At 41.3% G+C, this 142,924-nt stretch overlaps 10 protein-coding genes, 2 long non-coding RNA genes and 5 pseudogenes across 14 annotated transcripts in view; 6 read left to right on the top strand and 11 right to left on the bottom strand.

Annotated features, from left to right (window-relative positions):
• Positions 1-390, bottom strand: part of LOC149113344 (uncharacterized) — an 801-nt gene extending 411 nt beyond the window's left edge. The window contains exon 1 of the mRNA XM_089288235.1: positions 1-390. This exon is cut by the window's left edge and continues 411 nt beyond it. Coding sequence (XP_089144361.1) covers positions 1-390 — 390 coding nt within the window.
• The window catches only part of LOC149113336 (uncharacterized), a 95,125-nt gene extending 39,618 nt beyond the window's left edge, over positions 1-55,507 (bottom strand). Inside the window, exons 1-4 of the mRNA XM_089288250.1 lie at positions 55,448-55,507; positions 54,536-54,611; positions 54,406-54,436; positions 53,722-53,862 (exon numbers count right to left, since the gene is read on the bottom strand). Coding sequence (XP_089144376.1) covers positions 53,722-53,862; positions 54,406-54,436; positions 54,536-54,607 — 244 coding nt within the window. The 5' untranslated portion in view covers positions 54,608-54,611; positions 55,448-55,507. The remainder of the gene's footprint in view (positions 1-53,721; positions 53,863-54,405; positions 54,437-54,535; positions 54,612-55,447) is intronic.
• On the bottom strand, positions 1,413-4,130 carry LOC149113343 (uncharacterized). The gene has a single exon (XM_089288460.1). It carries the CDS (start codon positions 3,615-3,617, stop codon positions 1,413-1,415), a length of 2,205 nt encoding a protein of 734 aa, XP_089144586.1. The 5' UTR covers positions 3,618-4,130.
• LOC149113342 (uncharacterized) lies at positions 9,828-12,105 on the bottom strand. Its single transcript, XM_089288459.1, has 3 exons — positions 11,925-12,105; positions 10,983-11,660; positions 9,828-10,723 (listed from the first exon to the last, which is right to left on the bottom strand). The coding sequence occupies exons 1-3, from the start codon at positions 12,103-12,105 to the stop codon at positions 9,921-9,923; spliced, it is 1,662 nt and encodes a 553-aa protein (XP_089144585.1). The 3' UTR covers positions 9,828-9,920.
• Positions 11,659-13,622, bottom strand: LOC110057982 (uncharacterized protein F54H12.2-like). The gene has a single exon (XM_020764581.2). It carries the CDS (start codon positions 13,614-13,616, stop codon positions 12,234-12,236), a length of 1,383 nt encoding a protein of 460 aa, XP_020620240.2. The 5' UTR covers positions 13,617-13,622; the 3' UTR covers positions 11,659-12,233.
• LOC149113341 (uncharacterized) lies at positions 26,872-30,112 on the bottom strand. Its single transcript, XM_089288259.1, has one exon. The coding sequence runs from the start codon at positions 29,826-29,828 to the stop codon at positions 29,532-29,534; it is 297 nt and encodes a 98-aa protein (XP_089144385.1). The 5' UTR covers positions 29,829-30,112; the 3' UTR covers positions 26,872-29,531.
• LOC149113340 (uncharacterized) lies at positions 30,758-31,825 on the bottom strand. Its single transcript, XM_089288253.1, has one exon. The coding sequence runs from the start codon at positions 31,261-31,263 to the stop codon at positions 30,778-30,780; it is 486 nt and encodes a 161-aa protein (XP_089144379.1). The 5' UTR covers positions 31,264-31,825; the 3' UTR covers positions 30,758-30,777.
• Positions 33,790-35,405, top strand: LOC149113339 (uncharacterized; annotated as a pseudogene).
• Positions 35,189-36,823, bottom strand: LOC149113338 (uncharacterized; annotated as a pseudogene).
• On the top strand, positions 41,500-45,647 carry LOC149113337 (uncharacterized; annotated as a pseudogene).
• A 6,331-nt stretch (positions 55,508-61,838) lies between the features above and the next one.
• On the bottom strand, positions 61,839-63,208 carry LOC149113335 (uncharacterized). Its single transcript, XR_016206774.1, has 2 exons — positions 62,747-63,208; positions 61,839-62,666 (listed from the first exon to the last, which is right to left on the bottom strand). It is a non-coding gene; the product is annotated as an uncharacterized LOC149113335 (long non-coding RNA).
• A 13,362-nt stretch (positions 63,209-76,570) lies between these two features.
• LOC149113334 (uncharacterized) lies at positions 76,571-84,291 on the bottom strand. The gene is made up of 6 exons (XM_089288244.1): positions 84,188-84,291; positions 82,907-82,982; positions 82,753-82,783; positions 79,084-79,224; positions 77,215-77,379; positions 76,571-76,992 (listed from the first exon to the last, which is right to left on the bottom strand). The coding sequence occupies exons 2-6, from the start codon at positions 82,976-82,978 to the stop codon at positions 76,706-76,708; spliced, it is 696 nt and encodes a 231-aa protein (XP_089144370.1). The 5' UTR covers positions 82,979-82,982; positions 84,188-84,291; the 3' UTR covers positions 76,571-76,705.
• Positions 84,292-88,765: 4,474 nt separating this feature from the next.
• LOC149113333 (uncharacterized) lies at positions 88,766-92,537 on the top strand. 2 transcript variants are annotated; one of them, XR_016206779.1, is made up of 4 exons: positions 88,766-88,918; positions 90,022-90,046; positions 90,864-91,001; positions 92,242-92,537. It is a non-coding gene; the product is annotated as an uncharacterized LOC149113333 (long non-coding RNA). The 2 variants fall into 2 exon arrangements; XR_016206778.1 differs by having other exon boundaries at positions 88,776-88,918; positions 90,022-90,052.
• An 11,849-nt stretch (positions 92,538-104,386) lies between these two features.
• On the bottom strand, positions 104,387-105,565 carry LOC149113332 (uncharacterized; annotated as a pseudogene).
• A 6,489-nt stretch (positions 105,566-112,054) lies between these two features.
• On the top strand, positions 112,055-123,562 carry LOC149113331 (uncharacterized). 2 transcript variants are annotated; one of them, XM_089288248.1, is made up of 7 exons: positions 112,055-112,159; positions 116,575-116,650; positions 116,780-116,804; positions 117,629-117,766; positions 119,741-119,881; positions 121,901-122,038; positions 123,267-123,562. In XM_089288248.1, the coding sequence occupies exons 2-7, from the start codon at positions 116,579-116,581 to the stop codon at positions 123,425-123,427; spliced, it is 675 nt and encodes a 224-aa protein (XP_089144374.1). In that variant the 5' UTR covers positions 112,055-112,159; positions 116,575-116,578; the 3' UTR covers positions 123,428-123,562. The 2 variants fall into 2 exon arrangements, with proteins under 2 accessions (XP_089144374.1, XP_089144373.1); XM_089288247.1 differs by having other exon boundaries at positions 116,780-116,810.
• A 4,055-nt stretch (positions 123,563-127,617) lies between these two features.
• LOC110069305 (uncharacterized) lies at positions 127,618-128,359 on the top strand. Its single transcript, XM_020776810.2, has one exon. It carries the CDS (start codon positions 127,644-127,646, stop codon positions 128,253-128,255), a length of 612 nt encoding a protein of 203 aa, XP_020632469.2. The 5' UTR covers positions 127,618-127,643; the 3' UTR covers positions 128,256-128,359.
• A 9,167-nt stretch (positions 128,360-137,526) lies between these two features.
• LOC110044326 (uncharacterized) lies at positions 137,527-139,241 on the top strand (annotated as a pseudogene).
• The last annotated feature ends 3,683 nt before the right edge of the window (positions 139,242-142,924 follow it).

The following is a 142,924-nucleotide window of genomic DNA, read 5'->3' as shown; positions in this document are numbered from 1 at the left end:
TGGTTTCAATTCGCTGGTGAATTGACCGAGATGATCGCCTAAGGGTGGCATGGGCTGACCTTCTCGATGCGAGAAGATGATGGAGTCCGTGTCGAAGTACAGGACTTGTTGGGGTTGGAGTTGACTTAGTCCTTCTCGGTAGAGTTTGAGTCTGGCCCAGCAGGTGGTGAAGCAGGCCACGAAAATGTTGATGTTGACTTGAACGGCTTCTTCGTCTTGAACGTGTTTGTAGACCAATTCGATCATCTCGTCGTTCATGACACGAAGGGTTTGAATTTCTCGACTGTCATCGGTCAGTAGGGTATGAAGCCTGGCTGGCGACGAAATGGCTTCGACTTGACTCTTGTTCCCTTGTTGCCCGTACTTGCCCCAGAAGCTGTTGAGCATCATTTTGGTCAGAGACCGCCGACCGGGATTTTTTTGAATTTTGTCGGCCTCGAGTTGAATGCCTTCTTTGGTCAGGTAGTCGTCGAGGTACTGCTGACGTTTGACCGCATCGTCACCCACCCAATCGGGCCAGCCGCTGGCTTCTTACTTGATCTTGAGAAAGGTGTTCACGTAGGAAGAGAACAAGTCGTTGGAATTGCGCGGGAAGTGCCAAATTTCGTAGACGTATTGGATGACATACCCTTGATGAAGGGCTTCTTGCAATTCGGGGGTGGGCCACGTACCCACTAGACATCGCTCCTGCTCGTTGTGGACGCAGCGATGACTACGTTCGGTCAGCGGTTTGGGTTGCTCGGTTTCCACGCAAGTTCTGCACAGTGGAAAGGTGAGTTTACCCCCACTGCGGTGGGGTAAGACGGGATGATACAACCCAAAGGGTGGTAGGATCTTGCATTTGACCAGACCGAAGTAACTGGAGATGTCGGTGCCTCCAGGTTGACTGATGATGGCAGGATGACCCACGGGGTAGGGACAGTTTTTGTTGGTCCAGGGGTAGAGGGAGGTGAAATCCAGGTACTGCACCGTTTCTCCGTGTTCCACTTGATGGTAAAGTTTGATGGCATTGGTGCGTCCGCCGTAGAACGCGTCTCTGGGTTTGAGTCTGGGGACCAGGTCAAAGGATTGGACCAGACTCCGCAGGTATTCATCGTCTTGCTTGAGTTGTTCCCATTCGCATTGCCACATGACCACGACATGGTAGCCCGCGGCCAAGAGACTCTCTTCTTTGAGTTTAGTGGCTTCGTAAACATCGCGCATGGTCTGATCGCACATTTTGTGACGCGTGCGGTCGCGGTCTGGGTAACACTTGGGACACCCGTGCCAGAAGCAACCGTGAAATTCATACACAGTACGGGTGACGTCGTCGTACCCGTCCACGAAAAAGGTTTTGTCTCCGCGTAGTATCACGTGTTCCCCTCCGTTAAGGGCGTGTCGAATGTGGTGATCGGGTTTTCGGTTCATGTAGGTCAACCATTCCAGGGAGGCGAGGGAATGCAGTTTGCCTTGTCTCTGCCATCCACTGACGGGTTCTGAAGCGATGGTGCGTTCTGGCATGTGTTTGGTGCGGTAGAAGAGATTGCAGGCGGAGGCGATGGTGAGACAGCGTTGGAGAGGATTGAAGCCGCTAATGGCTTCGAATTCTTGGCAGAACACTTCGCAGGCCCCTTTAGGAGCAGTACGTCGGATTCGCAGTAGGCCACGAGTTCTGCTTGGAAATCGAAGATCAAGTCGGGCTCGGCGAGTTGTTGGGCATACCAGCGTTCGAACTCTTGCGCGCGTTCGGTGGACATGCCTTGGGGGTCGTAATGTTCTTTGTCGGGTAGAGGTCCCACGTAATCCTGATGGTCGGGGGTGTTGAAGAAATGGGGGAAGAACCCTTTCTTTTGTTCAACCAGTCCGAAGGCTTTGGGAAAATTAGCCAGTGGCATTTGAAAGAAGCAGAGAGAATCTTTGAAAACAATGTCTCCTCCGTTGATGGACAAAGACATAATCTTGGCGCCGTTGACCACTTGCTCGGGCACGACGTATTGTTGGTAGAGTTCATTCAGTATCAAGTAAGAATCAAACCCTTGGGAATTGTGGGCTAGGACGGTGAGGGTACAATCCTGTGCTAAAGCTCTCAGCCAATTCAAGAAATCTCGAATGCAGGTGGTGCCTTCAAAATGAAAGAGTTCCTCGCAGTTGGAAGTGGCGGCGCATACCAGGTTGGGGACGTGGACACCCGTGTCTTGCATGGTTTCGCTGTCCCAGTAGACGAAGAGATGGTCTTTGGTGTGTACGCTCTGCGAACCGTCCGCTTTGCGTTTTCTGGATTTCAGTAATTTGCGCTTTTCTTCTAACTTGGTGGGATTCTGTATGAAGCATTGGTGTCGGTAGAGATTGTGATACTCCTTGCAGGAGGGACATTCGGCGGTACCGCACACGTGACGCGTTTCGATCTCGCGAGGTCTAAGTAATCTATTGCACCGAGGACACTTGCGTAGGCAACTGCAGACATTTTTGATTTTTTTGGAGGCGTTGGCTTTGATGCCATCCGTGTTGGAGTAAGTGTAATGATTGGCCAAACACTGTTCTCCGAAGAAGGTACGGTGACAACGAGGGCAGGTGTGTGTGGTGTCACTGGTGCGACGACGATCTTCACACTGGGTTTGACAACAAGCGGGACATTTCTTGCCGCGGCAGGGATGATGATGGATGTCATCGGTCTGGTAGCTTTTCTCACACTCGATGCAAAAGTTACTTTGTCCTAGGAAGGCGGAGAGTGAATTGCAACCGTGATAATGTTCACCCACTTTGATGAGGATGAGTTGTTTCTCGCGTAACGGGCCTTTGAAAATGATTTGATAATTATGATCCAGGGAAAGCACCACGATCTGATAATCGGTGAGATGACGTTGGAAGGTGTGGAGTTCGGCGAGACCGTAAGGTCCTTCGGGGACACCCGCAGCTTGATGGAGTGCCTTGGCCTTTCTGCCTTGAGCGGGTTTGCCGCGTCGTAGGTTGACGTACTCAGGATGTCGACTGCCTACGTCGCAGTAGGCTTGCATGGTAACCAGAGCCCGTGCACAACAGAGTTCGTCCTCGTTGTTGATTTGGATGACGCACTTTTTGAGATCGAGTAGCTTGTCGAGGGCTAAGCTGGCTTTGCGAAGTCGCTGTTTACCACTACCTCGTCCGGGATCTCGGATATGTGAAATGTGTAACGAGAAGGTGTCATCCAATCGGAACTGTTCGTTGGAGTTTAACATCTTGGAAATTTGTTGCATGATTTCTTGGGCTCTGAGATCATTATCCATCCATTCTCGGACACGCATGCGAGCCGAGTGATAGGAGTGTCTCAATCGGTTGGAATTGATGTTGATGAGAAAGTGATCGTTGCGATCGACTTCCGGATCTTGGATGATTTGGTCTCGTATGGCGCGTTGGAGGGCTCGTTCTATTTGACGCGATAAGATTTGTCTTTGGTTGGTGGAGAGAGGTGCAGCACCGCCGCGTTGCATTAACCGTCCCACGTAATTTCGGTGTCTAACGCCTAAATGGCGAACGCGTCGATCCAAGTGAGGCGTTAAGAGAAAATCAAAGCCTTGTTCAATGTCATCCAAATGTTGGGCTAAAAGGGCGTTGTCTTCTTCATCATCCAGGTCGAAATCGTCTCTCGGGAAGCGAAACATGGTGAGACTGATGGGAGGATCAAAGTCTCATTGGTTTTAATGGTGTGAGTCAACCAATGGGAAAAAAGTACTTTTTGAACACGTGGAAATTTTTTTGCCCCGACCAGGAATCGAACCTGAGTCTTCGCGGCCACAACGCGACGTCTTAACCACTAGACCATCGAAGCATGAGTGGGAGGGATCTACGTTTTATAGGGTGGTGGTTCCCACCTTTTTTTAATGCCGTAGGAGTGGGGGATACCCCCCATCCCCCCTCTGGTGACGTCACGTCACGTGTCTTGATTCGACCTGTATAAAAATGGTGCGCCTTGACGGTGGTGACTCGACTGATGAAGCTTGAAGTGAGTTTACCGTTGACGAAGATTACTTTGGAGGTGGACCTATTTGCGCTGACTGTGATTGGTATTGTTGTGATTGAAGTTTGCCACCATTTAAAGAAATAGGTGAGTTAACAATGGATACGTTGAATCGATGCAATCGAAAGATGACTACTTTGACCCAGTGGGTGAATGAGTGGAAGGAGCGTGAGAAAGAAAATGGTGCGAGTTTATTATACAATGACTTGCGGAATCTGTCTCGTTTTATTGATGCGGTGCTTCGGGACATTGACTGTTTGTTCGCGGAAGAGCAGTTGGGCTTTTTGAGGGAGATGCATTTGAAAGAGTTGCGAATGAATGTGAACCGTGCTCTTAAAGGCTATAAACGTTTGTTTTTTAGCTATGATCAGTCATTGGGATTATCTACCACCTGAAATTCAAGCGTACATTCTCGATTTGAGGCTGCGACAGGAACGATTGGATGTCTTGACGGCAGCACGAAAGGGATTATGCGAAGAAATGAGATTATACCATGTTTTGAAAGAGAAATGGAGTATAGGACATTTGAGGTGTGAGCCTCACTATTGTCGTTTATGTATGGCTTTTCATGCGAGAGTGTATGGTCATTATCGCGATCATAAGGTGATGTTAGGTTACTCTTTGAAACAAGCGGCAAGTAACGTGACGGTAGCCAAGCGCAACATGTTGAATGAGAGAGATTATTTTGTTTTTGTTCTAGAATGACAAGTCATTGGGATTGTCTACCACCCGAAATTCAATTACACATTCTCGATTTGAGGTTGCGACAGGAACGATTGGACATGGTGACGGACCGACAAAAAGAGTTGTGTGAAATGATTCGAGCCTACCATCGCGTCAAACGTGAATGGAACCTAGGTCACGTGCGATGTCAACCTTTTCGGTGTCGTATTTGTAACGGAGTGAATTGGAAGGATGGGTGTGTCACCTCTGACTTCATCTATCATGAAAAAGTGTTTGTCTATTATAACGGTCGATCGGTGTTGGTGGGTAATTGTTTGCAACAAGTGTACTTGCATGAAATTAAACAAAATTTGACCCTCTTTTTTCCTTAGAAATGGATCTGAAGACTAAAGTGAAATTGAGTCAAGACATTGAGAGTTACTGGGATTTATTGCGGTGGCACATTGCCTCGAAAATTATGAATTTGAAGATTAATCAGGAACATTTGGATGAGGTGGAGAAAGAAAAAAGAAAGAATTTGTGTGAGGAGATTAAGAAGTTTCACGCCTTGAAAATTAAGTGGGAGATAGGATCTGTCGTAGCTGTGCCTATGTTGATTGTTTGCGAACCTGGTGTGAATGAACATTATGATCATAAATGGTATGGGAAGTATGTGGATATAAGGGGTCAACGGAAAAGGGCCTTTTTGGCGTTTAATTTGGATCAGGCCTTACAACGTTGTAATCACGTGAAATCGTTTATTTATTATAGAATTGATACGCCTAATGGCACTCAGTTTTTTGTATGAAGGCAGGGCGTCTTCCCACGAGGGGAATGGACACATGTCCCGCTTGTAAAAGGTGATAATGTAAAATAAAATGTTTTTTGCAGAAAAAATGGCCGCCTTTAATCCTGTCGATCATTCGATCAAATGTGTGGTGTGTTCCAGTTCCGAGATGAAAGACGGTGAAAAGCTGTTCCTGTTGGAATGTTGCAAAGAGGGGGTGCACAACTCCTGTCTAGTGAGACCACCCAATGGAAGTCACTTGGTGTGCCCTAAATGTCGCATTGAGACCTGCGCCCATAATCACATAGTTCAGAAGGATCACTTCACTGAGAAGGACATGGATCTCATCGATTTGTGTTTCCTGAAACATCAGGTGGTCTCGCGCATTCCTATGACCCAGAAGGAGATCCATTGGCTACGCGTGGCTGCCAACGTACCTGGGTTGAACGCCCTACGCCACGTCAGTCATCGCGTCTTTTTGACGGGTCTGGTCTTTTGGGTGCCTCTGGAGAAAAGCGTGTTCTGCGAATGGGAGGATGTGGCTGCTCGCTTGTCCCTGGGTCTGACCTACAAGAACCTCTCCGAGATGCGTTCCCGCTACAATCTGCGCGTGGAGAGGGATCAGAAAGGGGGTGCCTTCCACCACTTTTTAGATCACTTGCTGGAGTGTGCCGTCAAGGATGAGGAGGTGGTCAGACGGTCTTGTCTGGTCAAGACCTGCCGCTGCCCCCACTGCCCGGAGTGTCAAGGCTTTGCCTCCATGTTTGGGAAGGAGCGTGTGTCCAACATAGTGGCCCTTGCCAACCGCAGTTATTTTTACGAGCGCGTGGAGAAAGGGATCTACAGTAATTTCAGGATGGTTTATAATCGTGCCGAAAAGAAGAAGAAACCATAAGTCAAAACACATGTATCTTTTAATTCAACATGATTCAATAAAGTTACAGTTTCAAACGTTTCTTGGCTTGCATGATTCGTTTCACCACCCTTTCCGTCATGGTCTTCCTACCGGGTAACCTGTCAATGGCCTTGATCATCTTGGTGTCGGCCTTCCACTTGTCTTGCAGATTCTTGGCCCGACTGTAATCGATGTCGTGTTGTTTGGCGAGTCGGTCCAAACGATTGATCCCAGGATCTCCTCGGGCCAGTCGTTTTTTCAGTTTGGTGCCCGGTCCCATGTACTGATAGCCCGGCCAATGAAATTCGATGCCCGTCTTGCCCAACAGTTTCTGAATGTCGAAGCCATAACCGCGTTGCTTTTTGCGAGTCCTGGTCTTGTTGGCTCTAGTTCTTGTCATAGCCGAGACGTCGTCGACTGGGGTTTTTCCACTCTTCCCAAGGCTTCAGGCGTTCGGCCGCTGTGGGTTTACGCTTCTTGTATTTCTTGGTGACTTTCTTGGGACTGTAACCACCCTCTTCGTCGTCGAGGTCGTCGTCAATTGATTGGGGATCCAGACCAATGCCCTTTAAAAAGCCTTTCTTGGCTCCGCTCAACACGCTTTGTTTCAAACCACCCGATTTAGGCTTTTTACCGCTGGATATGGGTCGCGGTATGCGACTCGGCTTAGCACTGGAGGCAGGCTTTTTCACGGTCTTGGGTGTTTCGGGTAAGAGTCGACGGGGTTTGATCCCAGACGGACCCGCGGGTGTCGACACCTCTTGCTTGATCCTGGCGGGAGTTTGACCTTGGATGACTTGTTTCAACAAGTTTTCCAAGGGACTGTCCAGGGCTTCTTCATCCGGTGCAGGGGCACCCACGCCAGCCCGTGGGGCACCTCCTGTCCGAATCTGTTTGGTCAATCGAGTCTGTTCACGCGCCAAGGGTTTGACCATCTTGACGGCCATCCAATCAGGAATGGTGGGATTCCTCAAGATCAATTGTTTTTCGGCCGCCAATCGCCCTGCTTTGTTCAACAGGGCGCTTTGGGAAATCTGTCCTTTGTAGTAATCTTGCAAACGTTCGAATTCACTGACCGGTACCATCATGACCTCTTCCGTCATACTGCAATGCGGTTTCAAAACAGTCTTGCCAGTAACTTGCTTCTTGACGGGCTTTTTCCAATTTCAATTGCAGACTCTGGATGGTCTCGTTGGGTTTGGCACAGGTCTGGCAGGGAATGACCACGTCTTCCACGTCGTCTTGGACTCGTATGCAATCGTCACACCCGTGACCGTATTTTAAAGCCAAATATTCCTGTTCGAGAGCTCTGTATTTTCGATGTTGACGCTCTTGAACTAACTTGAGTTGTTCTTCTCTGTGATTGGCTTCTTGTAACAATCCAATGAGCTTGGTCATGTTGTCTTTGATCTCGGTTAGTTTTCGGTTCTCGCTCACGCGTTCAGGCACCATGTCGATGCCCTACAAGGGGTAACCGTCAGCGTCTCGACCCGACATGTTCGTAACACTCATTCAAACCTCGCCAGAATCCACTCCCTGTCTGAGCCAACAGATGTTGACGCCTCCTCTTCAGTGAATTTCTGCGCTTCCCCACTTCGCGCAACACGTTCTTATGGCGTTGAAGTTTTCGAAGCGTCTGAGGCCCCACGGGAATTCTCTTTTTCAACAGATTCAAGACCATTTCACTGACCGCGTTGATCTGGTCGGCGTTGGCGTGTTCCAACATCTCTTGACGTTTGAAACGATTGGCTTCTTGGAGAATGCTGGTCAAGAACGGGCGTTGTCGCCGTAATCGATTCATTGTCTCTTTCTGAGTCGGTAGGAAGGGGTAAAGTCTTTTATGCCCTGAATCGACTCCACCACTTTGACACCCGCTGGAACACGGAACGGGGTCTTGCGTTTTTTCTTGACGGGTTTGAGGGCAGATTGATAGGGTATTTTCCGAATGGCGCGTTCCAACTTGGGTCGGTGCTTTTGAACCTGCTTGTCTATGAACTTGGCGATACCACCTATAGGGCCAGCTGCTCTGAAGATGTCGCCACCTCGTTGCAGTATCTTGCGCCGGGAGAGCATGGAGAGCTTACGTCGACGTCTTGCCATCGTTTTGAATGGGGTGGAGTCAAGACCCAGCTTTTTTATCCCATCATCTTGGCCAAGGGTGTCTTGACGGCTGGGATGCGTTTCAATAAACTCAAGAGGGTGGTTCTACGATTGAAACAGACAAGTGGTTTGGTTCGACTCTTGGCTTTCTTTCGAGGTTTCTTGGCGAATTTTCTCAAATCTCCGAACTTGTCTTCGTACCAATGCCTCTTTTTCATTCTTCTTTTCCTATCTTCTTTCGCTGAAAGGGTTGCCATGGCGGGAGCTCTCTTGCGTTTCCTGCGCGTTGTGACCGTGGCTGGTAACTCACCGGTGTCAATGACAGCCGTTGGAGCCGGTTGAAGAGCGATCCGTCTTCTTATAGCTGGTGGTAGGTTTTTCTTGAAATGAGCTGCACTCGGTTGAGGCGTCTTTTTACCCGATTTTCCGTAGCGTTTTTTTAACCTGGCTATGACGTCGTCCAAATGTCTATGCCCTCGAAACTGAAGATCCATGACGTGTAGGTGGAGTGCTTCCAATTAGGCATTCATGGTATCGAATGACTTTAGGTTTTCACTCATCGCTTTTTATAGAGCCAAGGTTGTTTGCGATGGCGATAGGTGCTTTGAGCCGCGCCGGTCAAACCCATGCGTTGGTAATCTTTGCGTTTTCCCAAGGTGTAGCCCATTTTGGCCGCACTGGCAAAGATGTTTCCTCCACCTTGTCGTTTCTTTCTCTTCTTCTTGGTGACGGCTTGCAAGGCTCGTTTGGCGCCGTAACTGGCTGCTCCGGAAGCAGCCCCCAAGCCCACGGCTTTACCCAGGGCGATGCCAGCCGGCACGAGCGCAGCCAAAGGTAGGACACCACCCTTCTGTTTCTTCTTTCGACGTCGTCTTCTCATGGCGAGCGCGAGCCCTGCGGTGGTGAGCAGTGACGCGGGTAGGTTACCTCCCTTCTGTTTCATGGTGAACAATGAACCCTCATGGACTTTGGTCGTCTAATTTATGCTCTTTTTGGTAAGGAATGTAACGAAATTTCAGGTCGTACCGTTTGACGTAGGCGTCCTTGATGGGTTGGGTCAGATCCGTGATGGTATCGTCCATGGTTTGCAATTTGATGAGGAAGCTTTCGAACTCGTCCAAGGGAAAGCCGCGCACGTAGGTTCTCAATTCGATCAAGGTCTTTTCATGCGCGGTGAACGCAAAACGACTCATGTCCATCTTCACGGAAAAATTCTTGAAATCATTCCAACCCTTGACCAAGGTGCCTAAAGCGGTCAAGATGGCCACGACGACATGTTGTTGTTCCCAAAGCACGCCGATGATCATGCTCAAGGCCATCATGAGTAAAGCCAGTCCATTGAGAAAACAGAACCACGTTTTGAAATGGTAAAACATTTGTTTCCGATACCACCATTGTCGATGATAATATTTGTACAATCCATCCAATCGCGACAAGGATTCCTCTTCCACACTGTTTCTGTAAGCCCCGTTGAGTAAACTCACATCGATGGTCATGACTATTCAGTTCGAAACACTGCTCGAATTGCGAGTCACTTGGGGTCTTCCTCCGTCTTTGTAGGTGGTCGTGATGGTGTTGGTGGTGGTGATACCGACGATACGTCGTCCTCGAGCGGTTTGTCGTTGATCGTTCAACAACATTTGCAATTGACGTTGTAAACTGTCTTGATCCATGCGTGATCTGGGGGTGGAAACGGCACTGCTTTCATCATCATCATCGTCATCGTCATCATCGTCTCCACCACCACCGCCTCCGGCACCGGCTCTACCACCTCTGCCACCTCTGCCACCTCTACCACCTCTACCCCGTCTGGGTTGCTTCCCACCTCGACCCCGTCTGGGTTGCTTGCCACCTCGACCTCGTCCGGCTGGTGTCTTGTATCCCACGGTGGCTCTACCTGTGGTTGTGCTAGCCAGGTACCCTCGTCCAGGCGGTGTAGGAGCTCGACAGGGTACGTCTCGACGCGTGTCCAGACCCGAAGGACCCGCTCGGGCTGGGGGAGGACTCGCCCCGACGCCTGCTACACTCCCTGTGGGGCGGGGACTGCGTCGTGGCGTACTGGTAGCCACGGGTCCTTCGGTGCCTGCGCCAGCGGGGGGTGTATTCCGTATGGGTGGTCTGGTGGACGTACCCACGCCCGGACTCAAACTTTGAATGTACTGACTCAAAAAGTCGTCGTTGTAACCGTAGGCCAAGTCAATGTCCTCCATCGGTGAAAGAGGGGAAGGTAAGGCTTGAGCGATGAGACTGGGCGAGGTGCCCACGCCAGCTGGAGAGGTGCTCATTGTAGAAGGTCGGTGTATTTCTTTTCTCGAGCCACCAGTCTTTGGGCCAACAGCAGTTTATATTGAATGTGATCGGTGAAATTCTCTTGGTTATATGCGTTTAAAACGGCTTGCACGTCGCGTTTACCGCTGCACTGTAAGATTTGTCTCATGGGTTCGCACTCGACATTGCGCTCATGCATGTATTTCAATTGCGATTCGCAAATCGCTAGGAATCGCGGGAACCACTCGACTTCACTGCGCAGCATCTTCACTTCAACTGATGCATTCGCATGCAGCCCTCTTCTTTTAGCAGATGACTGAGAATCCGCTCATCGTCGCGGCTTTTGGGATGTAAATCCAACAAGAGATACCCAAACGGACGGTCGGTGACCTTTCGAAAGGTCTCTTGCACATCCTGCCATCGCGACGGAAAGGCTTGTAACAACAAATTTCGCATCCCCAGTTGATCTCGAGGGTTCTTGAATCCCACGATGTAATGGGCATTTCTAGAGATGCTCTTGGAAAATTTACCGGGTGGAAACATGTCTTGCGATAAATAGATCACCGTGATGTTGCGATGGTGGGAATCTTTGGTGAAGAGATCCAAGACCCGTTTGTCGTTCCCTCCTTCTTCCATCAGATCGTCCAACACCAGTAAGCCACCCTTAGGAAACCAGATGGGTAAGAGATCCGAGTCGGGAATACCATGATGGAATTTCACTCCATACTCTTTCATGGGTTTGAATCCGTCTTGCCAGGAACCGTAACAGTAATAAATGCGTTTGGGCGGGGTCTCGAACAGATCGAGATTGTCCATCAATAATTGGGTGGTGAACACCGTTTTACCCGATCCCGACGGACCCACCACCATCATGCTGGAAGGCGTGTTGAATCGAAAGGCTTGACGTCGTTCCATGGTCAAGTCCCATATGAACGAGACAAAAGAGGAGTTCGTTTCATATACATTTTTTAAAACTTTTAATTACAATAAATGTCTTACACCGCAACGAGAGGTACAAGTGTCTTGCTCGTAATCACATCGACAGACTTGCTCCCAATTCAACTCTTTGTGTATCAATTTTTTTAACATTTGTCCCACTTTATGATCATTTTGTACATAATCGTGTGGACTGAAACGACGTAGAAACGTGTTCATGTCATGTCCTTTGGATCGATCGATCAAAAACATCAACGCGTAATCGCCGCAACTCTGACTGTACAGCGATTGTAGACTCTTGCCGTTGTGGACGTTGAACCTCCAATGTTGTTCCAACCACCTCTGTAAAGGTTCCGTGGTCAGGTAGGTGTCCAAGGGCAGTGCGTAACTGTCCATGATCTCGCAAACGTCCTGGCACGTCCATAGCGCAATCCAATGCCGACCCGGTTGGCCTTGAGGGTCCGTGTTGACAATGTAACCCATGGGTCCCTTCTTGTGGGGTTTCTCGGGTAAACGATCGCAAGGCACCGTACCGTAAAAATAGGGTTTCAAACTGGGTTGACTCCTGGCCAACACGTCCAACTGCACATTGTTCAAACTGACTTTTTCCATTACACTTGGTACACGTCGTATTGCACGGTCTTGTTGCTATTGATCTCCAAGAGATTTTCAAATTCGGCGTAGAGGATGGCCGTGATGTTGGCATCCTGATCGGCTCCAAAGTCGAACACCAACCGCAACTCACCGCTCAGCTTGGGGTTCAACACTGGACTGTTGAGGCAATCGTTGGCGGCGTTCTCAAATACAAACAACGTGCATCCTTTACCTCGTCCCCAATCTTTGGCTCTCACCATGTTTCCTTTGCTCTTGCACAAACTTCCAGTGGCTTGTAGAAATTGTCTATAGCCTCTCATGTCTCTACTTCCATTGGTATGGAGCAATTCCAAGACTTCATAGGGATAGGCTTCTCCTCTCACCAATTGTTTGATGTTGGTCAGATTAAATTGCTGGAATGTGAAGGGATACTCGTCGGCGGCGCCGTTGAAGGCTGTAGAAGCCACCAATCCCACCACTAGCATGTTGGGTAACCGGTTCTGGAACGGGTTGGTGATTTCATAGTGTAACTCGTTTTGCGTGATGTTGTAGGTCCTGATCTCGCTTCTGACCGTGGGATAGCTCACCACGTTTCTTCCACTACCCATATCATTCATCAATTCTCGGTAGACGGACGGGTTGAGTCTGACTTGGCAAAGATACAATTTCACTTTGATGTCTCGTGAATCAATATGGAAGGTCACAGCACCATCCATTTGCCAACTCCACACATCCGGTGAATTGAAGTACAATTGGATCCCAATCTGCACATTGGGTATCAAGAGTTTGCTGAGGTGAAACACTTCGATGTAGGGTACGAAGCTGTAAACGCGCGTCTGATTATCAGTGCCAACGGCTTGGGCTCTGAGTTCACGCACCAGGGCTTGTCTTTCAGGGGACATCGCTTTGAAATCATTGTGTGCCAGATTCAGTTGAGTGGCTGTCAAAGTATCGGGTACATCGACAAAATTGAACCAGCCTTGAGGTCTCAAGATGGTGTCTCCATCGTCTCTGTCAAAATTCAGTAAGGTTTCGATGTACGCTTTGTAATGGTACGTGTCCGTCTGAGGACTGATAAGCGTCCCATTGAGTCTAACGCTGATCTGTTTGAAGAGGGAGTGAGCAATGTTGTTGACCAAAAAAGTGTTTTCGGCGGCCACGGCATCGCCTCCCGCTGCTTTCTGCAATTTCCATTCCAGTTCGAAGTAACTGCGAGACAAATCAATGTAATCTTCTTGAGGATCGATCTGAAAATCGATGGGGTTGATACCTGTGGTGAAAGGATGAACGGGTACCATCCGATAGCTCGAGATACTCAGATCCGTGGGTGGTGCCCGAAACAAATTCAACATGGGGTTCTTGACCCCTGCCGAACCAGGGAGAGGGACAATGTCCGTCATCGTCGTTTAGGTCCTCGTCGATGTCTTCTCTTGAGAGCGCTCCGTACCCAAGTGGGGTCTAGACCTCGTCTGCGGTGGGGTAAGAAGGCGCCTCCCTTTTGTAGTCTTCTGCCTCGCGTCAACTCACTGACGATGGGAGGAATGCGTCGAACGCGTCTCGAATAAATCGGATTCATATTCATTTTCTAAAAATGTCGTCCAACTTGCGTTTGGCGGCTCGGTTGATTTCGCTCAAGGCTTTGCGTTTAATGGCTCGTCTCCCACCAGCCTTCACACCTCGAATACCACCTGCAATGTTAGGCAATCCAAGGGGTCCACCCTTTTTTAAACCTTGCCATCCTTCTCGTAAACTGGATCCCGAAAAGTCTCGCAAGAAACCTCGTCCCATTTGACCGTCGGGTTTGAAACGCGTCAAAGCACCGCCTCTCATTCTTGTTTGAAGTGTAGCGTGACGATGGTATTGCCTGCTCCGAATTTCGTCAATTCCCCAGTGGTCTCCGCGACTTGTGTCTCGATAATGTCGATGTAATCTTTGCGTACCGGAATATATTGAACATGGAGGGGTTCAAAATACTGGAAGCCTTTGCCTTCTCGCAGGTAATTGACTTCTCGCAACAGATCCGTGACTTGATTCCCCACCACACCATTGGTCCCCACATCCGAATAAACCATCAACGAACGCGAGGTGGAGCCCGTCACGTTCTTGAACGAGGTGTTGAGGTTGATGAACCGCCAGGTAAGGGTGGTGGTCAAGTGAACTCTCTTTCCGTCCGGCGTCAATTTCCAATAGGGTTCACCTGTGGTGGGGCTGATGTCGATGGCTGCTGGCACTTTCAGTTCTTTGGTGTTCAGTTCCATGGACAAATTCGGACCAATCTCCACCTTGTTACCATTCATCTTGAACCATCCCATGTCAATACCCAGTTCCAGGTTGACATATAATTGGGGATAATAACGACCATTGAAGAGCCTCCTGTTGATATCCGTGTTATCGAAGATAAAATCGTCGTCTTCGAATCGGAAATTCAAAAGATTGCTTTTCTGGGTCGATGGATCCGAGAAGAGGTAACCCGCTCGAAGTCTCTTTTCTATCACGGTGGTGTCAAAAAAAGTTTTGACGGTCTTCATGAATTCCACTCCCGTCAGATTCGACAAATCGTCCGCGCGAAGGTGTTCGGGCTTGAAATCCCCCCCGTCAGCTTGGTGTCGGTTGTTCAATTGCACCGTGTCTCTCACATACCAATAGCCTTCAAACATCACCTCATCCCCTTGCAACAAGGGAGGCACTTGACTCTTGGGGTCTGGTAACGAGATACTGCTGAGTCCCACTTTCCAATTACCGCCTTCCATTTTCAAAGGATGAGGGAGACGAATCTTGAAATGATTGGATTTGTTCTCGGGATACTCGGTCTTGCTACTGTGGCTCGGTAGACTCACGTAAAAATCCGTCATGTTTAAAATGCAAGGTGACCGTCGTCACTCCCGCGGGAAATTTCACCAACGCTCCGTCGTTCTCGGCCACTTGCGTCTCGATAATGTCAAACACGTCGCTACGCACCGGTAGATATTGGATGTGGGCGGGTTCAAAGGTCATCGTGTTCTGATCGTGCGGCACTTCTCTCAAGAGATCGGTGACTTGATTCCCCATGACGGTACTTTGCGCCACGTTGCAATAGACATACAGGGGCGTACGAAGCGTCTCACTGACGGTCACATTGCCACCATAGTGCTGATCGTAGAGCTCGTCCAGATAGTCAAAGCGCCAATTGCAGTAGGGACTGAGCTGTAAGGACCCATTGTTCGTGATGTTCCAAAAATTCGTGGAATGCGCGTTGTGTTGATCCTGCCAATCGAGTTTGAAAGCGGGTACCACATCGTCTTTGAAGAATTTAATCACGTGATGACTCAATTTGTAATCAGCAATTCCAGTCTTTTCCACCCACTTGAGTTTCTTGACCAATTCAGGACCAAACCATATTTTGGGACGCAATCTCGTTGTGCTACCAGCCGTTTCATTGAGGAATGTATCGGTGTTGTCGATAATCAAAGAATCCCCTTCCCAACGAAACACAGCGTAGTACTTTTTACCGTCATGAGTTCGTAGACTTTCTTCGTAGACGTTCCATGAAGTGCGTCAAACGATCTTGGTAACGACCTATCAAGTGTTTCATGAGCGATTTCCCACTCGTGACTTTGACTCGGTCCTCATGCAGATCAGACCCCCTGATGGTAAAAGTGTTACGGTAGGGTCGCGGAATCCATCGACCATCTGACAAAAGTACGAAACTTTCCATACTCCATTTAAATTCCAACAGGATGTCATCATCTTCGAAGAGGTGGGGTCGGTGTGTCAACTGTTCATAACGCCGTAAAGGTGGGGGTGGGTAAGAAATACCACTCAAACCCACTTTCCATCCTTCCTCTTTCAATTGGATCTGGTAAGGCAAACGGTTCTTGAAACTGTTGGCTTGATTGGAGGGGAATTCCGTGGTACTGGAACTGCTGATCAATTGGACATAAAACTCTTTCATCTCGCCTTGACCAAGGCCCCCTTCTCAATCCACGTGTCGTATTTGTTTGGCCACCCTTTCCACCGAACCAAGACTTTATTCCCTTTGCGTTTGACGATCTTTTCCACGCGAAACAGATCGTCGCTCTTCACTGTCACCTTCTGCAAATCCTGGGCGTAAAACGAACCACTCAATGGCGTTCCGTCCCACTCCTTGATCTTATAGGTAGGAATCACACCCGGCACCACACGAGCCACCACAAACACTTCTTCGGTCCAACCCGGTAAATACCCTTTCTTGAACAGGCGATATTTCTTATTCAATCGCACCCGATCCCCCACTTTCAACTCGGGCGGTACGCGTTTGGCTTGCAGTCGATCCGCGTACAGCGTCTTCCACACCTGCTCTTCGTTCCCCAGGTCGACTTTCTCGGGCGCCATCTTCATACTGCGGTGGTAGGAACGGTTGTATCCCAACACCAAATCCTTCAAGACGGGTAAATAACTGAACGTGTTCTTGATCGTAAAATATCGGTACATGCGTTTCTTCAACGTGCGATTGAATCGTTCGATCACACTGGCTTTGGTATCGCCGCTGGTGGAAAAATGACGAATGTCTTTTCGCTTCATCAAGGCTTGAAAGGTCCTGTTGTAAAATTCTTTCCCGTCGTCGGTTTGCAACTTGCGAGGGATCCTACCACCACTGCGTTTCAAAATTTTCTCGAAGGCCGCCGTCACGTCCTTGCCAGTCTTGGACTTGACCGGTTCCACCCAAGCGTACTTGGATAACACGTCCAACACCGTCAACAGGTACTTGTACCCTCGATTCGATTTGGCAATGTTCCCCACTTCGATGAGATCTGCCACCCATTGTTCGTCCATACCGTAGACCATGACCGGTACCGTACGAAAACGACGACGGGTGGGTTTGTGAAGCGTGTAGCCCAAACTGGCTTCCAACCGCTGGCGTACCGGTCCAATGGGTAAGCCTCGGGCTTTGGCGAAACGCGTCACGCCACCCAGACTTCCCGGGACGCTGGGATCCTCGTAGGTCCGCACCAAATTGGCATACCGATCCACCTTCTTCTTTTTCTTACTCATAATGTCGACAATCGGCACAGCGCTTGTCTAATCAGCTCGGGGTGTTCTCGTCTTATGATGGAGTACCAGACGATTGACATGGGTTGTCGTTTCAACCACAATATGAAGACCACGAAACGCCAGACGTTCTCTTCGACATGCGTCTCCAAAAACACCTGTTCGGGGTCAAACGCCATCAACGAGGGAATGGGATCGTTCCTTTCATACTGGGCATATAAAAGCTCGCAGCGCTCGCACAGGCTATACCACGCACTAGCCATACTGACAAAAAATGATTTTTTTATTTTCACATCCCTGTGTTTTATACAAAAAAGGACTAAACCAGGATTCGAACCTGGGACCTTTGGGTTATGAGCCCAACGCGCTGACCACTACACCTTTAGTCATCCTCGTTCATCAAACAGTGATTCAAACTATTTACAAGGTCTCTCTCCGTCATCAGTTCCACCAGCAAGTCCTCCATCTTTTCAGTCAGTTCTCTGAAATACGCGGGAGTCCCCAATGAAATCGGGCGGTTCAGTTTGTCGCTCAGTCTCACAGAGATATCTCGGGCATAAGTCAGGGGCTCCACCATCTTCTTGATCTTCTGTCTCATCATGAAAGTTAAACAAGACGTAGCCATCAGACAGAATCGGTTCTTCATTCGTACCGGTGGAACGATAGCTGGCACAAAACGGATGACATCCAATTCCTTGATGTAGACCATGGAGTACCAATCGATGGTGAATAGAAAGGTTCGACGCCCTTGAGATTTCAGTAAAGGGAGAATCTGCCATCCCCATTCAGGACGTCGACGGAGGAGTTCAGGAATGGTCCACTCGTGCTCGGGTTTGCCGTAAAACAAAATGTCAAACACCAACATATCATGGACCTCTTCGTCTTCATCGAAGCAACCCAAAGGCGACACCTGAAAGCCGCACACCGACTCGATCAATTCAACGATCTCGTTGCTGTCACTGTACAACACGGTCAACATCTCGAATCAAATGAGAAAAGAACTGGAACGCAATGTTTTATAGTAAAAAAAACGCCATACGCTCATTGGTCGATAGCGCAACACACCACTCAAAGTAAAAGTACTGAATCACGAGGTAAACCAATGTTCATTGTCCATGACTCTCATGAAGGTGTCAAGGGTCGCTTTCTCGTCGCCAGTCGTTTTCCACTCTTTCCACCCTGTTCACAAACCATCCACCAGCTTAGGCAACTTGACGCGACTTCCCGCGGCATCCATCTTATCTGCCACTTTCAAAATACCACCAGACAAAACGCCTCGGTACTTATCCATCTTGGTCCCTATTTCAACGGCTTCCTCCAACATGATGGTATCAATGGTCTTTTTGATCAACAAAAGTAAAGCATCAGGTTCTTCTTTCTTCTCTTCTGTCTTCTCTTCCACCTCCATATTCACAACAGGGATTTGCTGCTTGGTAGGTGGCTTCGTTTTCCTCCTTCTCTTCAAGGTGGTCTTGTCTTCAACCAGGGGAGTCTCTTCGCTGCAATCCATCGTGTCAAGTGAACTCCCAACAGCCAAGCGCGTTTTTTATACATCCAGACCTGTCAATCAAGTAAAATTACTTTCGTGATGGAAACGTACTGCGCACGTGATGGGGAAAGACCACGTCATGGGAAAGTACTGGCTCTTGATTGGTCGAGGTAGAACCCTATAAATACGAGGACAGCCTTTGATCTCCAATCAGTCGCGATTAGTCATCGGAAAGCAAATGGAGCCACCGCCAACCAGTCAAGAGGAATCCCCCACGCGCTATAGGTTACCAGACCAGGAGGAGGGTAAAGGTTTGGTAGATTATAGTCTCAATCCTCATTCACCCGCCAACTATCCCCTTAGTACCAAGAAGAGAAAGAAAACGGACAAAAAGAAGAACAAGAAACTCAAACAGGAACCAGGTAAACGAGTTCATTTCCATGCTAAAGTCACGGTCAAACTCATTCAGGATAAAACTCACTACTCCATGCAAGAACTAGCATTAACCTGTGAAGACGATTATCCCTTAAGAAACAGTGACTTCGCTTTAAAACGACAACAACAAAAACTCATCCTCAAACTTCAACACCAACGACGCATCCCCTCCCTTACAAAGAGTTGAGCGACAAAGAGAAACGAACCGTACACTTTGTGATAAAGAAGATCCACGGATTGAGCTATCAACCCCTCAAGGCTGAATACTACCACAAACCCGAAGAACTCAAAGACCTGATCCTGACCCTCTACTCCAGGTACAAACAAGGGCAGAGAACCGTGGTGGGGTACAAGGGAGGACACGTGGAAAAACAATTGTTAAAGACACTGAACATTCCTTCGATCGATCTGGAAACATTGGGTTGTCCCAAATACGACAAACTCAGACACATCATTTCAAACGAACGTTTATTACCTAACTGTGGTTTTCATCAAGACGAGAGCATCCATCATTGTCCAGTCACAGAATGTCACGCTTTCTGGTTTTGGTTGACAAACATTGTTCAATAAAAAGTTTTTTTTTACATGTCCGACAGTCGCACTTCCATTTTTTCTTTGGCTCTCTGTCTCTCCACACTATTCCCATACTCTTCATCAATCTTGATCAATTCCCCTCGACACTTCTGCAATCTCAGGATCACCCTCAATATCAACCTTGACTTTCTCTTCAACAACTCCTGCGCGTCCTGACTCCTAGCGCGTCGCCTCTTGGATTGCACGCGTTCCCACTCATCACTCAGCTGTTCCAACGTCATGTCTACCTCCGCCACAATCGTCAGGAAACCTCGCGTAATCGGCATTTTGAAACAAAACCAAGCATCGCGCGCCCTCCTCTTTTAATCCACACCTCCACCAATCAACTCCCCTCTTTCTCATGACGTCACCAGAGGGGGGATACCCCCATCCCCCTCTACCGGGCACATAAAAAAATCACATGACCCGCTCCTATTTAAAAAGAAGCGAGCCAGAGCACATGCTGTAATTATCATGGCTTCCCGACAAAGTCTACGATTACAAGGTATGGGACCCGAACTCTCTCCGTTCAAAGATGCCTGCTTCATCTGTTTATTGGAATTAGATATCCAATCCGTCACACGTTGTCGCGTCATGCCCTGTTGCGGAAAATTTCTACACAAACGCTGCTTCAAAAAGGCCAACGAACGAAGCTTCCAATGCGGTCATTGTCGACGTCCCTGCCCCGAGGATAGTAACGACACCGTCAGCGTAGATGATGACGATGATCTCCGAGCCAACGAACAGTTGAATGTCAGTCCCGAAAATCACCCGATTTGGGTGCCACCTCACGAACTCGTAGGTCTCACGCCCTTGGAACGCGCCCGAAACGCCATCGCTGATACACGAGCCAGCGCCACGGCTCACACCCTTCATCAAGAAGGGACCAGCTCCTGGGACACTCTACCTTTTCCCATTGATCCTCTTGTGTGGTACATCTTCTGGGTCCAACTGGATTGGTTCATCTCCACTTCGCCCGATGGTAGAAACCCCATGTTCATTCACGCCTCCGTCAACACCCCCAACGAACCCACCCCAGAAGTCAGAAAAACATTTTACCAATTGGTCAACAAACTCATTCCCGGCGCCGTGTATCCCTGCCTGCAAGAAGTCGTGCACCGAGAACATTTCACTCACATTGCCGACTACGAACGGGAAGGACGAAGGTATGCTTTTGACAGAAACGAAGTAACCGTCACGAACATTCGTATGACACGATTTTGGTCACCCGAATACTACCCAGACGCACCCTACACCAGCGGATTAACCTGGACACAATCTGGATTGTAAAAATAAAATTTGAAAACTGATCACGTGGTCTGTCGTCACTTCCGGTCCCCAGACCCTCACGGCCTCGCGTCCAACCCCGCGCGGCCACCTTTTACCGAGCTCGCCCTAGTCTTTCCTAATGCGAACTAATGCAACCGCTGACCTGAGCCGAAAATCCTGCACGCTGATTGGTCTAGACGCGTCACGTGTCTAAAATAACGCGCTCTGATTGGCTAGGTCTCAAACCGCCCCCCTATACTACTCAGTTCAGGTTTGAACTCGTCGCAGGTAGCACTAGTATAATTCACCGCGTCATATCCAGCAATGCCTGAATCATCTAGCTCTTTAATTAGCTTGAAACCATTTTGCAGACCATCGAGCATAAAATCTTTGTCGAAATGAAAAGAAAGTTCTCTTTGCCAAGCGTGGAAATTCAAGGGACATTCCTCAGGCGGGTTGAAAATTGAAGTATCGAAGGAGGCCGCATGCAGGGAACAATCAGAGCGAAACGTTCATTACTTGTTGTTATTGGGATTAGCCCCAGTGGGAGCCCCAGTGCAGGCTTTGCCTTTGTGAGAGGACTGTGAACAATGAATGCAAACATGCTTATACCTGCACGACTTAGGGTTGGGGCAACCACCAGGACTAAAGTTCCAGCGAAAGCAAAATTCGTCGGTACCAGATGAACACCGTTCTGCAGCGCGAGTCGTACTAGCGGGAGGCTTAAGTGCGTCAGCAGCGTCGAAGTTTTGCGCACTCAAATATTCCACATTTGAGCCCCAGGAAAACTTCTCGCGCAGTTTTGTAGCACGATAATCTTAGTCAAAAGCAAGAATAGCCCGAGTCTGAAAACGGGTGACTTTCACGGCAAGAAATATCAGATACCCCAGATATTGCTGAGACTCACTCCCGGGGGGGGGGGTGGGCACTGCCATATATGGGCAATATAGGTATGTGCTGCTGTGAAGGGTATGGTTTTCAAGCAGTTTACTCTAGGATAACGTATATAAATCAGAGCGTTTGGGTCTAGAATAGGGTATCATTTTTCACAAAAACTGACTGGTTGGTTGAAGGTTTTATCTAGGGTAAGGAAACCAGAAATTGCCACTCAAAAATATAAAAAAATTAAATCGGCAAGTTTAAATTGACGCAAATCAGCCTTAACAGTGTCAATAGATGGGGGGATTCGGGGAGTTTACTCTAGTATAGGTCAGCAAAATTCAGCTGAACTAGCTCTGGTATAGGCTAAGGGTTCCAGGGTCACAGCGGCACCTCCCCACCCAGAAATTCCCAAAGCACCTCCCCCGGGGCCTAACTGGGACTTGACGAAAGCAACGTTTCTAAGATCTTAATGTTAGCCAACATAAACTGGGGGAATGTGAGTTGTAAAGGCTTCAATTGCTTCCCGTCCGAGCCATATAAAAGTTCACAAGGAAGCAACTGCTCCTCCGGCTGCAGCTTCCTCGGAGGCAGACGAAGCGACCTTAGTGACTTCGGCCTCGTGCGCAACTTTATCGGCACCCGCGCCAAAAACGGCCTCAATAGTCGCGAGTTGCTGTGCCATGTTAAGAGCAAATGCACAGAAAAATGGAGCAAAATGCAAAAATTGCGGCCACGGTCAAAAATGAAACCAGTCTTAATTTTCAATTTGTAATAAGGTATTAACGAGTGTTCAAAGGTTTCGGGGTTTCTTTCTCAAAATACGGGCGGATTTTCGAATTATTTGAGAAAATCGATTTTCGCACTCTCGCTGGCGAATAATGGCAGAATAATTAGCATAAATTGGCATTCGCGTAAATGTCTTTGCGTAAGTAGTAAAGACTATATCTTGGGGAAGAAAGAAACTAATTTGACAGGAGAAGTATCTGAAACTTTGTTTATGCCTACGTTTTGGTTCTAGATGATATTTCGTGGCGTCCCACAGGGATCAGTCCTTGGCCCTTTTTTATACCTACTATATACCTCTCCTCTTGCTGACATTGTTAAGCGTTACAACTTAGAGTATCATTTCTATGCTGACGACACCCAGCTCTATGTGGCATTTAAAACTGACTGTCTTGATAAAATGGTAGAGTGTAAAACTACTATCGAGCAATGTGTCCGTGATATAGACAACTGGATGGTCATCAACAAGCTCAAACTAAATCAAGACAAGACTGAAGTTGTTCTTATCAGCTCAAGATATCGTCCCAGTCCTTCTTTAGCGTCTCTTCAAATTGGCAACGTGACAGTTGTACCATCATCCTCAGCTCGTAATCTTGGAGTTATTTTTGATAAGTGTTTTAACTTTGAGGAACACATAAAATCAATTTGCAAGTCTTCTCATTATCACATAAGAAATATCGCCAAAATCAGAAAGTACATTGACGAGGAGAGTGCTAAAATTGTTGTTCATGCCTTTGTTACTGCGAAATTAGATAGCTGCAATTCACTGCTATATGGTCTTCCAAAACATCTAATCTCAAGATTACAATCTATTCAAAATACAGCAGCTCGAGTTGTTACACGTACTAGGAAATTTGATCATATCACCCCTGTCCTAAAACAGCTCCACTGGTTACCTGTTTGCTACCGTATAATTTTTAAAATTCTCCTACTGGTCTACAAAGCTCTCAATGGAACAGCGCTTTACTACATCAGTGAATTACTTAGGTACAACACCTCTCAACGGAAATTAACATCGTCCTCTCAACACCTTCTGGCGACCCCGAAAGCTAGACTGAAAACATATGGAGAGAGAGCATTTGCTGTGGCGGCACCGAGACTATGGAACTCGATCCCACTTGAACTAAGATCCAGTAGTTCGATTGACATTTTTAAACGGCATTTAAAAACATATCTTTTTAAACAAGCTTTTTAACTATTTTAATTTTTAGATGATCTTTTTTTATTTTTTTCCCCTCCCCTTTTTTAGCTTTTTAAATATTTTTTTTGTGTAATGTAAAACGCCATGGACAAATAGTGGATTGGCGCTATATAAATATTTTATTATTATTATTATTATTATTGTTCTTGCTACGAGAAAACATATTCTTTGATAAGGTTTCACCACAGTCCTAGCAAATCGAGTTTCACTTCATAATTACAAACCAACTATTCGAGTAGTATATAGGGTATTAGTCAAATACCGTTTTGAAGCCTATTCAATTTTTTTCCTGTTTTAAGCCTCCCAGCGTTAACAACCATCGCAAGCTCGGTTGTTAACGCTGGGAGGCTTAAAACAGGAAAAAAATTGAATATGCTTCAAAACAGTATTTGACTAATACCCTATATACTACTACGGGGAAGGGGGGAAGGGGAGGGATTCCTATTAGATAGAAACGACCCCGCTGTTATACCGCTCGAACAGCGGCAATGGTTCGAGGAACAAACAAGCGTGCGTGGTTGATGCGGAGCCGGAAAGAAAACTGCGGAAAGAGCTGTGTCGGCGTTTACTGCAGGCAGCACAACTACCAACTCAAGAAAGGAATGAAAATTCCCGCGCGTGTGGCAGCTGTGGAGTTGGGGTTTTGTGTGATTACCGTCTTTGCATTTCTTGCGGGGAGAGCGCACTAAAACACCGGCTAATCCGCAGACACAAAAAAGCAAAGAAAACTTTTGAACTTGTTTTGCTTGAGCTCAAGTCAATGAAATGAGCACTTTAAGTTATATCGTTGACGTCATGTCTGATGTTGCCCAAAAACTTGAAGAAATTCTGAAAGAAGAGTTTGCAAAATTTGATCCAGCAACGTTGCAGTATTTACAGCAATTACTTTCAGAAAACGAGCCAGCTGTTAGAAAGATTGTTCAGAACGTGCTGGATGAACCTATTTCCCAAGAAACGGAGATGCGTTTGCAAAAACCTTTACTTCCAAAACCTTACCAACCAAGACCCCCTCCCCGGAAAAGAAAGGTGAGAAAAAAGCAAGAGCTTCTGAGGGAGTACGACCCTTATCCTGCACAGAACATCCGAACAGTGACAGACTACCAGAATGAGATTCTGGGCCTGTTCGATGATGCAAGACATGAGGGGGAAGAGAGTAAAGGATGGCGTTATATTCGATGGCGCTTCATCAGAGGTCTGGAAAAAGACCTAACAACAAACTTAATGGAAAAAATTCGAGAAAATGTTGACACATCGTTTTACCTGAGGCATGTTTTCTTGCATCAGTTGCGCAACATTGAAGATGGAACGGTGATTCTGTGCTACACAAACCACGGCTCACGTTGGATAAACAGACTGGCAGAGGCAGAAGAATGGCTGAGTGAAGAAGAGACGAAACGCCTGGACCATGACAAAATCGTGAGACCATCAACAAAGTGGGAGTTTGTAAGCTTTTTTAATGTTGACCTGAAGGTTGTGATTGACCGTCACCCGTTGTTGGGCGCAAGCTCTTTGCCGGACTGGCTGCGCAACCTTGCCCATGGCGGGTCGATGGTGGCTTTGGACACGTATAAAGACAACTTGTGTCTTTGGCGTTGTATCGCTGTGCACCGAGGAGCGCGTGTCGATCGAAGCACAAAAGCAGCCCGCGGTCTAGCCAAGAGTTTCTTCAAACTCAAGACCATGCCGACCGACTGCCCAAAAACGTCTCTGGATGAATTAGACAAGGTTGAAAGGTATCTGAATCAAGATACAGCTTTTTCGGACTGGCTCGGCATCCGGGTGTATGAGCCCGAGAGGGGGGAAGAAGTGGTATGGCACCTTAGACGAAACCCATCAGCTAGTTTGAAGAACATTCTGACAATCGGTATCTACGAAGGGCACGCGTTCGTCATCAAAGATATTGCGAGGTTGGCCAAAAATTATGCATGCACGCATTGCAGAGCGAGATTCACACAAGTTTGCAGTCTCCAACCTCATTTCCAAACCTGCAGTGAAGGAAAAACGGTAATCGATTGCCCGGGGGAAAGGGTCGAAGCCCCGCAGACAGCTTTCGAGAAAGCTTTCTATCCAAAACACAACGCTTCCAAAGAATCGCTTTGGTGGCTTGATCGAGAAGCCAAGCGGCGGAAAATCCACATTCACCACGCAATGTGCGGGCATGGCGGCGAGCGTTGGGTTGAGCGCACGCCTGTCGACGGGTACAACCACGCAACGAAGACTGTATTTCAATACCACGGCTGCCACTGGCACGCGTGTCGAAAATGTTACCCGCAAGATCGCGACAAAATCATTGACCGCAGCAACCAAACGCGCGAAGATAGGTACCAAGCCACAATGAAACGCACAAGATTCCTGCAAGAGGCTGGCTACCAAGTTATCGAGGCATGGGCGTGCGAAGTTGGGAAAATCGTCGCTGATCCACCGCGGGCCGAAACAAAAAGCTACCCGCGCGCGATCTTGTATGATTTCGAGGCGTATGGCGATAATAATCATTGGAAGGAGCCGACGCCCGCGCTCACAATAGAAAACGCGCACGTGCCAATTTCGGCGAGCGTTGGCGACACCCTTGAAAGAGAGCCCACCCACATCTGTGAAAGAGACCCCGCGGAGTTGGTCCGCAAGTTTATGGAAGAGCTGGGGAGACGCGGAAAAAACATCCGGGCCCAGGTGCGAGCGGAGTTTGTGCCAGAAGACGTGTACCTGCTTCCAAAAGCGCAGCGACAAAAAATCGAGGAATAGTCCAACCAGGTTCCTGTCGTCGGGTTCAACTCAGGCAGTTACGATCTGAATCTGATCAAAAACCACTTCGCTGGCCGCCTTGCTGAAAAATCGCCCAAAGTCAGAGTGGCAAAAAACGGGAACAAAACCATGTTCTTGCTCACTTGGGGATTCCGTTTCCTTCAACGGCGAATACGTTCTCACGTGGGATGAATGGGAGGGGTGTCAGCGATTGTTCAAAGAAAAGGGCATGCGCACCTTCTCAGACTGGCTGCGTTACTACAACAATCTCCATGTGGCTCCCGACCTTGAGGCTCTGGAAAAGATGAGAAACTTCTACACCGAGAAGGGAATCGACATTCTGAAAGACGCTGTCAGCATCCCAGGCGTGAGTTTGCATTACTTGCTCCGGGGAGGGGTTGATCGTGGCGCAGAGCTTTACAGCCCGGGCAAAGACGCGTATGAGATGCTGAAAGAAGCTGTTGTCGGGGACCCGAGCCTTGTTTTCACAAGGTACAGCGAAGTTGATGTCACAGAGATAAGGTCTCATCGAATATCAGAACCACGTCTTTGCAAAAATATCCTTGGTTATGACGCCTACGCCCTCTATCTTTCGACCATGCTCAATGAAAAGTCTTACGGGAAGGAAAGGGTCGTGCACTACAGCGGCGAGTTCCAAGCGGAGGCGGCTCCTGTACTGACGCACAGGATCAAAGAAAGTAGCTGGTTTGGATTTGCCGAAGTCGATATAGAGATTCCGGAGCGCTTGCGTCCAAAGTTTGAGGAGATGTGTCCTTTCTTTTACAACAAAAAGGTACCTATCGAGGCTGTACCGAAACAAAGGCGCGATTACTTAACCAGAACCGGCAGAAAGCACGGAGACGGAAAAAAAGTTGTGGGGGCGCTGTCTGCAGAAGGGTTGTTGGTGTAGGCCTCTCTGCTGCTGTGGTACGTGAACCACGGGGTGGTAGTCACAAAGGTTTACAGAACAATCGACTACCAACCGGCCAAGATCTTCCCCTGGTTCGTGCAGCAGGTGACGGAGGCGCGCCGGACAGGAGACGTGGATAAAGGCAAGGCGCTGCTCGCTGAAGTGTTCAAACTGCTGGGGAACAGCGCGTACGGGAAGCTCATTGAAGCTTTGGAGCGGCAAACAAACGTGATTTACACCAAAGACGAGAAGGTAGTCGACAGAGCCTTGCGAAGCGCGTATTACTCTGATCTTAACGAGATCGGGCAGGCGTATGAGTTGGAAAGTCGGAAGTCTCGGATCACAATCAGACGGCCGTTTCGAGTTGGAATCGCTGTCTATCAGCTGGCAAAACTGCGGATGCTGGAGTTCTATTACGAATTTCTTGACAGGTATTTCGACAAAAGAGATTTTGAGCTGATCCAGATGGACACGGACAGTAACTACATGGCTATCTCTGCAAAGCGTCTCGAGGACATTGTTCGGCCGGATCTGAAGCCAGAATTTGAGGCGCAAAAAAAACTGTTGGCTGGCTTGGGATAAGTGGAGCGGCCGCACCCCAGGTCTCTTCAAGCTTGAGTGCGAGGGCAGCCGGATGATCGCGCTCTGCTGGAAGTGTTATTACGTCGACGAAGCAGAGGGTGAAAAAAAAAGAAGTTTAGCACGAAGGCGGTGACGAAGAAGCAAAACGAGATCACGTGGCAGCGTTTTAAGGCGGCGCTGGAAGGACGCAAAGACATGGCAACCAACAGAGGTTTCAGGATGCGGGACGGGCAAATGGTTACATACGAGCAGAAGAAGCTGGGGCTGAGCGGTTATTACGACAAGCGGTGGGTGCTGCCCGATGGGATACACACCGAACCGATCGAATTTCACATTTAGTTCACGTCAGCCGGAGGAAGAGTAGTGTTTGGAGGGACAACCAGCAGTTCTTCACGGACGAAGCCGCGCATGGGACCGTCGTGCAAATAGTAGAGAACGGGTTGATTCGGTTTGGTAAAAGATCTTTCAATGCTGAAAACTTTCAAAGACCAGATTGGATCCGTGGCTCTTTTTACACCGCCTTCAAGCTCTCGGGGCTGAGAAAACGAACTTGGACAAGGGAGGAGAGTATTTTTTCCCTTTTTCCAACAGGCCTTGAATAAGATGTCGATGGCCTTGCATAAACAGCTTTTTCTTTGATGGCAACGGCAGGTTTCTTGCCGATAAGGCTTGTTACCTCGTTGTTCAAAGCCGAAACAACTTCTGGAAGTCTTTTGACCCAGGCAGTGGACCGGTGGCCCTCAGGAAGTCGCATTTCTACGGCGTACTGATGCCCGAACAAGCGCTCAGCCAGGGTGCGGTTGAAACGTTCAACAATGGCCTGGTCGCGGTGAATGTCAACGCGCCCGCGCCGGATATATGTTTGTTCTTTTCCATCTTTTTTGTGACGGCGCCCATGAATTCGCGCTCGGGGTCAACCTGCAGCATTTCAGGCCATTTCAGAGGCGCGCGCTTGTAAATCTTCTGAAAGGCCTGGGCGACCTCATCAGAATTTTTCGAAGTCAAGGGTTCGGCCTCTTTGTAGCGGCTGGCCACGTCGACAACGGTCAGCGCGTATTTGAAAACTTTGCGCCCGAGGGGCAGTTTGTCGTGTGGCAGAAAAAGAAGGTCCGCCTGGTGGACCGCGTTGGGTGTGGGAACGTCGAATTTCGGCCGAGGAATTCGCCTCAGCGCGGGAAGGAATATCTGCCAGAGCGCCTTGGCGGCCTCGGCTAATTTTTTGATCGCGGCGATACCTTTCCAGTGGCCCCCCCGGGCCGTAGTATATCTTTGCGAGTTTGTCGTCCATCGCTTTACTATAAGAAGGAGTTTAAAGTTTAAAGGAACCGGAAGGCTGCGTAGCCCAGAGCGAGCGCCCCGGCGCCCACGAACATGAGTTCACCATTTTTCTGCTGCTCGCTTGGCTGATAGAAATCTGAGAACTTGGGCTCTTTGGGGGGTATCATTCATTCGTCAGGATGCGCCTGGTTGTAGAGTGTGAAGGCATAGTCAGTGTTGGTGAAGTTCTGCTTGGCCTCCGCCTTTATTTGCGCGTTGGTCGCAATCCAGTCGAGAAGATGGGTGCGGTCGCGCGTGTATTTGGCGTAAGCCGTTTGATAGGCCTCGAGAGCTTTGTCATGGCGCTTTTTTTCTTCAAGTGCAGCTTTGTCGCCCCCGCCAAGCGCCCTCGTCAGATAATTGCCTGCGATAAAAGCCGTGGCATTCAACACAGCCCCACCAACCATAATCGCGATGCTTGCCATGGTGTTATATAGCAAAGTCTTTTTTTTAAATAATTAATTTTAAACTCTGGTGGGGATGATTTTTTTGTCCTCGAGGTACTCTTTGAGCGCAATGCTGCCCGCCTTCACGGCGGTGAACTTTACGTAATTCTTAGCACTGTCGCTGGGATCAGAAGTAAATTTCTCTTTTGTAACCTTTTTTGCGGCCCAGCCTATGCCAGCTACCAAGCCAGTGAGAGTAGCGGCGTCAATGACGGTCTTAACAAGCTTGTTGTCGTCTGACATAGTAACCTTTGATATTAAGAAAAAAATTAACAAAAGTTTAAACAAAATTAATTTATGTCGAACTGTTTTTAATAAATTCTCTTAAGACTTGGGCAAGGTTTTTTATGTTGGCTTGCCCAACTCTTTCTACATCTTCTGGATCTTCCGCGTCTTCTGCGTTTTATGCGTCTAATTCTCGAGAAAGAATGTGAAAAAGGTCTCCTACAATTTTTGCGGCTTTTACGTTTTCTACGGTTTGGGGGATATTGTAGTTTTCCTGAAAACTGCGAAAATTCCTATACATAATTTCAAAAGTTTCTTCATTCATGTTTGGGAAAGTTTCACCAAAGACAACTTGAAAACCTTTTTTGGCATTTTCTATATACTTATCGGAACGCACTTTTCCAAGAGAGAAAAAAGCAACATCCAAGGCATTGACAGGAACTTCGTGGGCCATGGTTGGTTATAACAAGGAAAGAACAAAAGTTTAAAAGGAAATTAATTTATATCTTCTTCTTCTTCTTCTTCCACGTTTTCTGCGGCCTTGTCGTCATGCAATGTTGCACTCAAAACATCGCGGACTGTATAAAAAACCTTTACGTTGAAGTCGCACCATACCAGCGCGATGCCAAAAATGGCGGAGAAAGAGATAAGAATTTGGGGAACGTCAACTTTCTTCATGTCAATATATTACACGCGGAAATGTTTAATCCATTTGTCTTAAAACTTTTCGACGTGTCGCGCGAGCAGGTTCTGGCTCAATACGCGCGGGCTCAGGCGTTTTTTTGCCGAATACGGCCTGAAGCTCTTCACGTTTGTAATAAATCCCGACCAGTGAAACGACTAAGCTGCCAACAGCAAGCCATTGGTTCGTGCTGAGGCTGCTTTTTTTTTCTCCCCTGCACTTTGGGCTTTCGCCTTCTGTAGTCGTGGCTGGCTCGGGGGCCGCTCTGGTGGCTTTCGCCTTGTTTTTCGCGATATAAGCCTCAGCGGCTTTTTTCTGTTGTTCCTGGGCCAGCCGCGTTCTTTCAGCAACCAATTTGCCAGCATCCACACGCTTGGGATTTTTTACGCGCGTAGTTGCAGTTGGAGTTGTCGCTTGCTGTGTGATATCGACGGCAGGTGCAGTCTGGGTCTCGCCCTGAGAATGCGCCGTGACGGCAGGTGCGCTCTCGGATTGCTCTGTAGACATTCTGAAGCAAATATAATAATGCTTAGAAAAAATCACTCAGTATTTGTCTGCAATCCCTCAGCAGTTGTTGAGGATTGCTGCGGAATTTCGTCCAATTTTGCTTCGTCCTTTCTCTCCAAATGCGAGTTAAAATCAATATGTTTTGTGGTGATCAGCGCCGCGTTGGCCGCAGCAAGAAACCGGCCGCACTTCAAAGCAAGGTTGCCGGCCAGATTGGAGAGCTCTTTGTTTAAGATGTAGTCGTTTCTGAGTTCTTTTTGATAAGCGTCGATGTCTTTGATTTTGACGGACATTCCGACCGCTTTGGTTGCAAAAAAATGAACCTGTCGATCAAACTTTCTGTTTTCTTTGAGCCTACGTACGTCTCGTAGCGTTTGGTGTATTTCTCGACATCTTTATCACTCAGGCGCTTCACCCGCTCGTGGGTTAACTGCACTCCGATGGCCTCTTTGGCTTTTCCTGTAGATACCACCACGGCCAGCTGCTCACGAAGAGCAGGAATGTCAGGTCTAGGGGCGGTTGACACTATACCACCAGCTGGCCCCCTCGACAGCTCGGCTTCCAGCTCGGCTTCCACTAGTTTTAAAACATCTTCTGTCACGACGTTCTCTTCTCCAGCACTTGTGCAACAATATATACAGCTTTCATTTTTTTATTCAAAATAACTTTACCCCGTAGGGGTGGCGAAGCGAGAACACAAGATAAGAGAACTTTCGCTCTTTCAGCTTTGAAATCAGACCTTTGTACTCATCCTGAGAGAGTTCGCCAGCGTAATCATCAAAAATGGCTTTCGTGGTCTTGGCCGAGGGGGTGTAAAAGAGAACGATCGCCGCCACGTTCTCCCGGAAGGAAGCCGTTATGCCGATCATCTTCTGAGTCAGCACCCAAACGCTGATGCCCATATGTCGAGCAGAAAAGGCGAGATTCACCAGCTCGCCTGTACCCCCTTTCACATCTTTGGAGGCTGCGCAGTCATCGAGTATTATGAGCGTGTTGGCGCCCTCGAAAAGCCATCTCACTAGCTTCAACCATTTTTCCACGTCGTGCTGCTCGCATACTATCACATTCATTCTTGGATCGTTTTCACCAATTCTGTGGTAGGTCTTGTTGTGCGCGAATGTTGGGCAGATTAGAACGATGTAGTCGAACTTGAAGCGGAAAGTGCCGTAGATCTGGTCCACCACAAACCTTGATTTGCCTGAATTAGTCGGCCCCGCAATGAGAGCGTTGAAGGGTATCTTGCTTGGGTCCATGTTCATATTCAATTCTGCAAAGAATCAAACTGTCTGTCCATAATGTTGAACTGGGAGTCGGAGATTACGAATATGTGGTATTTCACGTCGCCTGAGCCTTCGGCTTTCCGCTCAATTTCCAGCTGGACACCGTCTGTACTGTTCACAATGCGCGTGCCGCTTCCGTGCATCGACTGATCCGCCATGGAGCCCGTATTAATCAAAAGCCCGAACTTATCATCGGTGTAAAACTTTGTCGCATTCATGTGCTAGAGTTTATTTTTCTCTTTCACAAAGAAGGGGTGGGCCTTTTCCCACATGACATTGCCTTCGATGCCGTCGTTGAAAATCATGTTGGGCGAGCCGTTGATCGTGACGCTGACTTTCGTCAGATCCGGGAAGATGTATTTTTCTGAACAGTAGGGGGATGGCTTTTAGTGACCTTCTTTGGGCGTCGACTTTGATGTTAAGCCTCGTGTCAGTTTCTTTTTTGAAAGACACCATTTTAAGGCGCTGCACGTGGTCATAGGCAAACTCTTTGCCGCTGGCGTAAGCGCTGCGTGCCTCGTCTGCTAGAGTCTTGCTGCGGATAATTTCGTACGCGAGCCGGATGTTGGTCAGCTTGTATTTCAGCTCGGTTTTTTCAGAGCCTTTGACCACGTGTGAAGCTGGTGCAAGGGTTACAACGAACGTGAGGTTGCTGTAAAGGGCCTAGGGGTAGAAAACGCCGTGGTCAGTTACGATCTGATGGTCGAGACGGATGCGGTATTTTTTTTCCCGTATACCTCGTTCAGCTTGTTTTCAGCGTTGACGCCCGAGGTTTTCTTGTCTCCCGCACCTGAGCGGATCTTGCATAGATCCTCGCTCTGAACCCCTTCGAGAAACATGCAGTCTCGCTTTTCCTGCGAAAGGAAAAGGTCTTCAAAGACTTTGTAGATGTCGTAGCCAACCGTGTCTTGCAGGATAGTGCCTCCAAACTTCACGACCAGCTTGTCAACGAGCGCCAGCGTGACGTTCTGGACAAGGAAGTTGTCGGCGTGTCCTCCAGAAAGGTCGATGTCAAAGACAAGCGCTAGCGAGCCGGGTACCAGAACCTCGTTCTCGTTCAGCTTGGGCACTGAAACATACAGCTTATCGCTAGGGTTGGCTTCAGTGCATCCAAAGGTGATTCGATTGACCTCGCGCTTGGCCTTCATGGCGTTTAATGTCTTTTTGTTGTACGTTGGGCGAAGGTTCTCTGGCACTGACATTGTATAATACACCGGCGATTTTTTTCTAATTTAAAATAACAGGAATGAAATATATTGCTATGGCGGAAGGCGGCGGCGAATTTGATTACGAAGACCCGGACCTTGACAATCAGTTTGACCACGATGATGACGGACAAGAGGCTGAAAGAACCCAACCTTTTCAACCAGGTGCGGCATCCACTCCCTACCAACCTGGCGCCCCCTACCACGGGGGTGAACAAACGGGAATGCATACTATGCAGCACGAGCAGTCCGGCCTGCCTGACACTTCTTTTCTGGAAGATATCCCTTTGCTCGGTGATTTCATACATCCCGATGACAAACCGGCCACGATTGAAAGTGCAAAAGAAAAAATCAGAAGATGGTTCCCGAAGGTAGACTTCAAAAAATTGGGCCCAATTGGTTTCAGCAAAAAAGGTAATGAATCTGAGATCGTTTCATTTGACCCCAGGGGGGGTGAGTCCAAAATTTTTAAGATTGGCGACGAAGGGTTACAAAGGCTTTCACAGACGCAAAAAAAGCAGCTTTGGGGCCAAGAGCTGACGACATCATAGATGAAGACCGTGATACTATCAGAGAAACCCGCCAAAGTTTAAGAGAGGCAGAGATCCAACTACAACAGGCGGAAAAACTCTATTCGCAAAGAGAAGAAGAAAAGAAAGAAGTGGAAGTTCTGAGACGTAAAATCGAGCAAACTAATGCTCAGATTGATGACATTCAGGATAAACAAGGTTCGAATCTTGAAAGTGAAGCAGAGCTGCGTAGGCTGAAACAGCTGAAAAAGAACTATCAAACCGATCTTGAAAACAAGAAAAAAGAATTGGACTCGCTTACAAAACAAGCAAGAAACAGAGAAAAAGAACAAGCCAAGGTTGACAGACTCAGGGCCAGCCTCGCAGCAAAAGAAAGTGAAACAAACGCCATGGAAGAAAGGCTCAACCAAACAAAACCATTGGACGACCTGAAAGAGCGCGAAAGCGATCTGCAGCGCCAAAACGAGGAAGACCAGGCAATCATCCAAGATGAGAACGCCTCGCCCTCCGCCATAGAAGCCGCAAGAGAGAGAGTGGCAGAAAGAAACGAAGAGCTCGCGCGTTTGCAAACTCAGATTGCGGAAAGAGAAAGGACGCGGCCTCTCTTGGAAAGAATCAAAGAGATCTTCAAAAAATATGGCGTGACATTGACCGCTATTCTTCTCGCCGCGGGGGCCACAACAGGGGTTGTCGTCGGTTCAATCACTAATGCTTTGAAAGACACAGGAAAAGCTTTGGGAAAAGGCCTAAAAGATATTGGCGCGAAACTTGGTTCTCTGCTGCCCGGGCTAATTTGATCGATTGTGAATTTTCTATTCAAAGCTGCGGGCCAAGTCGTCGGGTTTCTGGCCGAGCACACCTTGCTGCTTATTCTTGCCGCGGTAGCCTTTTTGTTCGAAAAATATTTTAAGAAGCAGCGGTAGCTTACCGCCAAGCTATGAACAGCAAAGCCGATAATCCTACTACACCGACAATTACCGATGTTTTGTTTATTTCGTGTTGCGGTGTTTTATCTGGAGCCTTGGGCTCTATTTTTTGCGCCGTTGGTTGTGCTTGTTGAGTTTCGGTCGAAGCTGATTTCCTTGATTCGGCTGTTGCGGCTTTGTGTATCGGGTTGGAAGGATGGCTGTTGGGAGGTTTAATTTTTGATGGGCCGCCTGCCATTAGTTTGAGCGCAGCTTTTTTTGTCTCCGGGTTTACCTCGTTGTTTACCCCCAGTTTCATCCCAGAGACCGCCTGTTTCGGCTTGTTGTTGTAACCGATTGTGCTTTCGGTGTTGATTATCATTTGCGCGGGCATAAGCCAGGTCATGGGGGCTACAGTAAGATTGAGCCTAACCTTCGCTTGATCCACCGCGAGCTGGTACCTTTGCACGCTCTCGGCCAGGTCGGGCTGTCTGATCGCGTCTTCCACCAGAACAAGAAAATCGCTCTGGGCTTCTTTCGCTGTCCCTCCTTCGCCAAGAATACTACTGCGCACGTTCACCTGCGCGCCCAGGATGCAATAAACGAAAGCATCGATTGACTGATTAACTCTCGATAACCCGGCCTGCGTCAAACCAGATGCTGTGTTTGGCGCGAACCAGTCCGCTTGAGCATTCCCAAAAGCACCCGGCTCGATGTAATAGATGAGGTTTCCTTGAATCGCTTTCCCGCCTTCATCACTGAATTTGTTCCATCCCGGGTATAGGTAGTCAGTTTTCGACGCGCCGCCCGCATAGACGTAAACACTTCCAAGCCCGTGGTTTGCCCCGTGTGTGAAGCGAAAATCGCTCGAGGGGTCTATGCCGAACTCGCTGCATAGCCTTTTGTATGAAGCAACGTCATAATGATTATTGAATTGGCTGAAAGGCGGATCTCCGGGCAAAGCGCTCATGCTCTGAATTCCTCCTAGCTGGTACAAAATGCGCCTGACAGTGAAATACACGTGGAAGATATAAAAAGCTCTTATCTGCGGTGGTAGATTTATTCCGTTGTCAAAGATGTCGCGAGAAATTCCACAACCTTGTGTCGCGCAAAAAAACGGCGAAGTTGAGCTGTTGCGGCCAATATTTCATGTCAGGCCCTCCTAACCAGTGTTTTGATTCGGCTCCAGAAGTATGCCTGAGTTTGGTTTTTTGAAATATTTCTCGGAATTTTGTCGTGAAATATTGCCCAGGCGTGACGTAGATTTTGATTTCGGCGTTGAATATTTTCTTCAAGCTTGGCGCTTTTCCGTCGAAAGGTTCCGCGGGCATGGGCAAGGAAACTTTTGAACCAAGTGGCGACAATTCATAAGGAAAACCGCCGCTGTCTACCAAACCTAGCGCTTGTTTCATTTCCGCACTCCAATACCGCCTGTCTGAGCCGAAGACGCTTTGTAACGAGCCTTCGCTTTCTTTGATAAACACCTCTGCGGTTGCGTTATTTTTCTCGTCGATGCTTTCTTGTGAAACGAACCGGCCTTTTTCCGCTTTTGGAAAGTGGTTTAAAAAATTTGTCCACGCCTTTTCCTTTGCGATTGCTGCTTTTTTCACAAACTCAGGACCTTCCCGCAAATTCGCCATTGTATTTGAACACAAATTTGTTTGTTAAATATAAAATGGTTCTTCTCTCTATTTTCACACAAGAGAATGGACAGACTATCTATTTTGAAGACCCGATTCCGAAAGTACATTTCATGAAACTCATTTCTTGTAGTTTATTCAACAGCTGGGACACTTTGAAAAAAGAAGGTTCAGCCTCCTTGGGAGATAAAGACAGAGATAGAGCTTTATCAATTAGTAAATTATCCCCAGGACATTATAATTTAGAAAGCTTGGCAAAAGAAATGGACGGTCTGTTCGCAAAATATAAATATGCCCTTGAAACAGAAATAAATCAACCTGTTGGCCAGCTTGTAATCAAAAATTTTGGGTTAAAACCGATTGAACTTGATCGCGATTTAGCCGATTTGCTTGGTATTGGGCGAAAGTTGCTGCCTATAACATTCGTAAAACGGCTTACATCTCCAACGACATATTTTATTCATTGTGATTTGATCGACGAAGAAAAGAATCTGTTCAATAGCAAAAATTCAGATGTCTTAGCCCTGTTTGATATAAAAGGGAAGCCTTTTGAAAAGGTAAGCTACCATGGTTCTCCGCAACAGGTTTTGCGTGACTGCTCTATAGACAAGTTTTTAAATAGCATCACTATTAGCGTCAAAGATGAGAATGGCGAACTGTACGGGTCCGCAAATGATCCCAGGACCGCAAATGATCCCGGACCGCAAATGATCCCCAAATTAAACCGCAAATGATCCCAGACCGGAAATGATCCCCATATTGGATCGCAAATGATCCCGACTAAAAAATAAGGAATGGCATGGATTTATATCAGAGGAAGGTGAGAACATGTACAAAAATTATGAACTAAAAAACATGTTTTATCATTTTACAAACAAATATTCCACAGTTGCTGTTTTGTTCTTCGAACGGTACAGATCGTTTTCACTGTCACGCAATAAACAAAATAATAAATCGAAAACCAACCAATGGAAAAAGCTAAGAAATTGTGATGTACGCTATAGAAGATAACTAAATAAGACACTTCTCCAAGTTTTAGGCCTGTGCGTTTCCCCAAACCTCAGAAATTCGTCGTAAATGTTTCCCAGAAATTTACAGAGCCCAGTAAGAAAACGCCATGTTGGTATACATCCGTGATACACCAATATGGCTGCTGGAATATAGTGTAAACATCTGGAACTTACTTTGGCTTTCTAGGCCACTGATTATCAGTACTAAACAAACAAGCATTTAAATAAGCACTTTTCCTAATGCTCTAACTTCTAAAAAGGCTCAAAATCATGAGATAAGTATATATTTTTCAACAAACTCGATCGTAGCGTTGTGTCACGCAACCTCAATAACCCTGAAATTCAAAATGCTCTGGTTTCCAAACGAAGCACGCTAATTGTAAACAGATATAAATATACCGCCTCTTATGCCTGATGAGGATAAAAATACGTCACGTGAAGACGATCTATTGAATTAGAAGTCTTAGGAAAACACATACTTGTAAACATTCTCGAAATCCCAGTAGCGATCCTGGCGATAGTATCAAACATCTATCGTACAGCAAACTTGTCAAAACGAAGTGCAAGCCTTGGCCTTGCTTGGTCATGAGGCTGAACTTCATAACTATAACTTGGAATTTTGGCTTCTTAGAATACTCAAGTAGTCACTTCCGAGGAATCAAAGCCAAAATACGACCGAGGAAAAATTACAAAATAAATTTGTTCAAATTTCCAGTGCTACACAATAGGTGTTTTACAGCGTGATGAAGCGTTGTAGGCTTGTGGGTCTACTCAGGTGACAGCGTCTTCCTTAATAGTTGCTTCATGGTTAGATTTTAGTTTAAAACTTTAGAAGAGTGGCGTTAATAGCTGATAAAATGTGATTTGACTATAACACCGAACTATCAATGTTTAACAAAGGAGGATATGTAGCGTATGTTACACTGATCATGATTTTACTGAGCAAAGAAATGCAAGCCAAGTCGTGTTTTGATGATTGAGTGGTGATATTAATAACATCGTAGTTAGCAACAAAATTTAGTCGAAAATACGAAAAAAAAGCAAGTTGTAAGCCACTATAATTATAAGATGGCTTTAAAAGAAAACATCGGTATTCACGTACGCCAATTCCCTATCCACACCATCCCACCATCCATGCCATTCCTCATTTTTCAGTCGGGATCATTTGCGGTCCCTATCGGGGATCATTTCCGGTCCGGGATCATTTGCGGTCCAATTTGGGGATCATTTGCGGTCCGGGATCATTTGCGGTCCTGGGATCATTTGCGGACCCGTACAGAACTCTTTGATTTCAAGGGCTTCCTGCTTCTTTTTGAATTAGGGTTAAATTAGATTTTCTTTTATATACACAATGTCTTCAGCAAATGTGTTGACAAGCGCGCCGCCTGCCGTGCCTCTCTATCCTGTACTGGCGGCGTCTTCTGAAAATTTCCGCTTGCAAAAGATCAACGAGATTGCCAACACTTTGGACCATGAGGTCGGCCACTATCGCCTCGTTGCTAAAAAATACAAACGGGCAAGGAAATTCGTTAATTGGAGTGCTGCCGGCTCCAGTGTTCTCTCGACAGCGTTTTCCAGCGCTAGTTTTGGCTCCGCTCTGTCTGTGGTTGGCCTGCCGGCAACAGTTCCTTTAGGCGGCGCTGGGGGGTGTTTCACTCTCGTTTCTTCGGGGCTGATAATCGCCAGCAAAAAACTTGATTCGAAAATAAAAAAAACATCAAGAGATTACCACGCTCGCCGTTGCCAAGCGGGATACAATCAACAGATTGCTCTCCAAAGCTTTGAATAACAACGAAGTGTCTTCCCACGAGTTTGACACCATCCTTTCCGAGTTTCAACAGTATAACTCACTGAAGGAACAAGTCCGAGCAAAGATGCTTCGCCAACCATCAAAGAGAAAGCTTGCTGATGTTGATGTTCAGAAACTGGAGAAAGACATCCGCGGCAGACTTGAAGCTGAACTGATAAAAAAAATAACAGAGCCCTCCGCTTCGAACTGACTTTTAGAAACAGACGGTTTTATTTGCATATTATAAAAACACGCTCGTCAGTTTCCACTTGATTGCGTTTCTCGCCCACGAATATTTCACTCCTGAGTGGCAAAAAAATGTTCGCGATATTGCGCGCGATATCGTTGCTGCTATGCTTGAGGCGAATTCCTTTTTTCTCACACTTGTGATGCTTGCTTTTCGCTAACGCTCCCTGACAAAAAGGAGCCACTCGTGCCAATCATAACCATCCCAGGAGCATACTTTTAAAAAATTCTTGTACTCACTGCTGTTTTCTATGAGAGGTATTAACTCCATCGGCGGGCTTAGCGATACTTTATGAAGAGTTCCTTCCCTTTCGGAACAGGGGAAACAACAACCCTCGAAATAGCAGTCCGGATATTCAAAGCAAATTATCATTGGTACAATCTGCTGCATGAATTGACAGAAAGGCAGTTTTGAAATATGCTCGTGTACCTTGTCCCAGCCCAAATCCGCTCGCTGGCAAAGCTCTGTGGCGATATACGCCTTCAGGATTTTCTCACGAAGCTCTGGAGGGAGGTTTTGAATGGCCTCGGGAAGTTGACAGTTGCTTGATTGTTCGGCACACTTGTTTGTTCCTCGAACCATTGCCGCTGTTCGAGCGGTATAACAGCGGGGTCGTTTCTATCTAATAGGAATCCCTCCCCTTCCCCCCTTCCCCGTAGTAGTATATAGGGCATTAGTCAAACACTGTTTTGGAGCATATTCAATTTTTTTCCTGTTTTAAGCCTCCCAGCGTTAACAACCGAGCTTGCGATGGTTGTTAACGCTGGGAGGCTTAAAACAGGAAAAAAAAAATTGAATATGCTTCAAAACGGTATTTGACTAATACTCTATATACTACTATTCGATATGTGGCCATTGTTCAATCGGGCTCGTTTTTTTGGCTATAACGTGTCTAAGTGTTCTCCTTATACATCATGCAAAAACTAGTCTGGGTTTTTAAGCGAGCGCTTTATAAAACGTCTTCGAAAATTGAGTAATTTCACTGAAATTTGAACTAATTAGCATATTCCCAACACTTGACACTTCAGTGCAAAAATGTATTCGAAGCCGAAAACGCAGGTTTTAAATGAAATTATCGCGCTGAACTCTGCTTCACAGCTTAAAAAGGATGACTTACTTTTACAAGTCGTACAGCTATTCTCCATTTTATGCTGCGGTCCAGATTTTGTTGAGGAAAGTAACTTACCGGTAGTTCATTCGGTCAAAGGTCACGACTTAAAGTCACGGTAACGTCAGTCCGTGACGCTCCTTCACAAACGGCTGTAACGCACACCGATGGAAATGAAATTATCCAGATCAGGAAATGTATTCTAATACCACAACAAATTTATTTCATCTATCCTTACAATTTGTGGCCACTCGGGAAACTCGGATTAAACAGTTGGATTGATGTGTTTTTGTTCTCTACTTATTCAATGGCGGCTATTTCAATGGCAGCTATTAATGTGTGAACATAAGTTAATACAGGATCATAATTTCTTGGCAGGATTATAATCTCTTGGTTAATGTCGTTAAGTTGGTAGGGAAGGGCTTAAATATAACCCGAACCCAGGAGATTTTTTAAGGGTGAAATATGTCGATTACAGCTAAGCAAAGGAATAATTTCCACAGACTCCGGCAGTGATATACCATGGTCCCAGAGGTTTTTCTTGATTTTTCTCCGTATGAGAGAGCTTCAAGAAAGCCGCGAAGCGGTGTTCGCCGCTTCGCGAAAAGAAGAAAAATCAAGAAAAACCTCTGGGACCAGGGTAGCAGTGATATCTTTCGTATCGGAACAGCAATAGCCGCCAACTATGGTGAGAAACGCCATCACCTTGTGACCTTTGTAGAGTCTCAGCACTATGGTCTCAGTGATTAACTTAAATCTTGCTTTCAAGTGATGTAACACAATCGTAATCCAGTTTGTATCGAGAATTTTTTGGAAGGATGTCCCTTCCCCCCCCCCCCCCCCACCCATAACAGGGGCAAATTACATCATGGGCGCATACGCACAGTCTTGTATTCGCCGTATAGATTCGAATTGTGTACGATTTCTGCAAAGCTGCATTTATTTTGACCCGCCAGCCTTCGACAACAAGTAACCAAAGCCTGTGTCATCAGGAAAGAATGTTTTGTGGCTCGGCGACGACAAATGGCCATGAGTTGTGGTAAGAAAACAAATCATCCATGTAGCCCGCAAATGGCCATGATGACCCTCAGGGTCCGGTTGTTCAAAACCGCGATTAAACTAACCTCCGATTAAGCCTAGTCGTTGATTAAATTTCCTAATCGTGGGTTAGCTAATCGGGGTTTAGAAAACGGTTGCTCAAAAGGAGATTAATCCGCCGATTAACTAATCCGTGATTAAGCGTAAAGTGGATTATTTTAACTGATTATAATGTATTCCCACGCTGTTTTACGTCACAGAATTGCGCGAAACTTTTGTTTTGAAATGGCTTCCTTGGCCAAAAAAACTGCCCGTGAAATTGTGGCCTTGTTTACTCCAACTGTATCGCTGATATCTTGAAGAAAGTTGTCACTAGCATAAAATCTTAGTGCTAGCAGCACTTTGTCTATTGGTTCAAGAGCATCGCTACGCCTCGGTTTTCTCCGCAAATCCGCCTCTATGAGGTTTGTAATGTATTCAATGGACGCTCTCCCGAATCTCTAATGAGCCCGAAGGTCTTACTCGCTATAAGCGAGTATGTTATGATTACATCGATAACATTTGTCCAACGCGAGGGAGATGAAACAACAAGCTGGACATTTTTCTTCAAGTTTAATCGGCAGATTAGGGAGTTAATCCTCCTCCGGAGGTGTACTAAATTTAACCCGCCGATCAGAGTTGCATTATCACTAATCGGGCTTTGAACAAAGCAATCTAATCGCAGATTAAATTTTAATCGTCGGTTAAGCAATTTAATCCCCGATTACCGCTCATCGCGGTTTTGAACAGTCCGGCCCAGATCTGTGTTCAGAAAATAAATTTTCCTATGTGTAGCTCGGGAAATCCGTTGTGCCCATAATTGGTTGAAAGAAAATAAACTTTCCGTCCTGTGTAACTCGGCAAAAGGCACTGTTTTGTGGTCAGAATGGTTAATTTACGTTTTTCATTTGTGAAAGCAAGATGTAAGTTCGAGCAATGTAAACAAATGCAAACACTGAAAAAATTTAAAAACATTTGGCAACACACTGCCTTGCAGGGTCGCTGGTCAAAACTTTATTTTCTCAAGGAATGTTTACTACAAGTGTTGGCGATCTGAAATTGAATTCTAAGTGTCGCCAACAGTTCAGATCCCTTTCCAGGAAAATGTTTTGTCCAGTACAAGTTAGTACTTAACTAATTAAAAACACTTTTACCGCAGGCTTCAACTTCACTTGCAGATCGTTATCTGTCATTCGATCAAACTTAGTTTTCTATCACGCCATAGTAGACCAACTGACAAGCAAAGTACTCACGTGAACGCACTGCTCTAATCTTTGATCACTACTAGTTTTGTATAATATACTCCTTTATCACCACATCCATCGTAGCATCAGAATAACAGAATTAAAAACCTTAAATCAATTGCTATTGGAAGCGGATTGTTTGAAGCAACAGTTAAAAAAAGAAACAGAACAAAACAAAAAAAAAACAGTTAAACGCTCACGTGTCAGTGTTTCTTTACCGTGACAATATGCAAATTAGTTGGAATTTCAAAGAAAATTCTCAGATTTTGGTGGCGTTTTTCAAAACGCCCGCTGAAAAACCCAAGCAAATGTTTATATCTCGAGCAAGAAGAATATTTCGACACTTTATAGCCATAAAATGAGCTCGATTCGAGCTCGGCCACATAACGAAAAGTCTTTTTGCAATTATAGACGAAAACTTGCTTTACAACGGCTTCATCAAAGGATGTGTTTTTCACAGTGACAGTTATCATCTGCAACCGAAAAACAGACAAATACAGCGTGCCAAACCCTTCTTCTTTTAATATTAATATCTAATTCCCGAAGACATAATTTTAACTATTAATGCGAGGACGTTTTTGCAACGCTATTTTTTGCCAATTTATTCGGCCATTTTTGGGCCAGAAAGAGCGTGAAATCCATTTTCCCAAATATTCCTGAAAGTAGGCCGTATTTAGAAAAATGAACCCTAAAACCTTTGAAAACTCATAAATACCTCTCTATAAACTCGAAAAAAAGGTAAGTTAAATTTTGACCGTGGCCACGCTTTGCTCGATTTTTCTGTGCATTTGCTCTTAAAAGGCACGGTTGTCGGGACGGGTTTGTCCTGCTCCAACGTAGTGTTCCCAGACACGGCATCAGGTTCGTCGGAGGTTAGAACCGCGATCACACGACGAAGCAGCACTCTGTGGCCTACGGAGAGCTCCAGGTCGGCGATATCACGCTCAGATAGACCAACGACAATCTCCTCACAAGTTATGTCGTGTTCTTTCAAAACCTCGAGCAAGCTATCGAGGAGATCATTCTCCGATCCGAATGAAGAGAGCCAGGGGCTTGATCCACTTGCCTTCTTGGTGGATTTCTTACTTTTAGCGGGCATAGTGAAAGGTGAAAAAGACTAAAGAAAAACTGAACAATAAATAACTAAGCTAGAAAGCTGTCTGAATTCAGCTTTTCGGGGTTAAATTTCACGTGTAGTTTCACGTGACTTATGATGTAAACAAACCGGGAAAGTTCGGACACTCTAGTCAAGAACGCATTACTAGTGTACGAAGTTTTCAACTTCGTCAACTTCCCGTCACTACTAATATATATTTCTCTCTGCTTCAAGAATAGTTTCAGCTTCAAAATGGCAGAAAAAAAACAACAAAAGCGACTTCAACGCCATGAATGTGGCAGAACTTAAAAGATATTTGCAGGAACGTGGAGTTTCAGTAAGCGAATAATTGAAAAGTTCGCTCGAGGAAATCGCTTCCGCAGTCGAAAGAATGGTTGTGCCAGTGGATCCAAACTTCGAAAAAGATCAAACCACTGATGCTGACAAATTACTAATTCATGGTATGCTAATTCCCAAGCCATTTTCCCTGAAGACCGTGAACAACTTCAACTCGTCGCTCAGTCGTTTGGGTTGTACGACATTTTTAATTATTTGATTTACCACTCAACCGATTACGATAAGCAAGGACTCGCCGCTTACAAGTCATTTGAAGATTATCGCTTATTCGCGGATGGTTACGTGGAATCTTTACTAATTAAATGCTCGGTTGAATCAAGAGGGTGTTCATGTATATGTAGCCAAAGTGCGACCTTTCATGAACATCAAAACGGACGAAGGAAAGGAGCACTACGATCTCTAGTTTATTCTCGAGGGTAGAGCTACAAACCGAGGCAGCGTTCTTCAGGCACGATGCAAGCGTGAAGGTGGTAGAGATGGGGGATACAAGCACATAGCGGCCGCCATGTACTTTTTCATCAGTCTTTCTGTTGATTTGAGACTCGATCGGTTCAGCAAACTCGTCGGTTCGCTTTTCCGGTTCGAATTTCTCAGCGGCACCCAACGACCGTTTTCTCTCAAATGCATTTCAACGCTGTCTTAGGCTATCTGGAGTACTTTTAAAGCTCTGTAGGTTAATTTTAGGTTGCGCCAAAAAAAATTTTATCTGTTTGGTTATTCTTTGTTTTTTCTCTTTTTAAATTTATTTGCAATAACACAAGGGAAACCAATGCTTATTTACAACACTAACTCCATTTACATTATATTGCTCTAATTATTTACACTATTTAAATTACAATAACTAAACGACTTACATTACTAACAAATACAGTTACACGACTTACACAATTAAGAAATACAGTGATGACAAGGGGCAAAGAAAAAAAAAACTGAGAAGAAAAATAGCTAGTTATCATTACAGCTTGAGGTTGTAGTACAGAAACATAAAAAAACAGACCAAAGGCATGTGGTACATTAAAAGTAAAATGAGTTATGCATCTGACAGGAGATTAGAAATAGATTAATGGGTAGGAGATAACCCTACAGAAAATATAATCTAAAATATTAATTAAATCCTCATATATCCTGTAAGAGGTTTCCATTTCTTCGTGTCTCCACTTTTTGTTTCTATCTCATATTGTAATTTTAGTGTGCATATGAAAAGCGTAAGATTTGGATGATCATTTTTTGTTTTAGCGAGCCATATGTGATATCGTGCTAAGAGAAAGCAGTAATTTATAAGAAGCGCAAATTGAGAAATATCTGGCCTCAGACCCAAAGCAGTAATATTTGTCAAAGCATAATCTCTAAGACGTAAATTTAAGTTTTTCAGCCATTCAGTAAGTTTATTCCAAAAGTGAGATGTTTGGCGGCATGACCAAAAAAGATGAATTATTGACTCAGAGGAGGTGTGACAAAAACTGCACTTTTCATCGCCCTGTAGACCTATTCTAAATAAAAAGTTATTGGTTGGTACACGTCTATGTAAGAATTTAAACTGAAACTCTATCAGCTTAGTGCTCTTTGTGCATTTTTTAGCTAAAAGATAGGCAGCATTCCAATTTATGTTGTCATTTATTGGTAGGCCACAATCCTCTAGCCACTTCTTTTGACTTGACTCTGGGGTTAAACTCTTGTTACTAATCAGTTTTTTTATATATTATTGTAGTTGCTTTTTTGACCTGCAAAATTCTTGTTGTTGTTCGATTATTCTAGGGGAACTTGAGTATTCTCGAATTTTTTAGGGCTTTTTTGTCCATTCCCCGAAAAACTTAGGTCTTATCACCTTTCCGAAAACGATAGCTGACCTTTTTTCAGTGCCCAAAACGACATTTTTAACAATCCGAAAACAACAGACATTTCTCATATCACGAACGTTCGAGGCGACAATTTTCTTCAGAAAATCAGACGGGAATAAAGACCTTCCGAATAGATAATTTACCGAAACGATCCGTTGGGTGCCCCTGATTTCTGCATGCTTTCCTCATCAGGCTCTCCTGAACTCGCCGCTGGCTCTGAGCTCAGATCTAAAAGAGTCATGGCGGCGGCACGTTCTTCTTTAGATTTGCCAGTATGGCAATTAAGTGTCAGTAGGGTTTTAGCCACTGATCGTTCAAGACAAATTTCTTGCTTATCGCTTTGTCTGCCTCCCGTTCACAAGATGCCTTTCGTTTGCGATTCAGTCACGACACCTAGGCACGGTATAAAATATTAATTCAAACGACAAAAAATGTTATGAAAGCACATATTGATAAACGCACCCTTTCTTTACTGACAACGGCAGATATAGGATCAGGATCCTCTTTTGTTGGACCATTTCCACCGACAAAATGTAGACTACAAATGTAACCGTCTTTCGTGCACACGAACGAGTCACCGCGGTGACATGCTTTTAGCCACTTTTTGCCTTCTCTCGTTTTGTCTAACTGCGCTAGGAAAATGGAAGAACTTCACTGGATCGCCGTTTGGGTGTCTTTTCCACGATTCAGGGTATCGGGAATCGTTTTTACCTGTAACAAAAGCAAATATTCTAGTCCTGACCATTCTGTTAGAAGACTACTTATCGAACTCGTGTCGTGGACTAGACTGTCCGAACTTTGCCGGTTTGTTTACATCATACGTCACGTGACACTACACGTGAAATCTAACGCCGAAAAGGTGAATAGAACTGATGGGCTATCATATGATCAAGCGAGTTAATGATTTACCTACTTCATAAATTATACCCCTATTAGACAAATCCAATGCCATACATAACGCTTCTTTCAGTAAACGGTTTACTGTTTTGTTTTCTTTTGTCCACCAATCTGAGAATGAAAAAGATTGTTTATTACCATATTTAAGAGATGGCCCGTAAATACACTTGACAGTTTCTTTCCAAGCTTTCAGCGTCTTCACTTTCCTTGAGATCCGGGCTCAGAACTTTTCTTTCCGAAAGAAGGCATTCCTGCTCACCCATCCTTTTTGTAATATATGGCACCGCAATTCGTAATTCGCATACTTCTTACGGTAAATCACTATCACCGATATCCGGTGTGGTCATCCTGGCCAAAACAAACCAAGCGCTCTGGAAAAGATCGAAAGACTAGAAAAACTAGAAAGGATCAGGGGGCCAAGACTAATGACGCAAGCGTCGAAAATGTTGGAAATGGACAGATGTCATTGATATCAGAAGTCAAAACAAATCGCAATCAATAGAAAAAGGACTCAAAGACGCAATACGGTCTCATGGTACTAACGTAGTCAAGGGATAATGGATACGTTTGACAAAACCTGACAGGGTACAGAACCGTTGCTATTCATTTCTTGAAACCCGACACAGCTTTACGAACGTCTCTGCCAGCTTGTGGTTTTTGCGCTGATCAATAACAATTTATGAGGTCATGTAAGAATTGAAATCCCGTATCCCGCTATGTTCCCCTTACAAATCCCGCATCACAACCCTATAAAAACACGAAATCCCGCACCTGCTTGTAATTGTATTTCCCGCTTCCCGCTCAAATCCCAAATATCACGGTGAAAAAAACAAAAAACAAATCCTGTATCCCGCCAAACCTATTGGGGACCCTCATGATATTGTGTGGTTTTGCTCCGGGCAAAAGCTCTGAATTTAGAAGTTCCTCCTATGATTGTTCATACAGACCCATGTTGTGGTCGTCATTGCTTTTATTTGCGATGATGTCAGGTTTTCTTGAGACTGTTAATAGTCCCTCTTTTGTTAGGAGGTTCGTAATCTTGTCGTTCAGGCAATACCGCGATTTCGATCCCTCTAGATGTTAGTAATTTGTTTATATAATAGTAGTTTTCACCTAAGTAATTTTATGGCTAATGTTAGTACAGGAAAATGACGATCAACAAGCACAGTTGCTAGAGAAATACTACAAAAAAAGGCTATGAACTAGGCTGTACTGCGCAAGATTGTTATCCTGCTACTAAGGAAATTATTGTTCCGCTTCGGGAATGTCCTGGAAATGTCCTTAGAGGCAGCCTGGCCGAGTGGCCATCGCGTCGGACTCGCAATCCAGCGGTCCCGGGTTCGCGTCCCGGTCTGACCACTACCTGAATTTGTTTCATTATCACGGTAGCCAACTGGTTATGTTCAATTTGAATTATTTGTTTCATTTATTTGCCTGGCCCCACTAGTCTTTGTGCTATTAACACTGCCGAGGGTAAATAAAGGTTACATCCACATGTCTTTCGTGATTCAAATTGAACTCCAAGACGACGAAACGTGACCATTCAAACAGCTCACGAACTCGGATGCTGCCAAATTAATTCTAGTTACATTTAATGCTAATACGATAATTGCTGCACAAATATTGGCATCGAAATTTTGCCTAATTATCGTTCACGCACATGTACATGTAGCAGTGCGGTATCACTTTTGGTTACCAGATGAAACAATTCTTTCCTATTAACAGATGGCTTGCCTCTTTGAAATAAATCAACAACAATAAATCAAATCGTTGAACACAAAATTGAGTTACAAATTCCAAGACTTCCTTGCATTGAACTTTGAAATTGCGCATTCTTAGCCACACTTTTCTAGGCTTCTTAATCTTTAAATGATGACAGCTATTTATTGAGGGAACAAACTTGTGAGGGCTAGCGAAAAAAAGTGTCAAGACCGCTTGAAAAACCGTTACATTCGATTTCCCAATTTTAAGTTTAATGCCAGTGGTGAAAATTGCGGTAAAAAAGAACTCCGATCCAGTTTATACAAAAGGCGACTAAGTAGGGTCAATAGCGGTTTTATCCTAACTTTGTCATTGACCACTCACTGAAAAAAAATGTGGAGAAATAAAAAAAAAAAAAAAGAGGAAAATAAATTAATTAGAAGAGCAGAAAAGTACCTTTTTTTCTGGCTCACCCCATTCGACTTGATCTACGGGTGGCATCAGAAATAATATAAACTACATTTCTTGCATACAAAACAATATGGCCATGCCACAAAAAGTTATTTAAATTTTAAAAGTACGTATCAAGAGAATTGTTAGGGAGTTTTTGTTTAATTTAGACTGATTTTTGTTTTTGGGGCAGACAACTGACTTTCGTTAACAGCTCAAATGGTACTGAGACGATTTGACAGCATCACAGTTTTCATGGAGATTGGAATTCCATTTAGTCCTGAATATTTTTCAAGCTTTGTTTCTGCAACTGATATAGTACTGGGTCATGGTAGCATGCATAAATAGATTGCATGCGATTGCAAAAACTATAGAAATTCGAATCGCACCCAAGTCAAAGTATGAACTTGTTTTTAATAGCTGGATACTTTAAGTACTTTTACAGAAAAGGATCGACAAGTTTTGATTCTCATTATCACGCGAACGCAAAATATGTTCAGATTTCTTAATTTTCAGTCTTTGCGATCGGCCATTTTGGAAACCATCAGGGGGGGGGGGGGCGGGGGGGAAACGTTTTATGTCGGTTTTCTCGAATTGAAAGCTCGTTGAGCTCAAAAAAACTATATCGGATTTCATATCCGTGTAAGGCCTTCTTCTGCCGCCAAATTTTAATTTCGCTCTATTTTTGCCTTTATTTGCTCTTTATTTTATTCATATAAAAAGTCAATTTCGAGAGAAAATCCGATACTTCTCGTTGAGAAATTTCCGTCTCTTACAAGACGTAACAAATATACTGATTTTTCTTGGAAAGTTTTAGTATTTTGTCATACTGTCGCTTGCAGTATGACAGGGTTGTCGCAATCAGAGGATCGACTCTATTTATTGAATTAAAAACATAAGACTCCTGTATTACCGTTGTCCGATTTTCAAATCGTACGGGTGATTATACAGACCCCATTTGATTCCAGTCAGTCTCCTTACCATTACTTATATCAGTACTGATAGTTAGAAAGGTGCAAATAATTAAAGGCTTATGCAAAAAGCTGGCTAGGTTATTAGAAAATACGCCCGTGTCTTCAGGAGAAAAAAAAAATCCGAACATTTTACGTTTGACAATGTGATAGGGATTAAAAGTAATGAAGAGGGTGAGGAGGATGTTAAGAGCCACTGCCCGTAAATATGGAGAATCCGACGACAGGTCGGAAAATTATTGCGTCGAAAAGACCCTTTTGGTGAAGTATTTTCAGAAATATGCTTTCAAAGTTCCAGGAAATTCACATTTTTGTGGAATCTAGGAAAGTTCGAAATACCGCTCAATCAACCAAGATGGCCGATGGAATTTATGCAAAATTGCACATTTACAACAGGCCAGTACAGAAAGAAGGGAACTTGCCTGGATTTCATGTTCACACAGGTTGTAATTTACACTTTGATCCTTCCTCTAAGCTAAAAGTCATCTTGAAGTAAATATGTTTTGTCTACTTCTTGGTCGCTTGAAAAATACAACTATCGCAATTTAATTTACCTGTAAAATTTGAACTGATTTTAGAGGGTCATAACTCTTCTAGTTTACGAACCTCTCAACAAATAAAAGATTCTAAAGGAAGAGCTATGCTATAGGTATATCATATCTAAATGGCTACTTTGGCCCGTGAAAATTAAGCGCGCTAGACGAAAAACCAATTGCGCCTTTTTTTGGACGAGCGAGCAAGAACTTCGATTTCGCAGTCATCTTTATGAACATAATTCGACATGTTTCATAACACAAATTAATCGTAGACATCGTGTATTGTAGACTTAAGCAATACTTCAAATAATACCTCAATATAAGCCTTGGTTCTAGATGACACAGTCCTGTAGAAATCCGCCGCCCAAGCAGACGATTTTGGCAAAATGTCAGCCCTCAAGGTGGAACCTGCGTTCAAAACTTGAGCACCTTTGGCGAATAAATGGGGAAAAGGCATCTCTTTTTTTTTTTTAAGAAAAAGGGGAACCAATCCCGACTGCAACGATTAATAGAACGTTTGCTCGGAACGAAACGCAAGTGTTTATGTGACGTTTGAGTACACAACATGAATATGCAAATTGTTCTCCCTGTCACGGTCTCGCGCCATGCAATTCACCACGACAACATATCTAACAACACTGGCTGACCAGTCACAGTCTTAAACCGCTGCATTTGAACTTTTCCCTCTACATTGTTTTAGACAAAGATACATAGGGAAAATAGCCAAAAGGAAGTAGCGAACGTTTCTCGGCTTTATCTGTCGAATTTATGGCGATTTTGGATTGTGAAACTCCCGTTCATGGGATAAAACATGTCGAATTATGTTCATAAACATGACTGCGAAATCGAAGTTCTCGCTCGCTCATCGAAAAAAGGCGCAATTGGACAAAATACCCTTTAGAGTTTTTCGTCTAGCGCGCTTAATTTTCACAAGCCAAAGTAGCCATTTAAATATGATATACCTATAGCATAGCTCTTCCTTTAGAACCTTTTATTTGTTGAGAGATCCGTGTACCAGAAGAGTTATGACCCTCTAAAATCAGTTGAAATTTTACATGTAAATTAAATTGCGATAGTTGTATTTTTTAAACGGCCAAGAAGTAGACAAAACATATTTACTTCAAGATGACTTTTAGCTTGGAGGAATGATCAAAGTGTAAATTACAAACTGTGTGAATATGAAATCCAGGCAAGTTCCCTTCTTTCTGTATTGGCCTGTTGAAAATGTGCAATTTTGCATAAATTCCATCGACCATCTTGGTTGATTCACCCTGCATGCAGAGCCTTTTCTTGCGCTACATATGCTTTGTACCGTTTTCCGTCTCCTGTCTGCTCAAAAAAGTGATAAAAGAGGCTCTGCTCGCAGTGTGGGTTGATTGAGCGGTATTTCAAACTTTGCTAGATTTCACAAAAATGTGAAGTCGCTGGAACTTTGAAAGTATATTTCTGAAATTACTTCACCAAAAGGGTCTTTTTGACACAATAAAAGACAATTAGAATTTTCCGACCTGTCGTCGATTCTCCATATTTTCAGTCAGTGGCTCTTAAATATTGGCAGCCGAGATTTTTGCATATGGTTTAAATTTAGATTTGGCTCCTCTCCGTACTCAGTATGGAGCTCGTTATGGGAGTTTGAAGGCACATTAGCACGGGTAAGGCACATTAACACTGGTATAAGTTCAGTTTTCAATTAGACTAGCTGCATCTTATGACAATTTTGGATCCAGTTTTCTGTAACATTCTCGGCATCTTTTTCTTGCCCTAACCTTCCAACAATGCAATTCCAATGCAAGACCAATCAAAGCAAAGCTCATCAAACAAACAGTCAAACTGCTTTTTAAACCCCTTTTATTGCCGTACTACTTCTACAATTAGTTCTTCTTGCATGTGTTCAGTTAACATTAACCCAAGTATCTACTAAACTACAACTGAAGCCGTTTTCCATGTCCAGGAAAGGAATCTGCATTCATTTTCGACCGTTCAATAGACCTCCAACACCAACGTTACCACCAGTGTTGCCAAACGACATACCGCCACCGTAGTACTGTGGATCGTTCAGTCGCGTTTCTGAAAGAAAAAAAAAAAAACATAGTACAATTAAACAAGAGAAGATCAAGGTAAATCCCCCATGTAAGCCTTATACCCAAGGTTATCTCTAAATGTGATACCCAGTTCTTCTGCGTATGTTACTCTCCCGAACAGTGCTGGACTCAGGCAAACTTTCTCGAAAACAACATTGCTACCGGTATGGCCAAACGACATATCATGTGAGTCGTTTAGTCGTGTTTCTAAAAAAAGAAAACGCATAGTAGAACTAAGCAAAACCCGTAGTTGTCGTTATTATCGGTGGGTATTTACTCTATTTTTGATGTCCGACGGCGACATTTCCAGCATTGGTTCACTGCATGTTGACCATAAGTGCTCGAGTCTATGACTGAAAACTGTAAACACGCGGAGAAACCTTTTCATCCTGTATTGAGAACCTACTAAAGGAAATTAACTTATATATTCTGTAAGTTAAACCTAGATTTATTCTTAATTTCTCGTACATTTGCATGTACAAGAAGCAGAACCCACCTCGTCGGCCATAATATCCGGCGTTCAATTGATGCCCGACAGCAACATTCCCTGAGTTGGTTCCTTGTTGGCCAACGTTACCAGCAGTGTTGCCAAACGACATACCGCCACCGTAGTACTGTGGATCGTTCAGTCGCGTTTCTGAAAGAAAAAAAAAACATAGTACAATTAAACAAGAGAAGATCAAGGTAAATCCCCCATGTAAGCCTTATACCCAAGGTTATCTCTAAATGTGATACCCAGTTCTTCTGCGTATGTTACTCTCGCGAACAGTGCTGGACTCAGGCAAACTTTCTCAAAAACAACATTGCTACCGGTATGGCCAAACGACATATCATGTGGGTCGTTTAGTCGTGTTTCTAAAAAAAGAAGAGGCATAGTAGTACTAAGTAAAACCCGTAGTTGTCGTTATTATCGGTGGGTATTTACTCTATTTTTGATGTCCGACGGCGACATTTCCAGCATTAGTTCACTGCATGTTGACCATAAGTGCTCGAGTCTATGACTGAAAACTGTAAACACGCTGAAAAAGGGTTTGGCAACATTTTCAAGATCCACGTGTGATGGTGTCATCTATTTGTTTGTGGTCTTGTTGACGATGAGGGGTAGAATGAGCAGCTGGCGAGAAATTAAATAGTAATATTGAATCTGAAAATGCTAAAAGAAACCTAGTCGTACACTAACCAGGATCTTTGTCCTTGTCTTGATTTTCATCCTGATAAAGAAAAACGTAATAATCATATATGGGAAACAAGAACAATTACTTAAAAAAAAGATGTACAGAGGTAGAGAGGTATGAAGATATCGTGTTTACCTGAGCTTGTTTATCGAGAGGGAATGACGCCACCAAGGACCAAGTTATTAGGAAGAAAATGAAGCACTTCATATTCCTTGACAAATAAAGAAATAAAATATGTAGGTTATATAAACTAGCTTCAAGTTTAGACATGTTAGAGCTGCACATAGTTGATTTCAAGCATCAGTGTGACACTTATGGTTCCCGCGCACGGCTCCTTAACTCATGTACAATAATTAAGTCACCATATAAAAATAAGTAACGACGACTTGTGGAACTTCATGTGGATTCAAGTCATGGTATCCAACCAGATGCCTTCTTGGGTCCACTTGCTTGCATTTCTTGTCCTTTCGAGTACGTCCCAAAAAAACCATCAAATTAAATGACATGCAACTAATCAAATTCAGTAAACAATGTTAAAAGTTTCCGTTCAGTAGTTTTATGGCTGCCTTCGCATCTATCATCATGTCTAATGTTAAAAGCCCTTAAAAATACCGTGTCTTAACTTCATGCCCACCCCCGGTCCCCATTTCCCTGCTCTGAATATCTCGGTCAATAGTCTGCGAGGTCTCTATGACAGGCAAAGATTCCTTATAAAACCATACGTTGTAATATCGGGGCTGACGAACTGACTTGCTCTTGGACAGACGACTCAAGAAATGAATCGAAAAGAATAATCATAGCTACAAGTAAATTCGCGCATCTACTGTGGTACAAGAGAGATGATAGTAATATCTGTCCAGGTGGGTTTGTTATAATAAGACAAAAAAAATTATTTTCCGTTCAGATAGCCCTGAACTTTCCCTACGTGCATAAACTCTTTAGAACCTCACTCAAGGCTTATTTCAGTCTGGCGTAGCTTCAGTCAAAGGTCTCTGTGCATAACTTAAAATACTGCAGTAAGAGGATCAATCAATATTCTAGCTTTACCTTTTCCTTGGAGTTTGCAACAAGTTAAAACGCAATGTCAAATACCACCTTCCTCAAGAACTGACAACGAATGGTTGAAGACGTTATTTTTATACCTTAATAGGCCCTCTATAATTCATGCTTTTGCGTGATGTGAATTTAATGAATTACATCCAAGTCAAAGAAAAACAGGAAACGAAATAATCAACTTCAGGAAACGGAAATCTAATTTTAGAAAACCTTGGAAAATATTTGTTGCGGCCTCTGTTTTCCACACTGTGGTAGGCGTGGAAGCCTAATTGTTGGTGCACTGGACTTCATATGCTTTGCATAACGCTCTTTGATACCCGTATTTCGAAATTTTTTAAGGCTTTCCGACAAGGCAAAACAGTTTATCTCTGTTGAGTCCTCTGTGGACATTCGAGGGTTGCGACCGAGTCAAGAGAACTGAACCCGAGAGCTCAAGTACCATTGTTTTTTTGTCTCGAACTACCTTTGTCTCTATTTCTTTTGTGAAACACCACCAGTCAACTAAGATTTTCGTGCAAGAACCGATCAAAAAATGCTATAATTTATCGTTAGTCGCTCTAACATGCTTGAGATAATTTAAGCATAATGTACAGTAGGGCACATGAGCTTAATCGGGTGCCACAACCACGGGAAGGAGACATGAACAACTAACGGAAACGAACTCAACGGTTTCGGAAACGGAAATAAACAATCAACTTCAGGAAACGGAAAACAATTAAGATTCAGTGACGCTTTTTTTCTATTGGTATGAACTGCGTAAGTGAATTGATTGGGTTTATTTTGGGTTTACATCGGAAGCCAAATATAACGAAGGGTCAAAAGATTAAATTCAACGTTTGTTATAACGGGAGCTCGTTATATATGAAACTCCGTTGTATCGAATTCGTGTTAAAACGACCAAAATCGTTGTGTCTGGGTTTGAGTTAATTAGTAATGCTCAGCGATGCATTCTTTCGCTGTCCTTGTACCCCCTACCGCTTCCCCCCATCCCCGCCTCGTCGCTGCTTTAGCGGAGGTATCCGTACATAATCGAATCTTGGCAAAACCGTAAGTTGCAAAAATTCTATAGATCACATCCACATGGTCAAAATTAGGAACCAAAAGCGAGGAAATTTAATAGAAAATTCGCCATCAGCCTTGGCGATTAATTAGATTATTGCCGGAAGGCAGCTTGGTTGAGTGGTTAGGGCGCTGAACTTGAAATCCGGAGGTTGCATGTTCAATTCTCTCCCTGACAGCTGGAGTTGTTTCACGACCCGAGTTAGCTCCTTGGCTACGTTTGTACATAGTCAACGGGTTGCCTACTTCGAGTTAGGGGTTTTTACCATATTACGTTTAATTTCTTGATCAAGAATCATTTCTTAAAACATAAGCAGGCGAATATTAACGTTAAAAGCCAACGTTTCGGCGTTATCGTGACACCATTCTCAAGGCAAAGTGAATAATTAATGCGAGGATTTGATTTCTATACAGTCTCTACAAATTAGCATTGTTAACCAACAATGCCTAGTTTATAAATTTCAATTTAACCTGTGTGATGCAGGATATGTTGGTTACACTCGCGGCCACCTCCACGAACGCGTTAATAGACACAAACATAAATCGTTGTCAATTTGTAAAAATTATCTGTATTTGAGCGAACATAACTCGAACGTACCTCCTTGTCTTTCAGAATAATTTCACGTGCTTACTAAATGTTCTACCAAATTGGATTGCCTAATTAAGAAGATCCTTTTTATAAGAAAACTTAAACCATTCCTAAACGTGCAAACAGACTCAATTCACGCAAAGGTATTCACTTGAAAAACTTGTGATCATTTGCTATTAATGCTGGAAGATTTGTAAAATTTTAGTTATTAATTATTGTTGTGATGCGCTTTTGAATATTTTATAGAAAAGGCGCAATACAAATAATAAATGTTATTGTTAATGCTAATTTGTGGAGACTGTATAGAAATCAAATCTTCGCATTATTTATTCACTTTGCCTTGAGAATGGTGTCACGATGACGCCGAAACGTCGGCTTTTAACGTTAATATTCTCCTGCTTACGTTTAATTTTGAACTATTTATTCCTGAAATTGAGTTGCTCGGTCTTACTAACCTTTGGCTATAAACAATGAACGAGGTTAAATGAAGGCTATCTATTTACTTATCGCTTGGTGAAGCACATCGACCCACAAGTCGACGAGTGGCGCGCGACAATCTCGCGGAACCGTTTACAGAAATTGTTTTCTGGGGTGCTCGCCGCCCGATATAAAACACGACATGATTCCATGCCTAACTTAAAATCCTGATCAAGTTTTGATTCTTGTTAAAACGACTGTATAATCTGAAACCGAAAACTGGCGCAAGAGTACTGTGCTAAAACATGTACATGATGATGAAATTGAACTCGGTGGGAAGGACCTGTTGTTCTTAGATTACCGGTATGTTATTTTTAAGGGGACCGTACATGACTAAGAACATTAAATAACTGAATTTTCAAAAGCGATTTCTTTGTTGCCTAAATCATGAAAATCTAAGGCAACGAATTCAGACAAAATCTCTGAAGACGCCTCAAAGTTCGTGAGTGCATCGATTTCTTTTGTTGCATCTTTTTTAGATCTATATTATCTCAAGAAGTTTTCCTCTAGAATGGAAATGCTCCTGCAATATGCCCATTAGACTTGCCACAAGTCGACCTTTTCTTAATCCTTGACTTATTTATCTCCCTCAAGCGAAGTGAGAGGGTAATCTTTAGGCGACGAAGTTGCGAGGGCAAGTGCGAGCAACGTGAGTCGCGAGAGGTCGACTAGTTTCACTTGCGTCAATGTCAATCAGAGCGTAAATTTTTGGCGTAAAAAAACATGATTGACATTTCGCACTTTTCATGCGCTCCGCGCGCGATCGTCGATCATCAAAACGTTTACGAGTACTGCTCCCTAACTCAAATGAAACAGTTTATCTCTGCTGAGTCCTCTGTGGACATTTGGGGGTTGCGACCGAGTCAAGAGCACTGAGCCCGAAAGCTCGTCTCTTTTCAATTTTATCTCGAACTACCTTTGTCTCTATTTATTTCTTTTCTGAAACACGACCAGTCAACTAAGATTTTCGTGCAAGAACCGATCAAAAAATGCTATAATTTATCATTAGTCGCTCTAACGTGCTTGAGATAATTCGAGCATAATGTACAGTAGGGCACATGAGCTTAATCAGGCGCAAAAAAAACAAGAAGGAGACACGAATAACTAACGGAAACGAACTGAAAGGTTTCGGAAACGGAAATAAACAACTTCAGGAAACGGAAAACAATTAAGATTCAATGACGCTTTTCCTATTGGTATGAACTGCGTAAGTGAATTGATTGGGTTTATTTCTTGGTCTGTTGGGACAAACCTATTTTGGGTTTACATTAGAAGCCAGATATAACGAAGGGCCAAAAGATTAACTCTAATGTTTGTTTTAACGGGAGCTCGTTATAGATGAAACTCCGTTGTATCGAATTTGTGTTAAAACGACCAAAATCGTTGTGTCTGGGTTTGAGTTAATTAGTAATGCTCAGCGATGCATTCTTTCGCTGTCCTTGTACTCCCTACTGCTTGACCCATCCGCCTCGTCGGTGCTTTTAGCGGAGGTATCCGTTCATAAACGAATCTTGGCAAAACCGTAAGTTGCAAAAATTCTGTAGATCATATCGACATGGTCAAAATTAGGAACTAAAAGCTAGGAAATTTTATGCAAAATTCGCCATCAGCCTTGGCGATTAATTAGATTATTGCCGGGAGGCAACTTGGTTGAGTAGTTAGGGCGCTGAACTTGAAATCCGGAGGTTGCATGTTCAATTCTCTCCCTGACAGCTGGAGTTGTTTCACGACCCGAGTTAATTCCTTGGCTACGTTTGTACATAGTCAACGGGTTTGCCTACTTCGAGTTAGGGGTTTTTACCATATTACGTTTAATTTCCTCATCAATAATGATTTCTTAAAACATAAGCAGGCGAATATTAACGTTGAAAGCCAACGTTTCGGCGTTATCGGGACACCATTCTCAAGGCAAAGTGAATAGATAATGCGAAGATTTGATTTCTATACAGTCTCTACAAATTAGCATTGTTAACCAACAATGTCTAGTTTATAAATTTCAATGTAACCTGTGTGATGCAGGATATGTTGGTTACACTCGCGGCCACCTCCACGAACGCGTTGACAGACACAAACATAAATCGTCGTAAATTTGTAAACATTACGTGTATTTGAGCGAACATAACCCGAACGTACCTCCTTGTCTTTCAGAACAATTTCACGTGCTATCTAAATGTTCTAACAAATATGATTGCCTAATAGACCAATTTTGATATATTAAAATTCAGCCTTAAACAATTGATCTCAGCACGAGGCTCTGGGGAATAACTACAGTGTTTGTGGGGTTGATTTCCCAGAGATTCGTGCTGACGTCTATTGTGTTAGACTGAATTTTAATATATCGAAATTGGTCTATTAAGAAGATCATTTTGATAAGAAAACTTAAACCATTCCCAAACGTGCAAACGGACTCGTTTCGCGCAAAGGTATTCACTTGAAGAACTTGTGATGCTTTGTTATTATGCCAATTTGTAGAGATCGTATAGAAATCAAATCTTCGCATTATTTTTTCACTTTGCCTTGAGAATGGTGTCACGATGACGCCGAAACGTCGGCTTTTAACGTTAATATTCGCCTGCTTATGTTTAATTTGAACTATTTATTCCTGAAATTGAGTTGCTCGGTCTCACTAACCTTTGGCTATAACGAACTATGACCGAGGGTAATGAAGGCTATCTATTTACCTATGGTTGGTGAAGCACATTGACATAAGCCGACAAGTGGCGCGCGACAGTCTCGCGGAACCGTTTACAAAAAGTGTTGAAACGACTGTATTATCTGAGACCTAAAACTGGCGCAAGAGTACTGTGCTAAAACATGTACATGATGGTGAAATTGAACTCGGTGGGAAGGACCTGTTGTTCTTAGATTACCGGTATGTTATTTTTAAGGGGACCGTACATGACTAAGAACATTAAATAACTGAATTTTCAAAAGCTAAGCGAGTTCTTTGTTGCCTAAATCATGAAAATCTAAGGCGACGAATTCAGACAAAATCTCTGAACACGTCTTAAAGTTCGTGAGGGCATCGATTCCTTTTGTTGCATCTTTTTTAGATCTATATTGTCTCAAGAAGTTTTCCTCTAGAATGGAAACGCTCCTGCAATATGCCCATTAGACTTGCCACAAGTCGACCTTTTCTCAATCCTTGACCTATGCATGTCCCTCGAGTGAAGTGAGAGGGTAATATTCGAGCAACGACGTCGCGAGGGCAAGTGCGAGCGACATAAGTCGCGATTGGTCAACTAATTTCACCTGCATGAAAGTGAATCAGAGCGTAATTTTTTGGCGCGAAAAACATGATTGACATTTCGCACTTTTCATGTGCTCCGCGCGCGATCGTCGCGGGAGCAGAAAATGATTTCCATCAAAACGTTTACGAGTTCTCTTCCCTAACTCAAATGAATTTATTTGTGTACAGTGCAGTATGTAGTCAGCAATATTGACAAAAGGTAAAAGCTGTGGCATTGAGTAACGCCTCCTGATAAGACAAAATCGTGTTCAAACCCGATCGGGAATTATTTGTTTTAGTCTAGATTATCCAGCGATCGACCAGAGAGCTGCCTGACAAATGTTTTAAACTTATGTTGATCAAGCTTGTATCGACAAGAATCCGAACAAACTAAAAAAGACGGAATTAGTCAGGGAGAAATTAAATTCTGTAAAGCTCTCTTGATTGAATAACGCTGAGATTCGAAGTGTCAACGAACGGCAGAGAATAAAAGCCGGTTATTCCCAAAAGTCCTTCATCGATCGACGACTGCTTTCAACACGGTTAAGTCGGTAAAACGGCCGATTCAAATTTGGCGCGATGTCCTTTCTTTGTAGAAAAGAAACTTGGTCATTCATTAAATCAACTAAAAGAGCACCAATTACACAAACTGCAGGAACGGCTCTGGCTCCACTAGGCAAGTTTGTCATCTTATCTCAGGGAAATTTAATACCCTGATAGTTTGGAAATGTTTTCTGTGGAAGTCGAGCTCCAAATTAAACGGACAAAACATGACCATTACTAAGCAATTAAAACACTGCGAAAACTGATATTTTTACATTATAGTGACATCTCAAGCAAACATGTTATCAATACGTACAAATTGGTATCCAAATAATGCTTAAATATTGTTCGTTCAAACGTCTATAAGCTGAAACGTCGTTCAAATACATACGTGCTGACTAAAGATAAAAGCTGATATTTTCACACTATAGTGACATCTCAACCAAACATGTTATTAAACGCACAAACTGGTATCCAAACACAGGCAGCCCAAGCTCTCTCTATGAACCACACAAGCAACACAACATGGCATCGAATTATAAGGGTTTATATGGGATTTTCTACAAGATATCCTTGGAGGTAGTTAAAAGTGAAAATTCTCAATAAAAATCGCTTACCTTGTTCCATACATGTGTTGTTTGCTCCTGGTGTGGTTATTTTACCGATTGAACTTGATTTAAGCGACTTTTTTGAATTCCGATTTTCCCTTTATAAAGAGAGGACAAGGCGAAACACCTCAGTCGGAACAGCCTGCCGAACGAAGTCAAAAATCCCAGGCTAAAATGTGCCCATGGTCATAAATCCACCGTAGAATTCAAGGGCAAAGGTTGATCTTTCATTTTAATCCTCTAGCCACACAATTGCAGCCCTGCGAGCGACGCCAGGCGGCTGTTCGTGTCCCCAGTGAAACGATAAAACTATGGAAGAGCTCCGTGTCGTTTGATCCGCGACTCAACGACCGTTGAAATCGGCTTGATAACCTCGTCATGTTGGCAAACCAAGACTCGCGGGGGTACTAGAGCGCAATTTGTCAAATTTGTCAAACGTAAGATCAACGGCGAAAGCTCCGTAGAAACTGAGGAGATCATTTTTGAAGTGGAAGTCATGGTAAGTTTTCACGTTTACGCACCTTTGAGTTACTTGGTCCTCGCCTTACCAATTTAACTTCATCTCCCCATAATTCGTTAAGAATTCTCCCGAGCAAAACAGAGTTCAATTTGCTTACGGCAATTTCTTTCTCTTCGTATGTTCTAGACAAAATTTTGCTGGCTTCCATTACAGTTTCCTCACAATATTCGTAATTCCACAATACCCTAAGAGAAGCAAATTTAGTTTATCAGCTCGGGAATATTTCATACAAACAAATCAAAAGTGCATAAACGAGAAAACTTACCACGACTTCCACTTCAAAAATGATTGTATCTCCTCAGTTTCTACGGAGCTTTCGCCGTTGATCTTAAGTTTCTTTGGTTTTGAAGCCATTTTGCAAAAGCGTCTGTACGATTTTTATTTTGTATTGTAAATTCGACCTGAGGGGATTACAAGACGTTTAGTTGACAAATTGCGGTCTAGTACCCCCGCGAGTCTTGGTTTGCCAACATGACGAGGTTACCAAGCCGATTTCAACGGTCGTTGGGTCGCGGATCAAACGACACGGAGCTCTTCCATAGTTCTATCGTTTCACTGGAGACACGAAGAGCTGCCTGGCGTCGCTCGCAGGGCTGCAATTGTGTGGCTAGAGGATTGAAATGAAAGATCAACCTTTGCCCTTAAATTCTGCAGTAGATTTATGGCCGTGGGTACATTTTAGCCTGGGATTTTTGACTTCGTTCGGCAGGCTGTTCCGACTGAGGTGTTTCGCTTTGTCCTCTCTTTATAGAGGAAAAATCGGAGTTCAAAAAAGTCGCTTAAATCAAGTTCAATCGGTAAAATAACCACACCAGGAGCAAACAACACACGTCTGGAATAAGGTAAGCGATTTTTATTGAGAATTTTCACTTTTAACTACCTTCATGGATATCTTGTAGAAAATCCCATATAAACCCTTATAATTCGATGCCATGTTGTGTTGCTTGTGTGGTTCATAGAGAGAGCTTGGGCTGCCTGTGATCCAAATAGTGCTTTATTACCGTTCATTCAAGCGTCTATGAGCTTGAGGCTCGGTCAAATTCATGCGTGCTAACTTAAGATGAAAACGTATATAGAAAAGTAGAAAAAAAAAAAAAAACTATTTATAAAATGAAATAGGCCACTACCGAGATTGATTAATAACTTTATTTGTACGCGGAAAAATTTCCTCAGCACAATTTCAAGTATAAAATATCTAAAGCTGCCTAGTCAAAAACTAACTAATAATTAATATAAGAATAAAAACCGTACATGTATCACGTAGGAAAAACTTCTCTTTAAATAACTGGTGCGGGGCTTTAATGGAAAAGCCAGTTTATGCTAAGAATCCCCCAGTCGATATGAAGAATATCATTTCGAGATAAGAATCGACTTAAAAACAAAAAGACTTCTTGCGAAACCATTCTTATGAAAAGGTGTTCCCGCTAGATGTTTATTTTCATGCAAATCAAACTCAATTTTATTCTAAAAGTTTTGCATGGAGGCTCTTTTTGAAACAGAACCACAAGGTAACTCGGAAATGGCCTATTAATCTAATTCGGTGAGACTGACATTAGGAATGCAAGAATGGTTGTTAATCTTAACTTGATATTCTCCGAGCTGAACTTACATGTTTCTTCGAATTTCTATTATGAGCACAACTTTGCAGTTATTCTCTCTCGATGATTTTTTTTGCTCATTAAAGAAGACTGCACTAAACACATGTGGAAGCTGCGCATGCGCTGTTTTCAAGTTCAATACGTACAGCCGGGTACGTCTTGGGAACTGAAAACTGGGCTTCAATAATACTTCTTTTTGAATGATACACTGTTCAATAATTACAAAATTAGGGCGGCTTTTAGAGCACACAAAGCATCATATCATTATTTCAGGTAACCCAATGACCAGTAATGAAAATATACGTAATAGAAGCTCAAGTTACAACTGCCAATACCTGTCGGCACTTGGAGAGACTGAAGAACAGCGCATGCTCACATTGGTTTGTTTGGGATACGCTTCGTAATATTTACTTAACGAAAAATTTTCATCGAGCAGGAAAAACTTAAAATTCGTCTTTACGCTAGAAACTTAAGATCATCCAAAAGTAACGTCAAGACTAAAGCTGGGTAGTCTTCCTTTCCTTATGTCAATTTTAAGGCTAACGTTATTTGGAAGAATTACGATCAAAGATTACAGTTGTAAACAAAAGATGGCAAAAATGAGTGAGAGTAGGCTCGACTAGACAAGTTAACCATCTTCTCTCGAGAGAATTTAATACCTTCTTAGTTTAGAACTGTTTTCAGTGAGAATCGAGCTTCAATTTAGGTGGAGAAAACATAAGGATTAAGGACGTTCGCGGGAAAATTTTCCAGTCGATAGACTTTTTCTTTAAAATTTTTTGCTGCAGTCAGATAATGAGTTACTTGTGTCAGAAATGAAAAAAAAAAAAAAAATTGGGGGGTCACCGACTTCGTTTCAGAGATTAAGCGCGTGAAAAACTACCCTGATTTTGAAAAATTGACGCACGTAATTCAGCATGGTCTACAAGGGTTTATAGTTAGAAAGGTGAGTCGACCGAGGCAAACGATCTTAGTCATATTTTGTAGAAGTGGGTCTGTTGAGTAAATAATTCTAAATGTTACCAACGTTTTAACAAAACTTAACCCTTCAGGAGGCATTTGAAACCGTCGCACAGGTAAACGAAGAGCTAACTGAAAAGAACGGAATTCGATGATGCAGTTTTGCAAAAAAATCAAACTTCTAGTAGATAGATTTTCTCCATTTTTTCGCTAAACGTAGAAAATCGGTAGAGAAAACGATCCATCAAAATAAAAATAGGGGTCACCGAACGTCCAAGATTGTTAATTGCAGGAAAAGCTATAGCAGAAACCATTTGCCCTATCATTGTTCGTTTCATTCCTTAGCGCGCGCGCTCATGCATGACGTGGAGTGTGAATTTGCGTGATATTTTTACATTATAGTGACATCTCAAGCAAAGATGTTATTAACACGCACAAATTGGTATCCAAATAACGCTTAATTATCGTTCTTTCAAAAACGGTCTGTGATCTAAAGGCTCGTTTAAACGCATACGTTCTAGCTAAAGATGAAAAAGAATGTAATCAGAAAAACCTATTTATAAAATGAAATAAACCACTTTCGAGTTGCCTTTTCTCTCTGCAACAAATCGACTGTTCAAGCGAAACCATTCATATGAAAATACGTTCCATCTAGATGTTTATTTTCATGCAAAAAAATAAATGAATAAATAAATAAATAAATAAATAAATAAATAAAAAGATAAATTTCAAAGGTTTTACATAAAGACTTGTTTTGAGAAAGAGGTACAAGGTAACTCGGAAATGACTTAATAATAAAATTCTGTGAGACGGACATTAAGAACGTAAGAATGGCTGTCAGTCTTAGTTTGACATTCTCCTAGCTGGCTTTATACCTTTCTTAAATTCTTTATCATCAGGTCCTTCCAGTTATTCTGTCTCGACGATTTCTTTTCTCATGAAAGAAGGTAAAGTCTGCATGCGAGCCAAGTGGCCCATCAGGCCTGAGCTTATTCCGGTTTCTGTTGCATGAAGCGACTAGGAGTATTTCTACTCCCCACTGGATGGGATGCTAGTCCATTGCAGGGTTACCCCCAGCACTAGGTTCGCCGGTACCCATTTATACACCTGGGCGGAGAGAGGCACTGTGAGAGTAAAGTGTCTTGCCCAAGAACACAACACAATGTCCCCGGCCAGGGTTCGAACCCAGACCACTCGATCCGAAGACGAGCGCACTAACCATGAGGCCACCGCGCCTCCCACTTTCTCATGAAAGAAGCCTCCCCTAAACAAATGTAGAAGCTACGCTTGCGCCGTTTTCAAGTGCAATACGCGCAGGTACGTCTTGGGAACTGTAAAGTGAGCTTCGATAATACTTGTTTCAGTGAGCCGATGTTCAATAATTAGAAAATGAGGGCGGCTTTGGAGCACATATATCTATGTAAATATTCAACTTAGTGATAACAATGGGGTGACAGGCCTTCACAACTCCTAACCACGTGTAATAGCCGCTTTGAAAGTTTTGCTCGAACTAGTATATCTTTAAGGATCTGCCCTTTTGTATGGTACGATAGGGGGATCTTTGAATGCTTTGCTAAGCAATAATCCTGTGTTTTTAGGAGGACATTTCACCAGAGTAGAGCCGTTAGAGGCTTAGGTCTGTGTGGTTTCCGCTGTTATCCGCGTGTAACTCGTAGAGTTTGATACCTCTGTTTTTTGCCACGTGCTGGTTTTTTTCCTTGGCTTATTTGTACAGCAAGATATGCTTTAAGCTCTCTCAATATTAGCTCTGAGGGGACAGAGTTTAAAATGTTCCCTGAACATGTTGTTTACTTGCATTTTGTATTATTACGCCGGGCCTGGCTGTTTGATAAACTGTTGTAAGTTATGCCGCTTCCTATCACGGGTGTCATATTTATCTTTGTCCGGCTTCGCCAGAGATAGCTGTAGCTTTCCTTCTTAGGCCCAGGTCAGACGCCGAACTTTTCATGAACCGAACCTAATACGTTGAATTAAGTACATGAAAAGTTCGGCGTCTGAATCAGTTAAGAACGGCTATTCGAATTTGGAACGGCTCAGCCGTTCTTCCCGCCTAGCTCAGCCGGGAATTTCGGCTTTGGAACGGCTTTGATTCAGACGTCGACCTTTTCATGTGCCGAACCTAATGCATACACCTTGCCTGAAAACCGCTAATGCTTCGATGAGTTTTGGTTCAAACTAAATTAAGTTCGGTGAATTAAGTTTGACGTCTGAATCAACAGGCGTACTTTTAATAATTTGGGTCGGTCCAAATTCGAATTTAGTTCGGCTCATGAAAAGTTCGGCGTCTGAACTGGGCCTTAGAGCCGTTCTTATGTTTCTTGCATCGATTTCATCGAGCTTTTTGTTCTTCCAGTTTGTTCGTTCTGGCACTGTAAATGTGGATGATCACGCGCAAGTCTGTGGACTGTTTTGCGTGTTGTTTATGATATTGTGTGGTTTTGTGCAGGCAAAAGCTCTGAATTTAGAAGTTCTTCCGATCCTATGATTTTTCATCCAGACCGATCTTGTGGTCGTCATTGCTTTTATCTGCGATGATGTCATGTTTTCTTGGGACTGTTAATAGTCCCTCTTTTGTTAGGAGGCTCGTAGACTTGTCGTTCAAGCAATACCGCGATTTCGATCCCTCTAGATCTTAGTAATTTTTTTTTTTAATAATAGTAGTTTTCACTTAAGTAATTTTATGGCTAATGTTGGTACAAGAAAATTACGATCAACGAGCACAGTTGTTAGAGAAATACTACAAAAAAAAGGCAATGAAGTAGGCAGTACTGCGCAAGTTTGTTATCCTGCTACTAAGGAAATTATTGTTCCGCCTCGGGAATATCCTAGAAATGTCCTTGGAGGCAGCCTGGCCGAGAAGCCATCGTGTCGGACTCGCAATCCAGCGGTTTTGGGTTAGTGTCCCGCTCTGACCACTACCTGGATTTGTTTCATGATCACGGTAGCCCCGAGTTCAAATCCTCGGCCACGCTTGTAAATAGCCAACTGGTTATGTTCAATTTGAATTTTTTGTTTCATTTATTTGCTTGGCCCCACTAGTCTTTGTGCTATAAACACTGCCGAGGGTAAATAAATGTTACATCCACATGTCTTTCGTGATTCAAATTGAACTCCAAGACGACGAAACGTGACTATTCAAACAGCTCGCGAACTCGGATACTGTCAAATTCTAGTTACATTTGATGCTAATACGAAAACTGCTGCATAGATATTGGTATCGAAATTTTGCGCAATTATCGTTCACGCACATGTACATGTAGCAGTGAGGTATCACTCTTGGTTACCAGCTGAAACAATTCTTTCCTATTAACAGATGGCTTGCCCCTTTAAAATAGATCAACAACAACAAATCAAATCGTTGAACACAAAATTGAGTTACAATTTCCAAGACTTCCTTGCATTGAACTTTGAAATTGCGCATTCGTAGCCATATTTTTCTAGGCTTCTTAATCTTTAAATGATGACAACTATTTACTGGGGGAACACACTCGTGAAGGCTAGCGAAAAAAGTGTCAAGACCGCTTGAAAAACCATTACATCCGATTTCCCAATTTTAAGTGCCAGTGGTGAAAATTGCGGTCAAAAAGATCTCCCATCCAGTTTAGACAAAATGCGACTGGGTAGGGTCAATGGCGGTTTTATCCTAATTTTGTCATTGACCATTCACTGAAAAAAAATGTGGAGAAAGAAAAAAAAAAAAAAAAAAAATAAGTTAATTAGAAGGGCAGAAAAATACTTCTTTTTCTGGCTCACCCCATACGACTTGAACTACGGGTGGCATCAGAAATAATATAAACTACATTTCTTGCATCAAAACAATATGGCCATGCCACAAAAAGTTATTTAAATCTTAACAGTACGTATCAAGAGAATTTTTAGGGTGACTTTGTTTAGACTGATTTTTGTTTTGGGGACAGACAAGTGACTTTCGTTAACAGCTCAAATGGTACTAGAGACGATTTGACAGCATCACAGTTTTCATGGAAATTGGAATTCAAGTTAGTCCTGATTATTTTTTAAGCTTTGTTTCTGCAACTGAAATAGTACTGGGTCATAGTAGCATGCATAAATAGATTGCGATTGCAAAAACTATAGAAATTCGAATCGCACCTAAGTCAAAGTATAACTTGTTTTTAATAGTTGGATACTTTAGGGACTTTTACAAAAAAGGATCGACAAGTTTTGATTCTCATTATCACGCGAACACAAATTATGTTCAGATTTCTTAATTTTCAGTCTTTGCGATCGGCAATTTTGGAAACCATTAGGGAGGTGGGGGGTGGGGGGGGGGGGAACGTTTTCTGTCGGTTTTCTCGAATTGAAGGCTCGTTGAGCTCAAAAAAACTATATCACATTTCATATCCGTGTAAGGCCTACTTCTGCCGCCAAATTTTAATTTTGCTCTATTTTTGCCTTCATTTGCTGTTTATTTTATCCATATAAAAAGTCAATTTCGAGAGAAAATCTGGTACTTCTCGTTGAGAAATTTCCGTCTCTTACAAGAGGTAACAAATATACTGATTTTTCTTGGAAAGTTTTAGTATTTTGTCATACTGTCGCTTGCAGTATGACAGGGTTGTCGCAACCAGAGGTTCGACTGTATTTATTGAATTAAAAATGTGAGACTCCTGAATTACCGTTGTCCGATTTGCAAATCGTACGGGTGATTATACAGACCGCATTTGATTCCAGTCAGTCTCCTTACCATTACTTATATCAGTACTGATACTTAGAAAGATGCAAATAATTAAAGGCCTATACAAAAAGCTGGCTAGGCTATTAGAAAATACACGTGTCCTTAAGAGAAAATTAAACCGAAAATTTTACGAGGGATAATGGGATAGGGATTAAGAGTAGTAAGGAAGTGAGAAGGATGTTACGAGCCACTGCCTGTAAATATGGAGAATCCGACGACAGGTCGGAAAATTCGGATTGTCTTTTATTGCGTCAAAAAGACCCTTTTGGTGGAGTATTTACAGAAACAGTATACTTTCAAAGTTCCAGCGACTTCACATTTTTGTGAAATCTAGGAAAGTTTGAAATACCGCTCAATCAACCAAGATGGCCGACGGAATTTATGCAAAATTGCAAATTTTCAACAGGCCAGTACAGAAAGAAGGGTCCTTGCCTAAATTTCATATTTGCACAATTTCTAATTTACGCTTTGATCATTCCTGTAATGTTTTTTGTCTACTTCTTGGCCGTTTGAAAAATACAACTATCGCAATTTTATTTACATGTAAAATTTCAACTGATTTTAGAAGGTCATAAATCTTCTAGTATACGAATCTCTCAATAAATTATAAAGAATAATTTGTGTAATGAAACATGTCGAATTACGTGCATAAAGATGACTCCGAAATCGAAGGTCTTGCTCGCTCGTCCAAAAAAGGCGCAATTAGTCAAAATGCCCTTTAACGCCTTCCAAACTAAAATGTGGCATTCCAATTTGGAAAAATTCCGAAGGGTACTGGTATTTGATGCCGAAAAAGTTTGTGTTTCCGAAAGGTTTTGGCTTATTGGAAGGAGAAAAAGAAGTGTTCAGTTGAGTCCGCCAGGGACAATACATCCAATTTCACCAAAATGTACAATTTAATGTAAAAAAGATCGTGCACCCATCGCGCTTTCGTTTTTTGAGAGATTCAGATTTTCTGATCTCCCGGCCCACAACTTATCAGAATAAAACGGTCATCTATCTATGATTCTAAAAGGATTCAGAATTTCTGATCACCCAAGGATTTAATAGATTCAAAAACTGATCCCCAGTCCACAACCCGTCAGAGCAAAACAGTCATCTACTTATAATTCTAAATACATTCAGAATTTCTGATCCCCATCACCTCACGGGAGAAAAACGGCTATCTGTTCATGGTTCTAAAAGTATTGCGAATTTCTGATCCCCCTCCCCCACCAAATCTGCTAACATGATAGAAAGAGCTGTTGATTTATAATTCTACAACAATTCAGAATTTCTGATCCCACATGACTTAAAGGGATTTAAAAATTCTGATCCCCCAGTGCATAACTTATCAGAACAAAACGGTCATATACCTATAATTCTTAAAAGGATTCAGAATTTCTGATCCCCCTTATCAGGTGACAGGACAGAAATAGCCGTCTATTTATAATTCACAAGAATGTCTGATAGCTAAAAAGTAACGATTGGATAGTAACTTTAAGCACATTACAGACAAAATGGATCACAGAGCAAAGGGCATCAGAAAAGTACACAAATGAAATATTCACAGATAGGTCATTATTAATAACGATTTGAAACCACGCCAAAGGATAGAGACAAAAATTGCAGTTTCATGCCGGACAGTGAAAGGTTTTATTTCAATTCAAAAAGATGTAAGTTTAGGCTCCAGAATTACAAGCTGTTATTTAAAGTTCACATCAAAGATAACAAGAATTTTAATCAGTACTCAGCTGCCGTCTGCGCCACCTCCGTTTTCTGCTTTAATGTGTTCGTTTCGGATTGACGGCCGCTATTCTTGCCTTTTTTTATCCCCTCTGCTCTGCAATGAAACAATAGAAGCTAAATATTTTTATAAATAGCGATGGAATTAACACTGTTTTTCATTAATCAATTGATCGGGAGTGTATTCTTTTGTAAAGAATAATGAACAGTATGTAAGCAATGTGGGAGTGAAGTGTATCGAGCGTGATCTGTAGCTTCAAATCAATTCAGTGTAAACTTTAAGTTACCTCTTCAAAAAGCACACTAACAAGCTATTATGCAAGCATTTCATACATAGGAAATGCGTGCGAATACTTTCTTCGTTACGCGTGCTAATAAAATCAGGAGAACAAACGTTTTCCTTATGTTTCAGTGATCGCAAAATAAATATAACAACGAAATTTCTTCAGCCACAACATTGATTTCGATTCAAAGATTGAGCAGCTAGCTGTAATGTTGAGCAACAATTATGATACACTTGCTTTTCTGCGACTTGCCTTTCTTTCATCGAAGCAATCAAGATACTCATTTGAACTTGGACAAATCATTCCATGCTTCTTGCTGCTATTGACAATGTTGGATTCGAAATTGCGCGCAAATAACCGACTCCTTTGGAAAGGGAATCTGCTGGTCAAAAGTATTCATTTATCAGATTCACCGAAGGATTATGGGATCGGACGGAAACACTAGAATGGCGGGTAAAGGTCGTGGTCAATGCATATGTTGTTAGGATTCGATAACAAAGCTCTCTGTTATTTTATAGCCTTGTTCTACGTTGGAAAGCAGTCACAAATTGTTTACAGACGTCCGTTGTTATTCCAGTTGAGTCAGATCCCAGTAAAGGTGGAAAAGTATGAACGTTCGTTGGCAAAACAACGTGGCAATCAAACTATTTGCCAGAAGCTGGCGGTTTCTCTTACACTCGTCAGGTTTACAAAAAGCTTATGGTTCCTGCAGCTTTCCAAGGTAAACTGATTTTCTTGCATAATTTGTGAAGGTTCTTGAAATACTGGAAACGTTCTGGCCGGGTTAATTGATCGTGGAAGATTACAGAAGATGCAGATGCTTTAACACACTGTTAAGTCTTGTTGATTTCGTGAATGCAAATGTTCATTTCCTAAAGGAGTTATGAAAGTAACTGCATTCAACATAACAATATACGAACAATTTCGTGTTGGGAAAATCATTCATTGTAAAAGTACAATAAGTGCAATAAATGTGAGCTCTCTCATGTGGTTTCCATATACTTCATATAGCTAGTGTATATCTTGTCTAGGATCAAGTGGGCATACATGTATGTATTATACAACACATAAAACACAAGATATCAAAAAGCAACATCCTTCGCCTTTTTGATTTTCAGGTTGATGGTGGTGCTCTTGAGGTTATGTTAGATATGCATATTACATTATCAAGACCTTTTGTTTGCCACTTATTACTTGAGTTGCAAAAGACTGATGTTATTTTCATTAGGGTGGTTGAAGTTCTCTTTAATTGGGCAGTGTTTCAAAGGTTCTTTAGAATTTGGCATTTTGTTATGCAAAGAGAGGTTATTTAGAACAGCAGATATAATACACAGCTAGGTTACGGAAAATTACTTTTAACCACTTCCAGAACTTTGTACATAAGTCTTACCATAATTTGAAAAACCCATGATTCATGGATGAAATTAATTGAAAAAAATACTTTCATGAAGAAATTAATGTAATTGAAATTTGAAATTCATGTCAAGAATATTTTGTGCTTTTCCAGTCATGAAATCTGTTTACATTTCATGAAAATTTACTGAAGAATGTAAACATTTACTAGACTCCAATTTAAGTAGCTGAGAAGTGTTTCAAACAGGATTTTAGAAAGATATATGTTAAATTTAAGTATGTTTTGTAATAAATCGCAACATAATGGAAACTCATTTCCAGCCAGATTTTGTCCTCCTTTTGCATGTGGATGTGCCTGGTTTTTGGTATTTAATTTTAATGTACAAATGTAGCAGGTTTCGATAAAGCTATGAGTTATTTATACATTTTCCTATGTAAATACAGAGATTTCACTTAGGTTTAGGATTTGAAGAGCAGTTATTAAAGTTCCGTATAAAATGAGAAATGAAGAGTTTTCAATAGTTAGGTATATTTTCACCACCTGTGACTAAGAAAGCTTTTGGTTAGGTTAATATTAAAGTGCTACATGTACATGAGTGATGGATAATTTTTAGATCTCTGGCTCAGTTAGCTTTTGGGTAGGTTATCACAGTGCGATATGAGTGATGGGTAGTTTTCAGATAGGCTATCTTTTTACCAACTACAGCAGAGGTAGGTTTCAGATAGGATAGTGTTTTATTGTTCAATATATGGACTAGTCTTCAGATAGCCTAGGTTTTGGCTTACTACATTAGTGGTGGTTTTTGGATAGACAAATTAGTGGATAGGTAGGCCATCTAAGTATCTGTTGACTGTCTACACAGGAAGCTAGTTTTTAGCTAGTCTATCTATTGCCTAACTATCTGATGGATTGATATTAGTTAGCTTTAAGCCATGCCAAAGATAGCTATCCTCTATCTACAAAACCTCTTGGATAGAAAAAAGATAGAGATTTTCATCCGTCAACCAGGAATGAGATAGTTACAAGTAGCATCAAGTTAGTAATAAACTAGTTATTAGATATAATCGTTTTTGGGAGGGCTTCTTTAACTGAGGACAGCAAACTATTGCCAGCTACCGGGAAACATCTCCAAGATGAGTATGCCAAATTAAAAAAGAAAGAATACAATTGTTTGTAGCACTAGCTACAATACTTGCATCCATATCTGTCAGGTCTTTATAAAAACAATTTTGCCCACACTCTTCTCCTTTGAGCATGGTTAAACTGGTTGTTTAATTGAAGTGTGAATGAACTGGTAGCCCACTCAAAAAGTTAAATTGAAGATGTAAAAACGTGTTGGGCAAAGCTTAAGTCCATGGCCTCTGCTACATGACAACAAGTTTTTGGAGGACACTGTATACATGTATGTAGAATACAATGACCCACTTAAATGTATCAACTGCAAATTTAAATGTACATGTAAATTGCAGTCTTTAATTGTCATCCCTGTAATGTGCTGTAGTGTTCCTGAACGCTCTGTTTGTTATATAACAGTCAGGTGCCTTGTTTCCATGTTAAACAGAAATTCTTAGAAATTTTTCCTTCATATAAGCTGGGCTAATTCTGACTGAGAAAGTGGAGTCTGCATTTATGCCTACAGTTGTGCAGTTTGAGTAATCTTACTGTTTTGGTCAATTCTGAACTTTCCTATCCTCTTAGGTACTGTTTGCTATTGCTTTTTTAAACTTACAGCTACTGTAATTTTAAGTGCATAGATCATTGTATTACAATGTGTGATGTTCACTGTTACTAATATTAATAGACTGCTGTGAAGAAACTTGTTCTTCATCACTCTCTCAGTATAATCTGAGTGTATGGAATCTGTTAAGAATTATGCTATTTGTATAAAATTTCTAATTGAATATTGTTATCAAGAAAAAATATTTTGATTAGACATTGTTCAGGCAGGCAGCAAGATCTAAACCCTGTCTTCAATGTTATGATTTAATGTGGCTACATTGGATGTAACACTGGCTTTGCAGGGGATCAGAAATTCTGAATTCTCTCCTGTGTTCTTTGGGGGATCAGAAATTCTGAACCCTTTCTGGTGTTCTTTGGGGGATCTGAGAAATTCTGAACCTTTTCTAATTTTCTTTGGGAGATCAGAAATTCTGAACCCTTTCTAGTGTTGTTTGGGGGATCAGAAATTTTGAATCGTTTTCTATGGAGGTACCTCTCGAGACAAGAAATGCAAAAAATCATTCGGTTTCTTATGCGTGACTTAAACATTACATTTCAGTTCAAATAAAGAATAGGATATTGCTTGAAAGAATTTTTTCATTCCTTCCAAATTGGGAAACTTTTCCTCTGAGTTTTAAAACCAGTTTAAGATTCTTAGTGTATTGCAAAAATCGTCTTTGGAATTAAATGGCAATAATGGATTTCCGTATAAGCTCTACGTGTCACTTTAGGTCAATTTTGCACTCATTTCCAATGGAACTTCCAAGACTGCAACGTATAAATCACTTTTCTCCGAGACAGGTTTCTATTTTACACCGAAAAAGTAGCCGTTTTTGAAATGGTTCTTAGTATTTACTCTGAATTTTATCAAATTGGAACATCACATTTTAGTTTGGAAGGCGTTCTTTAGAGTTTTTCGTCTAGCGCGCTTAATTTTCACAGGCCAAACTAGCCATTTAGATATGGTATACCTATAGCACAGTTCTTCCTTTAGAATCTTTTATTTGTTGAGATGTTCGTATACTAGAAGAGTTATGACCTTTTAAAATCAGTTGAAATTTTACATGTAAATTAAATTGCGATAGTTGTATTTTTTAAACGGCCAAGAAGTAGACAAAACACATTTACTTCAAGATGACTTTTAGCTTAGAGGAATGATCAAGGCGTAAATTACAAACTGTGCAAATATGAAATTTAGGCAAGGACCCTTCTTTCTGTACTGGCCTGTTGAATATGTACAATTTTGCATAAATTCCATCGGCCATCTTGGTTGATTGAGCGGTATTTCAAACTTTCCTAGATTTCATAAAAATGTGAAGTCGCTGGAACTTTGAAAGTATACTGTTTCTGTAAATACTTCACCAAAAGGGTCTTTTTGACGCAATAAAAGACAATCCGAATTTTCCGACCTGTCGTCGGATTCTCCATATTTACAGGCAGTGGCTCGTAAATATTAGCGGCCGAGATTTTTGCATTTGGTTTAATTTTAGAGTTGGTTGATACTTAGTATGGAGAGGAGCTCGTTATGGGAGTTTTAAGGCTCATTAACACGAGTTAGGCACATTAACATTGGTATAAATTTAGTTTTCAATTAGACTAGCTGCATCTTGTGACACTTTTGGATTCAGTTTTCTGTAGCATTCTCGGCATCTTTTTCTTGTCATAACCTTCCCACAATGCAATACCAATGCAAAACCAATCAAAGCAAAGCTCATCAGACAAACAGTCAAACTGCTTTTTAAACCCCTTTTATTGCCGTACTACTTTTACAATTAGTTCTTCCTGCATGTGTTCAGCTAACATTAACCCAAATATCTACTAAACTACAACTGAAGCCGTTTTGCATGTCCAGGAAAGGAATGCGCATTCATTTTCGGCCGTTCAATTGATGTCCAACAGCTACATTCCCTGCGTTGGTTCCTTGTTGGCCAACATTACCAGCGGTGTTGCCAAAGTACATCTGACGTTTGCCGTTCCATTGGTGTCCAACAGCAACATTCCCTGAGTTGGTTCCCTGTTGGCCAACATTGCCAGCGGTGGCCCCAAACGTCATCTGACGTTTGTAATACGGGATATATGGCTCTGGGATGGCTGGGATGTATGGCTGCGGGATTTCCGGGATGTATGGTTCCGGAAGGTAAAGTGAGCGTGCCTCTGTTAAATAAAAAGGCATTCATTACAATTGAACAATAGCCCGTAGTTTTCTATAAACATAAGCGGGTTTTATATATTTCGCGCACTAAGCAGACAAAACAAGAAGATTGATCATGAACATGACAACAGATCACAGACACTTCCTGTGCACAGAAATAGTGGCCAAATAGCTTGAAGAAAACTTATTGATTACACTGATATTTACCAGTTGCAGTGCCCCACCTAGTTCTCGTCGGCCGTTCCATTGATGTCCGACAGCAACATTCCCTGAGTTGGTTCCCTGTTGGCCAACATTGCCACCGGTGGCCCCAAACGACATCTGACGTTTGCCAATATACGGGATATAAGGGATGTATGGAAGGTACTGTGGGTCGTTCAGTCGTGTTTCTATGAAAAAGGCATAATATAATTTACTAAAACCCGTAGTTCTCGTTATTATCGGTGGTTTTATATACTACGCTTGTCAGATCGGCAAAAATGACTTTTCATGGACTTAACCCATAGGCCTTATACTAAAGGTGATCCTTCATAAGTTATTTTTAGACATGGTACCCAGTTCTTCCGAGGATGTTACTCGCGCGATGGGTGGACAACGGAAGCGACTTTCTCGAAACTACCTGAGACAAAAGAGCGGGAATTAATGTTATTGTATATGCGCTCTCAGCCCTTTCTTTTTGTTCGGCTCGGCTTTCGTTTGTTTTGTACGCGTGCTTTGTACTGTTCATTGTTTGGCCGTTGACTCGGTTTTAGGGAGTTTAATTAAGCAAACTCTAACGGCAACGGAAACGAGTACAATGGCTGAGTAGGCCTGCATTATAATTCTTTGCTCAATTCTTTGCCGTTGTTTACAAAAGGTCACAAAACAACAAAGTGAGATTGCCACATTCTGCATATTTGAGAGAACGTGAACTATACGACGATCAATTTTTAAAATTTCTTTTTCGAATTTTGAAGCTGTCTCACATATTCTGTCTGGGATATTTCTCACATATAGACAAACTAAATGAATCTTTATTCTCGCGAGATTCGTGGGTTGAAAATAAAGTCGTTTTTTGATCGACGTTGCCTTTGGCGTCGTTGCCATTGCTGTTTAAACCTCTTGCTACTTGGGCGGCGAGCGTCTGCCTGCACTTTCGACCATCTGTTTGTTCGGTTGCCTAGCTAAGAAGTAGAACCCACCTCGCCGGCCATAAAATCCGGCGTTCCATTGATGCCTGACAGCAACATTCCCCGAGTTGCTTCCTTGTTGGCCAACGTTAGAGAAGAGTTAGAGAAGATCAAGGTAAGAAAGTAAATCCCCCATATAGGCCTTATACACAAGGTAATATCTCGACGTGATACCCAGTTCTTCCGCGGATTTTGCTTGCACGATTCGTGGACAGCCCAAGCAAACTTTCTCGAAACCAACATTGCTACCGCTATGGCAAAACGACATATAATGTGGGTCGTTTAGTCGTGTTTTCATATGAAAAATGGACATAATAGAACTAAGTAAAACCCGTAGTTCTCGTTATTATCGGTGGGTATTTACACTATTCTAGATGTCCGACAGCGACATTTCCAGCATTGGTTCACTGTTGACCAACATTGTCAGTTGTGTTGCCAAACAACATATAACTTCGGCGGCCTACCGAAATTTGATGGAACAAATGCTATCATATTTATGTCTATCAAGACTTCTTTTGTTAGCTGCTTAGAATTGATCATTGTTTTAAGTTTCTGATCCGAGGTAAACAAACCCCTTTTACCTTTACGGTTAATATTACGGTCAGGAGCTCCGCTATTAGGCTTGGCGAAATCTTTATACTATAAAACAAATAGATTCCATGTTGCCATGCGTCTGTTCAGTAATAGATTACAGAGGATATCAAAATGCATGTGGTAAGAACAACAGTGACACACTCAGCTATCGCCTCGTGTGCCACGGTTTTGTTCAAAAGCTGGATATAAATCCCAAGACCGGAGCATAAAAACCTTTTCATGCTCTATTCATCGCTTACCGAAATAAAATAAGCTATATATTACGGCAAGTTATGCCGAGATCTTTATCTCAGTTTCGATACATTTACATGTACAAGAAGTAGAACCCACCTCGTCGGCCATAATGTCCGGCGTTCCATTGATGCCCGACAGCAACATTCCCTGAGTTGGTTCCTTGTTGGCCAACGTTACCAGCAGTGTTTCCAAACGACATACCGCCACCGTAGTACTGTGGGTCGTTCAGTCGTGTTTCTGAACAAAAGAGCATAGTACAATTGAGCAAGAGTTAGAGAGGATCAAGGTAAGAAAGTAAATCCCCCATGTAGGCCTTATACACAAGGTGATATTTCAGTATGATAGCCAGTTCTTCCACGGATGTTACTCGCGCGATTCGTGGACAGCCCAAGCAAACTTTCCCGAAACCAACATTTATTTGTTTTTTATTTATTATTTTACTTAACTTTATTTATACACGGGTAAAACATCAGGACTTAAAGTAAATACTAAAATTGCATTAATTACATTGTTAAGATACTAATCTACTACTAATTAAATCTGATAACAACAAAAATAAAAAGAATAACAAAGTGCCTGCTTTCCATGAATGCCGTGTGATCGATTAACTTATTCATTATCAAGAAGGAAGCCCCTTGCAGCCGGATTTAAAACTAGTAAGAGTTTGTGCTTGCCGCAGATTGGTAGGTAGGCTGTTCCACAGTACTGCACCACTTTAGCTGAAACTGTTTTTTAGAAAATTGGTACGGGGTTATGGAACAGCTAGTTTGCCCTCACAATTCCTAAGAGAACAGCTAGATATTGCACTCCGATCAGTTAACATCGATTTCAGATAATTAGGGGCGAGAGCATTAAGAGATAGATTTATAGACCACAGTGGCTGTTTTTAATTCTCGTTGAAGATTACGTTTTTGCCAGCCAAGTCTAACAAAGAGATCTTCCGCGTTGGCATGATATGAAGAAGAGGTCAAAATACGCGCAGCGCGATACTGTAGTTTTTGTAGTTTAATGGAAAGAGATTTACTGCAATTATCCCCATACGACACTGCAGTAATCGAAATGAGGTTGAACTAAATCATTATAGATGCATAGGAGCGTTTCAAAAGGACAAAAGACCTGCTTCGCTTCAAGATGCCAATACAGGAGGCATTTCTTTTTTTTTTTTTTGGGAAATATGTTCGACATGTACGTTCCAAGTTATGTTTTCATCTATATATACTCCAAGATATTTCGTAAATTCTATTTGTTTTATGGAATTGCTATCGATAGCAAAAGACGGGAGTCTATTGGAAGTATTTAATCCTTTGCCTTGAACCAATCAACATAAACTCAGTCTTAAGAGTGGTAATTTTGGTTAGATCATCGTTCATATTTTCCTCTAGATACGCAACATCGTTACTGGCAAAGGTCAAATGAGTATCATCCGCATACATTCTAGGATGTGAGTTAACAAGACAGTTCTGTAAATCATTTATATAGAGTATAGAGAGGAAAGATCCAAGGATTCCACCTTGAGGAATACCGCAAGTTAAAGGTTGGCTATCTGAGACAGGGCCATTTGCAGAGCATTTCTGCGTACGATTATCCAAGTAGGATTTAAACAAGTTAGACGAGTTGCTTCCGTCACCATAGGCTTTTAATTTAGATAGCAGTATAGAGTGATCGGCGGTGTCAAATGCTTTCTTCAGATCTAGAAAAATCGCTGCATCAACATTACCTTCATCGATATTAAAAGCCCAATTATCTCTGGTTTCGAGTAAGGTAGTAGCAGTGGAGTGAACGAAACCCTGACTGATTGCAGGAAATTAGATTACTTTCAGTTAAATATTCGTAAAATTGATAGTATACGATTCACTCAAAGACCTTAGCCACAAAAGGAATTATAGAAATAGGGCGGTAATTATTTAAATCGGAACGTTCTCCCTATTTCAATACAGGAATTACTTTTGTGGATTTCCACTCAGTAGGAAAACCACCGGATACAATAGTATTATTGAAAATGGCAAAAGAGAACTTGCGACCAGGCAGCACACTCACGAAGAAGTTGTGCCGAGATTTTATCTAGTCCCGTCGCTTTAGATTTACAAAGTTTTAATAATAATAATAATAATAATAATAAAAACTGTTGAACACTCAGTGGTTTTGAGTTCGAATTATCTGTTCGTTCTCCTCAATAAAATCTAGGTAAGACGGAGTGTCTCCATTCTGTGGATGGCATTGATAAGTTTCAGTCTAATACTACAAAAATGATCATTAAAAGCAGACAAAAGTTCCTGCGGATCGCTAATGCTACTGTTATCCAATTTAATCTCTTTTGCAGAAGAGCTGTGGATTTTTCTCGAAGTAAATTCATTAATTATTCGCCAAGTCATACTGAAATTACTTTCGTTTTCACGCAACGCATTTTTGAAGAATTGTTCCCTAGCTCGTTTGATTTCATTGTTTACAGCGTTGCGACATTTTTTAATTATCAACCAGTAACATGCATTTCCAGAACGAATGGCCTTCACTTTGAGAACATCTTAATAATGCATTCTTTTCTTCAACTGAGGTGTGATCCAGGGTGATTTAGATGCCGGAATGCGTTTTGTACGCAGTGGGGCGTGCTTATCAACGCATTGGAAAAAAATTTTTTTTTTCCAAATGTCCAACATAACGTTTGGGTCATCATAGCTGTTTACCCTGTCCTAATCCTGTGTTGAAATACCAGAGCGAAACCTGGCGGAGTCGAAATTGTTGAATTTCCTATAAGTCAATGTAGAAAAGCCTATAGGAGAATTGATGAAGATCTTACGGAATGCATAGACGGCTTACATGAGACACACCAGCGGAAACAATATTATTCTGTCAATTTGTAAAAATGACATCGATCAGAGTAGAAGATGTGTTAGTAATGCGAGTTGGACTATCTATTAGTTGGTGACGATTATAAATATCAGCAATATTGGTTAACAACACTGTGTTGATATCAGGTTGCGGAGAAGCCTAATTACATCGCTACCGGTAAGGCCAAACGACATATAATATAGTGCATGTGTCAAAGGAACCGAAGAATCCACTCCCAGGGTGGATTCTTCGGTTCCTTTGACGCACCATGATCCGAGAGATCTTGAATTGATCTGTTTAGTAAAGAAACGCAAAACCCGTTTTTGGATTCTTTAGGATTTAAGAATCCAATCTTGCATTTTTTTTTTTAAAGAAACGCACCCTAAGTAAAACCCGTAGTTCTCGTTACTATCGGTGGGTATTTACACTCTTCTTAATGTCCGACAGCGACATTTCCAGCATTGGTTCACTCAGTGTTGACCAAAAGTGCCAGCGGTGTTTACAGACTTCATATAACTTCGGTAGCCTTGCGAAATTTGATGGAACAAATGTTATCATATCTATCTCTGTCGAGACTTGTTTTGTCACCTTTAGATCAAATAACATCGCAGTATAATAAGATTATAAATTTTACTCGAGCTTCATTAAATCGATAGTAACGAAAAATAAGTTGTGTAACATTTTTTTTCTACGATTTTGTTGAGTTTCTCTTAAGTAATTTAATTTAGACAATTTAGAACCAATCGGTTACTTGCATCTGGAACCGACAACACTAAACACGCTTTAAAAGGGTGATGGCTTCATCTATTTGTGTGACCTCTTGTTGACGGACCATAAGGGTAAGCTCACGAGCCGCTAACCAGAAATATAATTTGACAGTTCTTGGAAATAGTGATATTGAATCTAAAAATGCTAAAAGAAACCGACTGGTGCACTAACCAGTATCTTTGTCTTTGCCTTGATCTTCATCCTGTTAAAGAAAAAAAAAATCGTGTGTGTGAAAATACTGCGAGCAACAATTCCTTACTACAGATGTTGCCCTTGTAAGAATTAAACCCGACAAACTACGCAGGTATAAATATATTGTATTTACCTGAGCTTGTTTATCGAGAGGGAATGACGCTACCAAGGCCCAAGTTGTTATGAAGAAAACAAAGCACTTCATATTCCTTGAAAAGTAAACAAATGAAATATGCAGGTTAAATAAAGTTGCCTAAAGCGGAGTTATGTTAAAGCGACACGAGACTGATTTGCAATCTCATTGTGACACTAAAGGCTGGTTTTCACTAGCGACGGGGTTAAAGTCATAGTCGTAGTTGGAGTCATAAGCTAAGAACGTTTACGACCTAGTGAAAGTCGCCTATTTTCCAGTGACCACTATAGACTGACGGGAGTCGGAAGCAGAATCTGAAGAACCAACCAATCACAAGCTCCGGAATCGAACACTGGGATTGGTTTATTCTTTTGCTTCCCGGACAGACGACGCAAGAAATGAATGGAAAACAAAACTCAGAGCTACAAGCAAATTTACACATCACTCATCTTTACACCACCAATTTTTGTCTACCACCTCCGACTTCAAACTTCTCTCAGAACTTCCAATTAGTTGAAAATTGACTTAAAATCATAATAGAAGAAGGTAGTAATTCCGCAGTGCTGTTCAAAGAGGCGGAACTATGAGGATTTCTTTCTAAAATACTCTGATTGCAGTTTGAAACAACAGTGGCACTCTCAAACAAAGTCCCAAAATTAAACGGTCGATAAATCAAAAACTTCTGAGAGTGTTAAAGGAACAGAGATCGGAAGCTAAAGGAGCAAAAGTATCATCCCACCTTTCGACCCCATCAATGTGTCCGAGTTAACTCTCGACGAAAAAAGCGTTCCTATAATCATCGCTTCCGCGCCCTTATCCGTGTAACGATACATCTATTTAATAAAATGTGCTTTGGTAATTCCTGTGAATAAATGTTTCCACATTAACATCATATAACTGACTTGAAAAGAGAGCCAATTTTTTTTTTAACTCTGTTGTTTAAAAGCAACAAACAAACAGTTTTCTAAAATCTTGGCTGCATTATCACGATGAGAAGTTTTCGGCCTATCTTTTATCTCACTTCCGAAACCGAAACGAATTCACGAAACACGTGTATACCATGAGAATGTGGAAAAACCGTGAGGGAAACAAAGCATCAAATTGCACATCCTTCATTGAAATACGGTAATGAGTTTTCACAACTACATGTACGTGAAAACTGAAAAAAGATTTCTAATATGCCATAGGGATTTGGCGGGACTCGCCTAAAAATTTGGTGGTATAAAATCCTCGCCTTTCATCGGTCAATTTCAAGGACTTTATCAATAACAGAAAACTTACTGCGCTAGAGTCTTATCTTTTGATATTGTCCTCTGAGACCAACCTTCTTCCAAGATCAGCAAAACCTTCCTAACAGGCTAGCTCTCTATGGAGAACTGAATTGATTGTAACCTGTGACTTTCCCTCCTTTTAAGAAGTTGTGAACATTTAGCAAATACATATGAAATTGACAGCCGTAAATTGGAAAACATTTTCATTGAAGTTCAGTTGACAAATGCCGGGACTTGCTTGCACCTGTGAAGCTTGGGAACAGCGCATGCCCAGCAACATTTGCCTAGGTAGCCTTCTAAATATTTACTTAATGAAAAATTTCCCCGAGTGAGAAAAACGCTAAAATCCTTCTAAGAATAGAAATTTTGAGAGCCTTAAGGTGCATCAAAACTAATTTCCTAACCAAAAACTGTTCTTGCATTCCCAGACCCAAGATTAAGGCTAATATTATGGACAAAAATTGCGACCGACACACCATGCTTTTAAACAAAAGAGGACAAAAGGCTACGCAGTGAGTCAGATTTGTCAAGTGTTACTAAGGGAGTTGCCATTTCGGTTCAGTAATTCTCTTACTGAAAAACCGCCCTTAATTTTTGCCCATTGTTTTGTGGTATTAGCTAGGTTCCATCTAATAATAGATTGATTGACGGAAATACACGGAAAACTGGCATGACCAAATTGGTCTTTGAAAAATATCACTTCCCGTACAATGGTGACAATAAGTCCCGTTTCCAATCTCTGAACGACGTATCTTCCACCAAGGAATTTAATCATTTTTGTTTGCTAAATCTGACGTTAAAAAGACATGAACTTGAGTTGTAAGCTTGTGTGTTCGTCCAATGCTTAATAACTAAATCTTCCCGCGATAAGGTATCACTATTGGTTACCTAAAATAACTACTTTCCATACTAGAATGTTTGGTTCTTGAGAGTAAAATACAGTGGCATAAAGTTGTCCTCTTGAAACGATTACTTTCTGGTGCCATGACAGCAAAAGGTTTTTTGTTAATAATGTATTTGGGGAAAAGAACACTTTTTCTACCAAAGAATCTAATTATTTTTCTTTGCAGTTTCTGAAGGACAAAAGTTCTCACAATTGAGCTATGTATGCACACGCTCTTCTGTTGTTTAGTCATTACTTGTCACGTGTAAGTAACGATAAGATATCACTATTGGTTACCTTAAATAACCTTTTTCCAGCTAAGAATGCATCGGTCACTGAGATGAAACTAAACAAAATTTGCCTTTTGAAACACATTATGTCCCTGTAATACAGACAATAACTGTTTGAAATCACCACTCCGGAAGTAACAACATATCGTTTACCAAAGAATTTAATTATTGTTGTTTGAAGATTGAGCTGTGACTGCACACGCTCCTCCGTTGTCTATTTATTACCTCCAACGTGTAAGTAACGATACGGAATCGGCACTACTGGTAACCTGAACTAAGTCCCTTCAGCCAAAAAATGGATCGGTTCTTGGAGATACAAATGAAACTGGCAAGAAACTGGCATTTGGGCACATTTTTTTTTTCCTGTGTAATGATGAAAAGAACCTGTTTAAAATGGCCATTTCGAGGGTAATAACATGTCGTACCCCAAGGAATTTAATTATTTCTTATTTGAAGAAGTTGGAAAGGCATAGAATTCAGCTGTTTCTAATTTTGCAACTGCTAAACATGAAATTGACAGCTGTGTAGTTGACAAGTATTATTGAAGCTGTCAACTGTCAACTCGAAAAATGTAGAAAACACTCGCCTGCGGCTCATTTCCTTCGTGCTCTCAAATGCCCGGTCGTGTTTTATCGGCTTAGATTTAGTTAGCAAAAACTAAGCAGTTTCCCTTTTCGAAAAGGGAAACTGCTTACATAGTTGTCGACAGCTACGTTTTTTCCTTGTGCTGGAATCATTGGTTTAATTGTCGACAACTATCGAAACATGATACACATTTAAGCTTACGTACAATTTTTTGCGCATGGGTGGTGAACGTTAGTTCCCAAGCTCTCGCTGGCCTGACTTAGTTTTCGACCACCAACACAGTAATGTGTAAAATGCTGGCATCGGACACAATTAGTTGCCGATAACATTGAATTGTAGATAACAAATAGTTGTACATAACTACATGTGTAGACCATGGAGTCCCTTATAGTAGCAATGCAGGTTTTACCAGTTGTGGCCTGAGCGTTGTGTTACAGTTCAGTTTCGCCTCTCTAGCTTCTGCTGATAAGAAAAATCAAGAGAAGGTCAAGGCACTCACCTTGATTTTCACTTGGAATAATTAAATACCTTGGCGCACGATGATAAGTCACTATTTTTCATTTAGGCTGTTGTTACCATTTCGCAAGAGATCATTGTTTTCAACGGTCAATTTTTTACTATGTTTAATGTATTTTACGGAACCAATCTATTGATTGTTGGACGCTGGTCATTTCACGTAGCCAACAGTGATATCCAAACGCTACTTACATAAGGAAAGAAACAATATAACTACAATAATAGAGAGGAAGCTACATCAACCTTTGCTGGTTTTCATGTGCGTTCTCCAATCTGCTTAAATTGGAATTTGGAGATTTGAGAAACTCGGCCCACGTATGGCACCGAGCCGAAATCGGAACCAGGCCACACTGGTGGGAAGTGTGCGTTCTGACCACTGCCCCATCTCAAATACCCAAACTATTATATAGTAGGACTGAGGAGTATACAAGTATACGAGTATGATTGCGGGGCACAAAGTTCAGTTACCAATAATCGCAATTGCAACCATAATAAAATTGGAAAAAAAAAAGTAACAGAGAAAAATGTGGGCACCTTAATTGTTATCTCGGGGACTAACTTCACTCATGCAAAACATTTTCTTAAATATTTTGAACGTCACTCGGGTAAATAGAATGTTTCCTAAGATCCAATGAAACATTTCGAACGCACTATTGTTTTACCATAGGTACATGAATGTCTTGCAGCCCACAAGAAATGAATGTAATCTATTTTTCAAGCCAGCTCGTCTCGTTTCATTTATATCTCCAAGAACCGACCCATTTTTAGCTGAAGGTATAGTTATTTCAGGTAACCAATAGTGATTCCTTATCGTTGCTTACCCGTTGGAGGTAATAGCTAACCAACGGGAGAGCGTATCCAGTCGCAGCTCAATTGTGAATGCCAGCTTCTTCAAATAAAAATAATTAAATTCTTTGGTAAACGATATGTTGTTACTCCCGAAATGGTGATTTCAAACAGTTATTGTCTCCATTACAAGGATATAATATGTTTCAAAAGGCAAAATTTGTTTTAGCTACAGTTTTGTCTCAGTGACCGATCCATTCTTAGTTGGAAAGAGGTTATTTTAGGTAACCAATAGTGATATCTTATCGTTACTTACACGTGACACGTAATGACTAAACAACAGAAGAGCGTGTGCATACATAGCTCAATTGTGAGAACTTTTGTCCTTCAGAAACTGCAAATAATAATAATTGGATTCTTTGGTAGAAAATGCGTTCTTTTCCCCAAATCCATCATTAAAAACAACAACAAAAAACCCTTTTGTTGCCATGGGACCATAAAGTAATCGTCTCAAGAGATGAACTTTATGCCAGTTTACTTTACTCTCAAGAACCAAACATTCTAGTATGGAAAATAGTTATTTTAGATAACCAATAGTGATACCTTATCGCGGGAAGATTTAGTTATTAAGCATTGGACGAACACACAAGCTTACAACTCAAGTTCATGTCTTTTTAACGTCAGATTTAGCAAACAAAAATGATTAAATTCCTTGGTGGAAGATATGTCGTTCAGAGATTGGAAACGGGACTTATTGTGACCATTGTACGGGAAGTGATGTTTTTCAAAGGCCAATTAGTTCATGACATTTTTCCATCTATTTCTGTCAATCAAGCTATTATTAGATGAAAACTGGCTAATACCACAAAACAATGGGCAGCAATTAAGGGAAGTTTCAATAACATTTGTGTCGCAAGTTGAATTAAGAGAATTACTGAACCGAAAGGGTAACTCCCTTAGTAACACTTGACAAATCTGACTCTGCTTAGTTCTTTGTCTTCTTTTAATTGTTTAAGCGCGTGGTGTGTAGGTCGTAATTTTTGTGCATAAAATTAGCATTAAACTTGGGTTTGGGAGTGCAAGAATATGTGTTGGTTAGGGAATTTGTTCTGATTCACCTTAATGCTCTCAAAATTTATATTCTTAGAAGGAATTTACAGTTTTTCTCGCTCGGCGAAATTTTTCATTAAGTAAATATTTAGAAGGCTGCCCTAGACAAATGTTGTTGGGCATAGGCTGTTACCAAGCTTCACAGGTGGAAGTAAGTTCTGGCAAAATTGTCAACTGAACTTCAATGAAAATATTTTCCAATTGACAGCTGTCAATTTCAGATGTATTCGTTTAAACTTCTTAAAAGGAGGGAAAGTCACAGGTAACATTCAACTCAGTTTCGTTCGTTCGTTTCGGTATCGGAAGTGTGATAGATCACAGGGATAATTCAGCCAAGAGTTTAGAAAACTGTTTGTTGGACTTTCCAAAAACAAAATATATATATATAAATGGCTCTCCTTTCAAGTTAGTTACATGATTTTAATATGGAAAGCTTTGGCCTCAGGCATCAGCAAAGCACATTTTACTAAATAGTTGTATCGTTACACGGATAAGAGCGCGGAAGCGATGAGTATAAGAACGCTTGATTTTTGTCCAGAGTGAACCCGCGGACGTTGATGGGGGTCATAAGGTGGGATGATACTTTTGCTTTTGTTTCCCATTGTCTGTTCATCTAACTCTCTCAAAAACTTTGATGTATTTACCGCTTTTGGGCTTTGTTTGAGAGTGCCATATTTTTTTTTTTTTTTTTTTCGTATGTGTGTGTTTTGTGTTTTGTTTTTGTTTAAAAATTTGTTCATTTATTACTTTATTTTATTAATTTACAAACACAACATAAATAGGAAAAACTAAACAAAATAATAAGAGGAAAATAGTAATATTACAACATAATACTTACTCACAGTACAATGTGCTAGTTAAGACTATATCATCGTTTAGTTTGTATAAGCTAAAACAACACAGTTTGTAAATGTCCATGGAATGCCACTGTTATTTCAAACCGCTATGAGAGTATTTTGAATAGAATTCCTCATATTTCCAACTCTTTGAACAGCACTAATGAATTGGTACCTTCCTCCGCTATGATTTTATGTCAACTTTCTGTTAATTTACGTTATATTTTGGCATCCTGAGAAAAGTTTGAAATTGGAGGTGGCAAACTAAAAAATGTTGGATTAAAAATGTGTAAATTTGCTTGTATCTGTGATTGTTGTTTTCGATTCATTTCTTACGTCGTCTGTCCTGGAAGCAGAATTAAGGATAAACCAATCACATTGTTCGATTCCGGGGCTTGTGACTGGTTGACTCTTTACCTCCTGCTTCCGACTCCGGCAGTCTAGTTTTCACCGGATCATAAACGACGAGCTTATGACCCCGCTTACAATTTCGATTTTCGACTCTCACGAGGTCGTAATCGTTTTTAACTTATGACTCCAACTGCGACTATGACTCCAACCCCGTCGCTAGTGGAAACCAGCCTTTAGTGTCACAATGAGGTTTCCAATCAGTCTCATGTCGCTTTAAAATAACTCCGCTATAAGCAAATTTATTTAACCTGCATATTTCATTTGTTTATTTTTCAAGGAGTATGAGGTGCTTTGTTCAGGTGAACATGCACAATATCTTTATATCTGTGAAATTTATCGGGTTTCTTACAAGGGCAACATCTGTAGTAAGGAATTGTTTCGCGGGGAATTTTCAAACACATATTTTTTTGTTGTTGTTGTTTAACAGGATGAAGATCAAGGCAAAGACAAAGGTCCTGGTTAGTGCACAAGTGGTTTTTTTTTTGTTGTTGTTGTTAGCATTTTCAGATTCAATATCATTAATTGCGAAAACTGTCAAATTAGACTTCTCGTCAGCGGCTCCTGAGCTTACCCTTATGGTGGGTTAGCCACAAGAGTTCAGAAAAAAAAATGACGCCATGCCCTTTTACAGCATGTTTAGTGTTGTCAGTTCCAGACGCAAGCGACCGATTTGTCCTAAATTGAATTCTTATAGAGAAACTCGTCAAAATCGAAGAAAAAATTATTACACAACTCATTTTTTCGTTACAAACGATTTAATGAAGCTCAAGTACAATTTATGATGCTAGTGCGATGTTATATAATCTAAAGCTAACAAGACAAGTCTCGACAGAGATAGATATGATAAAATCTGTTCCATCATATTTCGCAAGGCTGCCGAAGTTATATGTCGTTTGGCAACACCCCGAGCACTTATGGTCAACATGCAGTGAACCAATGCTGGAAATGTCGCCGTCGGACAACCAAAATAATGTAAATACCCACCGAAAATAACGAGAACTACGAGTTTTATTTAGTTCTATTATGTCTTTTCTTTTTCTAGAAACACGACTAAACGACCCACATAATATGTCGTTTGGCCATACCGGTAGCAATGTTCGTTTCGAGAAAGTTTGCCTGGGCCGTGCACTGTTCGTGAGAGTAGCATACGGAGAAGATCTGGGTATCACATTTAGAGATAACCTTGGGTATAAGGCCTACATGGAGGATTTACTATTTTACCTTGATCTTCTCTTGTTTAATTGTACTATGTTTTTTTTCTTCTTTCAGAAACGCGACTGAACGACCCACAGTACTACGGTGGCGGTATGTCGTTTGGCAACACTGGTGGTAACGTTGGCCAACAAGGAACCAACTCAGGGAATGTTGCTGTTGGACATCAGTTTAACTTCGGATATGGCCGACGAGGTTAGTTCTGCTTCTTGTACATGCGAATGTACGAGATGTTAATAATAAATCTAGGTGTAACTTGCCGAATATATAACTTAATTTCTTTTAGCAGGCTCTCAATACAGCGTGGAAAGGTTTCTCCGCTCCGGTCTTGGGATTTATACCCAGCGTTTGAAAAAAAAAAGAAAAAAAAGTGGCACACCAGGCGATAGCTGAGTGTGTCATTATTGCTCTTACCACATTTTGATGTCTTCTGTAATGTCATTATTACTGAGCAGACGCACGGCAACATGGTTGATTGCAATAATTAACCATAAAGGAAAAAGATGATTTGTTTTTCTTGTATCAGAAACTAAAAATATATATATATATATATATATATATATATATATATATATATATATATATATATATATATCAATTGTGAGCATGTAATTGTTCAGCGTGTGGTTTAACTATTTTTGCACGTTAAATTTTCACAAACTATACCCAATAAGCGTAACCAGGTTTGTCGAAATTAAACACGCAATATACATATGTCGTTGCCGGGAGCTAGGTCTTAATAGTAAAAAACGAAGACCAGTATCGGTCTTAGAGATTCTAACCGAGGCCGCAGACCGCCGAGGTCAGCACTTTCAAGCCCGAGGTCACGATTTTTCACTTTACCGACCGATCCTAATCCGGCCAATAACAATGTTTTTTTGTTTTTTTTTCCTTGCGGTAAATTGGGTTACAAATGTTTTTGTTTACGCAGCTTTGTCATTAAATCGGCTTATATACAGTCTATAACCCTTTCGTAAAAAAAAATCTTTGTATCGAGCGTATAACTCAGATACAGATTTCTTCCGAACTACTTTATGTTAGTTGCATTTAGTTCACCAGTTAAGGTCTCCCAAAAGTGTTTCTTCGGTGTGAAATTTTGAGCAAAGTTCGAAGTTGTACTACAAAAACAATCTCTGTCAGTTGTTGCCTGATCTCTGTTTCTTTTGATTAGCCAGCCTAATGGCTTGGATTATTGTTTCAGGCCAGTAATTAAAAATAGTTCCAAGTTACCTGATCCTCGTTACTTTTACCTTAATTAGCGTTTAGTTGCTTTTGTTCAACGAACAAGGCAAAAAAAAAAAACAATTCTTCATATATCTTTCTTGTTAAGTCCATCAAAAATCGTTTTTCCCGATCTGACAAGCGTAGTATATAAACGTATCGATAATGAGGAGAACTACGGGTTTTAGTGAATAATATTATGTCCTTTTCATAGAAACACGACTGCCCGACCCACAGTATCCTCCATACATCCCTTATATCGCGTATATTGGCAAACGTCAGATGACGTTTGGGGCCACCGGTGGCAATGTTGGCCAACAGGGAACCAACTCAGGAAATGTTGCTGTCGGGCATCAATGGAACGATCGAAAATGAATGTAGATTCCGTTTAAGGGCACGGAAAACGGCTTCAGTTGCAGTTTAGTAGATATTTGGGTTAACATTGACTGAGCACATGCAGGAAGAACTAATTGTAGAAGTAGTAAGGTAATAAAATGGGTTTAAAAAGCAGTTTTACTGTTTGTTTGGTGAGCTTTGCTTTGATTGGTCTTGCATTGGTATTGCATTGTGGGATGGTTAATACAAGAAAAAGATGCCGAGAATATTACAGAAAATTGGATCCAAAATTGCCAAAAGATGCAGCTAGTCTAATTGAAAACGGAATTTATACCAGTGTTAATGTGCCTTAAAACTCCCATAACGAGCAGCTCTCCGCACTGAGTATCAACCAACTCAAAAATTAAACCAAACGCAAAAATCTCGGCTGGTAACATTTAACATCCTCCCCACTCCCCTCACTACTTTTAATCCCTATCACATTATCCCTCCTTAAAATTTCGGATTTTTTTTTTTCTTTCTTTTGAGGGCACGTGCGTATTTTCTAATAACTTTTTGCATAGGCCTTTGATTATTTGCACCTTTCTAAGTATCAGTACTGATATAAATAATGGTAAGGAGGCTGAGTGGAATCAAATGCGCTCTGTATAATCACCCGTACGATTCGCAAATCGGACAAATTAGGCCTGGGAGTCTGATTTTTTTACTCGGGCTTAGCGCGAGTCTTAAAATGCCAGCGTTTTGGTCGCCAAAAGGGGGGTCATGGTCCCAGGCGTTCCATGCGTAGACCATGGAAACTGGGGACGAAAAACGCGACATTGCTATTCGTGACAGAATGCGGCGTTTTGCGAAGAAAGTTTTGGCAAGAATCGCACCTTATACGTTCATCTCACATACAAAGATGTCGATCGTTTTCAGAAAGGGTCGGTCCACGAAATATATTGCTTGAAAGCCAGCCAGGTAAGCAAAGTTCACGCTCGAAACGTTCTCGTGAGATGACAACTGAGCCGACTGCGGTATGAGTTCAATCTATGAGAACACTGGCAAAAAATAGGCAGTCAATGACGGTATGTGGCTACTGCTGTTATTATTTAGAACATTGCAGTAAAGCAAATCATATTGCAATAAAACGAGGTAAATACAAAAACGTTTTTGGACTCGTAGCTAATTAAAAACATACGACTTGTTTCTTGCACAGCGCAAAATATGTCGATCTCCAAAGTTGTAAAGATAAGACTTTCGGCGACTTGAATTAAATATCTGACCTCCAACTTAGTTGGCTTTTTAGTAGGGTGGAGGAAAAAAAAATAACGTGTGAATTTGGAGGCACATTGTGCGGGAGAACTAAACCTTCGATTGTGCGGGGAATTGTGCGGGATTATTGACGAACCAATGTTCTTGCCAAGTCCTAAGGAAAATCTGCATTGACGATAGTTTAGGCAGTTATTTCACTAGTACTTTAAATATATTTAGCGCTCTTGGCAATCGCCAATTCATTTAGAAAACTGTGTCTGACTGCAAAAGAAAATCATGTTGCGTGACATGAACTAGACGAGCATGAAACCAAAATAAATAGCAAAACAGAATGCCGCATCTTCCCTCGTAAATGAGAGTCCTTTTTAAAAATACTACTGCCTTGATTCAATAAAAATATGTAGCTTAAATATTTCATCATGAACTGCGTTAAAGGTCGCAAATTCTTGGAAGTTATCCGCAAAATACACAACTTGAAAGTTTATGCAAATTATATGCAATGCAATTTGAGCCTAGTCACAGGACTGTTGTTTTCGCGAAGGAGTTTATCATGATTCGTTTTGTCTCTCTCGAAAGGGATTATTCGCTCTCCAAAGGAGAAACGACTCTTGAAAAGGGTTTAAGATCGCAACACGGCAAAGATGTTCAGCTACACAATTTACTCGGATCGCCACGACCAGTACAATTTCTGCTAGCATGTACAAAGTAATCGCCATAAGTTGTAAAAAGACCTCGAAAAGTCTTTGCAAACAACTTCTCCATCGATGCGTAGACAGCTGTGCTTCATTCTTGAACCAAAATGGATTAAACTTATAACTTGCGATAGGATGAGGAGGATACTCAACAAAGCAACCTGAATAGTAAATATCGAAGCGGAACTCTTGTGCTAAAATATCCTGATTCTTTAATTTGTTTTTATTGTGTCAGATACGCGTTTTCGTAAAGTACGATTTGATACTATGGTACAAAGCCCGAGTAAGCGCTCTTAGAGCGTCTAGTTAAGTCAATAAATGTAGTCGAACCTCTGGTTGCCACAACCCTGTTATACTGCAAGCAACAGTATGGCAATATACTAAAACGTTCCTAGGAAAATCAGTATATTTTTACCTCTTGCAAGAGAGGAAATTTCTCAATGAGAAGTACCGGATTTTCCCTGGAAATTAACTTTTCATATGAACACAAAAATCGAGTAAAATTAAAATGAGGCGGCAGAAGTAACCCTTACGTAGTACGCTGGACAAAACTGTTATGGATCGACGTTTTACAACAAAGTTACAAGAAGCAAAGTGACACATATAATTTTGTGATTGTCTTAAACCTTACTAATTTAGACATATGGAAACTTATTTTTATAAGCATGACGCAGGAAGGCTTGCGTTACACCTGGAACAAATTGGGTAACTGAGTCACAAAGGTGTGCAAAATCACGTGATTTCTGAGAAAAAAAAGAGTCAAATTTGGAGTGTTATTTTGCGAAGAAATTCTTGACATGCTGGTGGACTATTTTCGTCAAGATTTGACAAGAAAGCATGAGAAAGACTTACAACGTATTTGCGGAAATACGATACTGTCTTCAGAAAAAGATCTTCTTTGAAGTCTTTAAACTGTTCTTGCCACAAGAGCGGTCTTTCACCTGTTTTGAAGATGGCTGCCTTTAGCTTACGTTTCGTACAAGCCAAAAGTGCTGTGTTAAAGTGTTGTCGGCCAAGAACTTCAGACACTGCTATTTGTGCTTTTAGAAACGTTCCCAGACCTGACTCTACCCGGAGCTTGCATTTTTCTCGCATTTTCTTGCACAACAGCAAGAAATAACTTTGTTTGGTTTGCCCTATAGCCCTTCAGTGGTAGCATCACAGCTTGACTCTTTGATTCTTTAAACCGCCGATGTATCACATGATTGTAGTGCAATTAAGATGGAATATGGCTCATTCGTCATGCCCTCTCGTCAAATTCATGAAAAAATCCACAAACATATAACGATTTTCTTGGCACAGCAACACTAGTCCGACATTACGATGTTCATGTAAACCATGACGTATTTTCTCTCGGAAATGGCGCAAGTTGCCGTTATTTTGTGATTCAGTCCGCAAATTTAGATCAGCTGTAACACAAGTTTTCCTTGCGAGATCTATATGAAAATAATTTTCCATGTGTGGAACTTAATAGAGTAAATTTAAGACAATCAAAAAATTATTTCCATCGTTTTGCTTGTTTTAATTTTTTGTCTATCCAGAACAGTTTTGTCCAGCGTAGATATGAAATGCGATATAGTTTTTTTTTTTTTTTTGTGCGCTCGATGAGCTTTAAATTCGAGAAAACCAACAAAAACGATTTTCGCCCCTACGGTTTCCAAAATGGCCGATCGCAAAGACTGAAAATTAAGAAATCTGAACATAATTTGCGTTCGCGTGTTAATGAAAATCAAAAGTTGTCGATCCTTTTTCTTGAAAGTACGTTAAGTATCCAGCTATTAAAAACAAGTTACACTTTGACTTGAGGGCAATTCGAATTTCTTGTTTTTGCAATCGCAATTTAGTTATGCATGCTACTATGACCCTACTATTTCAGTTACAGAAACAAAGCTTACGTAGTTGGAAAATGGTTTACGTGGAGTACGCAAGTAGTTTTCCCACACAACCCCCACTACTTCCTTGTCTCTAGACTAATTAACTATTTCAAATTCATTAATCAAACAAGCATTAAAGTTTACACCTTATCGCCTTAGTAATTTAGGGCCTTAGTTCATAGTGCCTTAGTTCATAGTGCCTTAGCCAATGTTAGCCCCCAAAACCATCCCAATAGTGAAGTGTTCACTAAAAAAAGTGCAAAACAACACCGTGCAAGACTTCACATAGTTCACAATAAGATATTGAATTAACGAACAAAAAAAAAAAAATAGACGAATCGGTACCGACAACTACCGAAGGAAGAGAACAGAATCATTTCTCTCAGAAAAAAACAAAAACAAAAACAAACAAAACAAGAAACAAAACAAAAACGAAATAATACAAGAACACCAAACCAAAACCAAAACCAAAACCAAAACCAAAACAAACAAGACAACAAGAACAAAAAAACAAAGAGGCAGAATTCATTTCGATCGCTGTTTAAAACTACTCTAGGAAAATACTGGTAGAGATTTTCAAGGGCCGAGAATTTACACAGTTCAACAAAAATACATTAGAAAAACTGAACGATATAGATAAACGAACCTGTGGAAAAAAAGGATATATACTGACTTGAAAAAAGGCAAAAAAGATGTCACTGAATTGGGTTTGAAAAATCGAAAATCCCTAAACTTTGACTAAAAAACGCTGTGAGGGAGAGAGCTAGAACTATGATACGCCTATCTATATTCAACAGAACAAATAACAGAAAAATCACATGCCACAAGCGGGATTCGAACCCACGATCGACATACCGATCTTATGGACGGCGATCTGACCACCGAGCTCCCGACACAACTACAGTGAAGTGAGTCGAATATCAGCTACAAAAGAAACATCGATTATAAAGCATTTGCTCCCAGGCCTCTCAAACTGGGGATTACTTCTGTAGATCTTTAAGACCTGCCGCAGACCTCCAATTTTAAAAGAATTGACAGTGTTCGAGAATTTTGCAAAGCAAAATAAATAAATAAATAAATAAATAAATAAAAACACAAAATACTGCCTTTCCCTCATTAAATATGTCAAAAACATCCGGAAAATGGACAAAGTCTCGATACTGACATTGAAACAATTTAAGAGGGAATGTCCACTAGGACCGAGCCATATCGAAAATATGTCGCACATGATGGAAAATCAAAATTTTTCATATTCCTCCCAGAGATAGCCTATGGTAAGCCTAGAAACCTGGTGAGTTTTCTTTTTTTCTTTTTTTTTTTTTTTTTTCTTGAAATAGTTTTTAAACCCGCCAAAAATCAAAAATTCGTTTCCGTCCCACATCTGGTCAAAACACGCAAAATTCAGTAACTAATACCTTATCATAAACTTCGCTCTGTTCAATCTGCATCACAATAACGCTCCAGTTTGAACCTGTAAGCTTATTACTGAGGGGCTTACAAGTCTTTTGAGGCCAATTATTCTTCTGTGGGTTAATTTTCAAGGCCACGACGAGCCGCTTGAAATCACTAAAATTCGCTTCCTCAAAATTCTTAATTATGCACCCTTTTTCAATCGGCAAATTCGCTACCCGGTAAAACACTGAAACACCTAGGTTTCTGACATTTCGAAAGAAGAAACGTCAGTGTAAAACCTGGTATAAAAATTATTTTCGGGCTTTTCATCAGCGCTGAGTACTAACGCGCTCAAAATCGTGATAATCACAACACTAACCTGCTAGAAACGAAAACAATAGGCAAGTGGCTGTGACTAGATAATCAAAGGGAACGTGAAAATGTCTTCTTGCATTTGATTTCCTAGGTATTTGGACTTACACTATGGCAGAAAAGTCATGTTTAGCTCACCTTCTGTAAGATGTTACGTTCAAGTATGAAGTACTGGTGTATTCAGAATCCTAGACGATAACGGATAACCATTGCGACGCGTGGAGTTCGGCAAAGTACATCATCTTCTCAATGAAATTCAACTAATGACTCCCCGATAATCCACCACATTCCTATCCCTTGTTCTCAAACAGCAATCCATAAAACTAGTGAAGCCTTCCAGCGTCAGTCCCTTGCTTGCTAAAGCGAAAAGCCTATGTTCTGTTCTCCTCGCTCATTCTGCATGCTGAAATGTAAATATGGCGTCCGATATGGACTTTCTGTCACGTACTGGTCAATTGATAGGAATTTGTCACGCGTTGCCAAAACCTGAATGGAAAGATTTAATAAGAGCATGTGAGTAGTTGTAGGATATGGATTATATCACATTCTGAACTCAGAACTCCGGCGCTGAAACATGAGACCCGAAAATAATGTAAAAAGGAGTGGCTCGATATGTAAAGAGAGAATTTGTAACAAAAAGTGTGATATGCATTGAAGTACTCACGATTGACGGGTTGTGGTGAAAAGTGAACTTGTTTAAAACGAATAAGCACCCTTTTGTATATAAAGTAGATTTATACATTCCTCAGCTGTGTCGAGCGTATACAAGCCTACAGTTGGAAGGAAAAGCTGGCAGTTTTAATGCTACCTGGGTTTCAAGGATCGCTAAAAGGACCAAAACTTTAATCTTGAAGCCAGGTAAGAGATTTACGGGAATTTATCGGAGCACTTTACGAATGCGAGTGTGTTAGTTACTCACTGGAATATTTTCAAAATGTCCTGAACTTTAAGCGGTCGTTAGTTTTGAAAACCTAGTGGGCAGACAAATTTTATTATTGTTTTAAATTAAGGGACATTTACACTTTCTATTCATGTAGTTCAGCAGTTTCAAACAGGTGCCACATTTTTAAAACGTGCCTTCAAAGTAGAGCTATTTTCGCGTTTGGTTCAAAACTCGATTTAACGGGTAGAAAATCTTCTTTTAACCGTTGAAGGAACAACATTGAATTATAATTGCAACATGGCTAAATAAACTGCTATGATATATGTATAGTTGAAACAAGGAATTGGAACTTTTGAGCGAATATTATTTTTTTTAGAGCGCCGGCAATATGTGCTATTTTTCCAGTTTCGGCGGGCATGAAACTTGTGTCGAGCGGACCGAACTTCAATCTATCCTAGAAAACTTCAATTGGAATTTTTAATGAAATAAAACTCATTTTAGTGATTGACTAGGTAAGGGCTTTGAAATCCCAGCTTATGAGAAAAATCGAATTTTCGATCGAAGTAAAATCAGTGGTCGGTTCTTACAGAGACCGGGAAAAGCTCCGGCCTGATGAGCCACTAGCTTCGTCTTCACACTTAACTGTACTTTACAACCAAAAACTAATCTTGATCCATTAAAGGAAAAATTCTGTAAAAATGCTGCAAAACGTTCTGAGCTACATAAGTACCATATGAAAACAAACCATGCCACTGCGGGATTTATCTCGTTATAGAGATAAAATATTCTCAAAGAGCTGGAAGATTAAATTCGCGCCATGAAGTGTCTCCGTCTTGTAAATATTCATTTTGAAAATATTCCAGTGAGTAACTAACACACTCGCATTCGTAAAGTGCTCCGATAAATTCCCGTAAATCTCTTACCTGGCTTCAAGATTAAAGTTTTGGTCCTTTTAGCGATCCTTGAAACCCAGGTAGCATTAAAACTGCCAGCTTTTCCTTCCAACTGTAGGTTTGTATAGGTTCTTACAGAGACAGCCTCTTTAGCCTCGATCGTCTGCGATCAATTGCGATCGTGCGATCATATGGAAACCAAAGTTCTGCGATCTCCGATCGAAACGTATCCCATAATATTTTGAATTCCGATCCATGATTCAACGCTTCTTTGCAACAAAGCAACCGCTTATTTGTTGTAAACATGGCTGGCGTTGAACAAGGTAACGTTAGTGACGAGAAATTTATGGAGGAAGTTGCGCGATATCAGTGGGTTTACCACCGTAACAGTAAAGATTTCAAAGACAAAAACGAAAAGGCTAACTGCTGGGAAAAAATCGGGGAGAAATTTAATTTATCGGCGGCTGAGGCGGAGGTCAAATTCCGCAACATAAGAAATGCGTATGGTCGTTATCTGAAGCGATTGAAAACGCTACTTTCTGGATCGGGGCGAGATGCAGTGCCAAGAGAATTTTAAACTAGGTTGACTAAAAGAAGAAATAAATTTGTGTGCAGCAAAATTTCCTCCTCGACGTCCGCCATATTGTTTGCTGCGATTTCCCGCCAGCACAACACACGTGTAATTTTGACAGTTCCGCTGTCCGAAATGTATGCAACAGTTGGCTCTGCGATCGCTTGCGATCGTCTGCGATTATATGGAAACAACTCTCTTTGCGATCATCTGCGATCTGCGATTTGCGATTCGCAATCGTCTGCGATCGTCTGCGATCATATCGAAACCAGCCTTTAAACGTTATTGCGACTGTATCGGGGCTAGGCCTTTGTTTGACTTACTTGCATCGCCAATGATTGAATTGTGCGATATCTTTTCGTTAGACAACCATTCAATCTATGCAGTTTTTGTGCGATTTTTGGCGCTGAGATATTTTACGGGTCACGTTTGGCTTTCCGCTTGAATGGTCGCAAAGGTATGGTCTCATGGCTTTAAAATAAGAATTGTTTGCTTTGAACGTAGCCTTATTTTTGTAACATAGCGGTGTAAAGCAAGCTATCGATTACGTGCTTTGTGTCACGCGCCACGCTAGAAGTGATAAGAGCGATAAAAATGTCACCTATTGAGTGTACAGAGAACAAACAAATATTTCTCTTTTAACGTCATTTTATTGTTAAAAAATATATTTACAAGACGGAGACATTTCATGGCGCGAATTTAATCTTCCAGCTCTTTGAGAATATTTTATCTCTATAACGAGATAAATCCCGCAGTGGCATGGTTTGTTTTCGTATGGTACTTATGTAGCTCATAACGTTTTGCAGCATTTTTACAGAATTTTTCCTTTAATGGATCAAGATTAGTTTTTGGTTGTAAAGTACAGTTAAGTGTGAAGACGAAGCTAGTGGCTCATCAGGCCGGAGCTTTTCCCGGTTTCTATAGTGTAAAAGCGACTGGGGGTATTTCTACGCCCCTCTGGATGGGATGCCAGTCCATCTCAAGGTTATCCCGTTTGCCGGTACCCATTTATACACCTACGTGCAGAGAGTAAAGTGTCCTGTCCAAGAACACAACACAACAGGGCTCAAACTCGGACCGCTCGATCCGGCATGTGGACACCCGCCTCCCATCGATGCTGCAATAATTGTATCAAACAAGTGGTGGCCATTTTCGTGACGTAAATGATTACTTACTGCAAAAGAATAACCCATTTGAAACACCCTTAATTTTAGATTTATAGGTTTGTAACTCAAGAACGATTCCTGTAACTTTTTTTTTTTTAAATCGAATTCTAATCAGTATGTCAAGTTTTAAAATTTTGATAAGTGTAAAAAAAAATGGTGGAAGCAGATTCAGGACCACCTCAAATTTTTGGAAAATTTAAGGTGGCTGTGAATCCGCTCTGATATTCTTTGTCGATTCTGGCGGTGAGTGAGATCAGTTCCATCGTGAAACGTTTATTTATTTATTTATTTTTTTCTGAAGACCTGAAGTATTAGTCAAAAGGAGTCGCTAGAAGACGTAGGGACTTGCGATGGCCTACATTCACTTTGGTCGAGATCAATATTTACGGTCAAGTCCGCGGAAGTTTTTCTCCTTTTGGCACCCATCGGCAGCCAACACAAATTGATCGCACGTCATCCGTTACAGGGCTGCAGCTAGCTTGAACTAGCAAGTAAACGTGAAGTCCGTTTCCCCTTTCAACACATGACTGTATGTAAAGTCAACTTTCAACTACTTGGGACAACTTTCGCCTAAACGTACCGAGGCGTTGCGCTTCTGTAGCTCGCTATCATTTTCTGACACTGATGAAATTGCCGGGAATTTCGTTAATAGCTATAAATACTGTGACTATACAACAAAATAGGTACATATCACGACAGTATACGATATGTCATTCGGCATTGATCTCTCACATGAAATAGTTAGATGCAAGACGTCACACAACTCCAAAACCCCCTCCCTAGGGGGAAAAATCGATACCCAATTTTCAGACCTATAAAATTAGTAAGCGGCTCTGATATATGACCGCAGCAAACCAAAAAAAAGCCCCATCTGCGTAAACATTTGGGAAGGGCTACAAATTTGCCAATGTTGATGCGCAAATAATTCTATGCCAATACTCAATGCCAAGCCAGAGTGAAAAACAAACCCTATTTCAGTCCCATGTGGTCAAAATTTACACCTCGGACATAAACAGCTCTAGAAACAAAAAAAAAACATACCCTTCGCACCCGCACATACCTCTGATAACCCATAGAGGGGAGTAATCCCAACCCCCCCCCCCCCCCCCCCTTTTCCCCTTCCCCATGCAGAGCCCAAAACATATAAAAACGCAGTTTCTCTGAGAGGGAAATTTCCGCGCGATATTTCTCGGGTCAAGTTTGGATCCTTTTGGCTTTAAAAAAAAACAAAAAAAAAAAACGAATGTTTGCTTTGAACGTTTCATTAAATTTTTCTATTCATTATACTTTTATCCATTTTTGGCAACGCGTGACAGAATCCTGTCAATTGACCATTGCGTGACAGACAATTCGACATCGGACGCCATATTTACATTTTAGCGTACGGCCTGAGCGAGGACAACAGCACGTAAGTATTTCGCTTTAGCAAGCAAGGCATTGACTGCTGGAAGGCTTCGCTACTTTTATGGATTGCTGTTTAAGAACAAGGGATAGGAATGTGGTGGATTATCGGGGAGTCATTAGTTGAATGTCATTGAGAAGATGATGTACTTTGCCGAACTCCACGTGTCGCAATGGTTATCGTGTATGATTCTGAATACACCAGTACTTAATATTTGAACGTAATATGTTACAGAAGGTGAGCTAATGATGACTTTTCTGCCATAGTCTAAGTCCAAATACCGAGGAAATCAAATGCAAGAAGACATTTTCACGTTCCTTTTGATTATCTGGTCACAGCCACTTGCCTATTGTTTTCGTTTCTAGCAGGTTAGTGTTGTGATTATCACGATTTTGAGAGCGTTAGTACTTAGCGCTGATGAAAAGCCCGAAAACCATTTTTACACCAGGTTTTACACTGACGTTTCTTCTTTCGAAATGTCAGAATCTTAGGTGTTTCGGTGTTTTAACGGGTAGCGAATTTGCCGATTGAAAAAGGGTGCATAATTAAGAATTTCGAGGAAGCGAATTTTAGTGATTTCAAGCGGCTCGTCGTGGCCTTGAAAATTAACCCACAGAAGAATAATTGGCCTCAAAAGACTTGTAAGCCCCTCAGTAATAAGTTTCCAGGCTCAAACTGGAATGTTTTTGTGAAGCGGATTGAACAGAGCGAAAGGAACGCACCTTTAAACGAGCACCAGACATCCATCTTGTTTTGTTCTTGGAAATCGGTCAGGGAAGAGCGAATTTCAATAAACTACTCACAAAATATAGATGTATATTTGAATTAAGCAATTAGCCAAAGACTGGTCGCCAAGAAAAGATGGATTCAAGACTGACAAAACAATCCTTGCTAATTTCTTGGCTTAAGCATCATATTAGTGAGTTGCTGGAAAAGAAAACTTCGTGCACATTCCTATTGTTTTAAACGTATTGTTCTAAATGTTCTAAGGTCCCAGTTATATGGTTTCGGGTACCCGAGATAACCCTCTCCCCAAGGCAACTTTATCGAGCGGTTATATGTAAAAACATTGTCCCTGTAGTCCGAGTCAAAGTCGACACTACGTGATTATTCATAACCCTTATTAGATAATCAAATGTGCAAATATCCCTTTTTCTTTGAGTTTTCCTCGGTCATTCGATGAAAGTGGGATTTGCGGAGATTTTCACTTCTTTGATTCGAATTCTGGTTTAAATCCTAAATCTGGACATCTTGTGGCACTTACCACGCCGAGAATTGTCTCGGAGAGGCGAGCGAAAGTGTTTATATGAAGAAAAGTTGTTCCGTCTGCCAGGGTTACCCTACCTGCCATGGCGAGACAACTCGCCCACCCGAGTGAAAAATAGTTTACAAGTTAAACAAAAAGTTTCGGTTCAAGTTAGGTTTGAATTTCTTGATATAAAGCATTTCAAACACTAAACAATCAAATTTGCCTTGGCACTTTCTCAGAATCTTGAAATGGCTCTGACGTTCAAAAGATCGCTCCTACCATGCATGCCCTTCATGAAAATGCGTGTGGATTGCCGAATTTTTGTGTTCAGCAACACGTTGAAAAAGGTGATTGGCTGTGTAGCCGATATAATCTGCAACTGGCCGCAAAGTAGGGCCAATCTTATTACTAAGATCACGCAACTGCCTCAACAGCGTTAGCTGAAACTTGATCTTTGAATGGTAGACTAATTCTGACTATGTTGCTCTCGTCAGTATTTCTCTCCGCTATGCTTACTGAAGGGTTTCGAGAATCAAAATAGGAAATAACAGAATCTGTAAGACTCCACGGGTAATCAGGACGGCTAAAAATGGAGCGCAATTTGGCGCATTCTTCATTAAAAGCCTCTGTTGTGGAAGATAGCGCATAAGCTCGATGCAGCATTGTCTTTAATAAAGAGTCTTTATAGCGTTTGTCAGTATGATTATGAAAATATAAGAGCAAGCCAGTATTGGTTGACTTTCTATAGACTTGAGTTTCGAGTTTTGTTCAATTCTCGAGGATTTCAATGCCGATGAAATTGATCTTAACATCTACAGGAGGCTCCATCGTGAACGTTAGACTGGGATGTAGGCCATTTAGGGTGGTAAGAAACATAGTGGCAGCATCAGTATTTGGCATTCTTAGAAGAGTATCATCAACGTATCTTCTTTACAGATGAGGCATCAAGCCATCGCGTGTGAGTTTCTCTTTGAGGTGGCACATGAAGACGTTCCCATTAGGGGGCCAAGAGGGGAACCCATGGCCACTACATCCATTTGTTCGTACAACTGACCATCAAACTGAAAAAGTTGACTGGTTGTGGCAATTTCAAGTAATTTAACAAGCTGATCTTTTTGCATATAAAGCCCATAGGTTTTATTAAATCAATCATCCGCGAAGGCTTTGTTGACCAAGCTGTTGGTAGTCTCATCCAACGGCACATTGGTGAAGAGAGCTGTAACGTCATAGGAGACCAGAATATCATCTTCATTGACAGAAAGGTTGCGAATTTCATCAGCAAAATCAAAGGCATCGGTAATTGTGTACTCGTTTATGAAAAGTGGTTTAAGCTTTTTTTCGAGCCACTTGGCGAGCTTATAATGGTACGTTCCGGTGGCAGATATAATGGGTCTTAAGAAAGGCGTAGAGAAGTGCAAGGAGGGGGTGGTAGTGTTTAGGTGATCGCCTGTCATCAACGTGAATAAATTTGGAAGTGTTGTCAACTGAAGTAGCGCTCAGAAGGCGAATATACTCAGTTTTGTCCATCATAACGACTCCCGAGCCTTTACCTGATTTGGTAATAACGATGACGTCGTGTTTCTTTAAACAATTCAGGGCTTTAAAGAGAGCCTTGGGTGGATTGAGGCTTGAACGCACAATATAATTTAAGACCATTGAGCGCAAAAATTGAGGAAATTGCAAATACACTCTCTCCGAAAAGTTGCGGGCTTACACATCTCTATGGTCTTCCTAAGACTCAGAAAGCCACGTTAAGTATAAGGCCCATTTTATCTGCAACCGGAACGTACAATTATAAGCTCGCCAAGTGGCTTGAAGAAAAGCTTGGAGTTCAATTTGAATCAAGAAAGACATGTGAATGTAACATTTATTTACCCTCGGCAGTGTTTATAGCACAAAGGCTAGTGGGGCCAAGCAAATAACTGAAACAAATAATTCAAATTAAACATAACCACTTGACCATTTACAAGCGTGGCCGATGATTTGAACTCGGGGCTACCGTAAAACAAATCCAGGTAGTGGTCAGAGCGGGACTCGAACCCGGGATCGCTGAATTGCGAGTCCTCGCGATGGCCACTCGGCCAGGCTGCCTCCGCGGACATTCCCAGGACATTCCCGAAGCGGAACAATAACTCCCTTAGTAGCAGATGACAAACTGGCCCAGTATTCCCTAGTTTATGCCTTTCTTGTAGTATTTTGCGCACAGCTGTGCTCGTTGATCGTAACTTTCCTGTATAAGACTAACATTAGCCATGAAATTACTTAAGAGAAAACTACTATTATAAAAAAAAATAATAACCAAAAAAAATAATAATAAAAAAATAATATCCAGAAGGATCGAAACCGCGGTAATGCCTGAACGACAAGGCTAGGAGCCTCCTAACAAAAGAGGGACTATTAACACTCTCAAGTTAACCTGACAACATCGCAAATAAAAGCAATAAGGACCACAACGTAGAGCTGGATGAACAATCATAAGAAGAACTCCTAAATTCAGAGCTTTTGCCTGAACAAAACAACACAATATCATAAACAACACGCAAATCAGTCCACAGACCTGCGCGTGAACATCTACATTTGCAGAGCCAGAACGAACAAACTGGAAGAACAAAAAGCTCGATGAAATTGATGCAAGAAACATAAGAACGTCTCTCTAAGACAGACTTTTTAGCTATCTCTGGCGAAACCGGACAAAGATAAATAAGACACCCGTGTCAAGAAGCAGCATAACTTGCAACAGTTAATCAAACAGCTGGGCCCGGTGTAATAATACAACATGCATGTAACAAACATGTTCAGGGAATATTTCAAACTTTGTCCCTCCAGAGCTAATATTTAGAGAACTTAAAGCATATCTTGCAGTACAAATGAGCCAAAAAAAAAAAAAAAAAAAAAAAACCCTAGCACGTGGCAAAAACAGAGGTATCAAACTCCACAAATTACATGGGGATAACAGCGGAAATCACACAGGCCTATGACCTCTAACGGCTCTACTCTGATGAAATGTCCTCCTGAAAACACAGGATTATTGCTTAGCGAAACATTCAAAGATTCCCCTATCATACCATACAAAAGGGCAGATCTTTAAAGATATAGCTCGAGCAAAACTTTCAAAGCGGCTATTACACGTGGTTAGGAGTTGCGTAGGCCTGTCACCCCATTGTTATCACTAAATTGAATATTTACATAGATATATGTGCTCTAAAGCCGCCCTCATTTTGTAATTATTGAACATCGGCTCACTAAAACAAGAATTATCGAAGCTCAGCTCACAGTTCCCAAGACGTACCTACACGTATTGCACTTGAAAACGGCGCAAGCGTAACTTCTACCTTTGTTTAGAGGAGGCTTCTTTCATGAGAAAAGAAATTGTCGAGACAGAATAACTGGAAGGGCGCCGATGATAAAAAATTTAAGAAAGGTATAAGGCCAGCTAGGAGAATGTTAAATTAAGACTAACAGCCATTCTTGCATTCTTGATGTCGGTCTTACAGAATTTTTTTATTAGGCCATTTCCGAGTTACCTTGGGCCTCTTTTTCAAAACAAGTCTTTATGTAAAACTTTTGAAATTAAATTTCTTTCTATCTTTCTTTTCTTCTTTTTGCATGAAAATAAACATCTAGACGGAACACATTTTCATATGAGTGGGTTCGCATGGACACTCGATATTTTGCAGAGGGAAAAGGCAACTCGAAAGTGGGTTATTTCATTTTATAAATATGTTTTTCTGACTACATTCTTTTTCATTTTTAGCTATAACATATGCATTTAAACGAGCCTTTAGATCACAGACCGTTTTTGAAAGAACGATAATTAAGCGTTATTTGGATACCAATTTGTGCGTGTTAATAACATGTTTGCTCGAGATGTCTCTGTAATGTAAAAATATCACGCAAATTCACACTCCATGTCATGCATGAGCGCGCGCGCTAAGGAATGAAACGAACAACGATAGGGCAGATGGCCACTGCTGTAGCTTCTCCTGGATTTAACAATCTTGGACCTTTGATGACCCCCATTTTTCTTTTGATGGATCGTTTTCTCTACCGATTTTCCACGTTTAGCGAAAAAATGGAGAAAATCTATTGACTAGAAGTTTAAATTTTTTGCAAAATGCATCATCGAATTCCGTTCTTTTTAGTTCTTCGTTTACCTGTGCGACGGTTTCAAATGTCTCCAGAAGGGTTAAGTTTTGAAAAAACGTTGGTAAAATCTAGAATTATTTACTCAACAAACCCACTTCTACAAAATATGACTAAGTTCGTTTGCCTCGGTCGACTCACCTTTGATATTTTTAACTATAAACCCTTGCAGACCATGCTGAATTACGTGCGTCAATTCTTTAAAATCAGGGGAGTTTTCCACGCGCTTAATCTCTGAAACGAAGTTGGTGACCCCCAATTTTTTTTTTTTTTTTTTTTTTTTTTTTTTTTTGCATTTCTGGCACAAGTAACTCATTATCTGACTGCAGCAAAAATTTAAAAAAAGATCTATCGACTGGAAAAGTTTCCCGCGAACGTCCTTAATCCTTATGTTTTCTCCCCCTAATTTGAAGCTCAATTTTCACTGAAAACAGTTCTAAACTAAAAGGTTATTAAATTCTCTCGAGAGAAGATGACAAACTTGTCTAGTCGACCCTACTTCCACTCATTTTTGCCATCTTTTGTTTACAACTGTAATCTTTGATCGTAAGTTTCACAAACTACATTAGCGTCAAAATTGACATAAGGAAAGGAAGACTGCTCAGTTTTAGTCTTGACGTTACTTTTGGATGATCTTAAGTCTTTTAAAGTTTCTAGCGTAAGGACAAATTTTAAATTTTTCCTGCTCGATGAATTTTTCGTTAGATAAATATTACGAGGCATACCCCAAACAAACCAGTGTGGGCATGCGCTGTTTTTCAGTTTCTCCAAGTGCCGACAGGTATTGGCAGTTGTAACTTGAGCTTCCATTACATATACTTTCCTTCTGGTTATCGGGTTACCTGAAATAACCACTTTCCTTTTACCAAACGGGTTAATTCTTCGAAATAAATCGGTTACTTTTAAGAAATTGAGATTCGAAAATAAAAACCTTAGCAATAACGGAAGTTAATAAGTCTTATTTGAAAAAGTTAAAAAGTCATGAAATTAATCTGATGCTTTGTGTGCGCTAAAAGCCGCCCTAATGGTGTAATTATTGAACATCGCATCATTCAAAAAAGTATTAAAGCTCAGTTTACAGTTCCCAAGACGTACCTGTACGTATTGAACTTAAAAACAGCGCATGCGTAGCGTCTACATTTGTTTAGGGTAGGCTTCTTAAATGAGAGAAAAAATCGTCCATAGAGAATAACTGAAAAGTTTTTCTCCTGGTATGAATTTTAACAAAAGTAAAAGGCCAGCCAGGAGAATGCCAGGCTAAGACTAACGACTACTATTCCTGCATTCCTAATGTAAGTCTTACAGAATTTTATTAATAGGCCATTCTCGAGTTGTGCCTCTTTTACAAAGCGAGATTTTATGCAAAACCTTTGTAATGAAATTGGTTATGAGTTTGATTTGCATGAAAATAAACAGCTAGGCGGAACACATTTTCATATGAATGGTTTTGCACGAAGAATCGATTTGTTGCAGAGGGAAAAGACAACTCGAAAGTGGGTTACTTCATTTTATAAATAGGTTTTTCTAATTACATTCTTTTACATCTTTAGTCAGCACGTATGTATTTGATCGAGCCTCTCGATCACACACCGCGTTTGAAGGAACGATAATGAAACGTTAATTGGATACCAATTTGTGCTTGTTAATAACATGTTTGCTTGAGATGTCACTATAATGTAAAAAATATCAGTTTTCGCAGTGTTTTACGTGTTTATTTAATCCTTACGTTTTGTCCATCTATTTTAGAACTCGATTTTCACTGAAAACAGTTTTGAATTAAAAGGATATTAAACTCTCTCGTGAAAAGATGACAAACTTGCCTAGTCAACCCTACTTCTACTCATTTTTGCCATTTTTTGTTTCCAACTGTTTCTAGCGTAAGGACGAATTTGAGGTTTTTTCTGTTCGATGAAAATTTTTCGTTAAGTAAATATTACGAAGCGCGCCCGAAACAAACCAACGTGGGATGCGATGATTTTTAGTCTCCACAAGTGCTGACAGGTATTGGCAGTTGTAACTTGAGCTTCCATTGCGTATATTTTCACTACTGGTCACCGGGTTACCTGAAATAACCACTTTCCTTCCAACAAACGGCTTGATTCTTTGAAATAAATCGGCCACTTTTAAGAAATTAAGATTTAACAATAACGGAAGTTAGTAAGTCTTATTTGAAAAAGTTAAAAAGTCATGAAATGGATGTGATGCTTTGTGTGCTCTAAAAGTCGCCCTAATTTTGTAATTATTGAACATCGCATCATTCAAAAAAAGTATTATTGAAGCACTGTTTACAATTCCCAAGACGTACCCGGCTGCACGTATTGAACTTGAAAACAGCGCATGCGCAGCTTCTACACGTGTTTAGGGTGGTCTTCTTTATTAATGAGCAAAATAGAAAGATAGAAATTTGTAGCAACATGTAAGTCAAGCTTGGAGAATGTCAAGCTAAGTCTAACAACCATTCTTGCATTTCTAATGTCAGTCTCACCGAATGTATTAATAGGCCATTTCCGAGTTACCTCGTGCTCCTGTTTTAAAAAAGAGCCTCCATGCAAAACTTTTAGAATAAAATTGAGTTTGATCTGCATGAAAATAAACGTCTAGCGGGAACACCTTTTCATATGAATGGTTTCGCAAGAAGACTTAATTTTTTTTTTTTTTTTTTTTAACTCGATTCGTATGTCGAAATGATATTATTCATATTGACTGAGGAATTCTTAGCATAAGCTGGCTTTTCCATTAAAGCCCCGCACCAATTATTCAAAGAGAAGTTTTTCCTACGTGATACATGTACGGTTTTTATTCTTATATTAACTATTAGTTAGTTTTTAGCTAGGCAGCGTTAGATATTTTATACTTGAAGTTGTGCTGAAGAGATTTTACTTCGTATAAATAAAGTTATCAATCAATCAATCAACTGCTACAGAGGCAAAATGCAACTCGGTAGTGGCCTATTTCATTTTATAAATAGTTTTTTCCCTTCATTTCTATATACGTTTTCATCTTAGGTCAGCACGTAAGCATTTGACCGAGCCTCAAGCTCATAGACGCTTGAATGAACGGTAATTAGGCACTATTTGAATACGAGTTTGTGCGTATTAATAACATGTTTGGTTGAGATGTCACTATAGTGTGAAAGTATCAGCTTTTATCTTTAGTTAGCACGTATGTATTTGAACGAGCTTTCAGCTTGTAGACGTTTGAACCAACAATATTTAAGCACTATTTGGATACCAATTTGTACGTATTGATAACATGTTTGCTTGAGATGTCACTATAATGTAAAAATATCAGTTTTCGCAGTGTTTTAATTGTTTAGTAATGGTCATGTTTTGTCCGTTTAATTTGGGGCTCGACTTTCACAGAAAACATTTCCAAACTTTGAGGATATTAAATTTCCCTGAGAGAATTAAGATGACAAACTTGCCTAGTCGACCCTACTTTCTCACATTTTTGTAATCTTTTGTTTATAACATTACTGTGGTCGTTGATCGTAATTTTCACACACAGAATTTGTCTTTAAATTGACATTAGGAATGCAAGACTGCGTGTTAGTCTTTAAATTAATTAATTCTGGATGAACTTGAGTGTCTTAACGTTTCTAGAATAAGGACGAACTTTCAGCTTTTCCCGTTGGAAACTACAAAGCCTGCCCCAGACGCATGCGCTTTCTTTCAGTCTCTTCAAGTGCCGGCAAGTATTGGCAGTTGCAACTTGAGCCTCCATAATATGACTTTTCAAATTTACAGCTGAGTTTCGTATTCAACAATTTCATCATCAGGTCTTCTTAAGTTAAGGTAAAGCAACACACAACATTCAGTTCTCCACAGGGAGCTAAGCAGTTGAGAAGACTTGGATCTCGGAAGAGTACTTTAAACGGACACATTCAAGGAGAAGATTCTAACGCAGTAAGTATTTTAAAATTGCCCTCAATTCCTTGTTACCAGCTCAAGAAAAACTGAAGAAATTTTAAGTTTTTTTCGAAGCTCATTCCCTTTGCTTTCGCAGAGTACGATAAGTTCGAACGAAACATTTTAAAGGACTCCTATTGCTCTTGGATTCTGTGTTAACATTTCTGCAGATTCCCTGTCTCGGAGACGCTTTCGATCTTAAGAGGACAGTTTCGTACAAACAAGGGGGAAAAATTTACACCGATTAACATCATTTTTGCAACTCCAGGTCTGTTTGAACAAGAAAACCAAAAAACGCTATCGCATTATTAGTAGCATATTGTAGCCACTTTTCTACGGGGTGTGAAACAATATAGCATTAAGATGCCTGGCCAAGTTGATCCACTTACTTTTTTCTTCTTTTCGAGTACAGTTAATCGTCTTTTGAAATAAATTCTCTGTCACTGGTACATGTAAAGAATGGATCTGGCAAGGAGTCCCGTCTTAAAAATACAGCGTTTGTATGAGGTAACCAGTTGATGGAATTTGAGAGAAACGAAGAGGATTTCATACCGCTCTCAGGAAAGAAATAAACTCTAATGTGATCGATTTGAAAAATGTACCATTACGGTTATGACAAATAAGTCGTCAAAGAAAGACCCGTAAGATCAATTCATCAATCGAGAGCTTTGCAAATGTTTTCTTTGGTTTTTAAATTTCTTATTTGATACTTTATATTTTAAAAATAGAACAGTAACCAGGATAAGACATACTGGAATAAAAACGTTCTCTGGTTAAAAATATATTAAAAACATAAGCTTTCGGCTATCAGTCTATAGCCTTTAACGAATGAAAAATGTGGCGCGCAAGCGAAAATATATACGAATGGGGTGCGAAAAATTGAGAATAAAAACAAGCGTGAAAAAAGCTAGAAGATAAAAATGTAAATGAGGCCTGATTACAATAAAATCGAGTATTGCCTAGGCAACGGTTTTGAGTTGTTTTCCGCGTCGACGGTTTTTGCTGTGTGGGCAATACTCGATTTTATTGTAATCAGGCCTCATTTACATTTTTATCTTCTAGCTTTTTTCACGCTTGTTTTTATTCTCAATTTTTTGCACCCCATTCGTATATATTTTCGCTTGCGCGCCACATTTTTCATTCGTTAAAGGCTATAGACTGATAGCCGAAAGCTTATGTTTTTAATATATTTTTAACCAGAGAACGTTTTTATTCCAGTACTTTATATTTTATTAGTTTTGAATTTTACCTTTCTTACAATGGCCGTTTCAGAGATACATTAAAAACTTTTTTTTTTCTAAATCATTGTCAAATCAATTCAAGTGGAGGTACCATAAATTAGACAAAATACTAGCGGCGTAACGTCGTATCTTCTTCCTATGTTGCATGGAGAAAATTTCTACCTATGTTGATCACAATATGATCAACATCAACGAGAAAATAATTACGACAAGAAACCGAATTTCTAGAATTTAGCCAAGGAATTCCCTGCGTGAAAGCCAAAATATTCTAAAGTACTCTAGACTCGAATATGTAATTGTGACGCAATAGACTCTTAGAGTATTCAAGGCGCACACAATACGTGACGTACACCTGGAATATTTGTATCGAATATTGTGGAATACGCTCCGTTAATAATTACTAGTGGATTTTCGTTAAAGTATACCACACATCTGTCGTACTCCTAGAGTATGATGGCAAACCCTTTGTAAAAACAATTTTATGAAAGAAGGTAACAGTTCGGGTGCATAGCATTCTCCTGGAAGCAAAATTTACACTATGAATTCAAAGTATGTGCGAACTGCGCGCGTATACGTTTATCCTTGAATACGTGATCTTGACGCCAAAGCTATAGAGTTCTAGAGTATTTACGGCGTGTACAACTGTGACGTTGACCTGGAAAATTCTTATCAAATATATATGCGCATATAGACTTTGTTGTCGGATATGCATGGAAGTAATTGTATATGGTCTATCCAACTTAATTTCAAGTCTTTGAATGAAGGACTGGGAAAAGCAGGGGAAGGCTCTTTATCCGACCAATACGTTTTTGTTTACTTACGGACGCGATCTGAGCTCCTGCTTGATCCGAATCGTTTGAGAAAATTAATTTTGGACCTTTCGCAGAAGAACAGAGCCGTTCCTGCAATTTGAGTAATTGTTGCACTTTTAGTTCATTTAATGAATGACCAAGTTTCTTCCCTACAAAGAAAGGGCATCGCAACAAATTTGCATCGGCCGTTTTACCGACTTGACCGTGTTGAAAGCAGTCGTCGATGGATGAAAGACTTTTGGGAATAGCGCTTTTATTCTCTGCCGTTCGTTGCGACTTCGATTCTCAACGTTATTTAATCAAGAGAACTTTACAGAATGTAAGTCCTCCCTGACTAGTTCCGTCTTCTTTAGTTTGTTCGGATTCTTGTCGATACAAGCTTGATCTACATAAGTTTAAAGCATTTGTCAGGCAGCTCTCTGGTCGATCGCTGGATAATCTAGGCTAAAACAAATAATTCCCAATCGGTTTAAACACGATTTTGTCTTTTCAGGAGGCGTTACTCAATGCCACAGCTTTTGCCGTTTGTCAATATTGCTGACTACATACTGCACTGTACACAAATAAATTCACTTGAGTTACGGAACAGTACTTTTGATGGAAATCATTTGATGCTTCCGCAACGACCGCGCCAGGAGCACACGAAAAGCGCGAAATGTCAATCATGGTTTTCGCGTCAAAAATTTACGCTCTGATTCACATTCATGCAAGGGAAACTAGTCGACCACTCGCGATTTACGTCGTTCGCACTTGCTTTCGCGACTTCGTCGTTCGAAGATTACCCTCTCACTTCACTCGAGGAAGATAAATAAGTCAAGGATTAAGAAAAGGTCGACTTGTGGCGAGTCTAATGGGCATATTGCAGGAGCATTTCCATTCCGGAGGGAAACTTCTTGAGACAATGTAGATCTAAAAAAGATGTAACAAAAGGAATCGATGCCCTCACGAACTTTAAGACGTCTTCAGAGATTTTGTCTGAATTCGTCGCCTTAGATTTTCATGATCTAGGCAACAAAGAAATCGCTTTTGAAAATTCAGTTATTTAATGTTCTTAGTCATGTTCGGCCCCCTTAAAAATAACATATCTGTAATCTAAGAACAGCAGGTCGTTCCCACCGAGTTCAATTTCATCATCATATACATGTTTTAGCACAGTACTCGGCGCCAGTTTTAGGTTTTAGATCATACAGTCGTTTCAACAAGAATCAAAACTTGATCAGGATTTTAAGTTAGGCATGAAATCATGTCGTGTTTTATATCGCACGGCGAGCACCCCAGAAAACAATTTCTGTAAACGGTTCCGCGAGACTGCCACGCGCCGCTTGTGTCGATGTGCACGTGCTTCACCAACCGATAGGTAAATAGATAGCCTTCATTTACCCTCGGTCATTCTTTATAGCCAAAGGTTACTGAGACCGAGCAACTCAATTTCAGGAATAAATAGTTCAAATTAAACGTAAGCAGGCGCATATTAACGTTAAAAGCCCACGTTTCGGCGTCATTGTGACACCATTCTCAAGGCAAAATAAATAACTAATGCGAAGATTTGATTTCTACACGTATACAGTCTCTACAAAATTAGCATTAATAACAAAGGATCAAAAGTTCTTCAAGTGAATACCTTTGCGTGAATCGAGTCCGTTTGCACGTTTAGGAATGGTTTAAGACAGTTTTCTTATAAAAAGGATCTTCTTAACTAGGCAATCAAATTTGTTAGAACGTTTAGTAAGCACGTGAAATTGTTCTGAAAGACAAGGAGGTACGTTCGAGTTATAAAAAATGTATCGTTACACGGATAAGGGCGCGGAAGCGATGATTATAGGAACGCTTTTTTCGTCGAGAGTTAACTCGGACACATTGATGGGGAATTATTACCTTCTTCTATTATGATATTTAAGTCAATTTTCAATTAATTGGCAGTTCCGAGAAAAGTATGAAGTCGAAAGTGGTAGACAAAAATTGGTGGAGTAAAGATGAGAGATGTGTAAATTTGCTTGTAGCTCTGACTTTTGTTTTCGATTAATTTCTTGCTTCGTCTGTCCTGGAAGCAAAACAATAAACCAATCCCAGTGTTCGATTCCTGAGCTTGTGAATGATTGGTTCTTCCGCTTCTGCTTCCGACTCCCGACAGTCTATAGTTTTCACTGGAAAATAGGCGACTTTCATTAGGTCGTAAGCGCTCTTAACCTATTACTCCAACTACCACTATGACTCCAACCCCGTCGCTAGTGAAAACCAGCTTCTAGTGTCACAATGAGATTGCAAATCAGTCTCGTGTCGCTTTAAAATAACTCCGCTTTAGACAACTTTATTTAACCTGAATATTTCATTTGTTTTTTTTTTTTTTGTTTTTTTTAAGGAATATGAAGTGCTGTGTTTTCTTCATGATAACTTGGGCCTTAGTGGCGTCGTTCCCTCTCGATAAACACGCTCAGGTAAACATGCACAATATCTTTATATCTGTGTAATTTATCGCGTTTCTTACAAGGGCAACATCTGTAGTAAGGAATTGTTTCCCGGAGAATTATCACACACATTTTGTTGTTGTTGTTGTTGTTTAACAGGATGAAGATCAAGGCAAAGACAAAGGTCCTGGTTAGTGCACGAGTCGTTTTTTCTTTTCTTTTCTTTTCTTTTTTTTTTTTTTTGTTAGCAGTTTTAATTTCAATATCACTATTTGCGAGAACTGTTATAATTAGACTTTTTGTTAGCAGCTCGTGAGCTTACCCTTATGGTGGGTGAGACAACAAGAACTCAGAAAAAAAGATGACGCCATCGCCCTTTTACAGCATGTTTAGTGTTGTCAGTTCCAGACGCAAGCAACCGATTTGTTTTAAATTGAATTATGATAGAGAAACTGATCAAAATCGAAAAAAAATTGTTACACAACTCACTTTTTCGTTACTATCGATTTAATGAAGCTCGAGTACAATTTCTGATGTTAGTGCGATGTTATATAATCCAAAGCTATTAAACAAGGCAAGTCTCGACAGAGATAGATATGATAACATTTGTTCCATCAAATTTCGCAAGGCTGCCGAAGTTATATGTCGTTTGGCAACATCCCGGGCACTTATGGTCAACATTCAGTGAAACAATGCTGGAAATGTCGCCGTCGGACATCAAAAATAGTGTAAATACCCACCGATAATAACGAGAGCTACGGGTTTTACTTAGTTCTATTATGTCTTTTCTTTTTCTAGAAAGACGACTAAACGACCGACATGATATGTCGTTTGGCCATACCGGTAGCAATGTTGTTTTCGAGAAAGTTTGCCTGGGCCGTGCACTGTTCGTAGGGTAATATACGGAGAAGAACTGGTTATCACATTTTAGGCCAACATGGGGGATTTACTATTTTACCTTGATCTTCTCTTGTTCAATTGTACTGTTTTTTTTTTTTTTCCTTTCAGAAACGCGACAGAACGATCCACAGTACTACGGTGGCGGTATGTCGTTTGGCAACACTGGTGGTAACGTTGGCCAACAAGGAACCAACTCAGGGAATGTTGCTGTTGGACATCAGTTGAACCTCGGATATGGCCGACGAGGTTAGTTCTGCTTCTTGTGCATGCAAATGTACGAGATATTAATGATAAATCTAGGTATAACTTACCGAATATATAACTTAATTTCTTTTAGTAAGCTCCCAATACAGCATGAAAAGGTTTCTCCGCTCCGGTCTTGGGATTTATACCCAGCTTTAAAACAAAAAAACAAAAAACAAAAAAACAAAAAAAAAACAAAAAAAAAAAAAAACACAGACACACAAAAAAAGAGGCACACGACGCGATAGCTGAGTGTGTCATTGTTGTTCTTACCACATTTTGATGTCTTCTGTAATCTCATTATTACTGAACAGACGCACGGCAACATGGAATCTATTTATTTCATAATATATACATTTAGCGAAACCTAAAAGCATAGCTCCTGATTGCAATAATTAACCAAAAAGGAGAAAGATGATTTGTTTTTCTTTTATATATATATATATAAATTGTAAGCAATGTAATTGTTCAGCGTGCGGTTTAACTAATTTTGCAAGTTAAATTTTAACAAACTATTCCCAATAAGCGTAACCAGGTTTGTGGAAATTAAACCCGCAATATACATATGTAACAGTTTTACTATTTGTTTGATGGGCTTTGCTTTGATTGGTCTTGCATTGGTATTGCATTGTGGGAAGGTTAGGACAGGAAAAAGATGCCGAGAATGTTACAGAAAAGTGGATCTAAAAGTATCAAAAGATCCAGCTAGTCTAATTGAAAACGGAATTTATACCAGTGTTGATGTGCCTTAAAACTCCCATAACGAGCACCTTTCCGTACCGAGTATCAACCAACTCAAAAATTAAACCAAACGCAAAAATCTCGGCTGCTGATATTTAACATCCTCCCCACACCCCTCACTACTTTTAATCCCTATCACATTATTCCTCCTTAAAGTTTCGTTTTTTTTTTTTAAGGACACGTGCGCATTTTCTAATAACCTAGCAAGCTTTTTGCACAGGCCTTTGATTATTTGCACCTTTCTAAGTATCAGTACTGATATAAATAATGGTAAGGAGGCTGACTGAAATAAACTCGGGCTTCCGTAGGAAAGCCCGAGTCTTAAAATGCCAGCGTTTTGGTCGCCAAAAGAGGGGTCATGGTCCCAGGCGTTCCAGGCGTTGACCATCGAAACTGGGGACGAAAAACGCGACATTGCTCGCTATTCGTGACAGAATGCAGTGTTTTGCGAAGAAAGTTTTGGCAAGAATCGCGCCTTATACGTTTATCTCACATACAAAGATGTCGATCGTTTTCAGAAAGGGTCGGCCCACGAATTATATTACTTGAAAGCCAGCCAGGTAAGCAAAGTTCACGCTCGAAACGTTCTCGTGAGATAACAACTGAGCCGATTGCGGTATGAGTTCAATCTACGAAAACAATGGCAAAAAATAGGCAGTCAATGACGGTATGTGGTTACTGCTGTTATTATTTAGAACATTGCAGTAAAACAAATCATATTGGAATAAGACGAGCTAAATACGAAAACGTTTTTGAACTCGTAGCTCATTAAAAACATGCGACTTGTTTCTTGCACCGCACATTTGTTTCTTGCATATGCACATTTGTTCCCTCAAATTTCGCAAGGCTGCCGAAGTTATATGTCGTTTGGCAACACCCCGGGCACTTATGGTCAACATACAGTGAAACAATGCTGGAAATGTCGCCGTCGGACATCAAAAAAAGTGTAAATACCCACCGATAATAACGACAACTACGGGTTTTACTTAGTTCTATTATGCCTTTTCTTTTTCTAGAAACACGACTAAACGACCCACATGATATGTGGTTTGGCCATACCGGTAGCAATGTTGTTTTCGAGAAAGTTTGCCTGGGCCGTGCACTATTCGCGAGAGTAACATACGCAGAAGAACTGGGTATCACATTTAGAGATAACCTTTGATATAAGGCCAACATGGGGGATTTACTATTGATCTTCTCTTGTTCAATTGTCTTATGTTTTTTTTTTTCTTTCAGAAACGCGACTGAACGATCCACAGTACTACGGTGGCGGTATGTCGTTTGGCAACACTGGTGGTAACGTTGGCCAACAAGGAACCAACTCAGGGAATGTTGCTGTCGGACATCAGTTTAACACCGGATATTATGGCCGACGAGGTTGGTTCTGCTTCTTGTACATGCAAATGTACGAGATATAAATGAAGATCCATTTATAACTTACCGTAATATATAACTTAATTTCTTTTAGTAGGCTCCCAATACAGCATGAAAAGGTTTCCCTGCTCCGGTCTTGGGATTTATACGCAGCTTAAAAAAACAAAACCACAAAAAAAAAAAAGTGGCACACGAAGCGATATCTGAGTGTGTCATTGTTGTTCTTACCACATTTTGATGTCTTCTGAAATCACATTATTACTGAACAGACGCACGGCAACATGGAATCTATTTATTTCACAATATATCAATTTAGCCAAGCGTAAAAGCGTAGCTCCTGATTGCGATAATTAACCATAAAGGAAAAATATGATTTGTTTTTCTTTTATCAGAAACTAAAAAAATATATATCAATTGTAAGCAATGTAATTGTTCAGCGTGTAATTTAACTAATTTTGCAAGTTAAATTCTAACAAACTATACCCAATAAGCGTACCCAGGTTTGTAGAAATTAAACACGCAATATACATATGTAACAGCTTTACTGTTTGTTTGATGAGCTTTCCTTTGATTGGTCTTGTATTGGTATTGCATTGTGGTAAGGTTAGGACAGGAAAAAGATGCCGAGATTCTTACAGAAAACTGGATCCAAAAGTGTCAAAAGATCCAGCTAGTCTAATTGAAAACGGAATTTGTACTAGTTCTAATGTGCCTTAAAAATCCCATAACAAGCACCTCTCCGTACCGAGTATCAACCAACTCAAAAATTAAACAAAACGCAAAAATCTCGGCTGCTAATATTTAACATCCTCCCCACACCCCTCACTACTTTTAATCCCTATCACATTATTCCTCCTTAAAATTTCGTTTTTGTTTTTTTTTTAAGGACACGTGCGCATCTTCTAATAATCTAGCAAGCTTTTTGCACAGGCCTTTGATTATTTGCACCTTTCTAAGTATCAGTACTGATATAAATAATGGTAAGGAGGCTGACTGGAATAAACTGCGGTCTGTATAATCACCCGTACGATTCGCAAATCGGACAAATTAAATCCGGAAGTCTAATGTTTTTACTCGGGCTTCCGTAGGAAAGCCCGAGTCTTAAAATGCCAGTGTTTTGGTCGCCAAAAGGGGGGTCATGGTCCCAGGCGTTCCAGGCGTTGACCATCGAAACTGGGGACGAAAAACGCGACATTGCTCGCTATTCGTGACAGAATGCAGTGTTTTGCGAAGAAAGTTTTGGCAAGAATCGCGCCTTATACGTTTATCTCACATACAAAGATGTCGATCGTTTTCAGAAAGGGTCGGTTCACGAATTATATTACTTGAAAGCCAGCCAGGTAAGCAAAGTTCACGCTCGAAACGTTCTCGTGAGATAACAACTGAGCCGATTGCGGTATGAGTTCAATCTACGAAAACAATGGCAAAAAATAGGCAGTCAATGACGGTATGTGGTTACTGCTGTTATTATTTAGAACATTGCAGTAAAACAAATCATATTGGAATAAGACGAGCTAAATACGAAAACGTTTTTGAACTCGTAGCTCATTAAAAACATGCGACTTGTTTCTTGCACCGCACATTTGTTTCTTGCATATGCACATTTGTTCCCTCAAATTTCGCAAGGCTGCCGAAGTTATGTGTCGTTTGGCAACAGCCCCAGCACTTATGGTCATCATGCAGTGAACCAATGCCGGGGATGTCGCCGTCGGACATCAAAAATAGTGTAAATACCCACCAATAATAACGAAAACTACGGGTTTTACTTAGTTCTATTATATCTTTTCTTTTTCTAGAAACACGACTAAACGACCCACATTATATGTCGTTTGGCCATACCGGTAGCAATGTTGCTTTCGAGAAAGTTTGCCTGGGTCGTCCACTGTTGGCGAAAGTAATTTACGCAGAAGAACTGGATATCACATTTAGAGATAACCTTGGGTATAAGGCCTACGTGGAGGATTTACTATTTTACCTTGATCTTCTCTTGTTCAATTGTACTATGTTTCTTTTTTCTTTCAGAAACGCGACTGAACGATCCACAGTACTATGGTGGTGGTATGTCGTTTGGCAGCACTGCTGGTAACGTTGGCCAACAAGGAACCAACTCAGGCAATGTTGCTGTCGGACATCAGTTTAACCTCGGATATGGCCGACGAGGTTAGTTTTGCTTCTGGTACATGCAAATGTACGAGATATCAATAATAAATCTAGGTATAACTTGCCGAATATATAACTTAATTTCTTCTAGTAGGCTCTCAATACAGCATGAAAAGGTTTCTCCGCTCCGGTCTTGGGATTTATACCCAGTTTTGAAAAAAGAAAAAAAAAAAAAAAGTGGCACACGAGGCGATAGCTGAGTGTGTCATTGTTGTTCTTAATTACCACATTTTGATGTCTGTAGTAATCTCATTACTACTGAACAGACGCACAGGAACATAGAAACTATTTGTTTCATAATATATAGATTTAGCCAGGCCTAAAAGCGGAGCTTCTGATTGCAATAATTAACCATAAAGGAAAAAGATGATTTGTTTTTCTTGTATCAGAAACAATTGTTAGGATGTAAATGTTCAGCGTGTGGTTTAACTATTTTTGCAAGTTAAATTTTAACAAACTATACCCAGTGAGCGTAACCAGGTTTGTAGAAATTAAACACGCAATATACATATGTCGTTGGCCGGCTGTGAGGTATCGGTACCGGTATCGGTCTTAGAGATTCTACCCGAGGCCGCAGGCCGCCGAGGTCAGCACTTTCAGGCCCGAGGTCACGGTTTTTCACTTTACCGACCGACCCTAATCCGGCAAATAACAATGTTTATTTATTTATTTATTTATTTATTTAGTTAGTTAGTTAGTTATTTTTCTAGCGGTGAATTGGGTTACGAATGATTTTGTTTACGCAACTTTGTCATTGAATCGGCTTATGTACAGTCTATAACACTTTCGTAAAAAAATCTCTGTATCGAGCGTATAACTCAGATACAGATTTCTTCCGAACTACTTTATGTTAGTTGCATTTATTTCACCAGTTAAGGTCTCCAAAGGTGTTTCTTCAGTGTGAAATTTTGAGCAAAGTTCGAAGTTGTACTACAAAAACAATCTTTATCAGTTGTTGCCTTATCTCGGTTTGTGTTGATTGGTCAGCCTAATTGCTTGGATTATTGTTTTAGGTTCGTAATTGAAAATGGGATCCTACTTACTTTTACCTTTATTAGCTTTTAGTTGCTTTTGTTCAACGAACAAGGCAAAAAAAATTCTGCATATATCTTTCTTGTTAAGTCTATAAAAAAATCATTTTTCCCGATCTGACAAGCTTAGTATATAAACCTACCGATAATAACGAGAACTACGGGTTTTAGTGAATTAAATTATGTGCTTTTCATAGAAACACGACTGAACGACCCACAGTACCTTCCATACATCCCTTATATCCCGTATATTGGCAAACGTCAGATGTCGTTTGGGGCCACCGCTGGCAATGTTGGCCAACAGGGAACCAATTCAGGGAATGTTGCTGTCGGACATCAATTGAACGGCCGAAAATGAATGTAGATTCCTTTTAAGGGCATGGAAAACGGCTTCAGTTGCAGTTTAGTAGATATTTGGGTTAATATTAACTGAGCACATGCAGGAAGAACTAATTGTAGAAGTAGTAAGGCAATAAAAGGGGTTTAAAAAGCAGTTTTACCGTTTGTTTGATGAGCTTTGCTTTGATTGGTCTTGCATTGGGATTGCATTGTGGGAAGGTTAGGACAAGAAAAAGATGCCGAGATTCTTACAGAAAACTGGATCCAAAAGTGTCAAAAGATCCAGCTAGTCTAATTGAAAACGGAATTTGTACCAGTTCTAATGTGCCTTAAAAAGTCCCATAACGAGCACCTCTCCGTACCGAGTATCAACCAACTCAAAAATTAAACCAAACGCAAAAATCTCGGCTGCTAATATTTAACATCCTCCCCACTCCCCTCACTACTTTAATCCCTATCACATTATCCGTCCTTAAAATTTCGGTTTTTTTGTTTTGAGAACACGTGCGTATTTTCTGATAACCTAGCAAGCTTTTTGCACAGGCCTTTGATTATTTGCACCTTTCTAAGGCCCGTTCCAAACGCCGCTCCATTCATGCGCTGAACCTAACTGATGAGTTAAGTACGGCAGAAGAGCGGCGTTTGAATCAGTTTGGCTCGGCGGGTTAAGTTTGGTGCGGCAAAATAACATTAAATTCGACAGGGTCTGTCGCACTATACGACGTTGGAGCGGTAGCTGATTCATACGGCGTTCTCCTCATGTGTCGAACCTAATGCATAAATTACTGTAATTTATTTTTCATATAACGGGATTCGTGATTGGCCTAAAATTGAGTGGCGTGACCATTCATGCATGAAGCTCAAAGTCGTCTCTAAAAATAAAGGCAACAAAATACCAGTATGCCTTCGATTTATGAGAAAAGGTACTGTAAGCGAGTTTCTTTGGCGCAACTTCATTTATTGCTTTTTCGTCGTGATAATAGCTCAGCTTATTGGATTTCCCTTTAACAAGTCGATCTAACCGGGAGAAAGCCTGTCTAAATACACACACTGAACCTTGAGGTTGAATTTGCTTCCCTAAATATTGCTATAACAGCATGATAACAGCGAAATGTTAGTCACAGCTTTTTTATTTGGACAGAGTTCTTGAATTCAGAACGCGTATTTTCTCGTCGAAAATTGTTACCACCGGCTTCCCGAATTAAGTTCGACACAAGTACGCGGTCTGAACCAGCCGTCGCTCCAAAGTCGCTCTAAAGTCGAACTAAATGAAGTTTATTTCGGCACATGAGTGGAGCGGCGTTTGGACCGGGCCTGAGTATCAGTACTGATATAAATAATGGTAAGGAGGCTGACTGGAATCAAATGCGGTCTGTATAATCACCCGTACGATTCGCAAATCGGACAAATTAAATCCGGGAGTCTGATGTTTTTACTCGGGCTTCCGTAGGAAAGCCCGAGTCTTAAAATGCCAGTGTTTTGGTCGCCAAAAGGGCTGTCATGGTCCCAGGCGTTCCAGGCGTAGACCATGGAAACTGGGGACGAAAAACGCGACATTGCTCGCTATTCGTGACAGAATGCGGTGTTTTGCGAAGAAAGTTTTGACAAGAATTGCGCCTTATACGTTCATCTCACATACTAAGATGTCGATCGTTTTCAGAAAGGGTCGGTCCACGAATTATATTGCTTGAAAGCCAGCCAGGTAAGCAAAGTTCACGCTTGAAACGTTCCCGTGAGATAACAACTGAGCCGATTGCAGTATGAGTTCAAACTACGAAAACACTCGCAAAAAGTAGGCAGTCAATGACGGTATGTGGTTACTGCTGTTATTATTTAGAACATTTCAGTAAAACAAATCATATTGCAATAAAGCGAGCTAAGTGCGAAAACGTTTTTAGACTCGTAGCTCATTAAAAACATGCGACTTGTTTCTTTCTCCAAAGTTGTAAAGATAAGACTTTCGGTAACTTGAATTAAATATCTTACCTCCAAGTTAGTTTGCTTTCTAGTAGGGTGGAGGAAAAAAAAAAAAAAAAAAAACGTGTGAATTTGGTGGCACATTGTGCGGGAGAATTATACTTTTGATTGTGCGGGGAATTTTGCGGGATTATTGACGAACCAATGTTCTTGCCAAGTCCTAAGGAAAATCTACATTGACGATAGTTTAGCCAGTTATTTCACTAGTAGTTTAAATATATTTAGCAGTCTTAGCAATCGCCAATTCTTTTAGAAAACTGTGTCTGACTGCAAAAGAAAATCATGTTGCGTGACATGAACTAGACAAGCATGAAACCAAAATAAACATCAAAACAAAATGCCGCACCTTCCCTTGTAAATGAGAGTCCTTTTTTAAAAATACTCTTGTCTTGATTCAATAAAAATATGTAGCTTGAATATTTCTTCATAAACTGCGTTAAGGGTCGCAAATTCTTGGAAGTTATCCGCAAAATACACAACTTGAAAGTTTATGCAAATTATGTGCAATGCAATTTGAGCCTAGTCACAGGACTGTTGTTTTCGCGAAGGAGTTTACATGATTCGTTTTGTCTCTCTCGAAAGGTATTATTCGCTCTGCAAAGGAGAAATGACCCTTGAAAAGGGTTTAAGATCGCAACACGGCAAAGATGTTCAGCTACACAATTTACTCGGATCGCCACGACCAGTAAACAAACTTCGCACAATTTCTGCTAGCATGTACAAAGTAATCGCCATATAATTGACACATATAATTTTTGTGATTGTCTTAAACCTAGCTTACTAATTTAGACATATGGAAACTTATTTTTATAAGGATGACGCAGGAAGGCTTACGTTACGCCTAGTACAAATCTGGTAACTGAGTCACAAACGTATGCAAAATCACGTGATTTCTGAGAAAAAAAGAGTCAAATTTGGAGTGTTATTTTGCGAAGAAATTCTTGACATGCTGGTCGACTATTTTTGTCAAGATTTGACAAGAAAGCATGAGAAAGACTTACAACTTATTTGGAGAAATACGATGCTGTCTTCAGAAAGTAATCTTCTTTGAAGTCTTTAAACTGTTTTTGCCACAAGAGCGGTCTTTCACCTGTTTTGAAGATGGCTGCCTTTAGCTTACGTTTCGTACAAGCCAAAAGTGCTGTGTTAAAGTATTGTCGGCCAAGAACTTCAGACACTGTTATTTGTGCTTTTAGAAACGTTTCCGGACCTGTCTCTACCAGGAGCTTACATTTTTCTCGCATTTTCTTGCACAACAGCTAGAAATAACTTTGTTTGGTTTGCCTTGTAGCCCTTCAGTGGTAGCATCACAACTTTACAGAATTAATTTACATCAGTATTATAATTAAATAAATATGACAGGAGAAATCTATTTTGCCTATGGCTATGTGAAGAATAAAAAAATATGTGTGTGGTAATCAGGGTATAGGGTAGCAATTGGCTTTTGAAGTGGTTACCACCATGTTAAGGTAAACGCAGAGAAAAATAAAATAAAAGTCCTATACCTGTTGTTATCGAGTGGTAAATATATATTTGTGCTGGGGGCTTCCACAATGGCTCTGCTTATTTAGAACATCTAAAGATGATTTTTGTACATTCAGGCTTGAGAAAAGCCTGCTCACCTGAACTTCTGTGACTGGAGACATTACAAAACTAGCTATAGGGTTATTCCCACCATTTTTTCCCCCACCCTCCACTGCTTTTGTTGATGTAATATTTTTTTGTTCATTTTATACCTTTCAACCAGCTTATATAAAGCTTAGTCTTTTGGGTGCTTTCAACAACAGCAACAACAACAACAACAACAATTTATCTCAGTATTCCCACATGAGTACATGGTATTACCAAAACTATCATACAGCTAAAATGATGTAACTATAACATTAGTATTTGGCATTGGTATACATGTAGAGGTGCCTGATGTGAAGAGAGTGGTTCATATGGGTGTGCCACAGTGTATATTATGGAAGACTTTGTTTTAGGAAACTGGATGAACAAAATGAATGGGAAATAATGCAATGTCATTGCTCTTTTAAAATTTGTGTTACTTCATGGTAATATCAAAATATCTGCGGTACGTAGTTTAGCAGATATTTGTTTTCTGCACGTTCTGTATTTGGCAATCTTCATTGTGTTATACAATTAGGTGTTTCAGTTACGCAATACGCGTTAATTGCGTGTCGTATATATAGCTGTTGTCAGTTAGTAATCTTCCTTCGGGTCTGCTAACGCCACACGCTACTCCACTGTTCTTTAGCATGAGCGACTCTGATGAAGCTAGGGCACGTTCTAGTCGGAACGATGGAGTTTTAGATCCTTCTGTCGGTGCTGCTATACAGTCTGCCGTTTCTGAATCAATGGGTTCTTTAACCGATAACCTCACTAAAGTTATTGAATCTCGGCTTAGCGATTTCGCAAAGCGATTTTCCGAGGAGAACAGCTCGTCCGTTGAACAAGCAGTCAAGAGAGCTCGGCGCGAACAATATACCTGCAAAAGGGAAGGAAACCAGCAGCAATTGGATCACTCTCTCCAGGTGCTGGATAAACTAGACGAGGTATTCGACGCTCTCAAGCAGAAATCGTACGAGAAAGTTAAAGTTTCCCTGGAGTCAGGTACTGAATTAGTTTCCAAGCGTGTTAAAGCCATTAAGCTAGCTGACAAGAGCGAATTTGGATGGGCGACCGTTAACGAATATTTGTCTGACGAACTCGCCTCCGACTCCGACGACGAGAAGAGAATTTACCGGGCCGAAAGGAGAGCCGAGAGAAAAATCAATAAACAGAAGCGTCGTCGTGTCCGTTCTGACGAGAAAGGAAGCGGTTCCTCCTCTGCAATTCCGCGCGGCTTCTTCCTCGAGATTCTCGTCTAAGGATTTGGCTTCTCGTTCAGAAGCTAGACCAGCTCGTCGTTTGGGGCCTTGTTTTAAGATAAGTAGCCTACTCTTTCTCGTTATACTGGCTTTGTTTTTACTTCGTCGATTTTGGCGTTACACTCTGGCCATAATCCAATATTCTCTATGAATTGCTGTTTTGCTGTATGTCGTTCTATAGATAAGGTTAGTGCAGAATAAGACTCTTCAGCCTGTTATACAACCACGTGTAATAACACATCTTGAATGCACACTTTCTACTTCTTGTGGTTGATCAGAACATCAACCACATAGCTTTACTAATCATGATGGTTCTATCTCCATCTCCTTTTTTTTCAGTATTATTTGATGAACTGCAAGACCAACATTCCTATTTGAATTATCCATATATGGTCATCCTTCAAAGAATTTATGTAGCACCATTGTGGTCTGAAAATTAACGAAGAATAATAAATAATGGCAGGAAATAAATAAACTTTCAAAGGCTAACAAAAAGATTACGATATTTTTCTTATGGGGATATTAATGTAACTCTGTACACCTATAATGTTTGATTTGTTTTATAGTAGAGATTCCACATCACATTTGGAAAACCACTAGTCTGGTTATTTGTTCATCAGTTATATGAATAATTGTCTCTATATTTGTTCACAGTTATTTGTATAATGATGAGATATTATTGTTATTTACTGATTAATGTTATTGTGATGGAATAAAGGTTGGCTAGTTGCAGTTGCTTCCTAACTAAAGTGGGGAGAGAGGAAAGGGCCTCAAATTTCAGCTATGGTTATCCTATGGTTATTTTCCTTCACACATCATTTCCACAAGTAAATTAAAAAAAAAAATGGGTGGAGGATAGCTCTAAAGCAAACTAAACTTTTGCATAATCACAAAAGGTTTGTTCGTGTTTTTTGGGGGATGACTGTAGGGGAGGTCTTAATAATTAAAGAGAGGGGAACTAAAAACAGATATTATATGTATATATCTATAACAACAGAAGCTTCTTAATAGTTAGTAACAGATACATACTTAACAATCTGTGGAAGAAAGAACGAATTTCATGTGCAGACCATTTGTTACATCATCCAGGTACATAGCAGAGTATTATAACACGGACCTTTGACTTATTTTGGCAATTTAATATCAATTCATTTTGGACTGCTGGAATCTGATCTACTTGATCTTTCAGAGAGAGGAAACACACTCGCCTTCGGATTTCCAGTGCCATCTTTGCTTAGCAACAGTGACATTTCTTCGTCTTTTCACTTGGCTCTAAGTTTCCTTTTGAGCTTTTCATAAAGGAACACAAACGTTTCTTGAAACCCACTGCCGATTCTAACTTAATTTTATGATTTCTTGGGGTATGGTCAGCGACAGAGTAATTGTTGTATTAGCTGGCTGATTCTTAGAGTTTTAAATGTTCTTCCCACCTTCTCGGCTGCTACAAAAAAGGACGATGATTACGATCGAGAATGACATCCTTGCAGGCGACTTCTTTGGTTAAGTGTAGACTTTCACGATTCCTTCGGATCGATCGGGAATGGTCACCATTGTTTTGCGTTTTTTTTCTTTCGTATTAAAAGCGCGCCTGTGTCAACTGAGCGAAGGTGCCGCCATCCGGGCCGGAAGTAAAACGGAATGCGTAGAACTTTGTAATTTTAATTTCTGCTGCGCATGCATTTTTTGTCAGCCAATGAAAAAATTCGTATTTTTTTGGTGCGTCCAGAGCTACTCGTCAACGACATTTTCAGACGAGTAGCACTGGGAACGAAAATGTAAACACATGTGAAAACTGCGCATGCGCTGTTTTCAAATTCAATACGTACAGCCGGGTACGTCTTGGGAACTGTAAACTGTGCTTCAATAATACTTTTTTTGAATGATGCGATGTTCAATAATTACAAAATTAGGGCGGCTTTTAGAGCACACAAAGCATAACCTCAATTTCATGCCTTTTTAAAGTGCACCTAACCCCAAAATTTTTTTCCGCTAAAATAATAAAGCTTATTTTGTGGAGTAAGTTGCTGCAAAAAATTTTTCGATTTGGTTAAATCTTTGATTTTCTATGACTCGTCAAAGTACGTCAAAACGCCGCCATTTTGGTTCACGACCGAATTTAACGGGGCATGGGTCGAGGGCCGGATGTGACGTCAAATCCAGAACACGGTGATTCTGTAAATTCGCATATTTACTTGTTTCTCTGGGGAAAGGCTGGGAAAGTAGTTCGAAAAAAATGCTAGCCAGGTGCGTTGTAGTGGGATGTAGCAACACAGCAAACGTACAGGAAGTACTGCGCTTCATGCCATGCCGTTTTATGGAGAGATGATCGTCCTGTAGAGAAGAAACGTACAAAGCGATGGGTCGATTGCGTGAACGCGAAACGTGCAAATTGAGAGCCGTCTGAGTTCGGTGATCTGTTCTAAGCATTTCGAACAAGATGATTTCGCTCGACGCCTGGATTTTCAGGGAGAGGAAGGGATTTTGCTAATTCCATGGCTTAAGCGAAACGAATTTGGAATAAATGCTTTCCCATCGATTCATGCAGCCGTTGTTGCATCTGATCTGAAAAAAAGCAGCAGTCAGTCACAGCCGACAGATACAGAAGAATGGTGAGATATTTTTTTCTGAGCAATTGTTCCCTGCCTTGATATGTTAGTTTCCTTCCTTGTTCAATTCTTTGAAAAGAAATCTGTAAGGATATTATATTCAAATCCTTTCAAAGTCATGCGGACAAGCACACTAGTTTGGAAGACCCACCGTTCAACAAATGCAGCCATGGAGACATTCAGGCAAGGAATGGTTTAGAATTAGTTTATATGTTCAGAACCCTTTTTACATGTGGGTATTATCAATGTACAGAGAACATACTTTGGCCAGGACCAGAACAATTTCAAGCTGTCTGTGTATGTGTCTGTTTCTGCATGAGGCTTGTGGACTTGAATTGTATTTATAGGAAGTTTTAATTATTGATACCATGGTAACACATGCTTATGAGATTGCATCTCTGCTGACCAAATGCTCTTGCAAATGAGGACACGTTGTTCCAGAAACATTGCTGAAGACACAAATATTTCCCTCCTTGCCCAACATGGGAAACATTGTTGCGACACAAAAAATGTTTCTGATAAATATTTTTTACAGGGACATGGTTGTGTTCATAACATTGCATCTGCAACATTCTGCACTGTAGAAAAGCCATTATTAAACTGATGTTGTTGTTGTTGTTGTTCTTTTTATTATTATTATTATTATTATTATTATTATTATTATTATTACTATTACTATCACCACCATCAGACCGCTTTCAATATCAATTTCAGCCAGTCAGATGTGTGAATTTGGTAGTTTCCAGTCCTTGTGAGACAGAGCCATATTATTATTAGCTTGTCACTGTTTGCCAGGAAATAGATTAAAGAATACAGAAACAAAAATAAATAAGTAAATAAATAAATAAACAACATAATTTTATTGTTGTACAGGTTGATTGCGACATGTAAATGGTCAGTGAATGGGCACAAACATTAAATTTTCCACTTGACAATAAAAGAAAGGCACTGCTCCCAGTTTGTAAAACAGGATTATAATAATTCACATTTCTAAGCACAAGCGAAGAAAAAGGGGTCCTTTTGATGTTTCATGGGCCTTTTTTTATTAGTGTGTTGTGCGAGTAAAACAAACTGTCTATGTCTATGAATCAATAGTTCAGTAAGCTGTAGGTCTCCAGGTGAATAAGACTGATATGTTTTCGAACAAATGCCATATTTTTGCAGTATTGTACAGTTGTAGAATAGTTTGTGTCGCAGTTTGGCAAAATAAGTACGGTAAATATCAAGCACACTATAGTTTTGTTCAAATTCCTCATTAAGGTGAAATCATTCAGAGCTTTCATCCTTTTCAACTGAAAATTCCTTTCTAATGATATTATTGCTACATGAAGGAATCCTCTTATTCCCCAACATCCCATACACCAGCCTTGAGAACTCTTAGTATGAAACACTTCGTAACTAAAAACGATTAAGGGAAAAACGTTTTCTAGCAGTGCGCATCTTATGGTGAGGGGAGGGGGGGGGGGGGGGGACGATAGGGCAGGATACCTAAAAACAAAGCTCAATGAAGAAATCACAAAAAGTAACAGTAGTTCCAGGATCACTAAAGCATGATTGTAACAGTGATACAGGACTAAATGGGTGTACACAAATCGTAATTCACACTTGACCAACCAAAGATTGCAATAACATAACCAACCCCCTAGCTACCCCCCTCTTACTCAGGAACTTTACAATGATTTGTTCATACATGTAACTGATCGTTTCACAACTGTACTAATACTTGTAAATTGAAAGAATCACTGTTAAGTAAAATGTTGTGTGCATGCACGTAAAGAGGGATTCGGAAACATTTTTTTTTATTTTATACAGCCATGTGCATGCCTGAATTACCTTTCTTTGCTGCCAGTTTGATGATAGGTTTGCTTCCCTTTAGTTTTGTATTTGCTCGCTGGTAGTCTTTAACTCCATTTCTTGAAGGCATACGGGTTTAATTCCTGGATATTCAGTAACACACTTTAAGATAACATCAGTGCCAATATCTTCAAGAGCAAGATCACTCTTCTTTGAGTCTTGACAACCTTCTAACTCACTTAACAGCAATAACATTCGTTGATGTTTTGAAGGGAAGCGACGCTACAATTTCTACACTTGCACGTAAAGAACACAAACACTGTCATGGGATAATCACTTTGATCTACATTGAACGCATAAAGTTAAAATAATTTGAGAAAGTGAACGGACATGACTGTTATTATGAAAGTATATTAGTGCGAGATCGAGGAAGGCGCGAAGATAGTAAAGACGCGCCACGCGCTACAGTCTTACTAGTATCACTCTTCGACTTCTACATATCATCGCCTTCGAGTCTGTCCATCAGAGCTCGTTCGAGTTCTTTGTCAGCATCCAACCCCTGGTATTTGGCTGTCCATTCTCCATTGGCCAGAGAGTAGTCAGCATACAAATCAGCTCGGTCGTCACCGTTTGACTACTCAGTTTGCAATGTTGATAAGCGTGAGCGGTCATTCTCTCCAGCGATATAATAAATTTCAGAGTTTTATGAGTCAAAGCTCATTTCAGAATCAGACGAACTAGAAGACATTGTTAGGTAAAACAGAAATCGGTCGACTGCGGAATCCCAGCGAAAGAACTTGTGCTGCAAAAAGGCTTCTAAACTCGGACAAAGTAAAAGACCTGACTGAGACAGCCGAAGCATTCGTTCTGGATTTGACGTCACAGCTTTAACTCTCCCCAGATTCCCCATGCGCGGTCGGGAACCATTCGAAACTCGGTTTCGAAGGGGCACAGAAATTCGAGGATTTAACCAAATCGAAAAATTTTGGCGGCAAATTACTTCACAAAATAAGCTTTATTATTTTAGCGAAAAAAAATTTTTGGTGTTAGGTGCACTTTAACTTTTTCAAATAAGACTTATTAACTTTCGTTATTGCTAAGATTTTTATTTTCGAATCTCAACATGATTTCTTAAAAGTGGTCGATTTATTTGAAAGAATCTAGCCGTTTGTTAGAAGGAAAGTGATTACTTTAGGTAACCCGGTGACCAGTACTGAAAATATACGTAATGGAAGCTCAAGTTACAACTGCCAATACCTGTCGGCACTTTTAGGGACTGAAAAACAGCGCATGCCCACATTGGTTTGTTTGGGATACGCTTCGTAATATTTACTTAACGAAAAATTTTCATCGAGCAGGAAAAACTTCAAATTCGTCCTTACGCTAGAAACTTTAAGAAACTTAAGAACATCTAAAAGTAACGTCAAGACTAAAGCTGGGTAGTCTTCCTTTCCTTATGTCAATTTTAAGGCTAACGTTGTTTGTGAAAATAACGATCAAAGATTACAGTTGTAAACAAAAGATGGCAAAAATGAGTGGAAGTATGGTCGACTATACAAGTTTGTCATCTTGTCTCGAGAGAATTTAATACCCTTTTAGTTCAGAACTGTTTTCAGTGAAAATCGGGCTTCAAATCAGATGGGAAAACATAAGGATTAAGGACGTTGGCGGGAAAATTTTCCAGTCGATAGACCTTTCTTAATCTTTTTTTGTTGCCGTCAGATAATGAGGTACTTGTATCAAAAATGCAAAAAAACCCAAAAAATTGGGGGTCGTAGACTTCGTTTCAGAGATTAAGCGCGTGGAAAACTACCCTGATTTTGAAAAATTAAAGCATGTAATTCAGCATGGTCTACAAGGGTTTATAGTTAAAAATAACAAAGGTGAGTCAACCAAGGCAAACGATCTTAGTCACATTTTGGAGAAGTGGGTCTGTTGAGTAAAAAATTTTAAATGTTACCAACGTTTTCACAAAACTTAACCCTTCAAGAGGCATTTGAAACCGTCGCACAGGTAAACGAAGAACTAAAAAGAACGGAGTTCGATGATGCATTTTGCAAAAAACTAAACTTCTAGTCGATAGATTTTCTCCATTTTTTCGCTAAACGTAGAAAATCGGTAGAGAAAACGATCCATCAAAAGAAAAATAGGGGTCTCCGAACGTCCAAGATTGTTAAATCCAGGAAAAGCTATAGCAGTGGCCATCTGCCCTATCATTGTTCGTTTCATTCCTTAGCGCGCGAGCTTATGCATAACGTGGAGTGTGAATTTGCGTGGTATTTTCACATTATAGTGACATCTCAAGCGAACATGTTATTAACACGCACAAATTGGTATCCAAATAACGCTTAATTGTCGTTCTTTCAAGAACGGTCTGTGATCTAAAGGCTCGTTTAAATGCATACGTTCTAGCTAAAGATGAAAAAGAATGTAATCAGAAAAACCTATTAATTAAATGAAATAAACCACTTTCGAGTTGCCTTTTCCTTCTGGAACTAATCGAGAGCTCGTGCAAAACAGCTCATATAAAAATGTGTTCCGTCTAGATGTTAATTTTCATGCAAAAAATAATAATAATAATAATTATAAAAATAATAAATAAATAACTAAATAAATAAATAGATACATATCACTTCAAAGGATTTACATAAAGATTTATTTTGAAAAAGAGGCACAAGGTAACTCGGAAATGGCGTAATAATATAATTCTGTAAGCCTGACATCAAGAATGCAAGAATGGCTATTAGTCGTAGTTTGACATTCTCCTAGCTGGCTTTACACCTTTCTTAAATTGTTTATAATCAGCGCCCTTCCAGTTATTCTGTCTCCACGATTTCTTTTCTCATGAAAGAAGCCTCCCCTAAACAAATGTAGAAGCTACGCTTGCGCCGTTTTCAAGTGCAATACGTGCAGGTGCGTCTTGGAAAGTGTAAATTGAGCTTCGATAATACTTGTTTTAGTGAGCCGATGTTCAATAATTACAAAATGAGGGCGGCTTTAGAGCACATATATCTATGTAAATATTCAACTTAGTGAATCCCGCCATCCCGCCCTTTTTTGCCTGGAAATCCCAATCCCGCCCACTTTTTAAAGACATTTCTGCGTTAATTTTAATTTGTTGAATTAATAATTAATTTAATTATTAAAACAGAAACTTTTTAAAAGTCAAAATCGTATAAAAGATTACAAAAGAATTTAATTGGTTGCAGATAAATAAGCCAAATGATTATAATTCTTCTTGTAACGCAATCACGCGATCAAATAAACAACAACTATATACAATATCTTAAGTAACCTTTATTGTTTGCCGGAAGTAGTTAAGCCACATCGAGAGCGGGGGGCAACCAAAGGCGCACCCCGAAACGATGCGGCCTGCCCAAACTGCCAGAAAAAAGAGAATGCTCAGAAAAAAGTGAAGGTGACGAGAAAAGTATTTAAGAGGGGTGGTATGCGATGTTCGAAGCAATGAGCCTGGCCACTGAGAGACGTCTTTCTAGCGGCTGTGCAATATAGAGTAGAACTGCGTCAGACGACCAGTCTCCCTGGAGGCTGATGAGCTCGACAGGGGCGCCACACTTGAAAGCATGAGAAGCACCACCGCGAAGCAAGGAATGAGTGGAGTATTTGGAGGGGTCTAGGCCAGCGGAAGCGAGAACATAGCGTAACTTCGTACCAAGCACGTCGTAGGTTATGGGTTTGATGTCGCCGTCAAAGGACTTAAGGAAGGCTGGTGAGGAGGATGGAGCCGAGTGGCAACGCAGATGGTGTTGATAAGCTTGTACTGGGCATAAAGGGTGGCCCGGAGGTAGGCGAACTATTGTTATCAACAAACGACGCTGCTTGAATTGTATGGTTTTAGACCATCGCACAAAAATTACCAGTCCCCGTGGGCGGATAAAAAAGTCGGAACGAGATAAGTTTTTGGAAGAGTCGTAGTCCCGCGCAGACTTGGGGACGAGATTTGACTTGCGGAGAAATGCATAAAAGCCGATAAGAATGGCTGCCCAAAAGCCGGAGTCTACGTTAGTGGAGAGAAGAGGGCAAATGCGCCTGACTATGTCTAGAGTGATTGGAAGTTTCTGTTCTCGGGCATCACCCAAAATACAGCGAAGCCCTCCCGTGACCAGTTTGATTGTGAACACTTCTTGAAATGTGACGCTGTGACCAAAATGTCGAGGAAGAACATTTGTGGCAGAGGAATAATTGATGATCGTGCAGTATTTGCAGGATGAAGACAAATGAATTGAAAATCTCACAATAGTCTGAGGCTGGGCTGGAATGGGAACCAAACCATAGGTGGAGCAGAAGCGTAGGTAAACACGCCATTGCGACCGTCGCGTGCTTAAAGTAGAGTCGGCATAGGCGGCGACAGAGACTACCTTGGCACGCTCGTCAAGCTGCGACAGATACCCTAAGGACAAAACGAATAAGACTCGTTAGGGCACTGACGAGTATAGTAAGTGACTTAACTTGTCGGTGGAAATATTATGTTGACCAGGCAAGTGACGCAAAGAGAGATGAAAATTGTAGCGCACACTGAGCCAGAAGAGTTCGCGCATCCAAGACATAGCCAGCGGGTTTTTGCAATATCCTTTGTTGATAAATGTCATCGCTTGTCTCAACACAAACACGTTTGTTCGACCAGCGGGGATCCCAGCGACGAGCGGCGAGAAGGACTGGGAATAACTCTAAAAAGTTAATATTGGAACGATGGGAATGATCAATGGCGTGACCAGCTGTACACCAGTTGTGAGGATATAACGACATATTGTAGTCTACGAGGGAATTGGGGGCACAAGCCCCGCAAACCAATCATCGGAACAAACGGCCCTATAATCGAGAAAAGATGCGTCGGTTTGAAAAACGACAGGATGCTGAAAATCGAGCATCATGCTTCGACCATTAAAGGTAAAGAGGAACTGTTGCCACCATTTAATGTCTGCGCGCAACTGAGAAATAAGGCGACAACGATATGACGAATGCCTAAGCCTGTTAACACAATCGATGACACGCCGTAAAAACGTGCGACCGCCGTGTACAACATGACACCCAAAGTTAAGAGAACCTGCGAGAGATTAGTTGCGGTTCCACTACACCTTTTGCCCACGGGAAAGTGAGACTTTACCGATGGGAAATCTGTGTTTAGTGCGTAACCCTTATTCCCTCAGTGAAACTGCCCTTGGGAAATCACTATGAATACATCAAAAAGAACAAAAGAATTACCCATGACGTTTCCCGAACCAAGTCGTAAGATTTAGCCTTGGTTTATCTAGCCACAAGAGTAGTTCAACTAATCGGGTGAAAGAGAAAAGTTAATCCGGAAACCGCAGCACATGCTGGGCACATTTTTGTGGTGTTGCGCTGAAATTGCGGCAAATATCCTGGCACGTACCAAATTCAATACACGTGGCATCAAACATTCGAAGCTCACAGTAGTAGTAGTAGCATTTACCCTCGGATTGTAGAGTAGCTTTAACAGCTAATGTCTCTGAGCATTTCAACAGCACAATGGGCAAAGACCAGACCACAACACTGTGAACTTCGTGCCCTGCTTTTACGATGAGTGTGTGGGTTCTTTAACGTCCCCTGCTGACCATAACAGTGAAGATGCAGGAGATGGGCCTACAGTTTATCGTCCTTATCCGAGAAGACTAGAATATCTAACCATTTGCAGATGTCATTGCAAAGGCAACATGTTCTCCTCAGTTATTTTAAGACCCTGAGTGTTGGTCCGGTCTGGGGCTCGAACCCGAGACCTCCCGCACGGTAGTCTCACGCTCTACCAACTGAGCTAACCGGTCGGCGGTGAGTATATTTTACTAGTCTCTGCTCTAACTACCCATTAATTTGATTTCTTTTAGTGCGGCATAGTTTTGTATTTTTTTTATTTTCATTTTTCCACAGCAACTTTAGACCAGAAGGTTCCGAACGAGATGCGCCGTTGTACAATGGTTTTTTATTCCAAAGAAATCGGGAGCAAGATTCGTCAACACCATACGCTCCATATCCATTTTATTCAAGTTTGTCTGGAAATCAAACAATCCCTCTACAGTTCACGCCACAAGCGGCTCCACGTTCTTTTAGTCAGTTGCCTGGATGTCCAGAGCCATCGACCAGCCAAATTCCTCAACCCGAATCATCAGAGAAGGGGGAAAAAACCAGATGTACTAGCTGGGAAACCATTGAAGTGCGCAGTCTGATTGGGGCCTACCGTGCAAATTATGACTGGGTGACGTCGACAAAGAGTAGCCACGGAAAGATAAGCGTCTGGGATTCCATTATGGAAGACTTTCTCAGTTCATGCAGCGACACCGCCATAGAATCTGAGAAAACATAAGTGCAAATTAAAGAGAAATGGCGCTCGTTATTGGATAAATACAGAGCCACGAAAGACCACAACAACAACACCGGAAGGGATTGTAAAACCTTTGAGTTTTATGACGACATCGACGAATTTTTGTCAGGATCGATAAGGAATTTCCTGTTTCTGTCCTGGGCAAACTGGGCGAGATTTTCTCTTCAAAAAAATGAAAACTGTTTTCTTAAACGATATAGACAACTGAACAAGCAATTGTTCACGTTATAGTTTTCTGGTTTATAGGTAAAAACATACAAGTGATCATGATATATTTTGTAAACAAGACAAGGATCTTTTTCAAATAAGTTGTTTTCTTAAAATGTTACACGACAAACGAACGTACACACTTTTTATTGATAGATAGGGAAATATGATATAATTTTTATATTTTAATGATTCATTTGAACATTATTTTTTAAACGTTGCCAGTAGGCATGCATGGCCATGTTAGAGTTTCGCTTCATTTATTTTACATAACAATCTCGAAAAACAAAGCTTGTATAATTATCACTGAATTTTGACTTTAAAAGAAATCATAATTATATGGAGTTGAATCAAACTTTGTGGTTAGATGGGCAGTAAAGCGTTATAAAGGGAGGTACTTAATGTCCAAAACACGTTTATCCTTCGAGTGGATTTACAAGTATTGAAATTATAAAAGGTAATCAACAGAAACAACAACAACAAATTTTACTTGCAAGTGAGCAGCTCCTCTCCAAACGGTGTGTTAATTTCCTTCGCGGCTTATTACGTTTTGGCTAATATGGGAGGCCCTTACTCGAGCAAAGACGGTATATACCTATTTTACAGACACGAAAGGCATTACAGAAAAATAAATTATCCACATTATTCATTTGCTAAAAATTCAACTATAGCCTGTCGAACACCGTTGGCAGCCTGGCTGGGAACTCCATTGTCATCAACATCGTCATCATCGCTACTATCGTCGGCATCTCCTTAGAATTCGTCCCCTCGGATAATGCAAATGTTGTGTAGCACACAACATGCTATGATAGTGTTTGGGATTCTCCAATGATCCTCATCCAAGCGCTTGAGTAATGCTCTCCATCTTCCCTTCAACAAGCCAAACGCGTGCTACTATTCTACTATTCGTGCCTTAGCGAGTTATTTATTAAACTTTTTCTGGTCTTGGTTAAGGGCGCCATTATCTTTGATAACTGGTAGAAGCCAGGTCTTTAATGGATATGCCGAGTCTCCATCAACAAGAGGTCGAATAACGGTTCCTCCCAAACCCAGGGTAGGTTCCATAAGAATATCCTCTTCTTCAGCGGCCCAATACACATCGCTGAGCCGCAGCATTCGAGAATCATGCAGACTCCCGGGAAACCCAGTGGCAACAGATAAAAATAGTCTCGAAGAGTAAACAATTCCTTGCACTAAATAACTAAAAATGTTTCCGGTTGAAGTAGTCCTCGTGATCATCGCTTTGGTGCCCTTGTAGGAATGTGACTGGCATCAATCGCTTCAACAACATTCGGAAACTTGCTCTTCTCAGAGAAACCTTCAATTTTCCTGCCTATTTCTACCCTTGTAGAAGGGAACTTTATGGTAGCACATAACCACTGTGGGTTTTGCTAGTCCGATCATCAGTCCGCATGAGCGATAACACTCACCAGTTGCCAAGCGCCACAAACTCACAGCCACACGCTTCTCGACTGGAACAGCGTCGCGCATTCTAGTGTTTTGTCGCGCTATTGCTGGTCCTACAAGCCTTCCAAAGGCGGCAGAGGCCGTCAACTCCAAAACGACCGACTGACGTTCCAGCGAATTAATCGGGTATCAAGTGCAATCGTTCAAGCAAAATAACTGTGCAGTGTTAATCACAAAGCCTCAATCTCCAGAAAAGTGTCAGCATTTTCTGTTATTTCTATTGGTTGTCTTTTTATAGATCTGTCAAGTTCGACTATCAAAAAATTCGCCTAACCTGTTACGTTAAAGGCCGCCACGAGGAAAGTATTTGAAATAAAGGAATTCGCCGACACGCTTTTGTTCCATATCTATCAGTGAATGTTCTGAACAGATTTCATGGAAAACCGTCAAATCTGCATACCCTATTAATTCATTTAAAGAGAAGGGATTCTCTCGAAAAACGAGTGCGAGTTTTCGCCTTCTAAAGATTTATGAACATATCACGCCTTCACAGAGGAATGTGTCAACTTGAAAGCCCCGAGCCAATGAAATACCAGAACCCCTAGCGTTCACAATATGCAAACTTGTGCTTCGCGGACAGTAATTTTCTTGACCAAAAAACAATCGACCAATATAGCCCCGCGAAGGTTTGAAGTAACCTTAAGGGAGTTTCCTTGTGAACGACTGCAGTCAGTAATAGGGCGGGATTTTTCGGAATCTTTTTTAGGGACACGACCGATGGCATGAATACACTTGGGCTTAACTAAAACGCAAGAGATTCGCCCGAGACCAAGTTCCTTAGCAGATAACCCGTCCAGTTCAGGTTTGAACTCGTCGCAGGTAGCACTAGTATAATTCACCGCGTCATATCCAGCAATGCCTGAAACATCTGGCTCTTTAATTAGCTTGAAACCATTTTGCAGACCATCGAGCATAAAATCTTTGTCGAAATGAAAAGAAAGTTCTCTTTGCCAAGCGTGGAAATTCAGGGGACATTCCTCAGGCGGGTTGAAAATTGAAGTATCGAAGGAGGCCGCATGCAGGGAACAATCAGAGCGAAACGTTCATTACTTGTTGTTAGTGGGATTAGCCCCAGTGGGAGCCCCAGTGCAGGCTTTGCCTTTGTGAGAGGACTGTGAACAATGAATGCAAACATGCTTATACCTGCGCGACTGAGGGTTGGGGCAACCACCAGGACTAAAGTTCCAGCGAAAGCAAAATTCGTCGGTACCAGATGAACACTGCTCTGCAGCGCGAGTCGGACTAGCGGGAGGCTTAAGTGCGTCAGCAGCGTGGAAGTTTTGCGCACTCAAATATTCCACATTTGAGCCCCAGGAAAACTTCTCGCGCAGCTTTGTAGCACGATAATCTTAGTCAAAAGCAAGAATAGCCCGAGTCTGAAAACGGGTGACTTTCACGGCAAGAAATATCAGATACCCCAGATATTGCTGAGACTCACTCCCGGGGGGGGGGAGCACTGCCATATATGGGCTATATAGGTATGTGCCGCTGTGAAGGGTATGGTTTTCAAGCAGTTTACTCTAGGATAAGGTATATAAATCAGAGCGTTTGGGTCTAGAATAGGGTATCATTTTTCATAAAACTGACTGGTTGGTTGAAGATTTTATCTAGGGTAAGGAAACCAGAATTTCCACTCAAAAATATAAAAAAAATTAAATCGGCAGGTTTAAATTTACGCAAATCATCCTTAACAGTGTCAATAGATGGGGGGATTCGGGGAGTTTACTCTAGTATATGTTAGCAAAATTCAGCTGAACTAGCTCTGGTATAGGCTAAGGGTTCCAGGGTCACAGAGGCACATCCCCACCCAGAAATTCAAAAAGTACCTCCCCCGGGGCCTAACTGGGACTTGACGAAAGCAACGTTTCTAAGATCTTAATGTTAGCCGAAATAAACTGGGGGAATGTGAGTTGTAAAGACTTCAATTGCTTCCCGTCCTAGCCGTATAAAAGTTCACAAGGAAGCAACTGCTTACCTCCGGCTGCAGCTTCCCCGGAGGCAGACGAAGCGACCTTAGTGACTTCGGCCTCGTGCGCAACTTTATCGGCACCCGCGCCAAAAACGGCCTCAATGGTCGCGAGTTGCTGTGCCATGTTGAGAGCAAATGCACAGGAAAATGGAGCAAAATGCAAAAATTGCGGCCACGGTCAAAAATGAAACCAGTCTTAATTTTCAATTTCTCAAAATACGGGCGGATTTTCGAATTATTTGAGAAAATCGATTTTCGCACTTTCGCTGGC

Source organism: Orbicella faveolata, unplaced genomic scaffold, assembly GCF_042242905.1.
Source record: "Orbicella faveolata isolate gen_17 unplaced genomic scaffold, um_ofav_v1 contig_15, whole genome shotgun sequence".
NCBI classification, from domain to species: domain Eukaryota; kingdom Metazoa; phylum Cnidaria; class Anthozoa; order Scleractinia; family Merulinidae; genus Orbicella; species Orbicella faveolata.
This window is presented reverse-complemented; position numbering and strand designations above follow the sequence as displayed.

What these genes read in the sequence shown, in the direction of transcription:
- LOC110069305 (XM_020776810.2), top strand. Translation starts at nt 127,644, where the DNA reads ATGAGCGACTCTGATGAAGCTAGGGCACGTTCTAGTCGGAACGATGGA.
- LOC110057982 (XM_020764581.2), bottom strand. Translation starts at nt 13,616, where the DNA reads ATGACGGACATTGTCCCTCTCCCTGGTTCGGCAGGGGTCAAGAACCCC.
- LOC149113341 (XM_089288259.1), bottom strand. Translation starts at nt 29,828, where the DNA reads ATGGCAAGCATCGCGATTATGGTTGGTGGGGCTGTGTTGAATGCCACG.
- LOC149113343 (XM_089288460.1), bottom strand. Translation starts at nt 3,617, where the DNA reads ATGTTTCGCTTCCCGAGAGACGATTTCGACCTGGATGATGAAGAAGAC.
- LOC149113331 (XM_089288247.1), top strand. Translation starts at nt 116,579, where the DNA reads ATGAAGTGCTGTGTTTTCTTCATGATAACTTGGGCCTTAGTGGCGTCG. An exon ending in CTCTCGATAAACACGCTCAG is followed by an intron (nt 116,651 to 116,779) that starts GTAAACATGCAC and finishes GTTGTTTAACAG; the next exon opens with GATGAAGATCAAGGCAAAGA. An exon ending in CCTCGGATATGGCCGACGAG is followed by an intron (nt 122,039 to 123,266) that starts GTTAGTTTTGCT and finishes TGCTTTTCATAG; the next exon opens with AAACACGACTGAACGACCCA.
- LOC149113342 (XM_089288459.1), bottom strand. Translation starts at nt 12,105, where the DNA reads ATGGGTTACATTGTCAACACGGACCCTCAAGGCCAACCGGGTCGGCAT. An exon ending in GAGGTTCAACGTCCACAACG is followed by an intron (nt 11,661 to 11,924) that starts GCAAGAGTCTAC and finishes TGTAATTAAAAG; the next exon opens with TTTTAAAAAATGTATATGAA. An exon ending in TCATCTGCTAAAAGAAGAGG is followed by an intron (nt 10,724 to 10,982) that starts GCTGCATGCGAA and finishes GCTCGAGAAAAG; the next exon opens with AAATACACCGACCTTCTACA.
- LOC149113334 (XM_089288244.1), bottom strand. Translation starts at nt 82,978, where the DNA reads ATGAAGTGCTTTGTTTTCTTCATAACAACTTGGGCCTTGGTAGCGTCA. An exon ending in AGGCAAAGACAAAGATACTG is followed by an intron (nt 79,225 to 82,752) that starts GTTAGTGCACCA and finishes TCTTTTGTTCAG; the next exon opens with AAACACGACTGAACGACCCA. An exon ending in CGGACATTATGGCCGACGAG is followed by an intron (nt 77,380 to 79,083) that starts GTGGGTTCTACT and finishes CCTTTTTCATAG; the next exon opens with AAACACGACTGAACGACCCA.
- LOC149113340 (XM_089288253.1), bottom strand. Translation starts at nt 31,263, where the DNA reads ATGTCTACAGAGCAATCCGAGAGCGCACCTGCCGTCACGGCGCATTCT.